The sequence below is a fragment of the Poecile atricapillus genome, chromosome 2, assembly GCF_030490865.1.
Source record: "Poecile atricapillus isolate bPoeAtr1 chromosome 2, bPoeAtr1.hap1, whole genome shotgun sequence".
Taxonomy (NCBI): Eukaryota; Metazoa; Chordata; class Aves; order Passeriformes; family Paridae; genus Poecile; species Poecile atricapillus.
Window position 1 is genome coordinate 2,266,297 of NC_081250.1, and position 121,896 is coordinate 2,388,192.

The 121,896-nt window shown below is 47.9% G+C and overlaps 1 protein-coding gene across 1 annotated transcript; it reads left to right on the forward strand.

The window, feature by feature from the left end:
* Positions 1–22,520: 22,520 nt before the first annotated feature.
* WNT3A (Wnt family member 3A) lies at positions 22,521–107,912 on the forward strand. The gene is made up of 4 exons (XM_058833078.1): positions 22,521–22,709; positions 71,778–72,019; positions 103,921–104,186; positions 106,924–107,912. Exons 1-4 carry the CDS (start codon positions 22,639–22,641, stop codon positions 107,401–107,403), a joined length of 1,059 nt encoding a protein of 352 aa, XP_058689061.1. The 5' UTR covers positions 22,521–22,638; the 3' UTR covers positions 107,404–107,912.
* The last annotated feature ends 13,984 nt before the right edge of the window (positions 107,913–121,896 follow it).

The following is a 121,896-nucleotide window of genomic DNA, read 5'->3' on the forward strand; positions in this document are numbered from 1 at the left end:
CGGGGGCTGGAGCGCAGGGTGTAGCTGCAGTTTGCGAGGGCGTTTTGGCCCCTGGGAGTGTGTGTGGGCATGCACAGCTCTCCTGGCCTGTAAATCATTGTCAGCTTTCACACACAGCGGGCCACAGGTCAGGGGCTGAGCACTGAAGCATCCCCTGCCACCATCCCCTGATTTACGGGCGGTCACAGCCCTCCTGAGAGGGTTCCTCACCCAGGTTCAGTGGGGTCCCAAGCTCTGGGGAGTGCAGGACATTTCCAGGGGGTTCTGTGGGTGCAGGAGGTGCAGCTTGGTCACACAGAGATGCCTGAGGCATGGGAAGTGCTGGGTTCAGCAGGAAAGCAGTGATGGGAAGGACACAAATCGCCTGCAGAGAGGCCCCTTGGCCACCCAGCTGCTGCCTGGCCACCTCTCCATCCTGTGACTGGTGTGGGTGAGCCACGGGTGAGGCACAGGACACCCAGAGCACGTGCTGGGGTCTCCTTTGGGTGATCTGCTGAGGGATTTGTCCTTCTTCAGCACAGTGGTGGTTGTTGGTGTGAGCCAGAGCCAGGCAAACAGCAGTGAGGGTGGAAAGCGCAAAAAATCATCACAATCACCTTGCACAGCCCCTCTTAATCCCCTCCTTAACCTTCTTATCAGCCCAGGTCTTCTCTTTCCTCCATTCCCACAGTTTTTCTGCGTCCCCACCTCCAGGCCAAACGAGTGTCTCACATTCACCTCCCCACAACCAGACACCTCCTGAGATCCCGAATCGTTCAGCTGCAGCTTCCTGCTGAGGGCAAGGGGAGGAGAAGGAACGGATCTCCTCTCTCTGTGACTGTGAAAGGACTCAGGGAATGGCTGGAGCTGTGTCAGGGGAGGTTGGGGTTGGGAATCAGGGAAATTTTCTTCCCCCAGAGGGTGCAGGGAATGGGCACTCCCTGAGGCTGCCAGAGCTCCGGAGCATTTGGACAGGGATGCCCAGGGTGGGGTTGTTGGGGGGTCTGTGCAGGGTCAGGAGCTGCATCAATGATCCCTGTGGATCTCTTCCCACTCAGGATATTCCATGAATCCCTCTTTCTGTGATTAACACCGATTGCAGTCCCAGTTAGGCCGGGGCTAAGCAGGGTCTCCAAGCACCACGGAGGTGGCAGGAGGGGCTGCCATGGGTGTCCCCAGCCCTGGGTGTCCCCGGGTGTCCCCAGCCATGGGTGTCCCCAGCCCTGGGTGTACCCAAGTGTCCCCAGCTGTGGGTGTCCCCAGCTGTGGGTGTCCCTGGGTGTCCCCAGCTGTGGGTGTCCCCAGCCCTGGGTGTCCCCAGGTGTCCCCAGCCATGGGTATCTCCAGCCCCAGGTGTCCCCAGCCATGGGTATCTCCAGCCCCAGGTGTCCCCAGCCATGGGTATCTCCAGCCATGGGTGTCCCCAGCCCTGGGTGTCCCCAGGTGTCCCCAGCTGTGGGTGTCCCCAACCCTGGGTGTCCTTGGGTGTCCCCAGCCGTTGGTGTCCCCAGCCCTGGGTGTCCCCAGGTGTCCCCAGCCCTGGGTGTCCCCAGGTGTCCCCAGCCCTGGGTGTCCCCATCCCTGGGTGTCCCCAACCCTGGGTGTCCCCAGCCCTGGGTGTCCCCATCCCTGGGTGTCCCCAACCCTGGGTGTCCCCAGCCCTGGGTGTCCCCAGCCCCGGGTGTCCCCAGCTCTGGGTGTCCCCAGCCCTGGGTGTCCCCAGCCCCGGGTGTCCCCAGCCCTGGGTGTCCCCAGCCCTGGGTGTCCCCAGCCCTGGGTGTCCCCAGCTCTGTGTGGTCCCACACGGAGGAAAGGCTGCAGCGCTCGTGTTTCCTGCAGGGAGGATCCCGTGTGCCCTGGGTTCCTCCACGTTCAAAAGCCAGAAAAGCGTGTGCAGCTTCCAAGAGCGTGTTCCTGCTGGCCTGGGCTGCTGGGCAGATAAAAGCAATTCCCATCTAGTTTAACCACTCACTTCAAATCCTCCAAAGTATGTGTGAGGCTCCTTGGCACTTTCAGCACAGGCTGGACCTCGTCCATCCTTCCTTCAGGTCCTGTCTTGAAACAAAGCCACGCTGAAAGTTTAAGGGCTCCTGCAAGTTGCAGCAAAGCCCGGGACTGGCAGGCCAAGCTGGAAAACGCCGGGAGAAGTCTCCAGGAGCAGCTTTTGTGGTGAGTGAAGATTTGGGTGCTGAAGGTGGCCTTGCTGCTGAAAGTCAGTGCTTGTAGTCTTGGCCTGAAGCAATAGGAGGAGCCCAAAATTTGGGAAGAGAGTTTTGGGCGAGCCACCTGGCCTTGGGAGAAGGTGAAGGACATGGGGACTGCTGGGAGAGAGGAGCTGGGGTAGCACAGCCTTCCCTCTGGTGAAAAGTTGGGGCATTTTCTGCCTGGTGGTCCCTTATTGAACCAGAGTGTGATTTTTGGGGTTGTCCTGTGCAGGACCAGGATTTGGAGCTGATGATCCTCGTGGATCCCTCCCCGCTCAGGATATTCCGTGATTCCAAGTGTGACTGGCAGTAGCCTGTGACACTCCAGGACCAGAATTTACCTGTGCTGCTGGGTTATGGCACAGGACTCAGCTTTGTCCTGGCCTAAAACCGTGCCTTGCTGGGCTTGCCTCTGATGTCTGGGGTTCTGCACCAAGTTTTGGGGGCTTGCTTTCCTTCCCACAGGTCATGAGAAAGAACTCAGGGGTGCAGGCAATTAAATCCACACACAGGATGGGACCTGACCAAAGCAAGTCCCAGCACTGCTCTCTTCCACTTGGCAATTTAATAATATTTAAGGATTATTAATGAGCAGGAAAACTCCTGCTATAAAAAGTTGAATGCCTTTATTTTGCTTTTTACAAGTTGAGGTCTTAAAGCGCAAGGGATTAAAAGTGATGAAAGTGGAATAAAAGAGGGGCTCATATTTGCCTCTGCAAGAAGTGTTTCGCCATTTCCTCTGATTTTCCAGATGTGGAGGGGGAAAAATGTGGGGTTTTGTGCCTTTCTGATGGATTCTTTGCTGGTCCCTGATGGCCAGTCTGGGAATCCTGTGATTCCCTGGTGCACATCTGACCTCCTCAAAGAGCCATGGCTCACTAAATTATTAATAACTGGATTTTCCCAAGGTGGAGGGAAATCCTGCATCCCTGCAAGTGGAAAGGATGGTCCTGGTGGGTGTGGAAAAGGCTGGGAAAATCTGTGCTGTTCTCCCGCTGTTCCTCTGAGGAACCAAACCTTCCCTGGGGGAGTTTTCCAGATTTTATTGGCAGAACTGGCAGCTTTTATCACGGGAAAGAAGTGGAGGAGCAGGATTTGTTGGAGACTTGCTCCTGCCTGCTGGTCTTTTCCAAGACCTTTTCCACTGACCTTCCTCCCAGCAGCTTTTCCTCGGCACATCCCATGGAAACTTCATCCCGGAGCCACCTTGCTGTGGGCACTGGGAGAAGCTGCTCTGAGCGATCTCCAGCTGGAGGGTTTGGGAATGGCCCCATCTGTTGGCCACAAACCCGACCCGGGGCACGGCGAGCTCCGAATCTCCTCAAAAATCACAATTGTTTCATCTGTTGCAGAATAAAAACCCTCCGTTTCCCACTTCTCCCGTGATTTCCGTGGACTTCTGGAAGGTGGGATGGGCAGATGAATACCTACAGTGTAGAGATAAACAGCAATTAAATAAAAAAATAAAATAATAATGTCCTTGCCAAGCTGAATGCATTTATTTCAGGTGTTTTTTCTCCTCAGGAAGCAAGGCTTTGAGTCCAGGGAATGAAAAAAAAAGGAAGGAAGGGGGGGAAAAGTGGTTTTTTCTGTATATTCGGAAGTGAGGAATCCACCCTACCCGTTCTGCACTGGTTGTGTAGGAAGAGCTGTGAATTCCAGGAGATTCCGGGTGCGGATAAAGCTGCCCTGGTGCTCCTGCTGAACCCAAAATCTGCGGGATCCCTGGGAAGGAGCGAGTCGGGAAGGGTTTTAAGGCCAGCTGAGGAGCAGAAGCAGCTGGGATGGGTTGGGATGCACCTGCTCCACAGGCGGCTCCGTGGAGATCCAGTGCCATCTCCTGGCAAGCCAGACCTTTCCCAGCTCAGCTCCAGCCCCAAAACCGCCCGTTTTCGGGTCTTTTTTGGGCAGGGAGCTCTCCTGAGGATGCACCGACATTGTGTCACCTCACACTCAGCCCTGTTGAGTTTTTCTAGACGGTGTGAGGGTGTAGGATGAAATATTGGAGCTGGAAATCCGCCTCTTTTCCAGCTCCACGCAGGATTAGGTGCCTGCACAGCGTTCTGCCTCCTCAGTTTGGGCTTCTCAGAGGGCAATGGAGCCCGGTGACATCGGCTCCCTCCAACCCCACCATGAATTCCCCTCCAGGACTAACTAATTCTAATTCCAGCCCCATTTTCCCAACCCACTGAGACTGTGGCTAAAATATGGGATCTGAGACGTGGCTTGGGGCCATCCTGAAGGAACTCAGCTCTCGGGAAGATGAGGATGAACAGCTGGGATGCAGAGCTCTAAAATTAACCCTCATTTGAGCAGTGGGTTCCTCCCAGATGGCAATCTTGAATTGAATCAATTTAATTAATTTATTAATGCTCTGGTAACTGAAGCTGTTGCAGTTGTGTGGTTCAGCTCCAGCTTGAGCCACGGGGAGGACCAGAGCAGCTGAAACAGAGAGGGATGGGTTACTCCCATCCTCCTGATCACTCTCTCCACACACAGGACAGCTTTTCCTGGGAATATGGGCAGGCAGCCGGAGTGACCAGACTCAGGAGATATTCAGGTTTTATTTTACCCTGTACTCAGCCCTGGTGTGGCCACACCACAAGTCCTGGGGTCAGTTTTGGGCCTGTCATGACCAGAAGGACCCTGAGGGGCTGGAGGGTGTCCAGAGAAGGGAATGGGGCTGGGAAGGGGCTGGAGAATTCCTGAGGGAGCTGGGAAAGGGCTGGAGAATTCCTGAGGGAGATGGGAAAGGGCTGGAGAATTCCTGAGGGAGCTGGGAAGGGGCTGGAGAATTCCTGAGGGAGATGGGAAGGGGCTGGAGAATTCCTGAGGGAGATGGGAAGGGGCTGGAGAATTCCTGAGAGAGATGGGAAGGGGCTGGAGAATTCCTGAGGGAGATGGGAAAGGGGCTGGAGAATTCCTGAGGGAGCTGGGAAGGGGCTGGAGAATTCCTGAGAGAGATGGGAAGGGGCTGGAGAATTCCTGAGGGAGATGGAAAGGGGCTGGAGAATTCCTGAGGGAGCTGGGAAAGGGCTGGAGAATTCCTGAGGGAGCTGGAAAGGGGCTGGAGAATTCCTGAGGGAGCTGGGAAGGGGCTCAGCCTGGAGCAAAGGAGGCTCAGGGGGAATTTCTGGCTCTGCACAACTCCCTGACAGAAGGGGACAGCCAGGGTGTCGGGCTCTGCTCCCAGGGAACAGGGACAGGAGGAGAGGGAACGGCCTCAGGCTCAGCCAGGGGAGGTTTAGATTTTATATCAGGGAAAATTCTTCACAGAAAGGCTGGGCAGGCATCGGAAGGGGCTGCCCAGGGCAGGTGGAGTCCCCACCCCTGGAAGTGTTCAGAAGCCACGTGGGGACATGGGTTAGTGGTAACCACAGTGGTGCTGCGTTACTGCTTGGGGTTTATGATCTTAGAAGGCTCCTCCAACCCTAAAAATTCTAAGGTGAACTTCATATTCCCTTCCCACCTGCCCAAGAAATGTCAAACCAGTGGCCAGTGAAATGACTCCACATAATCTGGAGTTCTTCACCTGAGGCCAGGTGCTCATCTCCCTTCTCACGACCCTCGGGAATTCCCCTGAAGAAGCCAGAGAAGGAATTTTCGGGAGCTGGGAGCTGCTCCGTGGTCACTAGATGGCAGTGGCTGTTTGCATTTGGCAGCTCCTGACAGGTGAGGAGGACAAGTTTGTGGTTGGAAGTTTGGGAACCAGTGAGGAAAAGGTTTCGGTGCTGTTCCCATGTGAGATGTTCCTACACTTTGTGTTGTTCATCAGTGGAGCTCAAGCAAGCAAGAGGGGGAAAAAACAGCCAATCATTTATCTCAATAAATAAATTGATTTACACGTATTGACAATAAATAAATGGATTATTTCTCCTCTGTGCAAAAGCACAGGAGATACAATGCAGCGATGGGACAAAGGGGACTGGCTTTGAGCTGAAAGGAGATTTAGATGGGATATTGGAATTCTTCCCTGTGAGGGTGGTGATGATGGATTTCCCAGAGCAGCTGTGGCTGCCCCTGGATCCCTGGAAGTGCCCAAGGCCAGGTTGGACAGGGTTTGGAGCAGCCTGGGATAGTGGAAGGTGTCCCTGCCATGGCAGGGGGTGGCACTGGATGAGCTTTAAGCTCCAACCCAAACCGTTCTGGGATTCTGTGATAACATCAAAATTAAAAATTAACATTGTGGCAAGGTGAGAAAAATCCTTATTCCAGGACAGAAAGGGACCCGTTGCTGCTGTGTGTGCGTGGCCTCCCATGAGATCATTCCCAGGGAGAAACCTTAACCGGGCTTAATTTAAACCTTAACCTCCCTTAATTTAAGCAATTAAGGGAGGTAATCAACTCCTCTTTTTGGGTACCATAATTGGGTCAGTCGTGGGTGACCCAATGTTTGCACTCTCACCACGTGTCTTTATCTCCTGAGGGAGGAAATCCCTGGGTGCTGTAGGGAATCTGGGAGATGGAGGAACCTGTCCTTCCCTGGATATCCACACTTGGACATCTTTGGAGCTGGCCTGAGGTGCTGAAGGTGTTGCACTCCTTGTTGCTGTGGGATTCTGGTTTCTTGGGGGCCGTGTTCTCTCTGGGATGCTCTCTCAAAGGGGAGTTTCCTTTATCTCAGTTCTGTTTCAGGAAAGATTTTCCAAAGGCTCATTTCCTTCTTGTTTCTCATGTTTATTAATATTTATATATATATCAAAAGATTTGGCAATCCTCCCCAGACTTTTCACTCAAGTTTAACTCACCATAGCTTGGCTCAAGTTGGCTTTAACAGTACAAAATGGCTTCAAAATACGCAGCTCTTTTATCTTTATTCTTACTCAAATAACTATAGACATGTAAATTATTTTTCTTAGTGACCCAATGACCCAACACTTGTATTCTCTATCCAGTCACCTATTGCTACTCAAAAACCTCTAGAAGAAGAGAAAGAGAAAGAGAAAATAATAAAGAGACAAAGCCCTAAACCCTCTATCTTGTCTTCTGTTTTCTAAACTAGCTTATACTCCAAACTTTAACTTTTTCACCCAGTGACTTGAGAAAACTTTTTAATTCACACACCCCACCTTTCAGCTTTTCTATTTAACTTTAACAGTTGTTTTCATGGCGTTATATGGAATTCAATGTTTTCTTGGATGTCAGAGCCAGCTATCAGAGACAAGGGCTCTGTGCCTCTGACTCCAGCAGAAGGCACAGGGACACAGAAGATCCATGGAGCCCAGCCAGGTCCTCTCCTGGATTCATCCTCGGTGTCTGGCACTGCTTTTCCCAGCTCTACAAGTGGGATTTCTCTGGGATCTCCAGTGGGAATCCCTGGGAAGCAGAGAGGATGCTGTCCTGTGCTGGCTGAAGCATCCTGAGGGATGGAGAGGAGGAGGGGGAAGGAAGGGATCCGCTCCCCATCTCCTCTGCAAGCCCACGGTGGTGGCTGCTGCCCTGCAGACAGCCCTGGAAAAGGAAAAAACATCTTTAAAACAGCCTTTTTCCACAGTTATGGAACATTCCTCCCATTCTCCATTTTTTTTCCTTGAAAAACCTGAGATAAAGTTTTAAAAATTCATCAGACTCCAAAGAGTAGCTGGAAAAAAAATCCTCCAACAGAGCGAGGCTGTCAGGGTGGTTGGGACTGCAAGGGCCTACTCCAATAACAATGAGTAAATGAATGTTTTTTCCAAAATTTGTATGGCTAATATATTATTATATTCACGTGATTTTCAATTGTTGCATTTTCCTGCCCAAATCTCACCCAGAAGAAAAATTCTTCAAAAAAAGAATATAAAGGAATATAAATATTCTTTAGAAATTAATATAAAGGAATATAAATATTCATTCGAAATTAATATAAAGGAATATAAATATTCTTTTTAAAAAATATAAAGGAATATAAATATTCTTTAGAAATTAATATAAAGGAATATAAATATTTTTAAAAATATAAAGGAATATAAATATTCTTTAAAAAAGAATATAAAGGAATATAAATATTCTTTAAAAATTAATATAAAGGAATATAAATATTCTTTTTAAAAATAATATAAAGGAATATAAATATTATTTTAAATTATAATTTAATATGGAATTAAAGAATATAAAGGCTGTTCTGGTTTTGTTGATTTTTCTAACTGTTGATTTTTGCCATGGCTGGAGGAATTTTATTGCACTTTTTTGGGGATGGTCTGATCCACAAGTTTTTAACAGAATTTGAGACTGGACCTGTCTGGGGGGTGCTCATCTGGGAGGTGAAATTTTAATTTCGACTATCCTATAATAGTCCATATTACCCCAGGTGTTCAATGAATGTTTGTGTGTTGAGTGTGGGGGGAAGAAACACATCTTTATTTGCAAGCTGACATTTATTTAATCTGCGATTCTGGCACTTGTGATGGATGCCATCGCTTTGGGCTCACAGAGCAGCCTCAGCTGGCAGAGACCTGAGCCTGGACATCCTCAAGGACAAAAAGCCCAACCCAGAGGCTCCAAACCATGCTGGAGGTGTCCCTAAACTTTTCCAAAACATGAAATTATTTGCTTTACCAAGGCCTAAAACTGCTTTTCCCCTGTTTCTGGGATTTGTTCTTTTATTATTAGAACCCTGTGCTGTCTTGTGGCAGTGAGTTGCTGGGTTTAATCATCAGCCATCTGTAGAGAAGTGGCTGCTTTGACCGGTTTTAATTTCGTTGCTTTCAATTCCATTGGGCTGGATCATGAGTCAGAATAAATTACAGCTTCTTGACTGATTTCTCTGCTGATCATTTTGTCTGCAGTTCTTACTCACCACCTCTCAGCAACGAACCCCTGATATTTTTAACCTGCTCCTCTTTTCTGTCTCTCTTTTCCTTTTCTGTTTTGACAGAGGGTGAGCGGAGCTGAACAGTTTCACATTTAGCCAGTCTCACGAGGTACCCCCAGCACTATTCCCTTTCTCTTCCTAGATAAATTCTGACTCCATTTCTCTATTTTTGGGGGATCATCCCTGCACAGGGAGCTGTCCATCAAGGACACAGCTTTTTTTGGAGCAGAAGCCCTGGCGTGGTGCCCTCCAGTCTGAGTTCTTCAAAGGCAGCATCACCTGCTACCTGTGCTTGGTGACATCAGCCACTCTCATTTGCACGGTGATAATTAAACCCCAATTAGCCTAAACCATCACTGGGTTTTTTACCACTTTGATCCCACGTCCAACACCTATTTTTTAACCAAATTTAACTTTAACAAATTCCTTCTTCCTCCACTTTAACAGAAACTGGTGTTTTCCCTCTTGTCCACCTTTGCTTTTTCCTGCTCTTCCCATCACCACTTCATCTTTCCATTTCTCTCAGCAGAATTTGGGGGTTTCTTGCTGGTTTTGCTGTTTTATTTTTATTCTGGAGAGCTGCTGGTTTCTCCATGAGCCACGACCACCCTGAATCCTGGGAAAGCCATCCCATATTCGTGGGCCATGGTAACACTTCAGTCTGAAGGAGGTGAGAAGCCACTTGTGTATCCAGGCTGACACAGAAACCTTGGAAATGCCTGAAAAGGGGTTTTTTGCACTTTGTTGGATGTTTCCATGCCCCCAGGGAGACGTGGTTTGTATCTTTTTAGGGGTGTTAAGGCTGAGAAAATTGGGATTGCTCAGCCTGGAGAAGAAAAGCTTTGGGGTGACCTAACTGTGGCCTTCCAGGACCTAAAGGGAGGTGACAGGAAAGATGGAAAAGGAATATTTCCAAAGGTCTGGAGTGACAGGACAAGGGGAATGGCTTCAGAATGGAAGGGGGTAGATTTAGATGGGATACTGGGGAGAAATTCTGCACTCTGAGGGTGGGCAGGCCCTGGCACAGGGTGCCCAGAGCAGCTTTGGCTGTCCCTGGATCCCTGGAAGTGCCCAAGTCCAGGCTGGACGGGGCTTGGAGCAGCCTGGGATGGTGGAAGGTGTCCCATGATGGACAAAAGCCCTGAGGAGGGTTGTCAGGCAAACCCCAAAAACCTGAGGTCAAGGCCAGCCCTAAATTTGTGCTGTGGTGGTTGAGGGTGCAAAGCTCCCGAGAGTTCATTGCCTCCACTCATCCTAAAAATTCTCCATCCCTGGGAATTCCAGGGTTTTCCACATCCAAAACTTCAGGAAGTGGCACTGGGGGTTTGTGGTGAACACGGCAGCGCTGGGTTAAGGTTTGGACTTGGTGATCTCAGAGGTTTTCCCCAATTCCCGTGGTTCTGGGACGTGCCAGGCAACCCCTGGGTGGGGACATGTGACAAAAACGTGGACGAGGTGGCTTCTTGTCCTCTCCCAGCAGCAGCAGCTCCCCCAGACCTTCCCTTAACTGGTCACACTGGACTTGTCCCAGTGGCCTCATTCTCCAGCTCTTTGGAAGAGCTCCAAGGAGTCTTTAAAATTGCTAATTTCTTCCAAAAATAAAAATATTTCAGAAAATTTGCGTTGTTTATCGCCAAGCTTGCCAACCCCACCTGAAATCACCTGTCAGTCTCTCCATTTTTATGCACTGCTTCCTCAGATATCTCCCAGTTAAGTTACCAAATACCTCAATATTTGATGTTATTTTGGGGCTTATTCACAGCACAACAGCTTCTGGAGTTTTGTACAAATGTTCATCAAGCTCCACGGTGGGCAGAACATTTCAGAAACCACCTGTTTTTAAAAGTTTAGAAACTGGAAAGTAGCTCGTGACTCCAGGTGTGTTTGATTCCTTCAAACCTCACGAGTTCTGGGAGAAGGAGGCAGAGGCAGAATGAGCTGATTCCTGATGTCTGGGGTGCAAATTCCTTGATGTCTTCCAAATTTTCAGGGCCTGGCTTGTGCAGCTCCAGCACTGAGAAGGAAAGGTGAGGACAGGATGAGGAGAGGATGGGGAAACATCTCAGGGAGATGAGCTCCATCCATGAACCACCTGCAGGCCTTTCCCTCCAGCTGAAGCTCCAATTCCAGTTCAGGAAATGTCACCACCAAACTCAGGGATGGGAGCACGGAAATCCCTTTTTCTGGGAAAAGCAGGATTGGGAAAAGATGGGCCAAATCCTCCCAGGAGAGCCAGGACTTTTGAACTCACCCAATGTCCCCAACACTGTGCAGTCCCTTCCTGCCACAGGGCCGTGGTCACAAAGTTCCTTTCTCCTCCTGATTCCTGGGAAGTTCTGCAGGATCTTGACCAGTGCCTAGAAGGAGAAATAACCTTTTTAGTGGGTCCCACTGCAGCTCCAGGATTTATCACTTGCTTTGGTAAATAAAGGCATTTTCCAGACTCTGGACCAGCTCATCCCTGATGTGACAACTTCACATGGGGGACCCAGTGCCCTGTGAAGACCCAAGAACTTTTTCTTCTTGCAGAGAAAGAGTATAATCTTAAAAAAAAAAAAAAAAATTAAAAATAATTCACAGCTGCCAATGGGGCCAAGCCCTGCAGATTTTACTCCCTCCTTACTCCACGGAGCCAACAGGATTCCTGGGCAGGATCAAAGCCAAGTAGGGCTGTTCAGAGGCAAAGTTCATCAAGCCCTGTGATTTCCTTGCCATTCCCATGAAAAAAACCAACTCCAGCAGAGCCCAGCTCTGCTCCTTTGCAGGCTGCAGCCAAATCCAACCCACATTAAGGGAGTTGCTCCACATTCATATTGAAAAGCGGGCGCTTGCCAACCTCGACGTGCCTTAAACTCCTTGTTTTAAACTCCCGAGCGCTGGCCTGGGGAAAGGATTGTGTGCAGGAATATGTTCGTGCAGTGCCTGGCACTGGGGGTTCTGGCTCATGACTGGGATTTGGAAACAGCTCCTGCAAGACTTGTGAAGCATTTGAAGTCTGGTTTCCTTGGGAAACTTGGTTTAGCTGATTATGTTGAGCGTCTCCATCCGCTCGTTTCCTCCCCTCCGAGTTCTGAACCCCTTGGCCCATCCCAGCCCACGCTGGCAGGAAGATAAAAGTTTCGGGGAGATTAAGTTGCATGAAAATAAGGGCACAGGTAGGGGAGAGGAAAAAAAAAAAAAAAAACCCAACCAAAAAAAACCACCAACCTTATTACTGCATTTTCCTCCTTTCCCCCGGGAGAAAAGGGAGCTCAGCCCTTATCAGAGAGCCCACAGAGGAAGGGGGAAGCTGCACAGAGCAGCATTAGCACCATTTCTCACTGAATTTCTTGCTGCTAAAGCCACGTTGCTTCATGCCCAGGGCTTGGAAACAACTTCTTAAAACAGTGGGAAGAATGGGAGGATGTGGGCTTGATTTTGGTCCTGTAAAAACGGGGTTGAGAGCAAACCAGAGAGATGCAGCCCCAGCTTTTGCTTCCAAATGCTCCAGATTACATGGCAAAATTCCCTCATTGGAATCAGAGGATCATAGGATGGTTTGGGTGGGAAAAGACCTTAAAGATGATTTGGTTTCAACCCCCTGCCATGGTCAGGGACACCTCCCACCATCCCAGGCTGCTCCAAGCCCCGTCCAGCCCGGCCTTGGACACTTCCAGGGATCCAGGGGCACCCTGTGCCAGGGCCTCCCCACCCTCCCAGCCAAAAAATCCTCCCTAATATCGGATCTAAACCTTCTTTCAGCTTAATTTCATCCCCCCGTAGGAACCAACAGCATCAAATCCATCCATATCCCCACCTGGGAGCTCCGGCCTTTCCCAGATCATCCCATGGACATGGCAGATCCCAGCACTGACCTCCTACACTCCCTACAGCGGAGCAAAGAACCCGATTCGTGGCATTCTGTCCCGTTTTAATCCATGGGTTTGGATGCTGGACCAGAAACCATCTGCAGGTGTCACTCCTGCACACAAAGTCAAGGCTCCAGAAGGGAGCTGGGGACAGGTGGCCACCCGGCAACTGCATTAAGACATCATAACTTTGACTAATTTGTAAACAGGCTGAAAGAACATCCACCCTCCCTGGAAGGGGGAGAAGTGGCTCTTTAAACCCTGGGGATATGACCTCTTGTCCTCTCTGTTTATAAGAGGGAGGGGAAGGAGGGGGGGAAAGGGGAAAAAAAAAAAAAAAAGAAAAAAAAAGAAAAAAAGGAGGGAGAAAGGGAGAGAAAGTCAGACTTGTTGCCGTGTTAAAACCTGCCCCCCACCATCAGCTTTTGTGATGAAAATGGTGAGGGACACTCTGCAGCTCCTGGTTCTCGCTCTTTGTCATTCAGGCTTTGCAAGGGAGAGCTCCTTTCTGTTTATTTATCAACTGGGATCCCTTGTCAACACCTCACTTGACTGAGGTTTTAGCACCTTGGTGGGGTTTTGTGGGTTTTTTTAACTGCCTCAGCCAAATCATTCTGGTCTTTCCCTCCCCTGGGTGCAGGCAGATCTCTGCTTCCACTAACTTTGCAAGAACTCTTTTTCTCCTGGCATGGAATTCTCCTTCAGCAAAGCACCGGGCAATCCTCAGCCAGCCCTTGAATTTTGGGGATATACTCCACTATTCATTATTTATTTCATTATTCAGTATTTCTTATCTCACCATTTATTTCACTATTCACTATTTGTTATCTCACCATTTCCCTCCTCGTGGCAGAGCTCTGGCCCCCTCCAATCTCCCTTTTCCCACCCTGTGGCTGCACCACACCTCCAGGACTTTGCCATTGTGGTATTTCCCATTAAACTGTTTGAAAACAAAACTAATGAAAAAAAAAATAATAATAATAAGGATGTGATTCCATTTTAAAGCACATTTGAAAGGTTTGGAGTACTTGACCAAGGCACTACTGCAATATCAGGCAGTAACTGTAGATTCTCCTGCGCTCTCAAATTGTACCCTACATTCTTATTATATTAATAGTGATTTTAATGTGTCTTAATTAACTTGCTCTGTGGCTGAAGAGAAGGCACTCCAGTCTGGGCAGTTTTTTCAGTCCAGTGCTTGTCAGCAGCCCAGAGTAATCCCTGTTTAAAATGCATATTGATTTGCAAACACGAGGCTGAATCCCAACATTCATCTCGAGCGATGCTATCACTTGAGTTTCAAAGAGGGGGGTTAGGAGCGAGTTCACAAAGGGATCAAATTCTGGTTTAAATTTTAAATTTGTTTTTTCCTTTGTTTGCACCTGCAGCAGGAGTGTGGCCAGCCCTTTGAAAAGGAGTGATTTGAATTGGGTGTTAGAAAGGGATTAGAAAATTTCAACATCAGTGCATCCATGATTTAATAAATAACTGTTCATCTTATTGTTCTTTCTGTCTCACAAACACTTGGCTTTCCTCTCTTTTTTCTTCCCTTAATCCAACAGATATCTCCACCCTCAAAATAAATAAAGAGAAATCAGATGGAGCAGAGTAAAGAAACTGCAATTTTAAAGCCAGTCCTTTCTCTAAGTGTGAATTTGGAGGAAATCTTCATAAAATCATGGAATATTTTTGGTTGGAAGCGACATTAAAAGTCATCTAATTCCAATTAATGCTGGACTTCAGCTTTCTTCATTTTAGGCGCTTAGGTGAAGGCAATTAATGAAGTAGTTAATGAAAGAGGGGCAGAAAACAAGGACCCCCAAAGGATGTTTTATTCCACTCACCAAAGTCGCTTCATTTCCAAGGAACTGAAGCCCTTTGGAGGTGCAACTTTAACAAGCTGCCATGCCTTTAGGGGCTGAAGTGGGCAATAGGGATGTGTCCAGAAAGGGGTGCAGGATTTGCCCTCAGGAGCCAAAATACCTGACCCTGAAATACTTCTCTCAAAGCAAGCAGGCGATGAATTATTATTATTATTATTATTATTATTATTATTATTATTATTATTATTATTATTATTATTATTATTGTTGTTGTTGTTGTTGTTGTTGTTGTTGTTGTTGTTTTGTTGTTGTTGTGTTGTTTGGTTATTGTTATTATTAGTAGTATTATTAATATTTTTATATTATTTATATTATTTATATTATTATTAATATTGTTTATATTATTAATAATATTATTTATATTATTTATATTATTATTGATGTTATCATTAATATTATAATATTATTAAAATTATTATTAATAATATTGTTGTTTTATTGTTATTGTTGTTATTATTGCTATCATTATTGTTGTCATTATCATCATTATTATCATTATTATTGCTATTATTATCATTATTATCATTATCATCATACTTGGCACCCAGCCTCCTCTGAATGGTTATTTCTACACTTCACAGCAGGTTTGGGGCTCTAATCAGCTTCCATTGTTAATTAATGGGTTTTTAATCTGAATTCTGGGGAAGTTCCACACGAGCAGCCCCACATGCACACGCGGGGCTCAGCTCATGCCAACATTTATTTGGATTTCCTTAGGGGCAAACTGCCACTGATCAGGGTCCTCAGTTCATATTTTGGGTTATTTTCTCCGTGATTCTGGTGTTCTCATGTGCCAGACAAGCAGGACTGCTCCTTGTGGACCCAGATTTGCCTTCAAAATGAATCGGTTTTCCCCAAACCTCATCCCCTAAGGAAGATCCCAAATTATCCTCCAGAGCCCTCATTTTCCAGAGGATGATCTCCACAAAGCGACTCTGCTGGAGAAGTCTCCCTCACCATCAGCCAAGCTCTGAGTCCACTTGCCACGACCCCAAGAGGTTGTGGAAAGTTCTGGAGAAGATCACAGAGCCACAGAATCACAGAAGGAATAGAAGGAACCTTAAAAACCACCTTGTCCCACCCCCTGCCGTGGGCAGAGACATCTCCCACCGGACCAGGTTGCTCCAAGCCCTGTCCAGCCTGGCCTTGGACACTGGTGGTGGGTGAGGGACCAGCTCAGCGGGTTTGGGAGGTGGGGACAAGGACAGGGAGTGTTTATCTGGACAAAGATGTGGCACCGACGTCTCGGCCTCTTCAGCTCTCCTGCGGTCTGACAGAACTGGACACCCACGTCAGATTCCCTTCTGCTGTCCCTTGTCAGGGGACACTTGGGTGAAGGCCCTGCTGTCTCCAGTGGGCAGCAGAAGAGGGCAGAGGGTCAGGGCAAGGTGATGCTGTCCCCTCTGCTGGTGGGCAGGGGACAGGAGAGAGCTGCCTGGTGACACCAGCCCAGAGCACTGGCTGTGCACAGAGGAGGCTGGAGAAGAGACAGCTCCCACCATCCATCCTCTCCCCTTCCAGGGTGATCCTTCTGCCCCTGAGAACCCTGTGTCCCCACCAGGGACATGGACACATCCCCTGCTTTGGTCCCTGGCGGCTCCTCTGGTGTGGGGAAAGGAAAGCAGGGCCGTGGTGCCGCCGATCCCTGTGCTCTGGGCGCCTTTCTCATCCACATTTTTCCTTCTCCAAGTTCATTCTCCTTTCCCATCCACCCTTTTCCCTCTCCAGGTTTTGTTCTCCTTTCCCATCCACTCTTTTCTCTCTCCAGGTTTTGTTCTCCTTTCCCATCCACCCTTTTCCCTCTCCAGGTTTTGTTCTCCTTTCCCACCCGCCCTTTTCCCTCTCCCGGTTCATTCTCCTTTCCCATCCACCCTTTTCCCTCTCCAGGTTTGTTCTCCTTTCCCACCCGCCCTTTTCCCTCTCCAGGTTCATTTTCCTTTCCCACCTGCCCTTTTCCCTCTCCAGGTTTGCTCTCCTTTCCCACCCGCCTTTTTCCCTCTCCAGGTTTTGTTGTCCTTTCCCACCTGCCCTTTTACCTCTCCAGGTTCATTTTCCTTTCCCATCCACCCTTTTCCCTCTCCAGGTTCATTCTCCTTTCTCATCCACCCTTTTCCCTCTCCAGGTTTTGTTCTCCTGCTGTACCGCTAGGTGGGCCAGAGCTACACCGCTGAGAGCCCCACCTCTCCCGCAGGAGACGGGCAGGGCAGGTGGCTCTGCCTCATCCCGGTGTCCAGGGGACAGGAGATGGAAGGAAGGACAGGAGGAGGTGGCAGAGAGCCCCAGGTTCCTGCTGGAGTCTCGCTGTCAGTGAAACCCTGTCAGGAAAGGTGTCCTGTCCCGAAGTGACCATCCCAGGGGGAGGAATCCAGCTGGGACAAAGCCACATCCCAGAGCGGTGGCAAAGGCAGGAGCAGAGCCACCACCACCCATTCAAATCCTGTCCTTGTCACCTAAACCTGCCCTCCTAAAGCACCTCCTTAGTGTCCAGTACCTTTGTCAGAGCCTGGAAATGCAAGGAAGAGCCTGTGGGAAAACTGGGGGAGCACAAAACATGAGAGGGAACCCTCCTGGAAATAACATTTTTGTCACCCGAGGCTGGGTAGCAGAAATATTAAAGTCTGTATCTCAAATTCCAAAGGAAAGGCTCCCCACACATGGCAGATCTGCTCTGCTCTGCCAAAGGTCTGGGGCATCCCAGTGCAGCTCCTTGGGTGCTCTGCCTGCATCCTGCTGATGGATCCAATCCCTCCTGCCTTCCTGGGGTAAAATCACTGCATTATACACTTTCAGCCACCCTCCATTTCCCTTAGGAGCCCTGAGACCAGAAGATAATACAATTACACAGAAATTTTTAAAATGAGAATCCGGGAGCAGCCAAAATTCCAATTACACATGGAACAACCCGGGCACAGCACAGCCGGGGCCAGGGGTGTTTCGGGCAATGTCAAATGTTTGCAGTTCCCTTTCATGTCTGCTGTCCCCTCCCAGCTGAGGACATCTCTTTGAAGCCTGAAGAGCTGAGAAACGCGCCCAAATTTACCCCTGATTTGCTCAGTGCTATCAATGCCTCTTCAGGGCCCAGGACAGGGGCGATGGCCTGTGGGCATCTCAGCCAGTGGAGATGAGGCCAGAGCAGATCCCAAGCAGCTCCAGGAGGAGCTCACCCCACCTCCAGAGCCTGGGATGAGTCCTTCAGGTCTGCCCTGACCCCAGGGGCAGCCGAGGAGGGCTGGACAGGGAGAGGGGGAAAGGTGGAATCATTTTTGTGAAAAACTCCTCTCTGGCGTGGCATCAGCTTCAGGGCAGCAGCTACAGCCAGACCAGCTGGGCCTGTCTCCATGAGGGGACGTGAATTTGGCAGCACAATCCACCTTGTCACCACTTCTGCCACTGGGTCACATCACGAGCCATGTGTCACCCTTCTCCCTCCTCGTTCCCCACAGCCACGAGCTGGGCTTTGACCAAATTGCCACTCCTGGGTGTGGGGACAACACAGCTGAGGTGGGTCTTGGTCTTGAGGGGCATTAAAAGTGAAAGATTAAAAATGGCAACAGGCCCGTGGCAAACTCTGCCCTCCTCCCCTCCAGCAGCCAGGAACCCAGAGTCCCAGAATTTGGATAGTTCCATGTAAATAAGATAGAAGAAGTTTGGTTATTTTTTGACATCTGAGTTTGGTTATTTTTTGATATCTGGGTCTCCCACATGCTCTGGGGGTTCCACGGCTGGGCTGGCTTTAGGGAGGGTTGCAGAGCTGCCTGCTGGGGATTTACTGGTGCTCCCAGTGCTCCTGACGAGCCACTCTGGGCTTTGGGCACAGCAGGAAAACCAGGCTGTGGCGTTCTGCCACTGCCAGGGTGGCCACAGCATCCCTGGAGAGCAGAGGGTGATGAGTGGGGCAGGGAGTGAGTAAATTGTGAGTGGGGAGGAGTAACCACAGCCCAGCCAGAGCCAATTCCAGCTGAAATTTGCAGAAGCAGAAAAATTGTCAGAGTTTGCATTCTGTGGGAATTCAGATAGGAAGGAGGGAAGGGGTGAATCACACTGGTGTCCTCCACTAAAATGAAACAAAACCTTCTTCCCCACAAGGAGCCCTCCCTGGCTCTCCATGAGGGTGATCTTCCCATCCTGCAGCCATCACCGACCTCTCCCATGGAAGGCACAGGGGGGAAGGAGAGCAGGGGAAGTGGCTCACGGGGTATTTGAGATCTGTGGCCAGTCTGGATCCCTCCAAAGCTCCCTCATCTCTTTCCACAGGCTTCTCTGGGATGGGAGCATCCTGGATGTGCCTTTCTGAGGGCAGCTGCTCCCCGTGCTGGCTGCCTGCTCTGGGAATCGCTCATGATCCTAAATCCAGCTCTCTTGACACACCCAAGTGGCTCCCGAAGATGCCAGCGGGGCCAGCAGGGTGAGTGAGCGGGACAGACCCGGCAATGCCCTCACAGGACATTCCAGCCCCTCGTGACAATGAGTCCGTGTCCTGCCATCCCCTTTTCCCTGTGCTGAGCTTGTCCAGCTCCTGCTCTCCTTGCAGCATGGTTATTGTTGAGTTACAGAATCCTGGAATTGTTCAGGTTGGAAGGGACCTTCGAGACAATCCCATTCCACTCTCCCAGGTTGCTCCAAGCCCCGTCCAACCTGGCCTTGGAGGGTTCCTGGGGCAATCACAGCTTCTCTGGGCAGCTTCTCCCCTATAAAATTCCCTCAAAACTCCCCGGATATTGACGAGAAAATCCAGGAGAGGAGAAGCCAAAGCTGCGCTGCTGTCACTGCACTGAGGGCCACGTCCTGCCCATCACAACAACACACAAATATCTGGGAAAAAATGGATCAGCCTGGCCCTGAATCCATCCTCGGGAGAAAACCCTGCAGATTTGGGCAGCCAAGCGCCAGCAGTGCCACCTCCCTGGGGCTGTCCTGCATCCCTACGGCCCCTGGCAGCGTTTTTACCCATTTTAATGGCCGGCAAAACCTGGCCCTCGGAGCTCCAGGGGTACCGCTGCTAACAGATAACCCATGGCCAGGAGCATTCCTGGGGCCGGGAATAACCATTACAACACCCCAGAACCTTTTGATGGGCGTCATTAAAAGCTGCTGGCGTCAGAGCAGCCACCCCATCCCGGGGGGGGTGTGTGTGTGTGTCTGTGTGCCCCTGACAAAGTGGATTATCTCCATCCTCCCCGAGCGGCAGCTGCAGAGCAAAGAGGGGAAAAGGGAGAGTGGCTGAATTTGTACCTCCAGGTAAAGTTGCCTGCTGCTTCCTGGAGGGAGGGGCAGAGGCTCTGGGAGATGTTTAAAGCTCTCCCCAGGAACAAAAGGAGGTGGGGGGGGGGGGGATTAGCTCGACCCCTGGAAGGGATGCGTGTCCTGCCCCATCCACGCTGGCCTTTGCCGGGACCCCCACGCCCAGGCTGTGTGTGCGTGTGGTGTGTGTGTTCCAGTCTGCAGCGTGAGCAATTCCACTTGAAAAGACAGAGAAATCCCCTCCTTTGAAAGTCGCAGCGTTTGGTTCTTCCCCGTAATGCTATAATTGGATGGGATTTTCTCTTAATACACAGGGAAAGTCCTTAAGATGATTTTTCACACACCACCACCCCTCCTCCTTTTCCCTCATCCCACCTTATGCAATAAAACTCCCTCCTCCAGCCCCTTCGGCTGCTCCGGGGGGGCGGCGGGGGGGTCGGATTTAATACCCTCGCTATAATTGCAGCATCAACACCGCGGGGATTTGCTGGGAGAGCCGAGCCGAGCATCCGTTCCCCCTCTGGAAGCCGCTGGGATCAGCCCGAGCTCGGCTCCGCTCAGCGATTACATCTCGGAGCACTTGCCAGAGCTCACATTTGCAATCGCTTGTCATCCAACCCGAAAGAAAATAATCAGGGCCCGACCCCTGCCAAATTCCCAGTGATTTAAATATCCCCGAATGAACTGCATTTCTAGTATAATTTCACTAGAATGAATATATCTCTCCATCTAGCTCCACACAAACATATCTTTATATATATGCATGTAAAGCCCTGTGTGTGTAAATAGAAATATTCCCTACTAAGGGAAAATATAAATGCGGCTCTTAATGAGGATGAAAGCGCATTTTGATTTGAGCTAATGCGGGGTTGCAAGGCTTCCCCCAACAAAGTCATTAAAAATTGTACCTCTCTTTGTTCCCTGCGAGCCACAGAATTTTCCTGATTCACAGATAAAATAAAAGCGAGCCAAAGAAATAAATAAAATCTCCTCCAGCTCGCTGAATCCTTAAAAAAAAAAAATAAATAAAAAGAGTGACAAAACTCGGGAAAAAAAAAAATAAAACGGGCAGCAAGCAGCTACAACTACCAAAAAAAAAAAAAAATAAAACCGTGGAGAAGAGGATCGTTGTTGTTATTCCAGGGAGAAAATATCTCCTCGCTCATGCAGTGCCTCCATCCCCTCTTTTCGCCTCTCCAGCCCCCTTTCAAATGAGCCAGGGGAAGGGGGACGCCTGTCAGCTCTGGGTGACACTTGCTCCCAGCCCCAGCCAGCTTGAACCAATATGTTCCAGAGGAGCAGCAAATCCGGCCACGGACCACGAATCGAGGAGCTACATCTTTATAATAATATTAATAATGTTTTTCCCCCCTCCACTGCCGCCCCTCCTTTTTTTTTTTTTTTTTTTTTTTTTTTTTCCCTCCTTTCTACCCCACTGGGGGAAAAAAAAAAAAAAAAAATCGGAATTTTTGGGACCGCAGAAATCGCCCCCCACCACCGGCACTGAAAAGGGAGAAATTGGGACAATATGTAGAGGGAGAAATTAAAAAAGAGCTCAATTACTGGTGCCCTGTGGGGTGGATCTGGTGGATGAAGTCGTTCGCAGCAGCTCCTTCCCAATGTCCGGGGCTGGGATTCCTGGAAATTGGGATGATCTGAAGGAGCCCTTTGGAGATTTGCATGGAAGAAGTCGATTTTTTAGCAGATGTCTTCAGTGGAGCTCTTGGATCCTCGGCTGCCTGGACTGGTGGGGAAGGGGGGTGCGTGCCTGGGGGGTGCCTGCGTGCCTGGGTGGAAATCCTCTTTTTTTTTTTTTTTTTTTTTCTCCATGAAAAAAGGAGGAAAAAAAGCCCCCAAAAAGAGACCAACAGAAAGTTTCTAGAAAGTTGGTTCAAATGCAACCCAACCGTGAGGAAATGGGGCTTTGAGAAGAAGACAGAATGGCAAGAAGGAGAAATTTGAGAAAATAGTAATTTTTAAAAGAAGAAGAAGAAGAAGAAGAAAAAAAAACTTCACACTTTTTTTTTTTTTTACTTTTTTTTTTTTTACCTTTTTTTTTTTTTTTTTTTTTTTTTTGCATTTTAGTAGCTTCGACCCAGGGAGTGAAATCCGGGCAGGTTGTTATAGCTACCCAAATCCACAGGGGTCCCCCCTGTCTATTTAAACCCCCTAAATCTTCCTTCCCCTTTTTAAAACTACATTTTATCCCTTGGCTTGTGGGCCAACGTGCCCCCTAATGAGTATTAAAACACTATCTCCTTGCAATTAGCTCATTCCTGACTTCACGCTCCTGATTGACAGAACAAGCCAAAGCATCAGAATTCTCCCTTTGGCAATAAGTGCTGATTGGGTCCTTTTTAAGAGAGCTACTTCAAACTTTTTTTTTTTTTTTTCCTTCTTTTTTTTTTTTTTTTTTTTTTTTTTAATATTTGCCTTCAGTGTCTTGGCTGAGAGAAGAGTTTTTTACCTCTCTGAGATTTTTTTTTTCCTTGAGAGTAGTAGAGGAAGCAAGAGAGGATTTACCTGGTCGGGTTGAGTTCACTTCATTTGACTTTTTTTTTTTTTTTTTTTTTAAATTATTGTTATTATTATTATTATTATTAAAATAATCATCCTGCCTCAGAAGAAAGGAAGGTTTTTGGCAACTCTGGTTAAAAAAAAAAAAAAAAAAGAAAGACAACTTTTCATCAATGGCCTCTTTTGGATATTTCCTGTTTCTTTGTGGGTTGAGTCAGGCTCTGTCAAGTTACCCAATCTGGTGGTAAGTTTTATTCTTCTTCTTTTTTTTTTTTTTTTTTTTTCGCTCATTTTCATTTATTTTTCCCCTCCTCTGTTTTCTCTGCAACCCCTGCGCTTAAGATGACTTGAAATTCTCCTTTCGTTGCCACTCAGCTAAAGAGGTGGGATTGTTCCAGCGCCAGCAAGTTCTTAGAACCTGCATTTCACCTCTTTTATTTATGCATTCACTTTGTTTATTTTGACTGGGTTATACCTGATCTCTCCTTCTCCTACTGTAAAAGAGAGAGAGAGCGAGAGGGAGCGATCGGAAAGTTTTGTTGTTTTTTTTTTTCTTCCTGAGTGCTTTGATCCTCTCCTGTGAAGAACAAAAGGCGCTGCCTGAATTAAAGAGATAATGATACAAGTTGACATGAGCATTTCAAGGTGATTTCGAGCTAGTCAGGTGGAAGGAAGGGGGGGAAAAAGGAGGAAAACTTTTGGGTGGTTATTTTTTGGCTTTCCCCCCTTTCGCTTTAAGGAATACTGAGGAGTAAATTTTAAAAATAATAATAATAATAATAAATAGGAGGGGGGAAATGTGAAGAAAGAGAGAGGAGGTGAAGGCTCCACAACCTGGGCTGTGGGAAGGCAGAGCAGGGAGCAGGCACGGGGCTGGGGGAGATATTCCCGGCGCAAAATCCGCGGTTCCTGCGCTCCCCTTGCCCGGGGATGCGGCGCTTTGATTTTATTTTATTATATTTTATTTTATTTTGGGACCGGAGGACGGGGAGCGGGGCTGGGGGTCGCCTCTCCCGGTTTTTCTCCTTCTCCTGGCTTTGCACCCTACGCCTTTAAGAGCTTTTTTCTCCCCCACAAAAAGCAAATGGTGCTGGGCAAGGCATGTAACTGCACGATCTGCGCTAATTACCCCGCGGAGGTAATTGGGCTCGGGGAAGCCCTAGCGCGGGGAGGCTCCGCGGGCTGAGCCGGGGGGCTCCGAGCTGCCGACAGCTCCGAAACGCCCCCAACACCCCCCTCAAAAAAAGAAAATAACCCAAACAACCATCCCCGTCCTCATAATTAATTTTTAAAGTGCGTTGAATCCCCCACCCCGGATCGGCGGTCCCCCCCTGTCCGGCGGTGCAGAGGTGAGGGTGTTGAAGGCAGCAGCCTCTCCAACTATTTCAGGTATGTCTGAAAGCAGGGAATTCGTTGGGATGGGAGAAAAAAAAAAGAAAAGAAAAGCCAAAAAAAAAAAAAAAGCAATAAAATGCAAATGTGTTCTTGGGAAGACAGGCAGCGAGAGCACCTGGACGGGAGTCATTAAAAAGCAATCTTTTATTCCCAGCCACCATCTAACTTATAATTAGAAACTCTGCTCGCATTCCTGATTGGAGAAGGAAACGCATTCTTTTAATACCGACATAAATATTCGCTTGTCACCCGGCGAGGGGAGCGCGGTCCCGGTCCCCCTGTCCCCTCCATCCCCTCCATCCCCTCGGTCCCCAGAGCTGCGGGAAAAGGGGGAAAAAACTGGGAGAAAGGAGCTGGGAAGAGGGGCAGGAGGTTTCTTTCCAAGCCGGGGCATCAGGTGTGTGCCGGGGGGGGGGGTGGCAGCGGCGACACTTGGGGGTTTGGGGTGGTTTTGTTCCAAGCAGCGGTTTCAGACGTTTCTTTCGCAAGGAGAAACCCCCCTTAGGCCATGGAAATGCAAAGGAGGCTTGGATTGGGGTGGGGGAGTCGCGGGAGAAGCCGGGAGCTGTTGCATTGGCTGCCTAAATTCCCCCTCGCCCTCCCACCCCTTTCCCTCTTTATTTATCCTCAACCTTTCCCTCTTTATTTATCCCCAAGCAAGATATAAACCCACCGCGGCTGGAGATGGGGAGCAGCCCTGGAAATGTGGGAATTGGGGCCTGGAAAGGGTCCCCCGGGATGGGGATGTTGATGGGATCCATGGGGACGTTGTTGTGTCCCCATCCCAACAACGCGAGGGGAAGTTCCCTTTTCTCCTAGGCCAGCTCAGCTGTTCCCAAATTTAGCAAATCGACCGTGCTGCTTTATTTGATTTTAATTTAATTTTGCTCTGCTCTTTTGTGTTGCTGTTCTTTTTCTGGGGTTTTTTTTTTTTTTTTTGGAAGAGAGAAGCAGGAATTTTTTAGTCTGGGCATGCAAGCAGCAAACATCCCATCCCAACCATCTCTGCCTAAAGCCTCCCCTCCATCAGCTCGCGGTGATTTGGGTGTTTAGAGCAGAAAATCTGTCATTTACCACCCCCAAGCCGTGCCCCCTCCCCACTAATCGTTTCTAATTAAAGCATCAACTCATCCTAAAGCACACGGGGCTGTGGATATTTACACTTGGGGAAAATCGGTGCAAAAATCTGACTGAGAAGTTCTGTTTTCCTGTGGGTTTTGCTTAATTGTTGTCCCAAAATTAGGGGGAAATGTAAATTTGGCAGGGGGATCAAGTGCTGCTGTGAGTTCTGTCTTCCTCTCACAGCTTCTTTTTCGGCTGAGCTGTTAAAATTGCTGCTCCCACCATAGCACAGGGCACCTGTTTAAATCAGAACGAGCAGATTCCCACATTCCCGGGAGCTTTGGGAAAAGTTCAGTGCAGGGAAAGGGAAAGGATCCCTTGGAGCGGCGATGCTCCCACGCTCCATCCGTGATGATGCTGGGGAGGCTCTGTGACTTCCTTAAAAACCAGCAAAAAAAAAATGAATTTACAGGCTGGGATAAAAGAGGCTTTGAAAAGAATGGTTTGAAAATAATCAAAGAAGAGGGGCTGGCTGGTGTGGGGAGTGATGAGCCAAGTTTTAGGGGTGTGCTGGTGGGGTTCATTGTGCCACAGGAGCCCCACGGGACCTCCTCCAGTGCTGAGCTCTTCAACATAAAGCAGCTCCTGGGAGCAGCAACAGGCTCTTCCACACCCAGGGGGCCAGATTAACAGCAAAAATCAGATAGTTTTTGGGTTTTGCTCCTTTTTTTTTTTTTTTTTTTTTTAATGTTAGTGCTGTTCATTTTTTGGTTTGTTTAAAAAAAAAATAGATAAAAGAGATTGGAAGGAGCGAAGGAAGGCTGAGGGAATTCTCGAGCAAAGTTCATGGGTAAGGGAGGATTAAATGGAACCTGTTCCCTGTCCTGGGGGAGTCTGGGGTCTGTGGGGAGCAGCATGAACAGAATTTAAACTTTTTCCACTGACTTGACCGACTCCACATGGAATGGGGGAAAAAAAAAAGCCTTTCATTTTATTTATTGTAATTTTTTAATCCGTGCTAAGTGGCCTGGCTTGGTCTAAACGCAGCCAGTGGGCAGAAATGATTCAGAAGGGAGAAGGGTTGGATTCAGGAGGGCGAAAAAAAAGTCAAGAAAAATTGACACAGAGCTTCCATGATGGGAATCTTAATCTCCTGCAGCCCAGGATGCTGCTCCTGGGGGAGATGGTCCCAGGAGAGGCTCCCTGGGCTGAACTGGAAGTACAGGGAGACCCCTTTGCTGTAGGGAAAATTAACTGGCATCATTTTTCCTGGGCATGAGGCAGTTTTGGGATGTGTGTGGTTAAATTCTGTGCCTGGAGAGGGATGGGAAGAGGAGTTCTGATAGAACAACAGGCACTGGCTGGGGTTTGATGTGGTGGCATCGCTGTGGGTGCGGTGTCTGTCCCTCCCTCTGTCCTGCTGGGCGTGGTGGGGCTCCCGTCCCCTCTGCTGCTCTCACAGCTCCTGTCACACCCAGAGTGGGGTGGGATGGGGTCAGCCCCATGAGAAGCTGGGAAATATCAGTGAGCAGTGTTCCTGGAGGTGCCAGGTCTTTGGAGGAGGATGTGAAGGGTGTGGGGATGTGCGTGGAGGCATTTCCCTGCCTGTGGCCTGGCTTTGCTCTCACTGCCAGCGCTGGCCACAGCAGCTCCATCGTTTCCTCACCCGTGCAGGATGAAGCTGTGATGTCCTGCAGGATCCCAGAGATCCTGGGAGAGCTGGGAGAGGGATCTAACAGCTCTCTCTGTCTGAACTTTTTGCAGTTCAGGGAATGTTAAGCTGGAGCAGCGGTGAGGCCACTCCAGCAGTGCTCAGGTGCAGCACCTGAGCCCGTCCCTGTTGTGTGGCATCATCACCACAGCAGGAGCAGTGCAGGGATGAGCTCCTGGTGTGTGCTCTCTGCTCTTTTCTGGCATCTGCTCCCCTCAAGGTGGGTGGAACAACCCCCATTTTAAAGTGAGTGCAGTCCAGGCCAGGTCCTGGCTCCCAGGAGAAACCCAACCCTTGTCTGCTGCAAGCCCTGCAGAACCGGGGAGCTCACCTGAGGGACAGCCTGAGCTGGGGGCTGTCACCAGGGCTCCTAAAGCAATCTCTAGAGTTCAGAGTATGAATTGCATCTCCCCACTTCTCTGCTCCGTTGGTCAGGCTGAGGAGCTGGAATTCATCCTCACCTCCTCCCCTCCTGCGGCAGGTTGTGGTGAGATGTTAAAATCCATCAGTGTGGCGGTGCACTGGCTCCACATCCATCCCTCTCCCACCCATCCCAGCCCTCAGAATTGCCTTTTGGTACCTGTCCCTTTTATTCCAGCTGCATCTGACCCAGCCCTGTTTTTCCAGGCCGAGGTTAATCACAGAATGATGGTTTAGGCCCCTCTCAGAGTGGTTTAGGACACTCTCCCCAATCTGGGTTTGGGATGGGTGGTGTGCACCCAAGCAGCAGTGCAGCCGAGGGAAAAGGGTCAAGGTGATATTTGTGTGTAGATCTGAGTGGTAAAAACCAGCTCTTGCCCATCCTGTGTGCAAGGGGGAAGGGAAATCTCTTTTTGGTGGGACTGCAGAAACAAACTCTGATGGTGTTTGTGTTGTTCCTGGCAGAGTCCAGTTGGGGTGAGATTCAATGACTGGACCAAGGTCACACCAGGAGGTTTTTTCTCAGCAGAAACTGAAAATTTTGCAAGGTCTTAGCAAGAAGTCCCCGTTTGAAACACGGGGAGGGCTGGGACTTTCCTAAAGAAAATCCCAAATCCTCCATCTACTCAGCTTTCAGACTAATTTTATCAAATTGTGTTGTTCTGCTACATATTAATTGATTTCTTTCTATTTTGAGAGGAATTTATTAGATAAATTAACCTGAAAAACAGCAACTTGATATTCAAAGCATTGTCTGAAGGAATTGCATCCAATAAAAACCTTTCCTAACTAAGATAAAGAAAAGTGAATCTTTTTGCTCCCCAGCTGATTCCAGGTAACCCTGGAGGTAAAACCTGTCCTTTGCAGACATTTCAACACCTCTGATTATTTTCACTGGAAAAGTTTGGAGCACTTGGAATAGTTGGGGTTGGAAGGAACCTTTTAAAGCTCATCTGGTGCTGCAGTGAGCAGGGACATCTTCAGCCGGGGTAGCTGGAATTGAGGGATGGGAATTCCATCGCTTTCTGTTAGCCAAAAAAAAATAGTTTTTGACCATTCCTTCTAAAAGGTTCAGGCTGGAGGAGCCTTGATTTTTTTACTGATTTTTCTTAGAAAGGAAAGCCAAGGATTGCTGATTGCAGCGGGGGAAATCGGGCTGACTCACTGGTGCCTCCATCCCAGACCTGCGGGATCCCGTTCCCGCTCGCATCCCGCTCCCTTCCCACCCGGCTCCAGCCGTGCAGCAACGCTGCTGCTTCTGCAGTCCCTGCACCAATTCCTGCATCACTGGCGCTCAGCGTGGGCACAAAAGCAGCAGCAGCAGGAGGAGGAGATCACTCCCTGTTAGACCTCATGGGGAGAAAATTATTTTCCTTTGAGTGCGCGGGAGTGCAGGGAGATCCCAGCGGGACAGGGAAATCCCAGCGGGACAGGGAGATCCCACTGGGACCAGGGCAGGGAAATCCCACCGGGACAGGGAGATCCCACTGGGACCAGGGCAGGGAAATCCCACTGGGATAAGGGCAGGGAAATCCCACCGGGACAGGGAGATCCCACTGGGACCAGGGCAGGGAAATCCCACTGGGACAGGGAAATCCCATCGGGACAGGGAAATCCCATCGGGACAGGGAAATCCCATCGGGACAAGCTCAGGGAAATCCCACCGGGACAAGGGCAGGGAAATCCCACCGGGACGAGCTCAGGGAAATCCCACCAGGACAAGGGCAGGGAGATCCCACCGGGACAGGGAAATCCCACCGGGACAAGCTCGGGGAGATCCCACCGGGACAGGGAAATCCCACCGGGACAGGGAAATCCCACCGGGACAAGCGGGGGTTGGCCCTGGGCTTTGCCCTTGCCCAGCGCTCCCCGAGTTCGTGTTTCAAAGCTCCCTTGGGGCTTTCCAAAGGGCTTTGCCGGGCACAGTGACAGCGTTTAGTGTTGCACAAGGCGTGCGGGGGGAATCCTGCGGGCACCGAGTCAGGATGCTCCCTTGGGACAGGAGCCGAGCACTCCAGGGACAGCGCTCCTGGGTGTGACAGCCTGGTCCTGCCAGCGGGGACCCAGCGGTGCCACCCACATCCCCCTGAAATTCCCCGCCCAGAGCAGGACTGCGCTCATGCTGGCTTCCCAAAAAAACCCCATAGGGATGGAGAGTGTGGCTGGAAAGAGGGGAGGAGGATGAGGGAGGTCTGGAGGTGGTGGCTGGGATGGAGGAGGTTCCAAACAGGCACCCCCTGACTTCTGATGATGTGGATGGAGCTGGGGGATTTCTGCCCAGGCTGGTCCTGGGGTTAAACCCTGGAACACGGGGAAAGGAGGGGATTTGGCAGGGGAGAAGCAGTGGCTGGAGCACAGAGGTCTTGTCCACATGTTCAGCCAAGGCTGGACAGGGCCCAGCCCCAAGGCTGCAGCGGGAGTGCCCCCAGCCCAAAAGGTCTCTCTAAACCCATCTCTGCTCTGCTGCCACCCCCCAGAGACAAAGCCCAGAGCCAGGACAGTTCAGTGGGGCTTAATACTGCAACTGGAGGAGCACTTGGGCAGGAGCCTTCCCGTGGGACATCCATCAGGGTTTTGCTGGATCAGGTCTAGGGTTGGTCTTGCAGAAAAGCCACTCATGAAACTGTCCATGCCAACTGTTTCCAGCTATCCTGTGCCATTCGTGGTGCTCTTTTTCCCTTTTGTCACTTAGAAGTACCAGGATTTGTTTTAATGTCACATTTAATTTGTTTCTGTTGTCAGCACCACCCGTAAAAATCCATCAGTTCACTCTGAGTTCACTCCGAATTCTACCGGAACTCACAAAAAACAAGGGGAGGGAAGGAGAGCTGATACATTAACTCCCTTGTTCTGAACTCCTAACATAGGGCATGGCTTTTAAAAGCAGCCTGGGAGCCAGGGGAGAGCGTTCTGCATCACAAAGGTGTTGTTTGTCCCTCTTCCTGGTTTGTCACCTGCATATTCACAGTCCCCTTCCCATCTGGGTGCTGCTGCTACCCAGAGAGAGCTTTGCATTTGTAGAGACTGGGCCATCAAAGGAGTTCAAGGTGCCTTTGGTCTCCTCCTCACTCCAGTTTCTGTCCTGGTGTTAAACCAGTCACTCATTCTTCTATGGATACAGTGATAATTATTAGCAGGGATGCTGCTGCTCTTTCCCAAGGTGGATGTTCCTTCATGCTCTTGGTGTGAAATTCTTTTCTCTCTGCTTCACTAGCAAAGTCACATCAGAGCACGAGAGCTGGTTCCCTGCTCACCTCACCAGCCTTGCCAGGGATTCCGGGGGTCTGGGATGGTCGTTCCTCCTCTCCCATGGGGTTCTTTAGGCTCAAAGGGTGCTGGAGAAGGCTCAGAGAGTGCCTCGAGCTCAGAGCATGGCAGACCATCACATTTCCAGCCTGGCCTGGGGTTCATCACAGGTTTGGGAGCTTTCCTGGTTGCCAGGCACCATTCCCAGTGTTCCCAGTTTAAAGATGCCTCCCTGGAATGGCATCCAGCCCACAAATGGAGATGCCCATGCACAGGTTCCGCTGCCAGGTCCAGGTGCTTGGTGACATCCTGGCCATCCTCAGAGGCCTGGCAGGGATTGTGACAATCCTCCTGCCCCTTTCTTGGCAGCAGCTGCAGGGAGACCCGTTAGGAAAATCCCAGAGCATCTCAGCATCACTCCGTGTCCACCTGCAGCCTTGGGGTGGAATTCACCTCATCCATCACATGTCTGCAATTCCCATCTCTCCATCCAAGCCAGGGGCTCTTGGCCCCTTCCCTTGAGGAGAGCTGGGCACTTTGTTCTGCTCTAATTCACATCTCAGGTGTCTGATGGAGTGTGACTGGTGAAATCCTCTGTGCCGGTGGAGGGGTTGAGGAGACCAGCTCAGAGGTTTCACCAGGAGTGCCATCCAGGTTTATTCAGAACACACCCAAAACAGAAGTCTTTGCGCCCTTGCCTATTTCCTCTCATGGGTAAAATCAAGTCATGGACTTTTTATCCATCATTTCCCTGTATTTTATAGTCTCTTTAGTGCTCATTGGTGTATTGGAATGGCTGCAGGAGCATTCATGACTTCCAGGCTGGTACTAAAAACCTCTAGACCACCCCTCTCCTCAGGAAATTCGTGTTTTGTCCTGTCTCAGCCCAGCTGCTGGAAACCTCAGCAGTTTGAGGGTTTTGCAGCTTCCTCTGTAACATATTTAATTCTGCCTTTAATCCAGGAGACTCCAGGGAACAAAAGCATCTTTCTCGTGCTCTTGGACACATCCAGAGCCTCCCACCATCCCCAGTCATGCCCAAAAGTCATGACCTCATTACCTCAAAATTGTGACAGAACTTTATCCCAAGACCTCTTAAAGAGGGATTGGAAGTGTTTTCCCTGTGGCCCTGTCCTGACAGTTATCTTGGCAGAGGGACACAGCCACAGACGTTTCTGCATTTCAAGAATTCATCTGACTTTTCTTTCAGTTCTCTGAAATCAAACCCTTCCCCCATTTTCCCAGGCTGTGCCTCTTCATTTCACTTTCCAGGACTGTATTTCCTCGGCATTTCTGCTGGAAGATGCAGTTTTATGGCAAAAATCACGCTCTCCCATCTTTCCAGGGAAGTCAGCGCTGTCCAACAGAATTCTCACCGTGGGATGGAGCAGGGAGGAAAGGCAGAGCCCATCTCTGCTGCAGCTGAGCCTGTGAGACGAATCCAAACTGCTCTGGGCAGAGCAGGAGCTCCTTGTGCTTCCAGAGGGGAGCACCTTGTCTAATAGAGATATTTCCCGAGGGGTGGGAAGGCAGGAATGAAACTCCTTGAACAGCTGCCAAGCTTTCCATTCAGCCTGTCCCTCTGCCCCCACCAGAACAACAATGGAGCCTGTTGCTAGACAGGGATGTGTGGCATGACAGAAAACAGCTCTAAATCCTCGGCAGGCCAAGGCACACGAGGGAGAATTCCCATTTTTTCCTGAGCCTGTTGTAGCTGGGAAGAAATGGGACAGTCTGGATGGGTAGGAGTCCATCCAAAACCCAGTGAATGTCAGGGAAATACCACTGGGCATTGGATGAGATTTGAAGAATTTACTGGGAGGCCCACAGCTCCTTCAGAGGCACAAAAATCTGGTTAATGCTGTTTTTTGGGAGATCTGTGGTTGGTTTCTATCCTTCCTGGAGGGAGAATCTTCCTGAGTATTTTACAGTGAGGTTTCCTTTAGAGTTAGTGGTGAGAGATGAGCTACAGCTCATCTGACATCTCTCAGATGTTTACTCTGGGATGAGATAAATCCCATCCCAGCCATGCCATCCTGGAAGAGGATCCTGGATGACTGGGACAAAGATATCTCCCTTTATTCAGGTCAGGTTTGGCTTTGAAATACCCCTGAAAGTCAGGAGCATCTGGGCATTTTATGATCTACATAGATATGTGGAGTGCTGAAAGAGGAAGTTTCTATTGGAGCACCCTTCAATGTGAATCTTTAGTGACCAAATTACCCTTAAAAAAATCTTCACTTGAAGTCCTGGTGTTGCTTTCCACAGGTGTAGAAGAATTGAGCAAAAATCCCCAGTCTCAGAGAGGCATTTGAAGGGAATTCTTGTGAGGTTTCAATTTCTTGCACATTCTGGGAGCTGCCATCGAGATGAATTTGATGTGGAACAAGTTACATTAGTGATCCAGAGCAGGAGAGCTGGGAACCACTTTGATCCCGTGGATTTGGGATGGTGAAGAGCCATCCTGAAGGCTCTGAGGACAGGGTCCTTCTGTGGATCAGAGAATTCCAGAACGGTTTGGGTTGGAAGGGACTTCAGAGCCCATCCAGTCCCACCCCATGCCATGGGCAGGGACACCTCCCACTATCCCAGGTGGTTCAGAGCCCCATCCACACTTCTGATATATTCTAGTATTTTCCTACAGTGCAGGACTCAGAGACTGAGAAGCTCAGCCCAGCCTATCCCCTTTCCCAGCTGGCTGGAACAACGTGTGCTGATTTTTGGAACCTGTAGAATTAACACAGATTTTTTTTAAATCTATAGAATCTATTATTTGAAATAGCTATCTTTGAAATCGAGCTACTCTGCTGCAGCACTAGCAGGGCTGTGGTTGGGTCATTCCCCTGGAAAGATTTGCTGCTAGAAGTGCTCAGACAGAACAAGAGGATGGGTGGGAAGGACAGGAGGGAAGTGTGGGGCTACTTTGGCACATGATTTATGCTTTATGCCTCAGATTTATCGATGGCATTGCTGCAGCGTGATCAATTAGCTGATTTTATTGAGCTGCCCCTTGTCAGTGACTGGTCCATGAATATCCTCAGCTCATTCTGAGTGTGAGGAAAAGTGGATTAGCTCTGTTGCTTTTTTTTGAAGTGCTTATTTCCTCTCACATGCTGCAGAGAGAAGAGACTTTAAGCAGCACAGATTTAGCTGTCTAACTCTCAAACACCTCGGGTTAGCTGAGCTCCATCCCACTGTGGGTTTGCAAAAATAGGCGTGACCGCTTCTCCCACCATTAAATCCAGAAATCACCTCATCCATCCTCACGTGCTCCAGGCTGGATTAAATCTGCCTAAATCAGAATTGTGAAGAAGTCATGGATATAAGCACTCGGTTAACACTGAGTCATTGCTAACAGGAATGTCATCTGGAGAAGGAAGGAGCTTACTGGATCGCTGCTTTTTCCTAGCAGGATGGGTCATGGATATTAGTGGATTGATTGCAAAACCTCCAAGTCACTTGCAACAGAGGACTGAGGGCACAGTGGGAACTGGGTTTTGCCTGGGAGAGTACATGGCCCAGACAGATGGGGCAAACAACCGAGTTGAAAGAGAATAGATAAGACACATTAGCAGAAGATTGGGGATCAGACAGGGAAATGCTAATTCAGTGGCCACCGAAACCCTCGGTGTAAGTTGCCCACAGGCATGTGGGAAGTCTGTGATCCGAGGAGCACCGAGTCCGTTTGTCCTGCTGACTCAATCTGTAGTCTCGGGCTCCTGGTGAATGAAAGGGTCAAGCTCAGCCTAACCCCAGGCAGGCTCTTCCCAGCACAGCTTCCTAACAGAGCCACTAAAACTGCAGTTGTCCTGCTGGCCAGAAGAGTCTCCGAGCTCTAACAGAGAAAATAATTCAGGATTTGTATAGACTGGCTTAAATTTACAGCCACGGATACCTTGGTGGTGCCTGCCGGCAGCTGTGAGAGTGGCGGTGGCAGCTCCTGCTGCCCCCGACACTGGGACTCAGAATAAATTGAGGAATTCTGTCCTTCAGACAGGCCCCAGAAATCGGGGAAACCAGGCTCTTGCTGATTCTTGCACGCAAGGGTCTATTTTGGCAAGCTCTGGTACCAGAAGTGCAGGGCAACATGCATAACTTTGATTATCTAATGGGCTGCAGACTCTGTGATTAACAGGGGATGAGGTAATTCAGGAGCTAAAACACATCCTTGGCACATGGGACCCCTGGCCATGTTTCTTCTCTGCCCTTCACATGCCTAAACAAAAAGCTGGGTGTGCTGGGGCAGAGGAGAATCAGAAAGGTGGAAAAATGAGAGTTTCCTACAGGCTCTGGCAGGGGCAGCTGCCCACATCCCATTCCAAGGGACAGCGTGGGGTCACTGAGCAGAGCCAGGATGAGAAGCTGGGCCACAGTTACCTTTGACTCACTGTTTTTTAAAAAAAAAAACATCAAATTTTGGGTGAGGATAAGAGCCAGGGCAGCTGGACATGTGTGAGTCAGCGTGGCAGAGACCACGAGTGAGGAGTTTGGGGCTGTTGTGTCTGTTGTGGAGCTGTGCACGCACGGCGCTGACGCACGGCAGCCCTGCTGAGCTGGGTTCATCACCCTCCACCTCAGAGTGCACATCCCATCTGAGGGAGTCATCCAAGCTCCCTTTGCAGGCCACGAGTGAGGGCTGGCACTTCCTGGCTGTGAATCATCAGTGTCAATCTCGGGAGGAAAGGATCTCTCTCTGCTGGGCATCAGCAGAACCGAGATGACCAGTTGGGAGCCTGACTCCTGCATGAGCAAAGTTAGGTCAGATGATTTAATTTCATTGATGAATCCTTAGGCTCATCCTGCCCTTGGCTCCCATGGACGGGGAATTTGTATTTCTGCAAAAGTCTCTCCTTTTTGGGTTCTGTGGTGTTTCAGTGCAGAGGCTGACTCAGGACAAGTGCTCTTGCTAAAGCATCCTTTGTCAAAGATTTAGTCACTTGGACTGAGTTTTTGTAACCAGTAGTGAGCTGCCAAGTGGGGACACCTTGGCAGAGACCACCCTGAAAACCAACCCTGATTCTGATCCTGAAATCCCTGCAGCAGGACTCCCCAGTTCCTGTTGTCTTCTGAGCTTCACATTTTCATGGTTCTGCTGACCTTGCTGATAAGATCTGTACAAAAGGATTAATATGCTTGTGCTGTCTGGTCCTCAAATTCCCAGACTGTTTCTGGTACTGTGAATGAGGAAGAGTTGGGTTTGTCTTAAATTTCCTTGATCTTAGAGATGTCAGGAAAGGTGCCTGGGATTTTCTTTGATGCCAGAAGAACACAGAGACATCAATATAATGGAAGAGTGAGGGACGTGATGTGAACTCTAAACTGACTAAACTTTAGGTCTCTGCACAGGTTTTGCTATTAAATATGTCTGGGTGCTAAGTTAGGCATGAACTTAGCCTTGGGCATTACTGTGTTAAGTTAGACTTTATTATTAATCTTAGGAAAGAATAGAGGGAGGCATCTCAGGTGTAATTTGTGTAATTTTCAGCCACATTGACCCTTTTTCTGTGAAATTCAGGCTTTTCCAAAGTGTTTTTATGCAGTAAAACTGTAATTGTTTGTGTAAAGGGACTGATGCCCTTCAGGCCCCGGAGGGGGACCCAGGCTGGGGGCAAGGAGGGGCTCCTGGAAGGGCTCTCAGATCCACTGCTGCTCTAATTCATCTCTCATAACTAGTTTCTACATGACCCAAGGCTTAAGCAATCCTGTTACCTGTTTGTCCCCATAATGACATTTAAACCTCTTGGCCCCATGAGCTTCATTTGGCAGAAGTTCTGAAAAACGCTAGCTATCCACAAATCTCACAAAAATGGGCAGCTAAATGGGGTGGAAATGTGAGCAGTCTCCTCCCAGGGGCTGAAGGGTGTGGGCGTGTGTGTGTGTGTGTGTGTGTGTGTGCATCCACGTTTCCTGGAGATCCTAAATCCAGGCAGAAGAGTCGGTGCTCACCAGTTTCAGTGCCCACAGAATAACTCCTTGTTCTGCTTTCTGTGTTCTTCAACTCACCTTCTGTTTCACAGAATTGTAGGGCACAGAATGGTTCAGGTGGGAAGGGACCTTTGAGGTCATCCAGTTCCAACCCCCTGTGATGGGCAGGGATGTCACTCACTGCTTCAGGAATCTCAGGGCCTCATCCAACCTTGACACTTCCAGGGACTGGGCATCCACAAAGCTGATCTGGTGCTTCACCACCCTCTGAGTAAAGAGCTTCCTCCTAACATCTCATTTAAATCTCTTCTCATTTAGTTAAAACTGTTTCCCTTGTCTAATCCCTATCTGCCCATGCAAAAAAATCCCTCTCCCTCTTTTTTATAAGCCCCCTTTAATTACTGTAAGGCCACAACAAGGTCTTCCCAGTTCCCCAGGCTGAACAATCCCAGCTCTCTCAGTCTGTTCTGTAGGATGGTTGCTCCAGCCCTCTGATCATCAGAGGGTTTCTTCCCCCTTCCAGTTTCCCTCTCAATCTGAGATGTGATTGATGAGCTGAGTGGGCCATGCCAGGAATCTCCTCATTGATTTTTGTGGCTGAGGAAGGGATGAAGAGGGGGAACCTTTTCGTTAGGTTTGAGGAGAATAAAGGACCCCAGTGCTTTGGAGGTCTGTGGTTCCCAGTCACACCCGCCTGTCACTCACTTCCCTGGTGGATTGGTGCTGGCAGCTCCCAGTGACAGGTCCTAGAAAAGTCCAGTGAACCTTTTCTGTGAGGGTTCTTTGGGGAGAAGAAGTATTTATTATGAAGGAAGGTGGTTAAATACATATATGATACATATGCCTATATGTGTATGCATAGATGGTAGATCACACATCCCTCTCCTTAGCTTTTGCTCCTAGGACAGTTGGAAGTCACAGAAAATCTTCCTTTGACTGTAACAAACTTTGGGACAACCTATTTGTCTTGTGTCCTGGACTCTGAGATCCTTCAGGAACCTACAAGTTGCTTCATACCTTGGTTCTGGGCCAGGAAAGTGCTGCTTTGGAGCAGTTCCTTTGTCTCATGTCTTAAGACTCTGAGCTCCTTTAGGTCTTGATCCTTCCAGTTGCTTCACCCTTTGGTTCAGGGCCAGGAAAATGCTGTGTTTGCTTGGTGTTTATCCTTAAATACCGGGGCAGTTCTGTTCATTTTCTGTGCTTGGGCACCGGGCTGGGTTGCACGGGTTGAGATGAAGCCTGGGAGCAGGGAGAGTTTTCCTGTGCTGGGCTGATCCACAGCACGTTATTATCCACGCTATCAGGGACATACATTAATAATGTATGGAAATTAGAGGCATATCTCAGTCCCATCTCCCCTATCCCGGTGCAAGGGAAAGAAGGAGCCCGGTTAAGGCTTGTACATATCTGACAACGTGCAGCAAAACTTGGCTTGGAGCTGGATGGGGTTTTGGGGCATGCAAAGGCAGAATTGCAGAACTTTGGTGTGTATCCTTCAGAACTCACAAAATCCATCCATGTGCTGCATATCCTGACCTGCACCCAGCTCTCGTGATGGGTGCCGAGAGCTCTGAGCTCCACAGGCTCCTGGCTGAATCCCCAGCCTTGGCCAAGCCTCAGTCAATGCCAATAATTGATTTGGTAGTTCTGGGAAACCGGCATAATCCGCTGGCGAGGGCGTGCTGCTGAGATTTGGGAAACTTGGGTTAAAAAGCCTGCTCCGGATCGAGCAGAGGAAACTTGTGAAGCTCATTTTCCCATCCCGTGGGTAGGTGCCATAACCACCGAGCTGCTGACTCCGAGTATAAAGGGGACATTGCGTCCTCCAACTCCACTTTGGGAATGGCACCTTAGGGGCTGGGCACCTGAACAAATTACCACGAGGTAAGTTAGGGTGTGAACTCCTCAGATGCCAGTTTTTCTGTGGTAGCTGCCCGTGTGAATGCTCTTTCCCTGCAATAAACACGAGATGGTTCATATTTACCAGGGGGTAAGAACGTTCACATGGGTGTTCACATGGCTCACACCCTGGTTTGACTCCCAGTAACTTGGGCCTGTGCCTCTAACCTCAGTACCCTTGAAAAGCCATCCCAAAAAAATAAAAATCAAACTCCTCTGCTTTACATAAACCACAATTTTGCCATTTCTTCATTTCAAATTGCAATTATTGCAGTTCATCTTTGGTTTGCCAGGAAGGATTTGCTGAGATTGACTCCACTGCTCTGTTTTGGCAGGGAACTTGAGGTCCTTGAGGTGCTGGTGGCCAGGATCAGCCAACAAGGGCAGATAATCTACAGACACCACACCAGCTTTTCTTGCCTCATAGTCAGAGACCTTCTGGGCACTGACAGAATATTAATGTTCCTGTTTCTCACAGCCAGCTCCCGAGCCCTGAAGAGATTTAAACGTGTGGAGATATGAAGTCAGGCACATAAAACGCTCTTTAGCCAGTGGTGTGGTTGTGGGATGAGCAATGTTCCCAGGTTGCCTTGAGGTCACCAGGAGCTTTTCCAAGAGCTTTCCATAGACCTGGGAAATGGTCATGAAGTGTTCTGAAGGAAAGATCTTGATTTTTCTGAAGGAAGGACCTCGGAACAGTGGTCTGTGAGTCTTCTGCATAGGTAGAAACCTTGCCTAGGAGCAGGCACAGCGTAACTGTGCGTGAGCCTGAGGACAGAGCAAAAGAAAATGTCTTTAAAGTATTCCAAGAACTGGACTGAATGTTCCAGTCAAATAAAAATACCCACAGAACTAACAACCCACTTGCTTATGGGCTGGGACTTTGTCTCATGATGATCCCAAAGGGCTGACTCAAGTTATCTGAGGCATCTCCTTTCAGGTGAGATGGGGAAGATTCAATTCATCCTCCAGGAAGCCTTCCACCAACTGGGGACAACTCTGCTTTGAAAGCAGGAGTTTCTCGGAATGTCCGAGCACACCTTCAGTCTCTGAGCACTCCAGGAGGGATATCTGTGCTCTGTTGGGTGACAAAACCTTCCCTAAGAGACCTCTGGACCAAATTCACTCACTTAATTTTAGCCAAGTAATGCTCAACTATCTGAGCCAACCATCTTAGAAAGTTGGGCACCTTCTGAGGGCGATTCATCCTTCCTGAGATTGGGATCTCTCTGGTGGATGTGATGAATCACTGTCTGGAGTTGCCTATCTCCATCCACTCCAGAAAAGCCCAAACACCTCCCTTTTAGACAGGTAAAGTTGGGAGGGATGACTGGGTGCCTGAACACCCCACAAGTATCATTGATGTGATGCCAGTTGGTGTCTGGGAGGTTTTTATCCCTATTTTAAGAGAGGCTGATGAGAAACCTGAAGTGTTTGTCAGGTCCTTGACCTTCTTTGTTGATTTTGCCTGGAGAAAAGAGGTAAAAGACCCAAATCTTCAAATTCTTCCAATGTAAACACAGTATTTTTCAATAATGTTTGAAATAAATTTTTCAGGCAATATTTGCAGAGTTATTACAAAAATTCTGGACTGTAGTAGTTAATAACAAAGAGTATTTGGGGATTTTTATTTCTGGGTTTAAAGTCACATCAGGCTAATGAAGATGAGAATAAGATTTTTGCAAGGAAATGATGTCCTGTGAAAATCCTGTGCAGGGCACTCACATTTTTTTTTGGAGCAGCTGGTTCTGACCACTCTAGGAAAGAGTTGCTGACCTCAGGTCTGCAAATTCACATCTTTCTTTAGGACTGGAGCATTGTTACCAGTCTGGTATAACCATTTATGGCTGTGATGGGGACAGACAAGACCTTGTAGAGAAAACAGAAGCAATTTTTCATCACTGCACCCTTCAGAGGGCAGCTCACGGTTTGTGGCTGGACAATGGCTTGGTAGAATTTTGAAGGTGCTTTGGAGAAATATTGAAGTGCTGGCAGTGTTTGGTAACTACAGAATCACAGAAATAATAGAAACATAGAAAGGATTTAGTTGGAAGTGACCTCGAAAATCATCTCATTCCAACCGCCTGCCATGGGCAGAGACACCTTCCACCATCCCAGCTTGCTCCAAGCCCCATCCAGCCTGGCCTTGGACACTTCCAGGGATCCAGGGGCAGCCACAGCTTCTCTGGGAACCTGTGCCAGGGCCTCTCCACCCTCACAGCCAAGAATTTCTTCCCAATATCCCATCTAAATCTATTTTAGTTTAAAACCAAGCTGAGAGTTGATTTAAAAACCTCTTCCCCTGAACTCTCTGTTGGATATTTTTTGTGTCTATAGCTCAGGAGGATGTTATTCATTGTGACAAGCTTTTGTCACCCAAAATGAAAGATCTGGTCTATAATTTCCATGTAGAACCCTTTTTTAGGGACTAACTCCCCCAGAGGGCAATTCAACCCTACCTATTCTAGCCATCTATCTTAGGACAGAACAAGTTGCTCTTCTGTGGCCCTGATGGTTCTATTATGAGGTCAGAGAGGTTTTGGGTGATATCATTAACTGAATTCCTAACTTTAAGGTGTTCCAGAGAGATTAGATGAACTCCATTGAACATTGGTTTCTGCCATGATTATGTGACAAATTCCAATCCTGCTGAATCCAGAGGGGGTTTTTTTTGTGTTCATATCTATTGAAGTCCTGCAGCCTTGAGTGTTAAAAGCTGGAATGGTGTGAACTGGCCCAGCTCCATAGCCTGGAGGATGGGGACAGCAGGTGACAAATGTCACACTAAGAATATTGCAGTGCAGAGATGAACCCTCAGATGAGGCTGAGGAAGCTGCAGGAGCTGCTGCTTGCACAGAGCCACGGCTTGAGAAGTTTGCTAGTACCTACACGTCCTCCCAAAAATCTAATTGTGCTAATCCTCCAGCAACCCTGACTCCAGGGAACTTTCTAACCATGCTCTGGAAGCTTCCTTCTTGCTCTGCTGCAAACCTCTCCAGTGGGAAAGTCTCTGTCTCCAGACTGATTTCATAAGAGCAAGCCTGGGTGTTTCCTGAGGCTTTTGGGGATGTGAGCTCAGAGGAGGCAGCCTGGAAACGGGGAGGTTTCCCCAGAACATCCTGAGCAATTGAGGGATGTCATCACAACTCTTGTGGCTTTGCAGAGTGTGGGTCTGGTCTGCAGTGACCTCCAGAATTCCATGGCCACTTGGTTTTTATGATGATTTTCCCTTTCTTACCTTTATGGCAAAGGAGATTACAACTGAGTTTCTAAATTAATACAAAATTTCAGCTCTGAGAAATTTAAACAAAACTGACCTCATTTTTCTCCAGTTGAAACATCCACCTACTTTCCTGTAGCTCCACAATGTCTGAGCACCTTTCCCTTTGCTTTCCTGTTCTTTGCATCACGTTTCCCCTAGGATTTAAGAAACTCTTTCATTTGTTGGTGCAGTGCAATCCATGCCTTATTTAGGAAGTCAGAGGGAATGGTGGGAGCAGCAAGCTCAGCTCTTTAGCATAAAACAGGTCCATATTTCCAGGGCTTTCTTATAAATACTGAGAGCTTGGTCCCAGGGGTGGCTGGGGTCCCCTGCAGTCCTGGATGGGTAAGGTTTAATTGGCAAATATTCTGTGTACAGTGGATTTAGTGAAGGCAGAATTAGATCTGCCAGACTTTTTTGTATCCACACATCCTTGTGTTTGTCTCAGCCTGTGAATTGAGTCCCATCCCAGGAAATTCCAGCATTAGTCCAACCCATTTGTAAGTGGATGTGAGATGTAAAGGTCTGTGGGCTCATTTTTTAGGATTGCAATGAGGATTCCACCACATTTTCCCCTATTCACCCAAACAAGTTGGGCTGAAATGCATTTTTTGGGAAGGGCTTCGAGCTGAGGTCTTGAAGATGTCAGCAGGTTGGAGGAATCCATCCTTTCTCTCAAGGGGTTTGGCCAGTTGGGGATTCATCGACTTCACCACACCTCAGGTCTACTTCTGAGCTGAGTCTGGCTGCTTTCAGTGAAAAATCACAGGTTCCCATTTCACTCCCAAATTGGAAAAAAATGCTTCATCTAATCCAAGTATCTGTTTGGGAGTTTGTCATGCCAAGAGTACTTGGAGTAGATAATTTCAGGAGTCTCCTATGGAGACTCTGGATCACTGGAGGTTCCTGTGTTCCATCCCAGGCCGGTGGGGTGAGCAGGACTCTGCTCATGGCCATAACACTGCTGATCACGTCAGTCTTGGGAGCAGAGGGCAGAGGTGGGGTGGGAGAGTAAAATTCTCTGTGTCTGACATGAAAGTTGTCTCTTCTAACCATAAAGAGATTGAGTTTGTGACTTAGACCTGACTTAGACCTGACTGGACTATCACGGTACCCATGACTAAGGGCCTTTGCTGACATTCATTTGCTCTTTACTGCCTCAGAAGCAAAAGTCCTATTAACTTACCTAAAAACTGATTTATTTGTGAGAAATAAATACCTTTTATTGTTTTCTACTCAGCACGGCTCTGTTACAAGGGATGCTGGCTGCCTCTGGTGAAACAGATTTGCTGCTCTTTGATACAAGCAGCTCTTAATGCTTTAAGCTATAAAACTATTTATAAATTCAAGGGTTTTTTTTATTGTTACCAGTATTAGATTTGTACAAAATGGAGGGGTTTGCAGCAATACTGAACTCTACCACGTCACAGCACCTCCCAGCACGGAGGGGCATCGCTGTGACCTCTCCCTCTCCTTAATACAACTTTTAGTCAGTTTTGTACTGCCCGAGGCTTTGGGAGAAATTAGAATCCAGGTCTAAGGGTTTGCCTGCATGTGGAAGTTCTAGCAAATTAAACTCCTGATCGAGTTTTCTGCGGTGCAACAAGTTACCACACATCAGCTGACCCTTGGTACCTGTCTGTGCGCTCACGGCTCGCCTGCAGCAAGTGAGGTAATTAGACTTTGCTTACCCACAATAAAAAAGGGTTAATTTAAATCACATTCACCAGCATTTGCTGTAGGCTAGGGATTCACATTTGTAGGATTGCTGTGGGTCAACTAGCACTAGGGAGTAATTTGAGCTCCGCTTGCTTGACCATGAGGTTGAGCCCTAAGTGGAGACTGGGATTTGTTGTGAGGTGGTGTCTGAGCAGTGATTCCTTCGGGATGTGCTCCAGGACATCCACACTCAGACATCTGCAGCACAGACATCTTTTCCTGTCTCCTCTGTGGTCAATAAGGAGGAGAAATGGGCGATCGTAGTGGGACGTGATTCTCACCCTAAAGATGTTCCAAAAAATGGAGGGAAAGCACCTTGAACTGTGCCCTCAAATGGTGTTTCTTAATTCTCTTCATTGCTGAGAGGGAAAGCTGGAGGCTCAGATGGAGACCACTCCATGCCTACTGGACAAATGGGCCTCACCTCCCATTTCAAATTTATCAATCAATTTTGTCACAGATGATGAGGATCTTGTGGCATCCAAGGAGCCTCCACCTGCCTCTCAAAAGGCCTCAAAAGGACTCCTAGAGATCCCAGCCAGACCTGCTGATATCTCAGAAACTACAGCCTAAATATGGAGCACCTTCCAAGGAAGAACGAGTTGCTTTGAGGCATTCTGTTGCAGATTATTCAATTGCCGCTGTCCGTGTGTATTTTGGGGGTTGTGAGGAGTAGGTAGGAATGTACTTCTGGCTGCTCTGCCATGGTGTCCCGTGTAGGTAAATCATTAGTGATTTCTATACTTTTTATAGGTGTTCACAATGACTCAGAGAACTGGAAATTCTCTGCAGGGTGCAATTCCTGCCTTCCTGTGAGCCAAAATCATAGAACTGGTCAAGTTCCAAGGTACTGAGTGCACAGGAGATGAATGAAGAGGCTTTAAGCTTAGAAATAATGACCCGAGCACTTATTTGCTCTTTCAAATCAGGATTTTTTCAATAGCCTGTACAATGCTGCAAGTTTCCTTTCCCTAACACAGATAACCTTTTCCAAGTTTCCTTCCCTAACACAGATAGCCCTTTCCATAATCTCAGTTTTGGGATTCCTAATTTCTTGTACAATCCTAAACAGGGAAAAGCACTTAAAGACTTTAGTCCTGTGGAAATAGTGAATTTCCAAGCAGAGCAGTGATAACCCTCCCTGGGAGTTTGATACATTTGGCGAAATGTAGGTGATTAAATCCATCTGAGATTTCCCTGGAGTCCATGTGCAGCTTTCCCACATGATCTGGCCTTGTGTAAGCACCTCACAGAGGGTTTTACACGTGGAAATATTTAGGAAATATTTAGCTAATTGAATTGATTCCTGAGCTTCAGATCCAGCTATTTTTATTTGGTTTTCTACACTACCAGTGCCTAGCGAGTGATCCAAGTTGAGGGGAGATTTAAGGTTCCCTGTAGCTGTGTCTGCAGGAGGGTGCAGTGTCATCCAAAGGGATGTTTTGTGTCACCCCAGGTTTCCACATGATTTAGGGAGGCTGGCTGGAGCCAGGTGGATGCTGGAAAGCACCTCCAATGGTACTCAACACACCTGTGCTCAAGCAGCTGAATTCCAACCTGAGAATTCAACATGTGATAAACTATGGGGGGGAAAAAAAAAATATTCAGAGAATTTCAAGCAGGCAGGTACAATTTCTCCCAAAAGGCAGCTGTTGGGAGGTTCACTTTGGAATGTCTGCTCCTGACTAAAAGTGGTGTTATGTAAAGTAAGGTCAGCTAACTAATGTGCAGCAATGAAGATTTATCCTGGGAATAATGGGAATGATGGCTGAGAGCTCTGCCAGCCTGGCTGTGGAGTCCTTGAGCATCGCAGGGAGTTGTTGATCATGGAGGCAGGGGGATGAAGTACAGAATTAGGGAGTTCTGGAATGCCAAGGGGTTGGAAAGGATCTGAAGGATTATCCTCCAGTCCCAATTCCCCCCCCCATGGGCAGGGACATCTCCCACCAGATCAGGTTGCTCAGGGCCTTTCCAACCCAGCCTTGAGAACTTCCAGGGCTGGGGCACCAACAGCTTCCCGGGGAAACCTGCAAATAAGAAAGAAAAGAATGAGCAACCTCCTGTGTTTTGGTTCAGCTAATTTGGATCGGGTTGAGCCAATGTTCAGGGAAGTGGAAGTTCACTTTGATGTGTGGAGATGAGGGAAGCCCACAGTTTCCAGGCACTGGTAGCCTACTACCTGCCACCCATCCTAAATTGACTTTAAGTAGTTCTCACTTTCAAGAGTAATCGAGCAGTAACGATTTAGATCTGGGTCTGATTATTGTTGGAGAAGAAAATTAAGGTGTTTGTCTTACCTAGAAGGATAAGTCGTGGCGTTGCACAGGATAATCTTCACTTTACTACCAGAAGCAGCTGCACTAAAGACAAGCAGGTTATCAAAGCATTGAACTTCCTTTGTGATAAAAAAATGCATCATCCTCAGATGACTGATTGCAGTAGAGCTGCTGTGGCTTGACACGTTCGCAGCCCTCAGCAGCACCACAACACCTGTGCATGACCTCAACTTAATCCAAAGTCAAGGGCAAAGGAAGAGATTTAAGCCTCGCTGTCTTGGTGGAGGCTCGGAGCACACGCATGGACAGTTGCAGCAGCTCTGCTGGCAGGCAGCAACTTGTGAATTACTTGATCTCATTCATTGTGTGCCAATACCTTGCTTCTCGTCACCTTGGTGAGTAAACAGAGGGAGGCAGAGCCCCGGCCTCCACGTTTATGAAAAGCGTTGCCATGCCGACGCGCACAACTCCACACGGATCCACGGCAGGGGATGGGCTCTGCACAGGCACGCACCCCTCAGCCTGGGTGTGAAATGAGAGGTGACAGCAGAGCAGAGCCCACAGGAGCCGGTGCTCCCAGCCCGGGGATGGAGCTGATGGGGTGGGACGGCTCCGGAGCGAGCCCACCTGGACTGCCGGGTTCCATCCCCTGCTCGTGCCAGGAAGGCATTGACAAACTGGAGGGTAGTCAAAGAGCCAGAGGGCTGGAAGGACTGATGCTGATGAGCAAAGATTAGCTCTAAGCAGTAATCTGGGCCAGAGGATGAGAGGATAATAGCTCTCAAACATTTGTCAGGTGTATGTAGTAGAGGAAAGCAAGGAGGGATGGTTCCACACGGTACCAGGAGCGTACCTTGGAGAAGGAAAGAAAGGAGGATAAATGCCAGAGAAAACAACTTGCCTGGATGCTCTGGAATGACAGTGTAGAGGAGTGGTGTTAGAATGGATGGAAGTATCATCATTTGATTTGTTCAACATGATCCCAGGCAAGACCAAGGAATGTGTGATGGAGGTTCCTATTTCATGGCTGGGTGGTACCAAATGAGTGATATTTCACTGAAATTCATAGAGGGTTTATCTTCAGCTGGTGAGGATCTCCAGAGGTGCCCTGACTTCAGGGAAGCTGTTGCAGAATTCAAAGAAATGGGAGAGGCGATGGAAGGGTGGGAATTCAGGATATGACTGGATGGACTCTCTAGGTATTTATCTGTGCCTCAGCCTCAGGACTTGGACATTCACTTGTTTAGATACAAAACGGTGAAATTGCCAATTTGTGACTTTGTGCACCAGGGATAACAAACTGTACAATTAAAACTTCCCACAGACTGCAATAATTTGCTGTGACCAGGTCAGAGTGCCTCCAGATTAACCATGGAACTTATCTTCCAGCCCAATCAGCCACTGTGTTCAGTGCCCACAACATCCTTCCCTCTAAAGTGGAGAGGCATGGATTTGATGGGTGGACTGCTCAGGGCAAGGAATTGTTTGGATGGTCACATCCAGAGCGTGGTGGTCAGTGGCTCAGTGTCCACACGGGGATCGGTGACCCCTGGGGTCCCTTGAGGTCTGTGCTGTGTCCAGTGCTGTTTAATTCCTCGATCAGTGGCACGATGGAGGGAAAGGATGACATCCACAGGGACCTGGACAAGCTCCAGAGGTTCAACAAGGCCAGGGCAACTTCCCAGACCCTGACAAACCTCGGGATCGATCCTGGCTGGGATGAAGGGATTGAGAGCAGCCCTGGGGAGTTGAATTTGAGGGTGTACATTCCCTGGACATTCCCTGACCATGTGCACTTGCAGCCCAGAAATCCAGGGCTGCATCCCCACAGGTGAGGAAGGTGATGCTTCCTCTCTACTCTGCCCCCAGGAACTCCCACCTGGAATGCTGCATCCAGCTCTGGAATCCTCAGCACAGGAGCAGGGCCAGAGGAGGCCACAGAAATGCTAAGAGGGTGGGGATTGCTCAGCCTGGAGAAGAGAGGGTCTAAGAAGACCTTAAAGTCCCTTCCTGTGCCTGCAGGGGTTTGCAGGAGAGATGGGGACAAACATTTTAGCAGGACCAGAAGGTTCAATGTTTTTAAACTAAGAACAAGGTTCAATGTTTTTAAACTAAGAAAGGATTGATTCAGATTAGATATGAGGAATATGTTTTTTGCCACGAAAGTGGTGAGGCACTGGCCCAGGCTGCCCAGAGATGTGGATAACACATCCCTGGGAACATTCAAGGCCAGCCTGGCCTGGGCTCTGAACAGCCCCATGTGCTTGAAGATGTCCCTGGTCATGGGACATCATTAAAGGGCTCTTCCAACCCAAAATATTCTGTGATTCCACAAATGGGAATTACAAAATTCTCTCACTTAGGTTGTCATAACTGAGTTATGATTGAGTTGCTGCCTGGAAGAACCTTTCCTTTCATCAGATCTAGTAGGACTTGGGTGAATAGTCGGACTACATTTAGGTAACTACATTTTTAGGTGGTTTATGTTAAGTGAGATGGGTCCTACCTGAGCTGCAAATACCTTTTGAGAAGCTCCTGAGTGCATGAGAACAGATAATTCTTTGTCAGAGGCCCTAAGATCAGGTCAATTTCCTGAAATCTAAGTTTCCTTTAGATTTTTCCAGGTGGGGATGAAGTGAAGAATTGATCTGGTGCCACTCAGAGGAGTAGGACACAGATATTCCCCTCCTTTGGACACACCCTCAGCGTGTGAGGTGGTCATTTCTCAACTCCCCATTATTAAAGGGTGTGAAAGGGCTGTACCTACAACAGAAGTAAAAAGACCTTCAGGATCAACATTGTTTAAGGACTGTGCTACTTCTCTCTTTAGCACCCTGCTGATAAGCAACCAGCAAGTTCCTTAATCAAAGATTTGGTGTTTAAGAAGAGACTCCTCACAGAAAATGGCCAAAAATGCACATAAATGTAGCAAACAGTCAGGGTTTATTGACTGACCTGACAAGACACTGATAGGAGAAGGGCATATGGATCTTCAAAATTAATTTTTGGGGTCTCCATGAGTGTGACAGAATCCCAGTGTGCTCTTGGCTGTGGAGTTTTACAGATCCCTGTGTAAATGCAGCTGGGAGGAAGGAGGAAGGGTTTTGTCATTGCAGCCAAGGTGGGGTTGGTGTCTCTAGGGACACAAGGGGTTGCTAAATGCTGTTAAGGACCTGAGTCTTGGCTTTCTGAAAGTCCAGGAGTGCTGTTTGACCCCACCTGAGGAGGTCAAACATCCCAGGGACGATAGATGTCATACCAGGGAGCTGATAGAGATCCCTGGATTCCAGCAGCCTTGTCATGGCACCTTCTGTGCTGCTCCAAAATGCCCTGGGATTAGATTTGTACAGAAAGGACAGAGCTGGGGTGAGTTATGTCTATGGTGAGTTCCTCCCAGATGAGACAAGCTCGGGAGCAGGATCTCACACTTCCCATCCAGCTGGCAGCCAAATCCACCCAGAGATCCTCTCCACTCCTTCTCCCAGGCCTGGCTGGACGTCGTGGCTCGCTGCACAGAGAGCCTCGTGGTCCTTCGGCAGTGGCTCCTTTAGGTGAGTCAAAAAATGGAGCCTCCACCCCACTGGCTAAGCTGTGCCCAGCTTGTCTCAGCTGGAAGCCACTGTTTGCATGTTTTCCCATGGCTTCTGGAATCTGTTTGATTCCAGGCTGAGGTGTGACATGCAGCTCCCCAGCTCCTAGATGGGAGTTCGCCTGGTGGACTTGGATTGTCTCCCAGGTGCTGAATTATCCAAGGGAGACGCACATTTTTCCCTCTGCCTTCGTGGTGTGGTATCCCAGGATTGGGGGTGCATGAGGAGTTAAGATCTCAGGCACGCAACATTTGGGGCTGAAATAATCCTTTTGCTCAGTATTGACCCAATACCTCCTTTCACAGCCTGAGGTAGGAATTGTGTCAGGCACATGGCAGGAGCTCTGCCATGCAGCAGCATTCCCCAGATTCCTGGGTCATTAAACAGCTCTGAGAAGCTCCAAGGTTATTATCAATTATGCTGGTATCTAGATTAGTCCCTGCTCTGCCACCTTATCAGTAACAGGGCCATAAAGTTGGCCTTTGGGATTCTTATCTCCACACCTGGATCAAATCCCAAATCTTGCTTGCGCACTAAGTTGATTTCATCTGCACCGGGTATCCAAAAGCTGCCAGCAGCTCTGCACAGGGCTCAGGGTGTGAAAACATGACCAGAATCCTGATTTACTTTATCCAAAGCCCTCTGAAGCCAGCTCTTTCCAGGAAATGCTGATTTCACTCAGAGCACATTGAAGTGATGCACTTACAATGAAGGGAACAGGCAAAATGCCTTTTGATTTCCAATCTCCAGGAGCTGGGCTCCAGGTGGGGACAGCCTGTTCTCCCAAGGAGCAGCCTGACCATAATTCCTTGTCTGTCTCTGTGAAAAAGAGGACAAATAGCAGAAAAAAACAACCTGAAGAATGATATTCTCAAAAATTAGAGGTTTGACTTGGCTGCCCCAGTGTTTTTTTCCCCACCTATCCTAAAAAAAACCCCACAGGAACAGAAGCTCCCAAGTGGTTTTAAAGAGGATCTGATAAAAGTAGACACTAACAATGCACAAAACACACACAACAGTGGATTAATTCGAAAGTTTCAAGTGGTTATGAGGCTCAGGGATCTAATCTGGGCCATGTTTGTATGATTTTCTTGAAGGCAAATCTGCTCAAGACTTTTGTGAGCACTGAATCTCAGACAATTGTTGTCCGAGTCTTCCCTGGGTTCATCTGAGCTTCCTACCTGTGCGTTCTCCTGGATTTTTCCTGTTGGCTATCATTTAAGAAGATGCTGAAATAGAAAGAAATAGGTGAAAATATGTTAAATGTGCACATTGTGCAAAGGCACAACTGTGTCACCTCCCTGCTCTCGTTTCCTATCTCAGCATTTTGTTTTGTCCTCCTGCTTGGGCTCCCCTTCATCCCCTCATCCAGCTGGAGAGGCAGAGGCTTCCTGGAGCCCTTTTTATTGGAAATCTCTTACTCTGGAATAGATTTTGGATCAGGCTATGGATCAAGCCTTCCTTCTGCATGCCAAATTTTGTCTATGACTGATACAGCATGCCTATAAATCTTTGTCAATTTAGCAACCGATATGAATAAATAATACCCTCAGTAAACAAGTTTTGAATTAAATCCCTCAGTGGATAATTACGGTTGCTAAAGTAGAGCTGAACACGGATTTACTGGCGGTTTTACCTGAGAGGGCTTTTTTTGGGCTTGGCTCTGGTTTACTTATTTATTTGTTAAATTTCTTGGAGATTTTTATGGTTTTAAATTATGGGAGTCTTCAAACACTTGGAACAAGCATTTCCTCAGAGTAGGGTCCAATGTGACAGCGTCTAACACAGGGAAACCTGGGTCGTGCGTGGGATTACTCATTTTCCTTGCATTAAATCTAATCCCTATGAAAACTTTGCTTGAGCCAAACACTTAAACCACATGTTTAAGCACGTGGGACATCCTGTCCTTACATTCTTGCTTGTGTCTCATTGATCCATCCCTCAGCTGGGGCACCGGGTAAATCGGGAACAAATGGAATTGACCCAGGAGGGAGAAAAGGAAATTTCCAGCTTCTCACCACCTGTAGAGTTTAGTAGAGTTTAGTAGAGTGAGTTGAAAGTTTGAAAACCTAAAAGAACCTCAGTGATCAGACAAGATTGAGTGGAAATGCAGAGAACAACAGCGTTTGGTGTTATTCCAAAGATTAAAAGGAGAAAATTTATCAATGAAGTGGGGAGATTCCCAAACAGAAGTGAGGCCTCCCAAAATTGTGTTTAGAAGTGCCACAGTGGCTTGGAAATGAGGTTTTCACAACCACTGACAAATATCTGGTTGTAGGCAGAGACAGGATGTGCACCTCTGCAGCTCTCCTGAAGAACATACACCCAGTGATCCATCAGCAGCTCACCACTGAAATACAGCTCATTCATTAATAATCCATCATCTACGTGTCAACAGCTTTGTCCTCAATTCCCTAATGGAATGGCTGTTTCCATGGATGTGTGTGGTGATATTATTCACACTTCACAGGTAGGAAATTGAGGCAAACCAAAATGCCCCCAGTCCACAGTCCCATGCTCACACCTTAATAACTACATCACCTTCTCTCCTAATTAAAGTAATTTACTGATAGAATTGATCCGTGTGCACACTGGGATGATTATTATCTCAAATCTAGCGTTGGGACAGTTTCACAACCCACCCAGCCTGTCAATGCTGAAGGTTCTCCATCTCCAGCAGGAGGGCTGAGAATTTTTGTTACTCAGTGCTCATGAGGTTCCTATGTGTGCTTAATCCAGGGCTGTGAGCCTGAAATTGAAATTATCACTCTTAGGGTAAAACACACACATATACACACTTACACACACACACAAAAAAAAAAATTCTGGGGAAAATCTGCTGCAGTTCTGATTGGCAGTGTTTGATGATTAAAAACATGATTCATCCAAAAACAACCCACGCCTTTCAGTCTGTTCCCAGAGCTCTGGCGCCAACCAAATTCTGGGTACCCAAGAGACATTTCTGTCCTGTCACAGCAAGCAGCATCGGAATTGCAGCAAGGCAATTCCTTCCCCTGCCCTGGCACAGGGTGTCTTTCACAAGAGTGACCCAAAGCCAGTCCAGTCTCACTTACAGGAAAGCCCTGGGTGCAAAAGCCTTTGCTGGGCTTGGTGCTGCTGGACAATGAATGAAAGGGCCACAGCTGAGATAGTCCCAAACGCGTTTTTAGCTGAAGACCCTTGCTGATAAGTGATTAGATGCTCTCGACAAAAAAGGTGGTGCTGAAAGGATCAAGGAGGAAAGTCGGTGCTGAGTGGGAGCAATCTGCTGGTGAGAATCAACATCCTTATTCCCGTAAGGCTGGAGAAGCCTGGTAATTCCAAGGCATAAATCCCTTTGAGGTTTGCCACATCCCAGTTTCAGCCAAGACTGGGATGGGTTAAAAGCAGGAGGGGCAGCATTGTAAAGCCATGATCTTATCCAAGTCTCATGCAACTGGCTATTTATATGGTTGTAGATATATTACATCCCATTGTCTAAGGCAGAACGTGGTACTCAGCCCTTTGAGGGCTTGTGGGGAAAGCTCCTCTGATCAGGGAATTTTACAGCCCTCGGTGATAGGGGATTTTGTGGCCTGGAGCCGTGGATCATCTCACTCCTGATCGTGTCAGATTCCTTCCCCAAAACAATGAGGAGCTTGAGTCACTACTTGGGTGGGAAATCTTGGGATGACTCTGTATCTTCAGGACAATTAGGACCATGAGGGTTACACCTGGTGGCTCCTTTGTCAGATCTAACAACCTCTGTTTGAGTTAGAGCATTCAAAAAGCTGCCCCAGGTGGCATTTCCTAAAATTCCTGTGGCTCACATTCAGGCCTCTGTTCTTAAACCTCAAAGGAATTTACTGGAACCTACTGTAATGTTAAAGATCAAGAAAGGAATGAATGATTTGGGTTAAAATTATCAAGAAAGGAATGAATGATTTGGGTTAAAATGATCAAGAAAGGAATGAATAATTTGGGTTAAAAACCCTGGTTCTGAACACCAAAAAGATGCTTGGTGATATTCAAAATATCTCTGTATGTGAATTGCTTCAGTCCCATGTCCAATATCCTCATCTGTGAAGGGAAGGATGATGTAGCAGATGGTATCAATCAGTCATTCCTCTCAGATTTGGATTTTGTCCTTCTGCTTTTCCAGGCCTTCTCCAGCTTTTCAGCTGCATCTGGATGTGGCATTTTGGGTCCTGTCCTGCCCAGTTCTGGGTGCTGGGTTATTCCCTCCTCCTTTGGGCTCACTCTGCAGCCCTGCTGTGCTCACATTCACATCCTGGGGCTCGGTCCCCAAATCCCCACGTGCTCCTGGAGCCTTGACGTGGCTCCTGTCACTCCCACAAGCCTGGCTTGGCACCTGGGGCATGGAGGTGGCGTTGGGTGGTGACATCCTGACCCCTCTCTTTGTGCTGCTGCCCTGTCTGTGTCCCTCACTCCTACCCCTCCAGTGCTCCCATATCCTTCAGGCTTTTTCAGTAAGGGTCTGGGGGAGTTTTTTGGGCTGTTGGTAAGAAAGTTAAATAGCACTGAGATGGTCTCAGGCAGTTCCAGGTAAGAACAGCCTGGTTTGATGGCAGTTGCTCAGCAGAGTGACACTGGAGAGTTGTCAACTCCCCGTGTATTTCTTTTGTACTGTGCTGATCCTAAACATGACCACACTGAACTCTTTATTCACCCCCTTTCTTTATATTCTGACTAAAAATGCTGTATCCACATCACTTTTATCACCTCTGTCTAACAATCTCATTTAAAAATTACACGAAATTAGTTTTCCATAGAAATGTGGTTACTAATTATATTACAACTTTTCCATCCTCTGTGTGTTCAGTCTTGTATCATCCATTTCCCTTTTGGGCCAGATAACAGATTTACAGTTATCCATTTGCTCTTTAACAACACAGTGGATTCCTAACCTATTTGGCATTCTCTTGTTTTCCATCATCACTTGGAGATTTATTACAAATGTTAACAGTAGTTATCCAGAAATATCCGAGATTCCCTTCCTTCTTTATCTCCTTGTTCATCTACAGGAGGTTAATATATTATTAGGGACTACAAATGTGCGTGAATATCTCTGTGTGTTCTCTGAAAATACATTAAACAATTATTTATTGGTCATCCTCATGTTCTTAGCACCACTAACCATGGATTATGCACTACAGGCTTTCCTTATCACTTATCTGCCTTATTGTGTCCTAATTTGTATTCACAACTTCCCACTCTTTTCCTGCTCTTTGAGTGCACACAGGAATGGGGTGAGTGAGGTTCATGAGCAGCGCTGCGAGCTGATGGATGACTTTTAAACCACCCCATGGGATTTCACCTACATTTATTTTTGGTTTCTTTTCTAAGAGAGAAGGTGAATTAGGGAACTGCATTCACTTTTCTTAAACTTCTCGTGCCCTGCCTGGTCAGACTTTTCTTTTATCCTCCCTCTGTATTTCAGTGCTCCTGTATCACAGTCCCAGCAGAATCATTGATTTCTTAGAACCAGGAAATACGTCCTTTTTTTTAATCATTCACCAAACCAAAAAAAAAACCCAAAAAAAACTTTCAAAACTCTTCCAGAACCCTCCCAGCCCCCCTCAGTCAGCCTGTTGTCATTTTGCACCTCTCCTTTCAAGATCTTCCCTATTATTTATTATTACACCTTAGCAGTTGCCAGTTCCAAGGAAGTGGAAAGGTTCCTTGTCCTGAGCACCGTGTGTGCACATAGCAGGAGACAGTCCCTGCCCCGCAGCACTTCAAATCTAATCTAAAGAGACAGAAAAAAAGGTGGGTGAAATGAAGAATTATTAGTATGGCACGATGTTAGCAACTCCTTACCCCGGATCCCTGGCAGCTTTCCAGCCCCCAAAAGGACAGGAGTGCAGGGATTTTGTTTCAAGCTAAGAGCAGCACAGGGGGTTTTGTGGTGGAAAGTTCTCCACCCTGATTTTGCCTCAGAGGAAGGGGTTTGTCATCTGGGTGTTTGGCACGTTTGAAACAGGGGTCTACCAGAGAAGAGGCAATAGCTGTGAGCAGCTGCTGAAGGCTCTCCTTCAGCTGCTGTGTCAGAAGAAAAAAAAATAAAAAAAATAAAATCTACATTTCTGCAGCTGGGAAACTCAAGGGAGCATTCCCCTTCTCCCTGTCGAGATTTGACATGTGTGGACACAGACAAGGAGCGGGGTTTGCTTAGGCAAAGCACCAGTGCTGACTCCTGCTATTCTGCTAACTGCTCTTCATTTTCTACTTACTGCTGCCTCCCATCCTACCTCATTCCTGGCCCCTTCTCTCTTTCTTTCACCCCTTCATGTCCTGCCTGAATGCAGAAAATGAGCTTTTTACAGCAGGAATCACCTCCCTGACACTTCTCCACCGAGCTCTTAACACAATGGGAGCCCTAATCTCCGACTCAGGTTCAAGGCATAATAGTAATAATTATTGTTGTTATCGTTGTAATAACAATGATGGAAAGATTTAGAGAAAGCAGGGGGAAAAAAAAATGTTGCTAACAGCAAGGGAAGATTACCCTGATCCTGGAAAGAGGTGTGTATCAGCAACTTTTAATCACCAGATAGGCTTCCTCTTCCAGGGTGGGGTGATGCAGGAGTCTGGGAGCTCTGGTTGTGTTCCCTGATGGAGAATGTGCTGGCAGCTGTGTGAGCGGGTCAGTGAGGGTGCAAAAAGGGGTTTTGCTAAATTCAGGTGCTCAGAAAGATGAGGAATGGACTACAAGGCATCTGTCCAGGTCCGTCAGCAGACAGTGGCCCAGACCTCACGGCCAGAGAGGTCAATGTTTGGCCACTGATGGGGTTTGGAGCTTGGGGTTAACAGCCAAAGTAGGCATGTGGGGCTTTCTCCCTCTCTCCTTTCTTTGGAGCACAGCAGATAAATAGCTCCAGGTGAAGGCCTGCACATTCTTTATGAAGCAAAACGTGCTGTCGGTGTAAGGAGGCGAATGTGTGGCCCGGGGCACCATGTGCAATGTAATGTGTCTCGAGTCCCTTGCACGGGCTTGTTTGAAATATGTGTCAATAACACGAGCAGCAGTTTGCTGCTCAGAAAGGAAAAGGAGGTGAGCGTGGTGGAAGGAGAGGGGAGAGCAGCGTGGGGTAGAGGGAAGCTTGGTCCCCATCCTCCCCCACCGCCCTCCTTAAAAACCCCAAACCTTCCCCTGCTCCCCACCAGCCATTCCCTGTTCCTTGGTGAGATCACCCTCATTGCAGTCAACACCCAGCACAAACACTTCCAGGAGAGAGCCAATGTATTTACACACAAACTCATTTTTACAGCAGAAGCAATAAATGATCTCTTGCAGGGAGAGGGTGAAGCCTCTAATTATTATTTTTAAGGGCGTAAACCAAACCCAGGTTAAAAATTATGGGGGCCTGACTCTCTTCCTCTTCTTGCTTCCTGTTCTAGACAGGATTCAGGTCTCAGTGATTTCAGCAGAGTCAAAATTAGCACCTGCAAGTCCCATGTGAGGAAAGCCACAGTCCTTTGTACAAACCAGTGGTGGCAAAGAGGTTTGGCTCCGGCAGCACCAGCAGCTCTCACAGGGAAGATGGGTCAGCACATCCCTGGGGGAACTGGTAGATTCCCCATCTCTGGATATCTCTGGATCAAGACTGGGAACCTTTCTGGAGGAGGTGATCCAGCCACAGCCAGTGGTGTAGAGGAGATGAGCTAATGGGTGGTCTAACTTGGTAATTACATACATTGATGAATCCATAAGATTACAGTGCTGTTGGAAGGGAGCTGGGCAGAATTCCTAAGCTTTTGTGACTGCCTCTCACCAGTTCCCCTGCCCCAGCTGAGGAAAACCGTCTCACAAGGAGGCAAGTGAGTGGAAGGGTGCTGAATCTTCAGTCCAGAATTTTGTGTCCCAGTAAGAATGTCCCTGGCTTGGTCTACAGTGGGAATTGCTGGGTTTGAGTCTTTGCTCCTGTATTTCATTCCCACAGAGGGGGTTTCTGCCCCACTGCAGCCCTCCTTCTCCTCTCAGAAAGTCTTCTGGAGCTCAGAACCAGACTTTTGGCCAAAGGTTTTGGTACAGGTGAAAACAAACCCCTTGTTCATCACCTGACTAAACAATCCTGAGGTCAGGGTAGGATTCATTCACCTGCACTGCCAGTAACTCCCACCTGAGGTATCACAGAGTGGTCTGGATTGGGAGGGACCTTAAAGATCATCCCATTCCACCCCCTGCCATGGGCAGGGACACCTTCCACTGTCCCAGGTTGCTCCAAGCCCCATCCAGCCTGGATTTGGACACTTCCAGGGATAAACAGGGAGCATTACACTTTCATGGCCTGTAGAGCCCAGCACTAGGCTGGACTTAACTCCATGACTTAACTTCTAATTGAAATTTGCATCCTGACTAGGCCAAATTCCTTGTCTCCTAATTGTGTTCAGTTCTTCCCACTGGCCACATGGGACATGTGGGACGGCTGGCTCAGGTCGGTGTCGTCGCCTTCCACAGCAGCTGAATCCCACAGGGCTCATCAAGGCTCCTCATCCTGGTGTAGATTCCCAGTGAGACACCCAAGCAGGGCTGGAAAACACTGCACAGGCCCTGCAGAAAACCTGTGGTGCTCGGGAGCCAGGTTTGATCCCCAAGTGCAGCTGGAAGGGTGTGAGATGTCCCTGTGCACTCCACCAAACTGACCCTCCCACGTTCTGGGATATCTCACCAGCTTTTGGAGACCTGACCCACCTTGTTCTGAGTTTCTAATTTCCAAATGTTATTATAGCAGGAAAAGGAGGTGTAAGAAAGAGTTCCTTGAGGGCATCCTCGATGTTTCTGGTGGATGCTCGTGTGCAGCAGAGCGGAGAAATGTTCAATCAAGCCTCCAAACCCAGGGATGTGTCAATAGGTGTGTCCGTGCGTGGGTACATGCGGGAAGGGACGGGAACAGGAGGCAGAGAACATCTGATGGTGGCATCGGGGGTAAACATGTTCTCGTGTTCGCGGCTTTGCTTCCACTGACACTTTCAGCCTCGCAGTTGAGCAATTCCTTCCAAAGAAAGCGTCCTCCCTGCCCTCCTGGCTGGTGATAAATGGGGTGAGGTCCTGTAGGCGAAGAGCTTAGAGACCTTTATACCCCTGGCGTCTCTGTGCTGTCAAATCTCCAGGTGTTCCTGCTTTGTGTAAAATAACTGAGCCCTTCTTATTCCTGCTAAGTCCCCTTCTATTCCTCTGAACCTCGGTGATAATTTGTGAAGCTGAGTTCCATTAATTAATTAGTTCAGCATTGTAATAAACCCCAGAGTTGTGCTCTAAGACACTAGTAATAGAGCCTCTATACCCTTTAGTATGTTATCCATGTAAAATTCTTTTAAAACTGAAATTTCTCTTTTCCAGGCAGCATGGGCAGTTGAAAATTCCTCTATTGCTTAATCAAAAAAAACCCCAAAAAATTGCTAAAATCTTGACTGATTTGTTCAGTTAAATATTTCTGACCAGTCAAAATATCTCCTTTATATTCTTATTTTTCCACATTCTGGTGCATTTTCGCCGGCACAGGTTGCCTGGAGAGGTGGTGGGTCCCATCCCTGGAAACATCCATGGTCAAGTTGGATGGGGCTCTGAGCAGCCTGATCTGGCTGAGGACATTCCTGATTATGACAAGGGGGCTGGAGTAGATGACTTTTGAGGTTCCCAGACAACCCATTCTTGTACAAGCCATTCTGTGATTCTCTGAGTTCAGAATCCAGGAGCATGGAAAAGGTGAAAACCAGGGAGTGAGCAGCCTCTTTGATTGCTCCTGCAGTTCTTTGGTGAGACAGAGCTGCTTCAGCAGAGGCTGCATGGTCCCTGTGGCCACTCGGGCTGCTCAGACCCCACGTGAGATCCATGGATGGATTTGCTTGTCTCCAGTGGAGCTCCCTTCCCACAGTGTGGTTTTGTCACCCTTCAGATCTCCTGTGAAACCCAGTTATGGACATTGCATAATCCCCCAGATCCATCAGTGCTCCAGTTCTGCAGGGAACACAGAGGAATCCAAGCTGGAAGGAATCCATCTGCTAAGCTGAGTGACCCCACAGCTGCATCATCATCATTATTATTATTATTATTATTATTATTATTATTATTATTATTACGAAGAGGAGGGCTCATCTCTGGTTTCTAAAGTAAACACAGGAGGTATCTTGGCAGAGGAACACGCAGCAGAAGGCTGGGATTGCTTTCCCAAGTTCTTGGCCACTTCCCTCGCTGCATGTCAAAGCTGGTATCTTTGCCTGCTGGTGATCACCCCTCCACGAGCTGATCACTATCTGGCAGCCTGTCTGCAGCTCCCCAGCCGCTCTCGGAGGGAAATCATTAAGGCTGGGATGCTGCTCAGGGACCTGTGCAGGTGCTGCTCCTGCTGCCTGGAGAGATTCCCGAGTCCTTACACAGGGGCTCCGTGCCCCCAGCACTGAGGGGTTGTTTGCTCTCCACCCACAATCTTATTCCATCTCCCAAGCCAGAGATTTGGGGTAGTTTATGCTGCTCCAAGGACAACTTCCTACCCACTTTCTTTCCTCAAAATCTTTCCCCTCCTACCTGCAATGAGGATTGGATCCACCTGGACAAGAGAAGGGCTCAGGGCAACCTAATTGTGGCCAGGAGCTGAAGGAAGCTGCAGGAAAGATGGAGGTAAACTATTTACAAGGGCCTGGAGTGACAGGACAAGGGGGAATGGCTCCAAAATGAAAGAGAGCAGGTCTGGATTAGGCATTAGGAAGGAATTCTTCCCTCTGAGGATGGGGAGACCCTGGCACAGGGTTCCCAGAGAAGCTGTGACTGGCCCTGGATCCTTGGAAGTGTCCAAGGTCAGGCTGGATGGGGCTTGGAGCAGCCTGGGATGGTGGAAGCTGTCCCTGCCCATGGCAGGGGGCTGGAATTAGATGTTCTTTAAGGTCCCTTCCAACCCAGGCCATTCTGGGTTTCTGAGATTCCATGATTCTTCCTCTTTCCCCAGTTTCTCTGCCATTCATCAGCCTGACCCCTTCCAGATGTTTTCCATCCAGGCGCTGCCTCACCAGTCAAGAAGTTTCCACCCTGGAGAACAGTTCTGTTCCTCTGAGGAACATCAAGGCACCACATCTGCCAAACCACTTGGAGAAGAAACTCTCTGAGCCACAGCTCCTGGTGTGAGAACACCAGACCCCAGCAGGTTTAGGGAGAGGAGCCTGGAGAGGAAAGCTTGGTCCTTCTCTGTGCTGTCTGGCACTGTGCACGTGGTGCCATGATGCTCTGGCTGTGGTTTTGACCAGATCCGAAAGAAGCTTTCATATAATTCATATAAATCACCTCTTTTTCACCCAAGAGATTTGGGAGTGGGTGACCTCTTACTTGAGAGTCATGAAATCATGGAATGGTTTGGGTTGGGAGGGACCATCCCATTCCACCCCCTGCCATGGCAGGGACACTTCCCACTATCCCAGGCTGCTCCAAGCCCTGTCCAACCTGGCCTTGGACACTTCCAGGGATCCAGGAGCAGCCACAGCTCCTCTGGGAATTCCATCCCAGAGCCTCCCCACCCTCACAGGGAAGAATTCCTTTGTAATACCTAGTCTAAATGTATATAAACATATATATGTGGCTTCCTTTCTCCAAAACAGATTATAAAACCTTGACTTAAGGTCTTTGATACTGTTGAGGGGTTGCCAAATGGAGGGATTTTACTTAGCAACCCAAGAAAATTAAGCTGCCTTATGGCTGAAACCTCCCTGCCTCTTCCCTTCACAGCAGAACAAATTTTGGGCTGAATGAGGGATGCAGCACATCCATTTCAGTAAACAGGAGGTATCTGCAGACAGTGGTAAAAGCCAGAGCTGTAAAGCAAATGAAACCTTTCCCTTCTTTCCCTACACCAGGTTTTATTGCGGTTGTTATTCTTTCTGTTGTGAGAGATGATCTCTGAGAGAGAATTTTTCTCTCTCTCAAGGTGTATACAAATGCCAGGACATCCACTGGCATTTTTCCTGTACCTCTGAGCGACTCATCAGTCTGTAACTCTTTAATTTTACTGAGATCTAGCTGAAACATGTCAAGGAGCCATGAGGATTTTTTCCCATGCAAAGCAGTTTCTTTGCAAAAAAAAAAAAAAAAAAAAAAAATCCTGTTGCTCTGTTGCAGCAGAAATTGCACTTTCATTTGAGGAAAAATCATTTTATAAGCAGTAAAAAAAAAGTTTGAGCTTTGGTCTCATGGCAGTCTTGCTGCTGTTTTAGTGCTAAAAAAGAGTTGTTTCCTCTTTGGGCTCTGGTGTTGTTCAAGTCCTTCTTTCATGTGGATTTTTTATTTTCTAATACCGGGTCATCTTTTGCTGCAGCTCTTCCCAAAGAGAGGGAAGGAGAGGATAAGGAGCTCTCTGCCTTCTTCTGCTTTCCACATTTCTCTAAAAGCTGGAATACAGACCTGAAATATATTTCTGGAGGGAATTTTGTCTTTCCTGACCCGCTTTCCCATACAGCAGGATCAGGACCCAGACAAATATTCCCCTTAGTCCACTCTGTGAGAGAAATGGTCCCCAAAGAAGGTGTAAGATGTGTTGATGTCTATTTATGACTCTGGAACAGCTGATTCCCTACTGATCAATCCTTGAGTCCTTCTGAGGCATTGAATGAGAGGAGAATTGTGACATTTCAGACCAAAGGAGGAGCAGATTCCGTGATGAATGAATGATATGAAAGGAAGCACAACCATAATTTATTGCAAAGTCCTTAGAAGGTATTTTGATGGATAGTGCAAGCAGATGAAAAGCCCTTTTGGGTTTGGGGTTTTTTTTCAGTTCATTAGTTCAAAGTGAAGCAACCTTTTCATGGCAGCAAAATCAGGCTTGTGATCAGAAATCCTTTTTTCCAAAAAATCAAAACATTTCGCTTAACTTTTGAGGTTCTGAGTATTTTAAGATAAACATAAAAGATTTTTACTCAAAACAAAATCGTTTCTAAATCCACCCTCCATAAAACTGTTGTTTTTTTGAAACAGGTCAGAAAAATTAAGCTTATTGTGAGTGCTTGGCAAATGTGCCAAACTCAAAAGATTTCAGGGTGTTTTTTTTTTTTTTAATAATGTAAAAAACTTGTGCCCAGTCTTAGCTGGCAGTCTCAGTAGAGCTGATAAAGTAATGTAGGAGTTTGCCCTTCCTCAGATGTTTAAGATTTGGATACAGTGGCAACAAGAAATGGCAAAATTCCCAATGCAACTGGAGCTGTGCTGTGGGTCTGCAAAGGAAACAATCCCTCAGGTGGCCCAATCCAAGCTTCTAATTTGGCATCAATAATTAAATTTTTAAAAAAGAGCACATACAAGTGTGACAACAAGTTCCTTATTGACTGTCTGGGTGCAATAAAAGCCCTTAAACACATGCTCAGTTTTAAATATGTGCTCAAGCCCCATTGATTCCAGTGTTAACGTGAGGCACTGGCTGAAGTGCTTCTCTAAATCAAGGCTTCCTGCATTTTCCTTGGGAGTATTTTATGACCAGAACAAAAAGTAGTTGTAGGTTTCATTAGAGGGAAAAGAAAAAAGAAAAAAAAAAAAAAAAAAGAAAGAAAGAGAGAGAGTGCAAAAGGAAGGAAAAACAAAGAGGAGGAAACTTTATGGCTCCGTAAACAGCTGTAAGCAATGTCTCTGGTCGGGTCAGACCGGTCTGAGTTGACAAGGCAGTGTCTCCAATTATATAGCATGCTGTAGCCTGTAAAAATGAAATCAATTTGTTATTTTTCTGGGAGAACATTATAGCGTGAGTTCACACATTTGGTGAGCCTGATGACTCAGTGAAAGCCAGAGCAGGAACTCGCAGACCTGTGTGTGTGTGTGTGTGTGTGTGTGCACAGCTGAGGGTCTGTGTGAGCTCAGCACAACCCAATGCATATTCACAGCATCTTCTTGAAGGAAAGGGTGAGAAATGTGAGAAATTTGCTTTCTTAGAGCAGTGGGCAGTGAAAATCCTGCTGTTCTTACCTAAACCTCGAAGAGACGGCGCTTTCCATCCGTGGCTCTCGTTTCAAAATTGGCTTCATCACGGAGGAGTTTCAGGATAAAATTCCCCCAAGCACTTAAGCACTTAAGCAATTTAGAAGTCCAAATCCAATCTTTGCAGGGATCTGAGGTCTTTGAGCCCAGTCCTCCAAGGTATTTAGCACTGACATAGCCCAGACCAGAGCTCGGCGCAGGGGGATGAGCCTTAATGAGAGGTTTGAAACCACAATATGTACTTTATATTGCTGATCATTTAAAAAAGGTTCAAGTTGGGATGCTTTAGGGATGGGGGGGTGGGGGGGGGCTGGAAACAGGGAGCATTAGGACTAGCCACAGTCCTAATTATTATTGAAATTCAGAGTAGGAGTCTAAATATCTTTACATGGTGTAGGCATTTTTCATTGCCTAATAAGTTGCTCTATCCCTTCCCTCCATTCCCCTCATTTAGCACACCTGACCCAGAAAATTAGAGCTATTTTCACCTAAAACTTCATTCCAGTGCCCAAGTTATATAAGCATTGTTCTGGGGAGAAGGAGGCAGGTTCTTTTCCAGGCCAGCCAGTCGTTGCCTCCCAAACACACATTCTTTCCATTTGTCATGAAACCCTGAGAGGGGTTAGGCTGGGAGAAGTCAGAAGTAAGGCAGCAAAGGTGTTTACATGAAACTTTAAATTACTCCCCTTTCATTTGCAAGTAACTGTTGTTCCTCGTCCCAGGTAAATTTATCCATCAGCAATATCATTAGATGAGTTCATTATAACCACGAGATTTACAGCACTCATAAACTGCAGTGTAGGTGGCAGATTAAAATGTTAAGGCTTATACATCTCTAAAACCCTGCACTGCCATCCTGGCACATTTTATGAGATAAGTGGGGCTGGATGGAGGCAGATCTCAAACGGGGAGACCTCCAGGGAGAAGCCCCAGATGTGGGATGTGGTATGGAAGCAACACCAGGGTCACCAGGACCTGGATCCAGGCTTGAAAACGTGGTTTGAGGGGCCATTATTCTGCTGCCTGGGTTGTTTTTCAGATGACATGTGTAGCAAAGGAGTTAATTGCCTTGGGTAATTAAAGAGTTCCAAAGACTTTTTCCAAGGAACTGGGTTGTTAATACTTGTATTCTCTCCTCCTCTGTTCTGTAGATCCTAAGGGAAGACAAAGTCAAAGCAACATCTCTTGCACTTAGAGTGGAAGGTGCTGAGTGTTGTGGTGTGCCTTAGTTCCTGTGGGAATTCGTTGTCCCGGCCAAACCTCAGCTCAGGGAATTTTTCTTTCTTAGCACCCACTTGAAGCTGCCATTGAGCTTCTTATTTTTCAAATCCAGCCTCAAACTACTCTAGATGAGCTGTCGTGGTCCACATTAGAGATAGCAAAGACTTTCCTTGGCCTCCTCCTCCAGCTCCCCAAGGATTTTTGAGATTCTGCAAAAAAAAACAAAAAGGGTGAAATTCCTGGTGCCTGCTTCTAGCTTGGAATAAAAGGTGTCCAGTTTATGCTCCTCATTTTTCCACAGCCAGTGCTGCCTCCTGGGCATCTCCAGTGATTCAGCCCCCCTATCTGAGACATCTCTCTCAGGATGGGCTGAGTTGCCCTCTGGAGATGCTGATCTTGCTCATGGACTCTGGTAGACAGCGAGCTTGGCCGAGATTCCAAATTTTTAAATGGTCAAAGTCGGGTGAGGTGAGTCCCACGCTCGGAGATCCTCTGATGAAAGGTGCTGGAGAAACACAATGCTGCTGCATCATCACCATCACCATCGTTGTTATTAATACAGGGCAAGGGTGAGGGAATTATTATGGGAGAAAAGTCACCTCTGTGCCGGTGTGTTTGCAGGATTGGACTCGGCCACAAAATTATGTGCATTCTTTTGGGGTTCAAGGAGAAAAAATGATTTAAATATAACCCTTGTGCTGTACTTGAGGTGAATGATGAGGTATCCAGCTACAACCAGTTAACCCAGTGGGTTGCAGCCTTTTCCTTTTCCAGGCTGGAAGAAGAAAAACCTGGAAGGACAGACACCTGAACAGTGAATGTGAGCTGTCTAACAGGCCTAGATTTCTTTTTCTGAACCTCTTTAAGTGTCTTAGTCTTGATAGTGAGATGCCCAGAGCCAAATATGTAAGACCCCACTGCAATCAGTTTTGCAGAGACTCATAATTTCTGAATTAAAGTATGACACTTTTGTAATTAGACTGCTTAGGCTTGAGCTGGATTGTTACTGGTCCATGCAAAACTAAAAACAACCCCCCAAACGGAAAAAATATCTTTCATCAGAATCAGTTACTTGATTCATGTCTTTTAGAGGCCAACCTATAATTTTGCTGATCTGTGATAAGGTGTTTTCCAAGCTTTCAACTAAAACACCAATTAAAATTTTTGCTATTGTCCACATTTTGTTGGGTTTGGGATAGTTTTAACATCATAGAAGAAAACCACTGTGATGCAGGAGGGATATTAGTGAGCAGAACAATTTCCTTCTCAATTTAAAATAATGGGGTGTGACATGTTCCTCTCCCTTTCTTTTCATTCTAAAATTCCTCTAGGTTTTGTTTTCATAGTAAAACAGATTAAAAAAAAAAATCACGGCATATGCCAGAATGTTGGTATTTTCTGTGAAAAACAAGACCATTCAGTGGATGTAGAATTAGAACTTTTTCTGCCTGTCCATCCTCCTGGCCTCTGGGCTGGTGGCTCAACCTTAGAACCATAAAACCATAGGCTGGCCTGAGCTGGAGGGACCTTAACGATCATCCAGTTCCACCCCCTGCCATGGGCAGGGACACCTTCCACCATCCCAGGCTGCTCCAAACCCCTTCCAGCCTGGCCTTGGACACTTCCAGGGATCCAGGGGCAGCCACAGCTTCTCTGGGCACCCTGTGCCAGGGCCTCCCCACCCTCATAGGGAACAATTCCTTCCCAAAATCCTGTCTATCCCTGCCCTCTGGCAGTCTGAAGCCATTCCTCCTTGTCCTGTCCCTCCAGGCTCTCATGAATTGTCTCTCTCCATCCTTCTTGTGGGTCCCTTCAGGTCCAAGAAGGCCACAGTGAAGACATCCTGAAAGTCTTCTCTTTTCCGAGCTGAACAAATACAATTCTCTCAGCTTTTCCTTATAGGAACGATGCTCCATCCCTCGAGTCACCTTCTTGGCTGTTCTTTGGGCTCGCTCCAGCAGGTCCCTGTCCTTCCCATGTGTCTACACAAGTGCCTCGAGGACATTTGTGTGTCCAGAGTGGAAAAGACACAGTAGGTCCAACTCCATCTCCTGTTCCTGCTCTCTACCTCTGGGATATCCTTCCCAGCTTCCAGTTGTCTGTGTTAGATGGACACCACCCTTCATCTGTCTTGTGTGGTGAGGGTTTATGGGAATTGATCACGGCTGGCTCACAGATCCTGCCCCAGGAACCTCTTGGCATTCGGTGCCACCAGACATTCACGGCAGCCTTCATTTTTGGAACTTGCACAGAATTCCAGCTGCTCGTTTCTCAAAAAAAAAGAGTGGTTTTAGGCAGCCTCAGATTCATGGATTTCATGCTTGTCAGCTTGAAGGATTATGGTGAGAGATGAGAGAGGGTCTATTTGGGATGTTGTAGGATGGAGTAGGGGGCTGCCAACTCATCACCTGCTTCCCTGTGAGCCCCTCTGGTGCCAGGAGATGTGAGACAGCCCTTGAGGGTTTTCCTTAAAGCTTTTCACCACCTAGGGACACTTCTCCAGGAATCTTCTCAATTTCAATATTTTAGGATCACAATACCGCAGATGTATTGTGGAAATACACTTTTTCAGACAAACCACTTTACTCAATTTGTCCCTTCTTTCATCACGTGGCTGAGATTCTTCTAAGGGATGTGGCACCACAGAGAGGCAGCCAAAATGAGTTGGAAAGGAACAGGGGCTGAGCTGAACCTCTGGAAAGCTGGATGGATTATCAGAAAGGATTTGGAGGAAGTTTGGCATCTTGCTGTGGAGGGGTTCCCTGCAAAGGGAGAAGCACTTGAGGCACCTACAAGAGAATATAAATCCCCTCTATTATGAGCAGACATCCTTTGATTTAACTTCTTCACCAGGACTAGCTGGACAAAAGGAGCAAAGTCACTCCTGGTGCTCAGTTCTCAATATTTGGTGGGATTTAAGTGCACTCAGGGTCTTATCCTGGGTCATTTGTCAAGTTGCGCCCTCCCTGCTCAGCATTAACAAATGAAGTTATTTTCCCTGTGTTGGGGACCCTGGAAGGATGTCCCTGGAGGAAGCTCTCAAAAGGCCTCCCCAACATTAATAGCAAAACAAAGCTCCTACAGAGCTCAGGAATGACAGAATCCAGGGAGAAGCAAGCAGGTGTAGGAGTCCCCACACGCTGCTCCTGATGTGTCAAGGACTTTTGACACATTGAGAAGGTGGTGACCTTGAAAAGTCAGTCGTGGTGCTGTGCAGTAGGGTCATGCAGAGCTGAAGCCTTCTCTTTTTCTGAAAAAAGCTCTGAGCAGGCATTTCCTGTATATTTCCCCCTCCTAACTGGCTGGGGTGTCCATTCCAAGAGGGAGGGTAGATGTAATTTATTGAGACGGTGGCCAGGCACTTATTTACAACGGCTCTGCTGAAGGAGCAGATAGATTGAGATAAGGGAAATGAAGAGCTCTCTAAGTGTGTTGGCAAAGAAAAATGCTCACTGGAGGTTGAATTAAACACTCCAGGGCATGCAAGGCTTAAAGATAAACTAAGAACTTTGGCTGTGGACACATAGAGCAGTGTTTTCATGGCTCCTCCTGTGCTAATGGGAAGAAAAACCTGACTGGTTTGAAAGGAACAACTCTTTCACCCTTTCCCTTGGTTCAGACTTGAGCAGCGCCTGTTCTGGCTGTGTGTTTGTAAAATTGAGAGCTTCAGGAATTCTCCAGTGGAAAAAGAGAGGCTGGGGTCAATGCATCCGGGAAGTGTTGGTGCCTAGGGAATTTGAAGGTGATGCCTGGTTAGACCACAGCAGATGACAGCTGGCCCATTTCTCGACACCGCATTTTCAAAATTACCCAGACGAAGGAGATTGTTTAGGAGCAGAACTCAGGAGAATGGAAAAATGCAAATGCCAGGTTTGATCATTGGGAACAGTGAGAAAAAATGAATGATGGGAGCTACGAGAGAGTTGAGCAACACTGAAATGAGATTCTGATCTTTATAGACTTTCCCAATCTTTTCTAAAGGTTTGGTTGTTGGGTTGTTTTTGGGTTTTTCTGGGTGGAGGAGAAGGCTGGAAGGTTCATAAGGTTCCCACCTCATGATCAATAATAATGACAGGGAGCTGAAAGAACTGGGTTCTCCTAAAGATAAATTGACTTTAGAGAGGGAGAAAGTGTTTACACCTGGAAGCAAAGTAGAAACCAAAAGAGGGTGCTTGGGGAGATGTTATCACACTCCAGAGGCTGTGAGTGAGCCAGGAATAGGAGGAGGAGGAGGAGGAGGGTGCCCAGCTCTGCTTAACAGCAGAACCACTGCTCATGGAGAGATGTTTTGAGATTCCACCCTGCACCTTCTGCTGGAAGTCAAGTGACTCCACACTGCCCCATGAAATGCCAAATTTGCACTGCAGTGCCTCTGGGCCTGATGACACCTTGGGAACAAAGCTCTTTCTGGAGATTGTCTTCTGCAGGTTAAACCTTCCAGACTGTAACACAGATCGAAGAGAGGTGTGACTGTTTCCCTGCTGTACTGAGCAGGGAGCAATGTGAAAAAGCATTTAAAGGTATTTCTATGCTTTTTTATTATTTTTTTGTTATCATAGATGATCTTCCCAGCAATGGAAACAAATTGTTGAGGCTACTAACCTATAAACTCCTCTTCCTATGACTGGTACTTTCATTCTAACACTGTAGTAACCACCAAAACAAAACCCCAGAGATAAGCTTTACTTTGGCTGTTCATATGATTAAAGTTTATGAGGTTGGAATCCTAAACTTCATCAGGGTCCTACTGAAATATTCAAAATATTCAAAATGAATATTTTGAAATACTCAGAAAAGTCCTTCTGGCTTCACAACATGGTGGATGGAGCCTGCAACAGGTTGATGGTAAATCAGTGGAGGCTTTATCTTTGCTGGGAGCTGCGTAAGAGACTTTGGAAAGCTTTGGGGAGGATGTTGGTGACTGCAGTTGACGTGGAAACAAACTCTACAGATGTTCCCACCAAAGATAACTTCAGACACTGGAAAACATCCACATTTTGGACTCTCTGTAGTCAATGGCTGGAGGATGAGTAGGAACAACTGAACTAATGTTTCTTCCTGGAGATGTCAATGGAGGCATCTCTTCAGATGGTTTACAGGGATAGGGCCACCTACCTCCTAATGCTGAAGCTGTGAATACCTCCTAAATCCCAGGCTTGGGGGGGTTAAATATATTAAAATTTGGGTGTGTGGCACCCTCAAACTCCATTCCCAACAAGGTGACAGAGGCAACACACTCAACAAGTCCTCTGAAGCCTGAAAGAGTGTTTGAGAAGGTGTCTTTAGCCCAGAAATTGTGGGCCAGTGTTTTGTATAATATTTAACAGTGAAACAAAAATGAGCACTTGGCATGGGCTCCATTTCATAGATGGATTTCTGCCAGTTGTATACCCTGAATTAATTTAAAGCTCAAAAAACCCCATATCTGAGATAAGGAAAATGATTTTAATGGGTCCTTTCCTCAGTTTTCTCCTGTGGGTTCCTGCAGGCATCTGCAGGAACTTGTCTCCTTCCTCCAGCTGAGCTCTCTGCGTGGCCTTCAACACGGGGCTGAACTTCCCTGGGTGGGACTGTTTCAAGGAACTTATCCATCCTCACTGTCAGGGATCACGGCATGATTCACCTGGAGACTTCCACGGTGCAGACATGCCCCACTCCACCAGTCACCCAGGGGTTTGAGAGTCTCGCCAGCGCAGCCCGTGGGGGCAAGGCCGTGATTCACCCCAGCCCAAAGCAAACACCTCCGCTGGGCAGGGGAATCGTGGCATGGAAATGTCTGCTTCTCTCCACTGGCTGATTGCAAAAGCAGCCTGGGGTGAGCAGATCAGCTGGAGACACCCCTGACACAAGCATTGCAATCTGAGTGGCAGGGACACAATTTCGGGTCAGGGTGAGCTGCCTTCCTCCCTTTTAATGGAATGGAAAAAGAGGGGCACCTCTGCAGGGCAGTTCATGCCAGCTGTCTCAGCTTCCCTCCCTGGGGTAGGATGAATTGTCCTCTAATGTTGAGATTAATCATCTCCCAGAAGTTCAGCAGAGTTTGAAAGAGGCATCTAAGTCTGGGAAATCAGCTGGAAGTCCTTTGCTTTTCCACACATCTTCCACCTTGTCCATCTAAAGTTCATTTACTGGAGGGCACGTTCTTGGCTGAATTGATTATCCTGGCTCAAAACTCCTGCCTGGAGCCATTTGGGATCCAGAAATGAATGGTCTTATGTCCCACGTGCCTGGAAAGGGTGGATTTGTAAAGCCTAGTCTGCAGTTAGCAGAGCCCTTGAGATGTGGCTCCTGACCATGTGAACCTCCACCTCCTCTTCACTTCTGTCCCTCTTGACCAGGTCCCCTCCAGGAGAGGAGTTACTTGGCTGCAAGGACCTTTCTCTTTAAAACAAAGACAGTCACCTTAAAATAATTTTTATCCCAGCCTAAAGAACTGTTAAAATCAAGCCAATTTTCATTTGGACTTGAGCAACGATAGAATTATTGTGTTATTTTTTAAGTCAGAGCAAAAGAGAATGAAGGCTTTATTTTATGACAGCCCTGTTGATAATTCAAACACACCAGGCTGTTCCCAAATGAAAACCACACAGCAAAAAATGAACGTAAACAGAAATACACACTGCCCAGGCAGGTTCCTCTTTGTCATTAATTCAGGGCAGAAAAGACAATCAAGAGATTTAATTAGAAGAAAAGGAAATTATACTCTAAAAATCCCTTCAGTTTTAGTAATCAAGGTTATTATTAGAAGCACCAGTAAAAAACACTTTAAAAATCTATCTAATTAGCTGCATATCTGCTGATCTCCCTGCAGAGCTGACTTGTTTGTCTCCAAGCCTTCACCAGCATAAAGGTTCACGGACACTCCTTTCAAGACTTCCACTGGGCTGAGTGCAGAGCTTGCACTCAGGATTAATTGGGATTGGTTTTTGGTTGTTGGTTTGGTTTGGCTTTAATTTCACTCCCCTCACTTTAACCAAAGCCCCACAGAATGATGCTGCTCCCCTTCCCAAATTCTTGGTGTTGCCTTTCCAAAGACTCAGAGCTTGGTGGCCTCTGCTGCTGAAGCAATTCCTTTGGGTGGCTCTGAAAGTGCTTCTGACTGCGCTTCCCCAGCTGCTAAAATTTCCTATAAAACATCCTCTGGAGGTGGGAAAGGAAAGGAAAGGAAAGGAAAGGAAAGGAAAGGAAAGGAAAGGAAAGGAAAGGAAAGGAAAGGAAAGGAAAGGAAAGGAAAGGAAAGGAAAGGAAAGGAAAGGAAAGGAAAGGAAAGGAAAGGAAAGGAAAGGAAAGGAAAGGAAAGGAAAGGAAAGGAAAGGAAAGGAAAGGAAAGGAAAGGAAAGGAAAGGAAAGGAAAGGAAAGGAAAGGAAAGGAAGAAGGGAAGGAAGGGAAGGAAGGAAGGAAAGATAAAGAAAAGGGAAGGAAGATATTAAAAGCAGAGCTTTTTGCCTTGCTGGGCCTGTAAGGAACTTCAGAAGATCTTGTTTTGGGGAAGGATGACAATGAAAATTGTATTTTCTGGTGAGGGGGAATGCAGAGGAGCTGAAGACGGTGATTTTCTGTCCCCATTCTTCCAAACCAAGTACAAAGGTGAAATCCAGCCTGACAGTATCTCTTTTTCCTTTTCTTTTGCACAGGTCCTTGGCAATTGGTCACCAGTATTCCTCCCTGGGGACTCAGCCCATCCTCTGCGGGAGCATCCCGGGCCTGGTGCCCAAGCAGCTGCGCTTCTGTCGGAACTACTTGGAGATCATGCCCAGCGTGGCAGAAGGTGTAAAGATTGGGATCCAGGAATGCCAACACCAGTTTCGAGGGAGGAGGTGGAACTGCACGACTGTCAATGACAGCTTAGCCATCTTTGGGCCCGTGCTGGATAAAGGTGAGTGAGGAGCTCTGGGTTTGGGAAGATGAATGTCCGTGTTGGAGTGGCAGCAGAGATCTTGAGAAACCTCCTGTCAACTTCTGAACAAAGGTCCTGTAAATTGTCCTGCAAGAGACAGGACCTGAGCTGGATGAAGGGGTGGGGTTATCTCAGTTCCAGCTGGGAGCAGGAGGTTGGACTAGAGACCTCCCCAAATCCCTTTCAGCATGAATTATCCTGTGATCCTACACCACTGGGAAGGAACACAGAGGATTATTTTGTTTGCAGTGGTCAAGCTGGACCCGGCTCCTTTTCTGACCCCAGCTGTAATTTTAGATCTCTAGATGATGACAGAGGGGAAATGATGGACAGTTGGAGAGTGTTCCTAGGGACTGGACGTATCAGGGAACATCAGGTTTTTTACTATTATAAAATACAATGACAATCAAAGGCCTGGGGAAATCACCATCAATTAATGCTTCTGCTTTCCTTGGTTGTGAACATAGCAAATTAGGAGAGTTCAAATTCAAGCAACTATTTCTGCACCCCTTGACAAAAGTGGGAAACTCTTAGAAATGTTTTGCCCTAGGCTGTCAAATCTTTGATTTGAATCAAATCTGAGATTTAAGCCCTAAGCTAAGCCTGAGGATCTGGTCTTTTCTTTTCTGACTAGGTAGGAGCCTGTGAGAACTCCTTTATCCTTCTCTGCCCTTGTATGTGTGTCTTTTAAAATCCAGCCTGGTCCTGTTGGTCTCACTAAGTCTGGGATGAGTTTTTCCTATCCTTCCTTCCTTCCTTCCTTCCTTCCTTCCTTCCTTCCTTCCTTCCTTCCTTCCTTCCTTCCTTCCTTCCTTCCTTCCTTCCTTCCTTCCTTCCTTCCTTCCTTCCTTCCTTCCTTCCTTCCTTCCTTCCTTCCTTCCTTCCTTCCTTCCTTCCTTCCTTCCTTCCTTCCTTCCTTCCTTCCTTCCTTCCTTCCTTCCTTCCTTCCTTCCTGCCTGCCTGCCTGCCTGCCTGCCTGCCTGCCTGCCTGCCTGCCTGCCTGCCTTCTTTCTTTTCAGGGAATCTGGTGTACATAATTCATCTACACTCACCTTGGGATGTGCTCTGCAGTGCTTCCAATCTCGGTTTTTTTTAGTTTTCCCTCTGCTGCATTACTCAGAACAGATTTGGGCATTTTCTTCCACTACACCAGGTTGCTCCAAGCCCCGTCCAGCCTGGCCTTGAGGACTTCCAGGGATGGGGAGCCCATGGCAACGTGTTCCCAGACAGTCTGGGGTTAGACACCCCACATCTCCTGCAGCAATTATCCTTGTGGATAAACTGCCCCTCACCTCCCTGCTGACTGCAGGAACCCCGATCCCGCAAAATCCTCTTATCTCTGGCACAAAGGGTCTGTCCCTGCTCCAGACTGGAGGCTTTCGGTAGCCGGGCTGAGGGAGGGAGAGGAGACTGGGACGATTTCATAACTGAAGAATGTTGTTCCTTGAGGGAGAATCAAACCACCCTTCAGTTTTGCTTCACCTACAGCAGGAGGGGGGGAGAAAAAAAAAACAGCTCAGTCGCATTCTTGTGCGGCAGATCCCCCAGGGTAGGAACATACTTGAGCTCCTACCCAGAAAGAGAGAAGGGGAAAAGGAGAGAGAGAAAGCAAGGAAGCAAAAATCTGTTTTGCAGCTTGGATTTTAAGTCACCCGAGATCTGAGTGCAGCTCTCGTGTGAGTCAGTGGGGACCCCATGCACAAACCAGAGCAGCTCCTAAAGCATCTCCCCTTGGCCTCACAGACTATCTGCACTCCTTGCATTGAAAAGGATTTTAATGCCTTCAGGAAATCCTTTCCAGGCCCAAATCTCGCTGAGGCCGCCCCGTTCTCTGGGCTGCCCTTGCTGCTGTGGTACCTCATTGCTCATTCAGGGCTAGGCTTGAGCTGTGATTCAGCAGTGCCAAACTGTCACCAGACTCTGCTCCTGTTAAGAGCCATGTTCTGATATCTCATCTAAAACCAGACTCTTTTTCCCCATCAGCCTTTTTATGGAAAAAAGATCCCACGTGTTTTAGCTAAGACTGAATTTATGTATCATTTTTCTTTTAGCTGGGCCTAATCTTCAGCGGCCCCTTGCAACCCTAACAATTCTGAGATTTTGTAATGAATCACACACTAAACAGGAATGGCATGATGAGCTCGGCTGCCAGGCACTGGTGATGTCCAGGGAATCCTGACCTGCTGCTATTGAAGGCAACACTTGACAGGCTTGACCCTAAATCCTTCTTGCTCTTTGTGTGTCACCCAGGGCAGAGGAGGAGCAGAAATCCCCCATCCCACCCTATTAGACTACTCTGGTTTGCACGTCCTGGGCTGTGAATAAACCTTCCCTGTCCAACTATCCAGAGAGGTGTGGACTTTCTATCCCTGGGAGTGTCCAAGGCCAGGTTGGATGGGCTTGGAGCAACCTGGGAAAGTGGAAGGTGTCCCTGACTGTGGAATGTGTCCCTGCCCACTGCAGGGGTGTAGTGAGATGAGCTTTAGGGTCAGGGCTGTGGAACAGGGATTTTCTCCTCGCTGTGGTCTTGGGAATGTGTGGGCAGGTGTGTGCAGCTTCATGGAGAAACATTCAGGAGGGTGCCACTTCTGTGTCTTCCTTGGAAATCCCCAGGAAATGGGAGTTTTGGTCAGTTTGGACTACTTGGAATGCAAAAAACAGGATTCCTGTATGGGGAAAGAATTGAGTCTGATCTCTTTCTCTCCACCTAAATTTAATCTGTTTATCATTTCTAATATAAAGACACTGTAACTCACCTCTAGTCTCCCAGAAGCTCAAATCTCAACTGCTGGACAGTAGAAAGAACCTCTCACTTTAATTTTTCCAACAGTAATATCTAAAGGAAAAATACTGTTATTTGTTTCTCCACCTGTATTTTATGAAGTGGAGAAAAACATGGCAATGGCCACATGACCTGAAATGACCACCTGAGCCACAGCTCATGCTCAGCCACTTGTCTGAGAGGCCTGGCAGTTTTAAATGCAATTTATTTTAATGCAATTGTTGCATCTTTCAGTTTTCAGTTCAGAAGGGAAGATTTTTGCGTTGCCTCTAAAAATATGCAGGGTAAAACTTTGGAGGCTGTAGGAGAGGGACACCCCATCACTGACAGCAGAAAGTGAACAGTGCAACCTGACAGGCATTTTCCATCTCCAACTGGAGTGCCATGCATTGTGAATTGTGCCCTTTGCCTTTATTTTAGCTTTTGTGGACTGAAGAGGCTGTTCATGCTTAAGTTGTGAGTTTAGAGTCTCCCGATGCCGCGTGAGCTCTCTGAAACTCCTCTGGGCAGAAATATGAACCAATCTCAGAGAAGGAATACAATAAAAGCTTATCATGGCCCTGTCTCTTTAAAGGACACAAAAAAGCACATAATTAAGTCAAAATAAAAGTTTCCTCTCTCTCCTCCCCCCCATTCAATAAAAGTAAATTACCTTCAACTATTTAAGCCCGCTGTTCGTTTAAATTTAAAAAGGGAGCCCTTGTCTATCTATTTCTTTCACTCACTCCCACCTCCTTCTGCTAAAGACTGGCCGGGGCTTTAAACCTGCCAGCTGGGCTGAGAAATGGTTAATAGTTATTGTGGAGGAGCAGCTTTTAATGAACTATTGAAGAATGATACATTGATGGAGTAATGGGAGTTTAAGTCTCTCTGTAATGAAACAGGTTCTCAGCGCCGACCCATTGTGGTGTAAATACAGCACGTCTCTCCCACTGTTTGGTCAGGACTAAATAGCAGAGGCCAGAGGGGGGTCTGCTTATGGGGTCTCCGCTTTAGTTAATCAATCTGATTGGATTAGGGTCACTGCGATCCCTAATAATGTCAAAGGTTACGCCAAACTGGATTAAATGCTTTGTTGGAGAGGGCTCGGATTCTTTCAGCTTCGGCCGGCAGGGCTTGTTTATTAGACTTTAACACTCGTGTGCAGCCTTGGGAAGCCGCTCCGGCCCTTTTTTTGTACCTTGGGCGTGCGAGGGGGTGGGAAGGAGCCGGGGCAGGGGCGTCCCGTGGCTCTGCACCCATCGGATGTGCCCTGCCAGGACATACATCAAATTCCCCAGCGGACAAATGAGAGCCTCATGGGTGAGCGAGGCCTGGGAGGCAGGAATTCATTCCGGAAATAACGGCTGGCCGCCGACCCCGCTGCAAGGCAAATGTCGAGAGTCACAACAGAGGTGGAGTGACCCACTGCTCGTGTCCCTCGGGGTTAATCCTGTCTGTGTCCAGCTAAGCCATGTCCTTCTGGTGCAGCTCCCGTTTGGGCAGCCACCAGGCTGAGCATGGGATGAAATATGGAGCATTTAAGACCACTGGATTGTTTTGTAATTAAGCTGGGGAGGTGTTTTGCCTTCCAGCACTTGCATCTCAAATCAAGGTGGGATGGGATGGGATGGGATGGGATGGGATGGGATGGGATGGGATGGGATGGGATGGGATGGGATGGGATGGGATGGGATGGGGTGGGGTGGGGTGGGATGGGATGGGATGGGATGGGATGGGATGGGATGGGATGGGATGGGATGGGATGGGATGGGATGGGATGGGATGGGATGGGATGGGATGGGATGGGATGGGATGGGATGGGATGGGATGGGATGGGATGGGATGGGATGGGATGGGATGGGATGGGATGGGATCTCCCTGTCATCTTACCCAGACTGACAACAAAGCCTAAAAATTTCCCATTGTCTTCCCTCACCACGTTCCTGCAGATGACACTGTCCTACAGACATGGCAGAGTGTCCTGCAGGAAGTGACACCAAATTATCCCTTCAAAGGTCCCTTGGCAGTGGAAAGGGCAGCACTAACAGTGTGTTACCACAGAGATCTGAACTCCTGGGATCTCCAGTGCCTCACTCCTTCCCATAGCATAGCACACAATGCATGTTCACGGCCTGACGTGACTGTCATTATCCAAGCAGGCTTCTTGCATGATCCAGACTGGAGAATTTCCCCTCAAGACTTCTGGAATGAAACCAAAATCTGAATTTGACTGCAATGTCTCTTCCCAAAGGACATTTTTGCCTTGACATATCACCAAGGGATAGACAGCCTCCTCTTCACAAATCTTTACAAATCTCCTCCTCTGCTCTGCTCTGGTGTTGACAGCTGGCCCCTCTATTTTCTCTTCTAGCACTGACCATTTTCTTTGCTGCTTAGACTTCCTAAAAAGTTAAAACTGGGGCCTGCAGAAGAGCAGTGGGTCAGCAAAACTTTGGGTCCTTTATGCCAGACAGCGAGACAGGTCGAGGTAGTTCCAGTTGTTGCTGGGGTCCTCCAGGGCATGATTCATCTGATGTATTCCAGACAGTTCAGATTAAATTATTCACACCCTGACGTTCCTGCATCTCTCCATCAATCACTGAGGGAATCCAGGGAGACCGGCTCTGGATGAGAAGATTCTTGCTCCCAGGGACTACATGAAGGGCAGAGCAGGCATCTGTCTAGCTCCCGAGAGATGTGGGATTCAAATCAGCTCCAGCTTCCTGGGGAATGCTGGGCACTGCCACCTTTGCAGCCAGGCTGATTTTAGGCTCAGCTTATTTGTGAATAGTTTGGTTTATTTTGGACTCTAGACATTTTGGGGATAAGCCCCATGCATTCTTTCTCTCAAGAAAGCCCAAACAAAGCTGTGCTCAAGGGTTGACTCTTTACCGTTGTGGATGAGAAATCTCATCTCGTGTCTGGTGAAATCCAGGTGAGTTTTTCCCCAGATTAGGCAAGAATGGAACCAGACTTTTAAATTCAGTTATAATCCCTCGGAGACACGAGTCTCCTCTGTATTTTTTTTCTTGCTGTGTCATAACAGCATCCCTGATAGGCCTGATCTCATCTCCCAAAGTTAGATGTCAAAGTCTGAGCGAGTCACCCCAGGCTCCCTTTGTAGTCAGTGGAGAGCAATCGGCATCTCCAGGGAGCAATTCATCTGACCTATCTCAGACACCTATCTCAGGATAACATGAATCATAGCAAGAGGTTTATTTCTCTCCATTGACTATAGAGGGAGCCTAGGGCTACAGCCTCAGACTTCCATGGGTGCTTCTTAGAGGCCCATTTTGGGGGCAAATAGTTCCCACCCCTCACATTTCTGCTGTTAGAAAGCAATGCTGACATCCATTCCCAGTTGGAGAGGCCATTTTAATGATGGAACCACATGGGACATGGAAAGGATCTCCTGGACCACTGAATGCAGGCAGTCCCTTGCTATTCAAGGCATAATAACATCTCATAATGATTTAAAATGAATACATTTAGCAGACCTCATCACATTTTCCTGATGGCACTCTGGCATCTCGGTTGCCTCTGAGCCAAATGTTTTCCCCCCCTTTTCCCTGCTCTGGATCAGCCTTCTGCAATAAAGTCAGGCATGAGCAGAAAGCCACAAGATACCGATCCATCCAGGAGGTTTGTTACATGTAGGAGGTACTCTCTGCTCTCTCATGAAACTCTTCCCAAGAGGATCTGATTTCCAACCACACCCCGTCTACCTCTCCGCTAATGGCAATTTGGGCAGCTGCCCTGGTATCAACAACGGAGATCTACAAACTCTACCCTGTAACTATGGGGAAGGAAACTGGAAGGATCAGGATTGAAAATGTGACTGTGCAGGCTCCTCTCAGCCGTCAGGATGCACAAATCCTGCGGGCCAGAGGTTTGCCAGAGCTGCTGGGGAAAAGGCTGGCACATCCTGGCTCGAGACAGGAGCACCAGCTGGGTTTAGTGTCCATGTAAAGCGTGGGGTGGGGATTGCTGCACGGGGTGAGGGGATGCTGCACTGCTGAGTCCATTCCAGCCTGCAGGACAGCCAAAATTCCTGGCTGCAGCATTCCTGACCTGGGTTTTGAGTAGCTAGCTCAGTACAGGCAGCCTGTTGAAGCTGCAGCACGTGAGACAAGCGGTTTGGGGAGTTCTGGGTGAGCTGTATCCACATCTCTGGTTTGTAGCCCACAGATCCTGGGGGATTTGCAGCTTCCCCTGAGCCTCAGCAAGAGCTGCAGCAAACAGAGATGCTGAGGAAAGGTGCCAGGGTTATCCCTCGGCTTTTGGGAGCAGGAGTCCAGTGAGGTGGTGAGGAGCTCCTCTTGCTGCTGGGGACAGGTAGAACCATCAAGGGAGTCACTTCATCCTCTTGTGACTTCAGAGGTGTCCAAGGACAAGCCCTGGGCAGGGATGGCAAGCAGGAGAGTGGTTATCATCACACCTGACTGCTTCTGCTTCTCCATCCCCAGTGCCCTCGGGTCCGCGGGCTCAAGCGTTTTTGGGGTTTCTTAGAGGTTCTGACCCCATCCTGCACAGTGATCCCGGGATAAAGATCTGGCTGCCGTGCATCTGGAGAGGGGACAGCCCGTGTGAACACCCAGGCACAGGCTGCAAACCCCGACAGGAGCGACGGGGAAAAGGAAATGGCAGCAATTCCCGGAGCCGATTCCGTTTGCTTTCTGCGCTCCCTCCACCTCCCACTCATCTGTCAGCCCTGACATGCGGGGGGGTTGTTGGGGTTTTTATTTATTTATTTTGTTTTTTTTATTTTCCTGGCGACTTAAACATTAGACAGGGGATGAGGGAGGGGAGAAGGAACAAGACAGCCCGTGGCTACAAAACCGGTGGCGTCTCTCCCGGCGGCGGGAGGCACTGGAAACTTCTGCCTCGGGCTGCGCTCACAATGAGCCGGGCTGGCAGGGAGCGGGCTGCGCGGAATTATGGATTTATTTCCTTCCCCCCTCTCCCCTCCTTCCCCTTTCCCTGCTGGCCACATCGCATTCCCCGAGCTGGGCTCAGGTTGGTCGCAACAAGGAGCTCCCTCTGCCGCATCCCGAGAGTGCCAAGTCCAAGCGTGGGAGCTAGCCCTAGACAAAAGGGAACAGTAGAGGGAGCTGAATTAGCATCCCTTTGTCCCGGGAGAATCCCGGCCCCAAACGGGCCCTTGGCGCGCCACGGGAGGCACAAACACACACAAACACACACACAAACACACACACACAAGCATGGAAGGGAGCCAAGCAGGGAAGCTGCGACAGCCGGGGCTCGCTCGCCTTCATCCGGATGCTGGGGGGGAAGGGGGACGCGCTGGGGGCTGCTTTGGGATGGCTCCGGAATCGGGGAGAGCCGTGCCCTGGGTGGGTTTTGCCGGCTGAGGAGATAAAAGTGTCTTCTATGTCCCAAAGAGCCAAAAGGAGCGAAGTTTCCTGACAAAGAGGGATGCAAGCCCGTGAATGTGGCTTTTCTTCCCCGGGAGATGCGTTAGGAGCTGGCAGTGCTGAATAGAGGCGGGGATTTTAAGGCCAGGAGGGGCTGTGGGATCATCTGGTTGGATTCCTGTATAACCAGCAGAGATTTTCCTCCTCTCCGTCCTCGGGCAGATAAGACAGGGCAGCCAAAGGAAAACTGGGTGTATAAAGATGCCCTGTGTGTGTTTTTTTCCTGCATGGCAGGGGAATGGGAGTGTTTCCTGCAGAGCATCACTGCATTTTCCAGCAGGATATTGCTTAGCACATTCCCTGCTAAGCTCTGGTGCAGGAGGAATCCTGTGCCTGAACAGTTCAGCCTGTCTAATTCCATGTTTCCTCAGCCTGATCTTCCTGGGAGCTCAAAGTGAAGACTTGTCCATCCAGGAAGATCCACAGGGTTAAGAGACGGGTGGGGATCAGTCACCAGGAGAGGGAATGGCTCAAAGGGATTGGTGTGGCTCTGGATTTCTGTTGTGCCTGTGAATGATGTGCTCCTAGGAATGATGAGGGCACAGCTGACTCCAGGCTGAGCAGTGAGGACAAGCAGGAGTAGGAGGAAAGCAGGTTTTGGGGGGCTCCAAAATTTGGGGGGGGTGCAAAGGGGTGAGAAAGCTCCACCTGATGTAGGTGGGAAGTTTCCTCATGCCAGGACAGGCAAAGGAGGAGGTGCACAGAGTGGAATTTTTTGGAAAATGCATGAGATGGGTGAAGCTGAGGCAGCTGAGGGCTGGGTGAAGTTGATCCCAAGACATGAAGCACTGAAGTGTGTGTTGCTCTGTCTCCTGCCCATCTTCACCGTGCCCCCAGGGGTCACAGGGACTCTTCTGGAGACCCTTGCCCACCACAGACCACAGCCAGGTGGGCCCACAGAAGAGGGATGTGGATATGTCACAGTCTGGGTGTGCTCCAGGGAAGGGCTTGAAGGAAAACTGTTGTGGGTTGGTTTTGGTCAGGGCAGGCTTTTTAAGGAAGGTGGTGTGGTGAAGGTCAGGGAAGCTCTGGAGCTTTGGCTGGAGGTGACCCTAAAATCTGACGACAAAGCCATCTATGGAATATGAATTCTACAGATGTCAGCAAGTTCTTTACTCAGAGGGTGGGCAGGCTCTGGCACAGATTTTCAGTGGAAGCTGTGGCTGCTCCTGGATCCCTGGAACTGCTCAAGGCCAGGCTGGAAGGGGCTTGGAGCAGCCTGGGACGGTGGAAGGTGTCCCTGGCAATGGCAGGGGGTGGCACTGGATGATCTTTGAGGCCCCTTCCAACCCAAATATTTGTATTCTTCTGTGAAAACTCAAAGAGAAATGCAGAAAGCCACAGGATCCTGGGAAATGCAGAGCTGTCCTCAAGCTGTCCTCAAGCTGTCCTCAAGGATCAGGTCCTGGCTGGAGAAACAGAAAGTGTCTTTCACTTCTTATTTAATTTTGAGTCACCTCACCCTTCCCAGAGAACAAAAGCAGTTTACAAATCACTCATGACCCAAACAGGGCCAAGTGATGGGGAGCAAGGCAGGAAAGAAAGATTCTGGTTCTGGTTCTGGATAGAGCAGGGCAGATCCTCCTTCCTCTGCCTCTCCATTCCAACTGGAGCCACCACAGAACCGCCTGGATATGTCAAAGTAGGTCACACTTTGCAGGGCCCTGCAGGTCTTGCAGCACAATTTAGGAACTTTTTCTTGGCCTTCTCTCCACGATGGATGGACGGGGCAGCAACGCTCCTGGCGAGGCTGCACTTTGCTGACTCAGCACCTGGCACAATTTCCTCCCCATTATTTCCAGGTGCTAAATCACATTCAATGATAGCTAATAATTATGGTTTATCCTCTCCTAATCACGCTGCTTTCCCAGGGAAGCTGTTGCCACAGGGGTGTTGTGGGAGTGTGAATGGGTGGGGAGGACACCAGGAGATGTTTCTGTTCACCCGGAGCCATGGAAAAGTTGGAGACCCCTTAGGCTAAGCACACAAGAGTCAGCCTAGAAGATATTATATCTTGTCCAAAATGTGTTTATTTATACTTCTGAGCCAGTTTTTCATCAGAAAAAGAAGCTGCACCAAATGGGAGATGTTTTGCAGGTTCCACTTAATTTCCAGGAAAAAGAAAAAAAAAAAAATCACAACTTTTTCTTTTTTTTTTTTTTTTTCTGACAGGTTTTATTTTTGTTTTGCCTCGTTTTGATTTTTGCTTTTTGCACATTTCAGATATTTTCATTTGAATTATTGAAAATTAGTCATTTTATTTCTTTTTAATTTAAATGTGATCTTATGCTAAAATAGAAAATAATTAAACCATCATAGAATCACACCTTTAGTATTCTATAGAATATAGAAGTATTTTTTATATTATTGAGGCAGAATGATTTTCTCTTCTCAAACAAAAAAAAATCTGACATTATCAAGATAAAACAATCATCCCAAAAATTCAGACTCTTACATGGTCCATCAGATTTTCAACTCTTAAAGATGAAGGATAGCAAAACAGAATTTCCTAGAACGTGTTACTTTTTTTTTGGAGTCTTGTTACTAACCTTAGCCATGGTATGAACTCCAAACTCCTTCCTTCTGCCTAAACCCAGAATTAAAATTGAGCAGTGGTCACCTAAACACCCCTTTAAATTCATAAAGCAGCCTCACAGCTCTATAAAGTGATAACTGTTTGAGATAAGACCCAAATCTGTGGTTTATTCTCAAGTTACAGCTGCTGAGTCCTGACATGAAGATGCTCCCCTAGGAAATTGCACAGATTTTTCTTAGAGAAAAATAAAAGCTGAAAATTTATTTCAGTGAAGTTGGGCTTGATGGAGAAATTTCTTTCTGTTCATACAACATTTCCAGTCTGCTTTTCTGCATGGATTCCAGATACAAATTCCTTGAGAGATGAATTTGAAGATGTAAATGAATCTTGAGAGGGGTAGATGGGGGCTCTGTGAAGCCCAGTTTTTACAGGAAATGTTCTGTGGTGCTCTGGTGAGGTTTATATTTGAGTTATAATCCTTGCCCAGTGCCTAAAATTAGGAATATTCTCTGCATTTTGCTCCACTGAGCAAGGAGCCTTCTCCTTCAAGATCCATCTGAACACTTCAGACGTGATTTAGTGACTCTGAAGGCAGATATAAGTCCTGTAAAATTCTATTTATGGCTTTATTAATTATAACCCTGGCCCAAACACACCCGGATATCATTGATATCCGTGGATCAGGAGAGATTGAAGAGGATAATGAAGAGGAAAAGTTTCATCATCAAATTCTCCATCTCATTGCTTTTCCTTTGGGAAAGACGATGGATTTTGTCTGCTGGTGCTGGTTCTCAAGAGGACAGAACTTCTGAACTTCCCAACCAGCAGAAAATCAGCACCTCCATTCTCAGTTCTGTGTTTCCAGCCTTTTCCCAAGGGTTCAGTAACTAAATCAAATAATCCATAACAAATATGTGAGAAGAATCAAGTCATGGAACCATAGAATGGTTTGGGTTGGAAGGGGCCTTAAAGATCATCTATTTCCAACTCCAATACAAATTTAAAGTTAAAAACTCTCCCTGAAATCTCCTCACTTCAAGCAGTGCCAACCACTGACCTTCAGAACGTTCCTACCCCATCAGTCATTAACCCTTTTATTCATTTATAGGATGGTTTGGGTTGGAAGGGACCTCTAAAGGTCACCTAGTCCAAGCCCTGCCATGAGCAGGGACATCCTGAACTGAGTCAGATTGCTCAGATACCCAGCCAACCTCACCTTGGATGTTTCCAGCACATGCTAAAGCTGCTGTGACATCCCTGAAATCCTCACATCCATCTGACAGAAAGCCAATGATTTTTTTTTTTTAAAGGAACGGTGAAGTGCAAAAGGTGTTTGGTTTGTGGGTTGATTTTTATGTTTTTAAGTATTCCAATCATATTTCCATATTTTACCTGATTTTTCACATATATACACTTTAGAAGCAGATTATACTTTGCTCTAACAGCCACCAGCACAGCACAAGCCTCTTACACTGGCGCTGGCTACAAAATATTAGTTACTGCAAGGCTGGAGAGTGGGCTAGATGCCATTTAAAATCATATGGATCAGCATTCCAGCTGGAAAAGAGCCTGCAGTCACTGGTGTTGCAACTCAGTGAGGTCACTGCGTCAAGCACCCCAGACAATCCACTACATGTATTTACCCATTTTATGGGGTTGACCACTAATGTGGTTGGCTAAAAGCTGGAAGTGTGTTGGGCTTTCCTTGGTTGGGATGGGTCTTGGGATGTTTTAGAGGCTTGGAGCTCACTGCTGGTTTGTAAATGCAGGGCTGCGCCTTCTTTTGTGAGGTTTGTGACTCGTGGTGCTTTAGGCTTTTGTTTGGTTCCATCAAGGCTGCCAGAATAAGGAGGGTGCTCTGGGCTCGGAGTGGGCAAGTGGGGAAGTTAGCCTGGCTTAAAATGACAGAGGAGCTAATCTCGGTTCTGATTGGGATCAGAGAGCTCGGGATGAACCTCAGTGTGGGATGGTGGATCCTCTTCCCGCTCTCACCACAGGTGATGCACATCAGCAAGTCCAGGGTGGTGGTGTACCAGGGCTCCCTCAGAGGGTGGTGGTGGCTCCTCTGGAGCTGATCTGAGCAGGAAAACCACATCCCAGAGTGACACAACCTGATGGTTCTGGGCTTCAACACCCGCTGGGCACAGCCCTGCTGCTCATGGGCACAGCCGGGCCAGAAACCATAAACAAAATATTGGAGAGCCACAAGTGGTCCAGGAGCTGCTGGGGAGTCATTCCAGCCCTCACAGCCTGAACTTCAGCTCCTCACCCAAGATAATGCCCAAACCTGCCTTGAACTTCACCCGAGCAAAGGCACAAACTGCCCTGCCATAAAAACAGATTTAACCCAGGTGAGCTTAACCAGCTCAGGTGAAAGATTCATCTTCCTTGTGTAAAACTCACCGTCTGGGAGCTCTTCATCTCAGTGCTTGACCTCTAAGCAGCTCTGTGAGTCTGGGGGGATCTGTAGATAGTGGGGATTTTATTTCTTGGGTTAAAAAATGCATTTACTCTAAGCTTCACAAGCTGTGTGTTGCACTCAGCCTTAAAATAAGGGCAAACACAGGCCCTGAAATTCAAAGAATCCCTGCAGTTCCTCACCAAAATCTCTTCCTGCTTTGCTCAGCTGAGCTCTCAGTTCCTGAACTCTCTGTAGGCTTCCACCAATCCCCAAAATTAGCACCAAGGTTGGTGGTGATGCCCAAAGCACCGGTGCTTATCCACGGCAGAACAAACATGGAGACTGGAAGGGAAACATCCCAAAATTCCCACTGTAGCCAAGAAACAGCACCAAAAATGGTGCATCTTCGGGAAAGACAAGAGGATGGTGGGACCCAGGAGTGATTTATGGGCGGGATATAACATTTCTTATCAGCACTGGCATTGTTCTACTGCAGGGCAGGATTGGGCAGTGTGTGGGTGACCCATCTTCTGCCTCCTCCACACCAGGAGGCCCAGCAGAGCCATGGCTGCACTTCTGAGGAGGAATTCTCCACTCCAGAGCAGCAGTGTGGCCTCCAGGAATAAACCAGGAGCTAACCCTGATTCCCTACACCCACTGACAGCTTTCCACCCTCCCCAGCTCAGATCCATTGTCAGCACAGGCAAAGGCCCCACATCCCACTGCCAGTTCCTTAATCCATTCCTTCCCGCCCCACTGCCAATACAATAATACCCCACTGAGGGGATCCACCTCCCAGGAAATCCTCCTTTAACACCCTCCAAAGGAGCAGCCAGATTTATCTCTGCTGCTGTTCTGGAAAGTTAAATGTGGACTCATCTGTTCTAATCCCCTCTTAAGATTTCCAGTTGAGGCCTGTGCTCCCATATTAGCATTTCTGACAGCTCCTACGTGTGTCCTGCAAGGCTCCACGGAGGGAAACCACGTAGCAGCAGCTGCTCCAGGTATCCCACCATCTCTCTCTGAAGGCACAAAAGGAGGAGCCTTTGCAATGACCCCATAAAAATTCCTGAAATTAAGGCTTGGGTTAATTGGGCCTGGAGATCTTCTTCAGAATGACTCTCATGACTCACGCTTTTCTGGAGAGCTTGGGGACTGCTCCTTCCACGTGACACATGGCATTTTCATTGGCCTCGTTTTTGGGACAGCAGATTTTGAGATTTCCCAGAATCACAATCCTGGAATGGTTTGGATTGGAAGGGACCTTAAAGATCATCCAATTCCAACTCCCTGCCATGGACAGGAACAATTTCCACTATCCCAGGTTCCTCCAAGTCCTGTCCAACCTGGCCTTGGGCCCTTCCAGGGATAGGGCCTCCCCAAATTCTACCTGGGCAACTTGTGCCAGGGCCTTACCACCCTCTGAGTAAAGTTCTTCCTGGCATCAGTAGAATTCATATTCTGTAGGTGGCTTTGCCATCTGGTTCTAGGGTCATCTACAGGGGATGGGACATTCACAAGTTAAATGAAAATGGCTTTAAGCTGAAGGGGAAGAGGGTTAAGTGGGATATTGGGGACAAATTCTTCCCTGTGAGAATGGTGAGGTCCTGGCAAAGGTGCCCAGAGAAGGTGTGGCTGCTCTTGGGTCCCTGGAAGGGTCCAAGGCCAGGTTGGACAGGGTTTGGGTCACCCTAGGATAATGGGAAGGTGTCCCTGCCCATGTCAGGGGGTTGGAAGTGAATGATCTTCCAGTTCCTCTCCAGCCCAAACCACTCCATCCTTCTGGGATTCCACAAAATACCAATATATCTGCTGAGCTCCTGGATGATACTGTCCACTAATGAGACTGTTTGGAACATGTGATAAACAAGCTCCAGAACTTTCATTCCTCCCAGCTGACCTGGGAGAAGCATCTGTTTGCCGGGATGCATTTTCCAGCCTGGAACCATCATCAGCTTTGTTGTGCCAGGGCAAATCTCAAATTCAGTCCTGCAAGGCTTTTGCTGGCAAGTCTGGAGCTGCACAGAGGATGTGAGCCATTTGTATGATTAAAGGTTGCTGGACCAAACTGATTAGAAAGATTCAGCAGGTTCTCCAATCCCAACATGAGCACAGATCCACTTGGGAAGGAGCTCTGGGCACGGAACTGGCTTCTCCTGAGCGTAAATTCCGCTGGTTTCCAGCGTGAGATGGAAGTGCTCAGCTTCTCTCAGGATTGATCTCTGCACCTGCAGAGCGGATTCCTCTAAATATTGTTGTGGTTTTAGTGGCTTTTCCTTTATAATATCAAAACCTGATGCTTTGATTAGAGATGGGGAAGTGGCAGGTGGAGCGGGGGGTGAATCTGACAGTGTTTTCTGGCATTTAGTCCCTAATTGAAATATTACCTTGAGGTATTTATAAAAAAAATATTAAATTGGCCCAGATATTTTTTTATGAATAAGGCTTTAATTAACTTTTTACATATTAAATGTACATCAGTGGAAATAGTTAGACAAATAGCAGGGGCGTTAGTCATGCAGAAGCGAAGGGATGATTCAGTCAGGGACTGCGTGTGTTACAGCAGCCTCTCCCTCCGAGGGCACATGTGGGAGATGCTGAGAGGGAAGGGAAATTAGCATGAGAGATGGAAGCCAGCGTGGAGAGGGAACATATTAAAAAGGGCCAGGAGAAAGGCGAGGTTCCCAGCGGAATTAGAAATTAAGGGCTCCCTTGCTTACGCAGGAATAACTCAGGGAGTCCAGGGACCTGAGCCGTGTTCCCAGCTCTGCCTAGGATCGCTTACGCAACTCCACAGCTCCGAAATCCCCTTCCCTGCACTCCCACCCCTGCCTTGGCTCGCCCAGGTTAATTTGACAAGTTCTCCTCCACGTCCACTCTGATCACAGCCGCGGGACAGGGGCAGAGTTCGGGAGGAGCAGAGTAACGGTGAGGGTAGCAAAGTGTGAGCAGAGATCGCCCCGGGATGGGGTGGGAGCTCCGACCTGGGAGGTTTTGGAGAACAGGTTAGACAAACATCTGTCAGGGATAGTTCAGGCAGAGTGGATCCTGCCTTTGGGCAGGAGGCTGCGAGGTCCAAGTCTGGTATCTGTGATTTTAAGTGCTTCTGGAACTCGGGCTGAGCCTGCAAGTCCGTCCAGATATTACTGCAAAATCAAAAGTGTATCAGGAACAAAGTGAGTTTTTGGCAGGGAAAAAAGAGTATTTCAATACCAAGGTGCACCCCAGATTACACTGGCTTAACGTTTCTGCCACTTCCACTGAGTTAGATGTAAGTAATTCTGATTTACACCAGGCCAAGAGGAGAATCAGGCCACGTGTTTTTCTGCTGATGGCCAAAATATATATTTTCACTTGACTCGATTTATTCAGCGACTGATTTGCATAGACATTTCCGAAGGCTGCTGGGTTGTTCCTTTTTTTTTTTTTTTTTTTTTCAGTTTTTTGCACTTCACATGTCATCTATCCCCCGCTCATTACACAGGGCAGCAGCAGTGTTGCCACCAAGGGAGCTCACATTTAACAGCAGGAGAGGAATCTTCAGCAATTCCCATCCCAAAGGACCGCGGGATGCGGAGCTTTGATTTTTGTTGCTCTAAGATAGGCAGGGATGAAAGCGATGTGCACTGGCAGTAAATCCTGAAGGTGCTGGGCTCCTCCAGCAGCTTGGCAAGTGCCTTTGCCTCCCACAAAAGTCACCAAAATCAGTGTAGGCAGAACAGGTCATCACCTCTCCTCCCCTCCGAGTTCATATTCTGGATTAGGAGCCGGGAGTGGTTCCCAGCAGCTCCGGGAGCACAGACCCAGAGCTGGGGGGTGTGATGCTCTTCAAGAACCTGTAACAGAACATCAGATGTCAAATCAGGAATAAAATCGTGTCCAGCCCTCAAATATGAAGGCAGGGTTGGTATAAGAGCAAGCAGGCATTTGGTGAATTGACAGCAGCAAGAATGAGGAGTCAAAGCTGGAATTGTGGGTTTTCTTGCAATCGGGTTGGCAAAGCTCTGAAAAACCCTCACAGTGTGAAGGAAAAGAAGAAAATCTACTGTAATGACACATAGCCTGGACAAGAGAAGGGTTCACCAAAGGATCTGTTATCATTTGGCTTAAAATCAGGGAACCCAGAGACAGAGATCAAAGCTGAATCAAAACCCAGAGCAGCTCCCTGCTTTTCCTGATCTCTCACAGCCCTGGTCCCTTCAGAGAGTCTTCAATCCAACACAGAGGTTATTCCATTTCTGAATCCCCTTTGCTTTCCTTTCCTGGAAGTGCAAAATCCAAAATCCATGTGCAGTTCAGGCTGAAGAGATCATCTCCAGAGGAGAGAGGGTTTCTGGACATGAGGGCTGACCAGTGTGTGTCTCTCTAATTAGAGGTGGTCATTATTTGAGCATAGGAAACCTGGGCAAAACAAGGGAAGCATCAGATGAATTAAATTGGTTTGTCTCAAATGATGACTGGTAAGAAAATTGTCTGGAGGTGTTTGGTATCCTCTGCTTCTACAGCAGGTTGTTTGATTTTGGGGGTTTTTTTGAGGTCAAGTGGTCCACTCATGTTGGTGAGGGCAAAGTGAGAGCTTCACTGCTGTAAATCACAAGCAGATACAAGTTCTGGCTATTTTAATGCTGTTATTATTATTATTTAACCTCTGTCTATGATTTGACAGTGAAGCCAATGGAGAACTTCCACAAATCACATTTCTGTGGTCTCATACACACCAAGAACACAAGGACCTTATCTTATTCCAGGTGTGACAGGCTCCCAGGAGGTCCCCTAGCCATGTATTCACCTTCTGTGTTTTGCCCAGCTTCCCAAACCCAATCCATGACATTTTCAGCCCAACATGATGGCAGCCTGACTCCTCATGGCGGCTGAAATTAAACCTTACTAGGATATGATGCAGTAGGGGATGTGGTCTGCTTTGAAAACAGGGTCAGGATAATTTCCTTCAGTTTTTAAGCACTAGGACTTACTTCTCCATCTCTGGGACCAGCACCAGGCTGATCAGCAGCTTGTAGACTTTCCTCAGCCATGCTGGCAGCACACAACAATGTAAGGAGGAAATTTACTTTTTTTCCCACTTTTTCTGTTCTGATTGTTTAGATTGTGTCTTCTTCGGATTGAAAGATTTGAGGGAATGTCTCAGAACGTGGCTGTTGGTCAAGGTGAAAGAGCAAGTTGTGATAGGACAAGGGGGATAGTTTTAAGGTGAAGAGGGAAGGGTTAGATGGGATTTTGGGAAGGAATTCCTGGCTGTGAGGGTGGGGAGGCCCTGGCACAGGGTGCCCAGAGAAGCTGTGGCTGCCCCTGGATCCCTGGAAGTGTCCAAGGCCAGGCTGGACAGGGCTTGGAGCAACCTGGGATAGGGAAAGGTGTCCCTGCCCATGGCAGAGGGGTTGAAACCAGGTCTTTGAGCTCCCTTCCAACCCCAACCACTCTGTGATTCCATGGTTCTATGATAAATCTTCCTGCCAAAGGCCACAAAAATCTATGCATGACAAAGTTCTGAGTCTTTATCCACCTGGCCAGCAAATGTGTTCATGGGAGGTGGAGCTATTTCCTTCTGGAATGGGAGCTGAGGCTCAGCTTTTCAGGCTCCTATTTTGGTTGGGTGAGGCAGAGGATTTGTTGGTTTCCCCATCTTTAGGAGCTGAGCTCCTTCAGCAGTGTCCTCACGTGCACTCCCCAGTGATGGACACGTTCACAACTGGAGAAATTCCAGACGAGTGTTCAATATATTTATCTCCCTTTTCTGCTGGAAATTTATACGAGAGCTCCAACTACAATCAGAACATCTGCCATCCATGGCTTATCTGCTGACTTAAAATTGCTTGTAAATCATCCAGCCTGTGTCTGGGGCTTTGCAATTTCCTTATTCCTCGGTGTCTAAATAGATCTGAAATTCCCTAGTGTTGTCCTCAAGTGTTTGGGATTAGAAAGTGGGAAGATGGTGATGGCTCTCCATCTCACAGGTGGGCAGCTGGGGCAGAGGGGCTGTTTGAATGTCATGTTTTGTAGGACTGAGCCCCTTCTCCTTGAGGAACCACTGATCCAGCCTCCAAACTGTGCTTCCTCTCACCAGCTATTTATAAAAGGTGGCTTTTATGCTGTGGGAGCTGTGTCAAATTTTTCTGCTTCCCCAGCTGGGTGAAACTGAAACCTGTAGGAAAAAACCTAAAAACCAACAGATTTCCCAAGCCTGCTGCAGGGAGGTGAGCAGTTGGGGCATCCAGACCCCCTCCCTTCTCCAAATGGAGCCTGGAAAGCAAAAACTTCTGCAAGCTGAAAAATTGCTTAATTGCCTCAAATTGATTCCATGGTTTTATTAAGATATTTTCCCAGCTCTATTATGGTTAATTATTTGTATTACAGTAGACTCTGAGGCCCCAAGCAGAGATCAGGGCCCCATTGTGCTAAATAGTGTACAAGCACTTAATAACAGAATCATTCCTTGCCCCAGATAGCTTGCAATTATGTGGGGAGCTGCAGTGGAAACACACCACAGCTCATGTGAGCACCTTTTAGGACAGGTTAAAGCGGATTTTGGAAGCCAAGAGGGTCCCTCACAAGAGCCTCTGCAGCCCCCCTCTTCCTGCTGAGCTCCAGTGGCAAAACCTCGAGGGAGAATCTTGGTGTTCAACCAGGAGATGGACACCCCACCTGGATTAAGGCTTCGTTAGGGGAATAAAGAGGAAGGAAAAGTGGGGAAAACTGAACAGGTTCCCGTGCTGCTTTTCCCTTCACCTTTGGTTTGTGACCAAAGGTGGTTTGGTTTTGGAGACCGGGCTGTGGGAAGTTCATGAGGGTGCTTGTTGTCCTGGGGATTTCCAGCCTCGCCTTGCAGAGGCAAAGCTTTCCTCGCCTTAGGTAAATGCTAAGAGAGCACCAGCCTTGCAGGGACCCTGCTTCCCCCCAGCCCAAGTGAGGAAGTGGAGCAAAAACGCAGAGGGGAAACCCTGTGCGTCTCCTTCTCCCTCCTCCCACCCCACTCCACTGCCAGATCTCTGTGGCTGCACCTCACCCGTGTGTGGGAGAGCTCATCTATCGAGGGGTCAGCACTGGGGGAGCTTTTCCACACCTTTGAGGGTGTGGGGAGAGTTTTGAGACCTCGAAGCCTTGCTGGAGGTGGTGGTTGGGGCTGGGAGCGCGACAGGTTTGGGGTGAGCTGGTGATTCAAGCAAGGGTGTTGCTTGTACCCCAAGTGCTGCTGAGCGCCCGGTGACCCTCAGGAGCTGCACATCTCTGCATTGCCCACCTCTCCCCAGGGCTGAGAGGATGTGAAAAGCAGCAAACTGTAGCCCCAAACCAGGGAAAAATCCAATTGTTACCAAGCACTAAGCTGAGGACTCAAGCGGAGCAGGAACCTCTGGAGATAACGCCGTGTCTGTGTGTGCCTGTGTGTCTGTGTGTAAAACGGCCTCGCCGAATCCCCCAGCTTTAGCAGGGCTTTGAAAAAGATCTGGGTGGTGATTCAAAATCCAGGTTATGACCTGTGACCTTTGGATGAGAAATTGTTGCCATTTAGGATGTGTTAGGAGGTCCATCCTTTTCATCAAATGCGTGTTTCTTCTTGCTGCGGGAGGCAATCACACCGGTATATCATTAACTCGCAGAAAAGGAGGCTGTAAAAGAAGTTGATGGGGGACCTTAGCCCACACCCTGCTGGGGTCTGCTCGGAGCACAATATCCCAGCGACCATGAGATTAAGCTAAAGAGAAAAGTGAAAATGCTTTTCACGATTCACACGCCCTTTAGATTGTTTTATTAAACCATTTGAATAGGGATTTCCCTTTCGGCCGACAACGGGGCCCGGCCAATGCATAGTTCTAGGTTGCTATGACTTAGTTGGTGCTGGCTAATCACAAGTGAGGGCAAATTTCATATAAAATATCTCGGGCCATTGTCAACCTAATGCGGCGTGACAGTGCCAGCACAAAGGGGGATTCATTCACCCCAGCAGGTAATAAGGACGATTTGCCATACCAACCAGGCAGTCTCGAGGGGGGCTGTCAAATACGATCAGAGCAGCGAAATGGAGCCTCACATTCCATTCTCAGGTGGGCGAAGGCGATCCTTTTGTTCAACCGTGTTGCTTCTGATAACAGAATACAATTATATTCCTTTTTTTTTTCTTTTTTTTTTCCTTTTTTTTTAAATTTTTTTTTGCTTCCCTGTATCTTACTGACTGTCGGAGTTGTTTTGCACAGGAGTCTTTGGGGCTTGCCTTCTTTTTCTTGCCTTTTTTTTTTTTTTTAATTTTTTTTTTTGGAGGCCGGGAGGGACCCCAACGATCCTTAAACCTGCAAGGCGCCCCGGAGAATTTCACCCCAGTCCTTCCCCGCTCTTTTTCCTCCTTCCCCTTTCATTAAGGGCTCTGTCCTGCCACAATGAGCGCCCTGTATCTCCGCTAATCACCCCCGACTGGCACACAGCTCCCTTTTGTCCGGAGCCTCCCAGGGATGTTGGGGAGACGAGGGCTCGGGGTAATTTCGGGGCGGATCGAGAGGACCATGGAATATTCAGGATAAGGCACTGATGGGATGGCGGGAGGAGGGGATCAGACGCCGCCCGAGTGTTTCACACATGACCAAGCCGACAGAAAGGCAGATGAGACACGAAGCAGGGTAGGTGGGGAGACACACACGGTGATGATTAGATCAGCAGAGAGATAGGGCGATACACAGAGAGATAAGGGCTGTTTGCTTTGCAGCTATCAGACTCGGGTTACCGATACCAGACCGTCCTGCTGATTTGCCTATCTTGGGGGTCTGGTTACCTGCGAGATCACCTGGGGTTGTTTTGACAGTCGCTAATTAAGGAGAGCATTCCAGCCCTCAGCCCAGCCTCGGCTCAGGCTCCCACGGGGGGCTCGGAGGGCAGCAGGGAGCACCAGCCCCGCTCCCAGGGCACAGGGCTCGTGGGCTGCCCTGGCAATCTGGCTCTACCTGTTTCAGGTACAGCCTGAAAGGTTTGGAAGTGCCAGAAAGGTTTGGAAGTTTGAGCACCGCGCCGGAGGTCGCAGCTCCGTTGTGCTCCGGTGCAACGATAACCATGAGCTGCCAATAAAGTGAAAAGAAAAAGATCCCATAATTCAGATGTTTTGGGGAAACTTGGCCTTCAGGATTTTACAAGCTGTGCTAATCCAGCCTCCTTCAATCCAACATTCCCTCTTATCTGTATCACCTTCATGTTCCCTGGCAGGAATTGCCCATTTAATAATTTCCCTCCAATGAGCTGAATCACAGCTAATCTGATCAAATGTCTTTTTAGGGCCTTTCATCTTCCCAGGGATGTGTTGACACTAGCACAGCTGGTTCAGAGGAAACAAGAACTCAATCAGAACTCCGTTCAAAACACAGATGGAACCCAAACCTAACCTTTCCTTTCAGATATGCAAAAGTGTGGTTAACTTCTTGTTATTATGCATTTGCATAAGTCTTTGCATTTAGGGGCCTGATTTTTAAGTGGTTAAAAAAGCCAAGCAAACCCTGGAGCGGGATTTTGATGAGAAACTGTGCAGAATCAGCTGGGCCCGGAGCTGCCAGAGCTCTCTGTGAAGAAGGGGACAGGCTGTGGTGTCACCAGAGCCATGGGGCAGCTCCTGGTTGGCATCACCTGCTGTGCTGTGGCTGCTGCATTCCTCCCAGAGCTCTTGGAGCCACCCTCATCCCATTCCAGGGAAAGCCTCGGCTGCCTGCAGCCTCCAAGGATGGCTGTTCTGGCAGAGTGGGCTTCCCTAGGTTTGGAGAGAATCCCCCGAGGGAATGCTGCTGAGGAGGAGGAGGAGGGGATGTGACACAAGCCTAAACACCAGGCAATGGCAGCAGGAGCTGGGGTTTCACTGGTGAGTGACTCCAGACCATCCTGGCCAGTCTGTAGAGCTGTGTGGAGACTGGAGCTGCGGACTCCCCATCCCTGGAAATGCTCAAGGCTGGGCTGGATGGGGCTCTGAGTAACCTGGGATAGTGGAGGGTGTCCCTGCCTCTGGCAGGGGATGGAATGAGATGATCTTAAGGTCCCTTGCCATCCAAACCATTCTGTGACTCTATAGATCTCTGATTGCAGTCTTCCAAAGAGCTCTTTGAGGAATGCAGTCAGTGATCCCTCTGCATCCAAGGGATCCCAGACAGCCATTTAGGCTCTGCTCCCGTTCAAAGCTTCCCAAGTAATCAAGGTCTTCAGGATAAGATTGATGGGTGTTTATATAACTCTGGACACTTCAAGAGCTGCTCTGGATCATCCTGGAGACCTGTAACCAGATGAGGCGCTGCTCAGAAAGTCTCCATGTCAGAATAATGGGATAGTTTGTGTTGGAAGGGACGTTTAAAGGTCCTCTAGTCCCACTCCTTTGCAATGAGGTGCCCACAACTCAGCCCAGAGGCAGCTCGAGGTGCTGAGGTTCTCCTGGAAGGCCCCATGGATAAACAGAGATCCCAGCATCAGCACCACTCATGGGGCAATAAAGCATCGTGCAGCAGGGGCTGAGGAGAAAACTCCTGTCTTGTGCCCCTCCCCTGTGGAATGCTGCAGGCTGGAATGGTGCCCAAAGCTCAGGTTGGAGAGTGTAAGACGAGCTCTCTGCCCATTGCTTGCAAATGGAGAAACTGAGGCAGAGCTTTGGAGTCCCCTGTGCCCAGAGAGGCCCTTTGTGCAGCATGTGAATCCCACTGGGTGAGGCAGTCACCAGGCTCTGATCTTCCCAAAACCTCTGGAGTCTCCTCAGAGTAACCACAAGGGCTCCCTGGCCGATGCTGCTGCGGTCGAGCAGAAAATTGGGGTCAGGGCACTCGGTGGTTCAGGCTTGGCAGTGGCACCAAGGAAAGAAACAACTTTAAAGATCTCAGAATCTCGGGATCTCTTCCTTAAGCTTTCACTTAGGAAAGTATTTTCCAGCACAACCTGGATGAACACTGCTCAGGCTGTAGAATTTGGGAGTGTGCTGTGTGGAATGAGTCTCCCTCCCAGCAGGAAGCCTGACTTGTCCCCTCCTGTTATAGCCCTCGTGCTGGGCACATCCGAGGCCACAACTTCCATCCTGATGGGTGGAAAGCAAACAGCGAGGGTGGGACAAGGACCCACACTTAAGGAGTAAAGGGGTGATTGAGGAGGTGCCAGGTCTGAGGTGCTGCAGGAGATCAACACGCTGAGGATGGGTCAAGGGAAATGGGAACACTGGAAACAGGGACCTGTCCAGAGGGAGGCTGAGGGAAGCTGGAGGCTGAGCCAGACTCATGGTTCTTTATCTGAGATGGGATCCTCTCTTGCTACGATCCAGAGGAATGTGAGCAAACTGAAGCTCACCTGCCTCTGAGGCTGCCAGAGACAATGTTTGGTTTCCAACGTTCCCAGTATTTTCCCCTCGAGCACTGTCAGGGTCCCAGCAGCTGTGACACCCCTGTGATCCTCCTCCTCCTCCTCCTCCTCCTCCTCTTCCCCTCCTCCCCTGTGATGGGAACAGCTCTTGTTCCCCTCCAGCGCTTGGGCACTGTCTGTGGATGGATCTGTCAGCCAGCGTGTGCCAAGGAGTTCCCTGGTGCTGGGCCAATATTTAATAGTTCTGATTGGCAAATGATTTCCTGCTTGGTGATCACTCAAAAAAAAAAAAAAAAAAAAATAAAAGGCTTTTAACATTTTTTTTTTTTTCCTTTTCCCCACCTTCACTCCTTTCCCTGGGGAGAAATATGTCCTGTGAAAATGTGAACCTTTGTTTCTTGGAATGGTTTAGGTTGGAAGAGACCTTTAAAGTTCATCTAGTCCATCTCCCCTGCAGCGAGCAGGGATCCCTTTCAAATGGATGAGGTTGCTCAAAGCCCCACCTAATTTCACCTTGGCTGCTTCCAGGGATGGGGCATCCACCTCCTCTATGGACAACCAGTGCTTCACCACCCTCATCATAAAAAATTGCTTTCTGATGTCTGGATCCACACCTTCTTAGTTTAAAATCATTATCCCTATTTTAGTTCAACAGCCCCCACTGAGAAGTCTCTCCCCAACTTTCTTCTAAGCCCCCAAAGAGCATCGTAAGGTGGGGGACATCATCCCCATGCCCTGAACTCTCAGTTTTTGGCTCTCAGGGATCTGCTGGCCAGCAGGTTTAGCAGAGCCCAGCCTCACTGAAGGACTGGAGTATCCTCTGCTGGAATCTGGGACAGCTGGGCTGCCCTGCTCCTCCTGCACGTGGATTTCAGAGCCAGCAGGAAATGCTGTCTGTGTTGGTGTGAGCCAGCAGTGATGCTTCCATGTGCTTTTGGAAATCCTGGGAGCTCTGACTCACCAGTCCCGTTGGATTTCACTCCTGCTGTTCAGAAAGGAGCTGTGCCTGCAAGGCTGTCAGAGCCTAAAGAAATTCCTTCTCCCAGGGGCCACCAGCTACTCAACAACCGAGCAGGCTCATTCGGTATTAATCTTTTCTGGGATTCTTCTTTTTCATCCAAAGCCATGCAGTGTGAGCTTTCACTCAAACTCTTCTGGTTTATCTTCATGGAAGTATTTCTGGTGACCCTTCCCTCAGGGAATGGCGCAGCTCTGCTCCCAGGGAAGCAGGGAAGGTGTCTCCCTTGATGGATTCAAGGAGGAGAGCACAGTGTGCTGAGAGCTGCTGGGTGGTGATCTTCGTACTGCAGTCAAAACCCAAATTCACCTCACCTCAGCCAAAGGCTGAGCTTCCAAAGCTCTTCACAAATTCCTCACCACCTTTTTCCACAGGACAACACCTTCTGATGCCCGTGATGCCAAAGGTGCAGGGAGGACCACAGGAACCAGCGAAAACTGAGCTAGGATGGGCCCCCGTGTAAAAGGCTGCTCCAAATACCAGGAACACCAGGTTGTTCCCAGCTTTATTTCCAGTTTCTTAGTTCTTAGCATTTATTTAGTTTATTTGGTTGTGTGTTTTTCCCTTTTAATCCAGATTCAGTGTAGTGTCAACTGTTGTGCAAATCCTAACTGACAGCTGTGGGTTTATATCCCCTCAAGCCAAGGAGGGAATTGAAGCCCTTTCTCACACTCCCTCATGTTCTTAGGGAGTCTGTCCTACCAGAAAAATGTTGGAAAGCCTTTGCACCTTCCAGCCCTCCAAGGTGGGTGTCTCAAGTAGCTGGAGCTAGAGGTACCTTTCTGTAGACTTTTAGCTTTGAAAAACAAAGCTCAGAGAAGCCAGCACGACTCCTCCCCACAGTCCTGCTAAACAGATAAACCATTTCCTCTATTTCACTCCATTTTTAGCAAAATGCTTCTCCCAAGGGTACTCCAGAAGTCTGTGGTGCCAGGAATTCAGGGCTCACAAAAGTTGAAAAGTTGAAAAGCCACACCTTTCCAAATGTGGAACAGGGAGCAGGATCCTCTCCTCAAGAGCAGACATGGCTGGGAATTCTTTCCTTCATTGTCTGGGACAATTCTGTTCTTTTCTATGTTGTTTATACATTATCCAGCCCCAAAAGGCACTAAGTCAGTGCCTCACTCCAAGGACTCTGTTTCAAAAAGGAAAGATTTAGGGTGTCAGGAATGGGGACAGCAGGGCTCAATGTTACAGCATAGAGGTGGTAAAAAGGGATTTTCAGAGCAAAATAAACCATTACATACTCATCCTCCTGCATCACCATATTCCATCTTGCCACATGTCTGGGATGCCTACCTGACCTGGGGTTAATAATTTTGTCATTCAGGGAAAATAAGTCACTGTCTGGGCAGAAGAACACACGAGAGCAGTTTTCACATACTGGGCAGCTGAGATATTTATGCAGTTATTCATTTGCCTTCCTCATCCCATAATCTGAGAACTCTCTGCTCGGCTCCAATTCCGTCTGCCTACAATTCTGAAGCCATCACTGAATTTAGCATTGCAGACTCCTGGGGAGATAAGCAGGATTGTCCTGGGCTGTACAGATAAGGAAGCAGAAGCACAGAGTGACCAAAGGATTTGCCCAAAGTCACACAAAAAGAGCCCTGTCACAGCAGGAAAACAAATCTTAGGTCACATCATCCTCAGGCCTCTGGATTATCAAAATTAAACTGCTCAGCCAAGTGTTTTTGCATCTCAAGATGGGTTTGGTGCTGGGACAAGTGGTCAGAGAGGTTCTGCACAGGATATTCAGGGGACATTCAGTCTCTCAGATTTCAGCCTGGGCTTCTTAGGGAAATCCTTTACAGAAGGGACCAATGACTTGGAGACCTCTGCTTTAGGGGACACCCCTCAAGGCCCTCTGTATGTCTCAGCACCTTTTCACAGATACTCAATCCTTCCAGAATGGAGAGGGAACTGTGGAATAGCACCAGACATCCAAGTCTCTGGGCCCTGCAGGGAAATCCAGGAGCAGGCAGGAATTAAACGAATTAAAGGAATTAAAAGCCAGAGCTTTGGTGACCAAAAGAAAGCAGTTAAAATGCTCTGAAGTCAACATCCCCGTGAGATATTGCTCCTCCTGCCAGGTGACTTCCCAGCAGCTCTCCCCAAGCCCTAAGGAGCTGCTGTCTCCTCGCTACCAGAACCACCCAGAGAGGAATGAGGCGACCTGACAAATACACGGCACTTTCCTGCTATCTTCGCTAAATCTCTTGCATTTTTATATGGCACCTTAATAACCCCTCATTTCCATTACAAGTGCATGCTTTCCTCCTGCTTATCTCCATCTCCATCCACTCCTTCTCCATTCCTGCAGCCCCGCCGCCGGCGGCTGCAGCCCGGGCAGGGTCAGGGATGCCGGGTAGGGGCAGGACAGTGCCGTGGCTCTGGAGGTGGCAGGACGTGATTCACACCGTGGCAAAGCTCCATCTGCGTCAATATTGAACCCGGTGCCTTAAGTTAGGGCTAGGAGATGTTAAACCCGGTGCCCTAATTTCGTGGAGTCATTAAGAGATCGGCTGCGACTTTCTCAAGAGGCAAACTCCTCACCTCAGTGCCCCGGGGCCAGATCTCAGCTCCTTTTCCCTGCCTGCCTGCATTCCCTAGGTAGTTACGATCAGATACAACGCGATTTGCTTCCTGTTGTGTGCTCTTAAGTGGTGGCTGCATTTCAAAAGCAGGGGAGTGATTATGTCCTATCCAGGCTGTAAAAGGCGCTGAGCGCTTTCTGGGAAGAGAAGAGCTCTCTGTAATTGCTGCTTCTCAAGGAAAATCCCATCAATACCCTCCTGGCTTTCAACAAGGGCTAAAAACTGTGGAGAGTTTAGGTGATGGATCTGAGATTTAGGGTTTGGTCTCTACAGCCAAAGCTGTCTGCCTGGAACTGCTTGTTCCCAGTCCTGGCAAACACAGGAATTCTCCAGGCTGTGCAGCCTGAAGCTCCCTGGGGTTTGGTGAGCTCTGCACCTGGACAGAATCATTGGATCGAAGGATCCTTAAGGTTGGAAAAGACCAACAAGGTGACTGAGCCCAAACATGACCCCAGCACTGCCAGATCCACTGGTGTCCCATGTTCCTAAGTGCCATATCCTTTTAAATCCCTCCAGGTGGTTCCAACACTGCCCTGGGCAGTGCCTGTGCCTGACAACCCCTTCAGTGAAGAAAATTTCCCTAATATCCACCCTAAGTATCCAAATTTCCCTAATATCCAATCCTTGACAGAACCTGAGGCCGTTCCCTCTCCTCCTGTCCCTGTTCCCTGGGAGCAGAGCCCGACCCTCCTGGCTGTCCCCTCCTGGCAGGGAGTTGTGCAGAGCCAGAAATTCCCCCTGAGCCTCCTTTTCTCCAGGCTGAGCCCCTTTCCCAGCTCCCTCAGGAATTCTCCAGCCCCTTCCCAGCTCCCTCAGCCTCTCCTGGTGCTCCAGATCCTTCCCCAGCTCCGTTCCCTTCCCTGGACACGCTCCAGCCCCTCAGTGTCTTCCTTGTGGTGAGGGGAATGCACAGGGGAGCACCTTTGTGCTGAGCCCATGGCTCCTGCTGAATCCAAGCTGGGATCCACAAACCGTGGTGTCCCAAGCCACGGCCCCCTCTCACACCCACACAGGAGAAGTTTTCCTGCACAAACACCATGGCTGTGGACATTTCCTTTTCGGTCCAAGCTTGGCAAGACACAGGGGGTCTCCACGGGGGTTTGCAAACATCAGTTCAGCACCTACAGCACCTTCCCAATAAGCCAAAGGCCAGGATCAGATCTCTCCTGAGCAGAGGAAAAGGTGATTCCCAAGAGATGAGAGCTGACCTAACCAAGGAATGTCCTTTAGTCATAGTCAGAGGAAAGCACATTATCCTTGTCTCTGAATTGGAGATCCCTGGATTTGATGGATGGACCACCTGCTGGGTCAGGAATTACCTGTATGGTGGCACTCCAGGAGATGCAGTGCTGTTCCTTGGCGGTGGTGCTGGGACTGGCACTGCTTGCTGGGGACGTGGACAGCGGGATCCAGGGATCCAGTGGGATCCAGTGCTGATGACACCAGGCTGAGTGGTGCAGTCACACACTGGAGGGAAGGGATGCACCCAGAGGGAGCTGGGCAGGCTGGAGATGAGGGTCTGTGCAAACCTCATGAAGCTCAACAAAGCCAAGTACAAGGTCCTGCACAAGGGTCAGGCCAATCCCAATCCCAGACACAGGCTGGGTGGAGATTGGGGTGAAAGCAAAACTGGGAATGTTGGAACCACCTGATCTTTAAGTTTCAATCCAACCATTCTATGATTTTATGGAAAGGTTTCAAGATTAGCTGGGCCACGCTGGGAGGATGTGGAAGGTGTGTCACCCTTTCTCTGTCCAGACACTGCACCTTCCACCTCCCTAACATATTTTAATGGCATTCACCCCACCACCTTATCTCACTGGCATTTGTGAGAAGCCTTTTATTTTTCAGAGACTCCAGGGCTGGTCAAAAATGTCCTTGGAGACCTCATATGAAGCTGTCTACCCCCAAAATTTGGTTTCTGTATCCCACCTGGACTTAGGCCAGATGCAAAGTCCCCAGTCCTGTTTGAACAGGACTTTCCTGTTCATGCTCAAAGCTGAGCTTTCACAGTCAAGAACTGCATGCTAATCATTTGCAGGATGCTGGGATCCTCCAGGCTGGACAGATGCTGAACAAGGGTTTTTCAAAATCACACTGGGGACCTGAGGGTTCCTGTGTTTTCCTTTTTCTGTTGTTTTTTTTTTTTTTGGTTGTAGCCCTCGGTGACTTAATAACCTCCCCATGTGCCCTGACAAACATGTTCCAGGACATTGCTCATCCCTTCAGCTTGTAAGTTCATGCACATTATGGGATTTGCATACTGTTGTATTTGGTAGCCTTCCCAAAGCAAAGCTTGAGTTCTTGCTTAAGCCTTCAATCCAGCCAGGACTGCTCCACAGTTGTGAGTGTTCCCCAAAAACACACTGACTTTTTGGCTTGCTGCATTAAACTCTCTCCACATTAGTAAAGCCTGGAAGCATCTGGAAGGCAAAGATTAAGCCAAAATGCCCAGGGAAAGCTCAGATCAGCAAAATATGGTGCAGGGAAGGTTTGAGTGGTTTTTGAGTAGTCAGCTGATACAAAGCTCAGTAGAAGCTTTGGTGAAGTTGCATCAACTGAAAATGTGACCTTGTGCCTTTATGGATTCATTAATATTTACATATCCCAGTGGAATCATCTGAAAAGTGTCAGAAGCAACACAGTTTCTAGTATAACTGGTCTATAAGCATGAGGTGAGTGAGGAATAATACAGGAGGTTAAGTGGGGCCAGTTATCAGAATTATTAAAATTGCCTCAAGGGTTTGAGAACAGTCCCGTTCATGGTAAAAATCCCATTTTACTGCAGCCAAAAAGCAGTGGTGTTTTCTGAGGTGTGGTGTTGAACTGCACTGTCATTTCTCATGAGTGAAGAAACCAAAACTGCAAGGAGGAAGGGAAATAAAAACCTGATATCTTGGTGTATTCCCCACTTGCAAAGCAGTTTGGAAAGTTTGGTTTATGTTTTGGCACAGTGTGGAAAAAGCGGTGGCATCCAGGAAAGCCTCCCCTGCTCCCCTTCCCTGCCCAGCTCTCCCTGTGATGGAAGTTCTCCACAAAAACTCCTCAGTCCTTAACCATGACATCTCCTGGCTGCTCCCACCCACCAGCCTGAGGCAATGGGCACAGAAGGAAAGTTCATTTCCAGTCCCCTTGGCAGGGACCTTAATTAGGGAAGTGAGGAAAACCTGGGGCAGGTTCAAGGTACACCTTGAGCACTGTCACCGTGTGAGAGGCACAGCCTCGGGGAAAAGAGGATGGAGGCTGGGGACAATGTTTGGTTTACATCCTGAGGATTGAGGACATGACCATCCTGGCATTCTCCTGCCTTACAGCCAGCAACACCTCTCCCTGTCAAGGAAGAGCAGCTTTACCTGGTGCTGGTCCCACCACTGAGACAGTCGTTAAGTGTAAACCTGCGTTTTCCATTTTTTGGGAACACACCCAAATTCTGTGTGTCTGAAGCGAAGCCCACGGCTCAGGGCCTGGCTGTGGGGTGCATTGACTGCACAGTACCAGACAGAATATTCCAGGTGCCCCCTGAAACTCAGGTTTGCACAGCTTTCTGTGGTGCCATGGCCCTATCCAAAGACCTGAGGATGACCCCAGTCAGACCTTTTTTGGCTGACCTCAGTGGCCTTGAATTCAAGCCTGGTCCTGTCTGCACAGGAGCTCATTTCCTAGCAAAAGAAAACATCTTTGGAGTAAGTCCAAGCCAGACCACAGGGAAGAGGAGGATTTCCTGGCCTTCTGCCATGCCCTCCAGAGAAGACGTTCACAGGACAGATCAAATCCATCCCTCACTGGCCCTTACTCACCGACTTCTCTCTTTCACAGCCACCAGGGAGTCAGCCTTTGTCCACGCCATCGCCTCTGCCGGGGTGGCTTTCGCCGTGACCCGATCCTGCGCCGAGGGCTCGGTCAACAAGTGCGGGTGTGACACGCGCCACAAGGGCTCTCCTGGGGAGGGCTGGAAGTGGGGGGGCTGCAGCGAGGACGTGGAGTTCGGGACCACGGTGTCCCGGGAGTTCGCGGATGCCCGGGAGAACAGGCCCGACGCTCGCTCGGCCATGAACAGGCACAACAACGAAGCTGGAAGGACCGTAAGGACATTTAAGTTTCACCTTTCCCGCTGTTCTTTTCTTACCTGACATAATGGATGGTGGGAGGGAATTAAGTGGACTCAAAAGACCTAAATCTGGGCAAATTTACGTCACAAAATGCTAATACCCATCCTGTATAGTTCTATATAGACGTACCTGATCTGTGAAAGCACCACATAAATTCACCCACACAGATCCAAAAGCCTGCCTTGGAGTCAGCTGTCCAGATCTCTTTTATAGAGGATGGATCAAGGCAGGTTTAAGATGGGATTTCATCCCATCTTATGAGGATATCTAACCCCAGAAGCTGGGGATGCCCCATTCCTGGAAGCATCCAAGGCCAGGCTGGACATGGCTTGGAGCAACCTGGTCTAGTGGAAGGTGTCCCTGCCCATTCCAGGGTGGTTGGAACGGAACAATTTTTAAGGTTCCTTCCAACCCAAATCATTCTGCGATTCCATAATTATAGTTATTAACTCAGTTAATAATGTGCTAATTGTGTCTGTTCCCTTCCACTGACTGTGGAGCACCTGAAGTTTGAATGCCATTGTCCATTCCCCTCCTCTGCAGCCTTGAGGGAGGAGAAGAGCAGGAGAGCTTTTCCCACAGCCCATCTTCTCAACCCTGTTCTGTTTCCCAGGAAATATTTGAACAAAATTAGAGGCAGTATGACTCTGGTACCTCCTGATTAAACTTGGATCATGCCCTGAAGCTGTTTTTACTTCAAACAATCCTGGAACAAAATGTGTTGGGGAAAACAAAGCACAAAATTGCCTTGTACACAATGAATCTTTTCCCTAGATGGAATAATCCCAAAAGGGGGGATATTGCTTTTTTACATATATATATATATATATATATATCAAGAATAGCCCATAAATGCCAGAAGAATGAAATTTGTGGGAAACAATTTGTAGAACTGAACCACAAAGCCCTTTTTAACAGAGATTATGCCACAGCTTCTCTGAGATAACAGAGAACAAGTTAATGTGGTCTTGTCCCCTCAGCAGAAGGTCTTGCACATATCCAGGAGAACATTTTTGCAGTGAGCTGTAGCAAACACCACAGTTACTGCTGGAACACCTGTCCTCAGGCAGGCTGGGCTTTCTTGAGAGCTCCTGAAGTGGATACTGGGAATTCCCAGTGGTGTTATCCCACCTCACACCACAGCAGAGCTGTTGGAATATAACTTTCGAAAGGGAAATACCACCAGAAACCAAAATTGTCTGCAAGGGAGACGACCACAAGCAATAATGTGGTTTCCTGCAGCTCTGGCCTAAATTATCCCAGGTAACCCCAGGGATGGGGCAGTGCTGGTGGCAGTTACTGGGATATGTGGTAGGGAAAAGAGGGCTGGGGAGAAGCTGTGTGGAGGGGAAAGGAGGGATTTCCTTTAAAGTGAGAATCCTTGGAAAAAAACGAGCAAACATCCCTGTGATCCCTGCAGAGGTCTTTCTACTCTAAGTCTTGTTCCTCGGCAATGAGTTCTTCTAGGACATTTTACAGCTGTCAGAGATTAGAGAGCAGATGTCACACCATGACCTGAAATCCCACTGCTTTAGAAAGAACTGGTGTTTTCCATTCTCACCATGCCAGCACCCATGGGACAGCTCTTCCAGGCCTCCACACTCGAGTGTTTCCAGCCAAACCTGAGCCATGGGTGATGTTTCATATTAGTTCCCATAGGAACTCCAAGCCTACCGCTCTGCCAGGAGTTTTGATTAAGTTCAGCGTGATTATTCGAACCAAACCTTCTGTGGTTCTCTCTCATGGCTAATTACAACCTGCTCTGCGGTGGGTGATACTCCGTAAATAACACAGGGAAGCACCTGGTGAACACCAAGGTGCTGATTCATGGCAAATCTCTTGGACTCAGGCTGGCACTCGCCTGTTCACGTACCCAGAAATCTGCTGATCACTCTGAAAATGCAGATTATCAAGCTGTTGCATAAGGTTGTCTCCCACCTCAGAGTACTGGAGGGCAACACCTCTATTTATTTAAACTCATTTTATAAGAGGTAAAAACAAGTAGCAAACTTCTGGGATCAAAAATCACCCTCCCATTTATCCCAGGAAAGTGTTTTGTGTTGAAGCCTGAGCCATTCAAATCAAAAGTTGGGCTTTTATTTTTTTTTTCTTTGAAATTATTTTAGAAAAGCCATAACCATGGTTTTAAAATAAAAATAAATTCCTTTTCAGTTTCTGAAAGCAGCCATACCAAGGCTTGAACCTTGTTCACTTAAGTAAACACAAAACATATGTAAAGGGTGGAGTTCTGTTCTAGATAGCTTGGACATTTCATATTCCTTTTATTTCCAACACAAAAGCTTCATTTTTCATTTTTGAAGCATCGCTTGTGTAGCTTTCTCTGTTCTTTGCTTCTCTGCACTGATGTGTTTGAATTCTTTTCCTGGGTGACCACACTGCAGTATTCCCACATGAACATTGATAAGACAGTAGTTAATAAGCTCAGAAATCTCCTTGGTGAAAGTTTTTGGTAAATCCTTAAATTTGAGTTGGGAATCAGAACCGGTCACTTCACAAAGTACAGAACTTTTATGGCTTAGACCCAGCTGTGAGCGGGGGGTTAAGGGGATTTTTGTTAACAAGAGTATAAATATATCTATTAAAACATCCATAATTCCTTGTAAAATGATGGCTAAGTAGCAGAATGTCACAAGAGGTTTAAATACAAGTTAACGTGTTCCTTCTCCCTTGCCTTCCCTCTCTTTTGCAGTCTATCATTGAGCTCATGCACCTCAAGTGCAAGTGCCACGGGCTCTCGGGCAGCTGCGAAGTGAAGACCTGCTGGTGGTCCCAGCCAGACTTCAGGGTCATCGGCGACTACCTCAAGGACAAGTACGACAGCGCCTCAGAAATGGTGGTGGAGAAACACCGGGAATCCCGCGGCTGGGTCGAGACCCTCCGGCCCAAATACAAATTCTTCAAGGCCCCAACAGAGAAGGACCTGGTTTACTACGAGAACTCACCGAACTTTTGTGAGCCCAACCCTGAGACAGGCTCCTTTGGGACCCGCGACAGGATCTGCAACGTCACCTCCCACGGGATTGACGGTTGCGACCTTTTGTGCTGCGGCCGCGGGCACAACACGAGGACTGAGAAACGGAAAGAGAAATGTCACTGTATCTTCCACTGGTGCTGCTACGTCCGCTGCCAGGAGTGCACACGAGTCTACGACGTCCACACGTGCAAATAAAGCAGGCAAAACCCTTCGCCGGGCTCCGAGTGGAGAAATGGATTTTGAGCCTACTTCCTCTGAGGCTGCAGACGTGAGAGAAGTCTACTTTTTTGATATTAAAAGAATAAAAACTGGACAAAAAAAAATAATTGAAATTTAAAAGGCTAAAACTGGTTGGATAGAATAGGTCTAATGACTGCTGGGCTATCCCGAAGTACATCTGGCAGTCACACAAGTTCTGCCCCAACGCCGATGCCTCCGGCAGGAGAACAGCTTTTTCCACCAGCCCTCAACACCGAGCTGGAAAAAAGAGCATTAGCAAAAGCATGGATTTGCTTTGCTCTCACCCACCTGAAGTGACTCGTGTGATTAAGTGTCCTTTGAAAGACTTGCATCTTCCTAAGCATCTCCTTTTCCCTCAGCCAGGCAGAGGCTGTGTTGAAGAGCAGCACTGAGCTTTCAGAGATCTCTCTGCAAACCCAAATGGCCAGACTGTGTAATATGAGCAACAGCAGCAAGAGAAATAAAAGCAGATAAATTAAGGATTTTTTAAACAAAGAACATGACTACTTCTTTTGCCTTGGAACCAGGGAAGTCTACAAATATCTTAGAGAGCTGGAGAGTGGGCAAGCTCTTGATGTGAACTTTTTAGCATAGTAGCTTCTGCCAGATTTGACATAGGATTCTGTGACATCTGTAGAAAGAGAAGGAGGGAGAAGAGGAGGGAGAGAAAGAGAAAAAACTGCTGATGACTTCCTGTAAATGCCCTGTTGGCACATAGGTGATGTGCACAGTACGGAAAAGTTCAGTGTCTTGTGTGTGAAGTGAAGAGGGCTCAGTGTGTGCTTTGAGAAGGACACTGTCCCACAGCTGGGAATGCTGCTCCAGCTCTCCAGCCTGGGACGTGGCTCAGCCAATGAGTTTTCCTTGGAAATACACGGTGCAGTGAGTCCCCTGGGGCTGGACACTCACTCCTGAGCTCAGGACATCCATCTCCTCAGCACCCCAGGGAAAGGATGGAAAGGGAAAGCGTTCACCCTTCCCATCTCGTTGGGGAGTTTCGTTGCCAGCAGTGGAAAGTGCACTTAGTTCATCCACTCTCTGCACCTGATGCAGGCTTCATGGGCACTTGGCAACATCCCGAGCCCACAGGTCTGGTGGGAACATGGATCTGAAGGACTCATTGTCACCCATTAATTTACATGAGGGTGAACCAACCCACCGTCACCACCACACCCCGCAAGCTGGAGCAGCCTCAGACTCAAGCCAAACCTCGTTCCACACCCAATTCCTACAGCCATTCCCACCTATAAAAGTGGCACAGATTAAAATGGACAAACCCCAGATGCTGAACCAGCCCAGAGTTTGGATAAGTTTGGACACAGAGCCAAATCCCAGCTTTGCAGTGCTGGCCCATCTCTGCTGCTCACACCTGACTCCCCATCTTTGCATGTTGCTCTGCTTCCAGTTCCAGATCAGGATCGCAGTTTACAGAAACAGGTCTCACCTCCTCCATGGTCATCAGGGCTTCCTTCAGGGTATCAGGCATGAGCTCAGCCCATCACCTTGGCATTTACAGCACTGTAACCCTGCTTGGCTTGTTCCTGGTCGATATTGGGATAAACGAGGGGTGACCCAAGCATGGAGTCACAGCCTGTTTTAGCCCCAGATGCACTTGCCCTGTGTCCTCTTTGCCTTTCTCCTGCTTTTGGGCTCCTAGCCTGGAAAAAGGACAATGGATCAGTGTTTATTCTGTCTCTTCAGTGCAGGAAGGGAAACAGGGCATGAGTTAATTCCTTTTTCATGGCAATGCAATCATGGCTGTTGGCTGGTTCACTCCTGGAAATCTTTGTAGAGAAACCAGAGTGCTCCTCTCTGCGTGTCAGCCTTTTCCCAGGAACCAAAGGAGGGAGGAAGAAGGGAACAAGCAGAGCTTAATCCCATCAGAGAGAAAACAGGAGGAAATGATGCCTCCGAGGACTGACTCTGAGTCACGGTGTCTCCTGGGACTATTCCTAGGCTGGTGCAGTTTATGCATCACCCATTTGTCTCAGGGCTGTGCCCAAGGGCACAAGCAAGATTTGCTTATTGATGGAGGCACTTCTATCCGTGCTTTGCAAAAAAAAAAAAAAAAATTAAAAAAAAATAAATGCAGTGAAATGAAAACAGAAGAGAGAGAAGGAGAAAGAAGATCAAGAGAAGCAAAGAAAAATGTGGGGAGAAAATCCCCATACCTGTGATATCTGTCCATACGCTGCACCCCACTGATGGCCACACACCAAGTGGAGAAGGCAATAGATCACTGGTAACTTTAATAAAGGTCAATTAATGGATGCATGACTGATTTTCATAGTGCAGTCCTGGAGAAAAGGAAAACTTAATCATGGGAAGTAGAGAAGGAAGCCACTGCAGTGGGAGGTTGCACCTGTAACCAACATCAAGAAAGCAAATGCTCCAGAAAGCCAGGTGTGGGGTGGAAGACATTGATGAATTGGAGAGGATGGGATAAGGGAAGAAACATCTGATTTATTTAATATGAGGCAGTGCAAGCAGCCACAGTGAGAGATGTCAGACACGTCCTACCAGGAACTTCTGTCTATAAATGGTGACCCAACAGTGAAAATTCAAATAATTGCAGGCCATGATCCCTTCAATCCATTGACTTCAGCGGGGACACATCCACAACTGGTTTTACCCTAAGATTTTTAGGCCAAGTGCTTTCAAACTCCTTCTTTAGTACCACACCAGTGAAGAAATGGGTTAAAGGATTTGGCTTCCATGCATGGGAGCTGGAATCTGACCCCAGCCCATCCACAGCATGTTCACATCCACCATTTCTGCTTTTGCACCAGAACAAGCCCAGCATCACCACCAGGTGAAGCTTTTTGGGAAGCAGGGGGAAAAAATATTGAAACTGGGAATTTGCTGAGTAATTGCTTCTAGAGGTGAACAAATTTTGACTGCAACAGTGGGATTTATTTCATCTGGCCTAATCTGTTCATCTAATTTTCTGCTGGGATCGATGGCAAGAAACAAATCCATGGAGGTGATTCATTGTACTTAGGATGGTACCTAAGTTATGTTTGGTTAAATTCCCTCTGGGTGTGTCTCTGACTTCAGCTGCTGAGCTCAGAGTAGATGATGAGCTCTTCCATGGGTCCAGACTGATGATGTGAAGTCCACCATGAGTCAAGGAGGTGAAGCTACAAGCTGATCATCACCTGAGATGGGCTGGAAGTCGTGCTCCTTCCCTCCAAGCTGGGGTCAGGCTTGAACCAGCACAGTGGTTGGGACTCCCCCCTCCCCACATTCAGGGGGTTTTTAATGAAGCCTATGGGTACTTGTTTGCATTTGTCATGTAATTAATCATCTCTGTGATGATACCATGTAAGGGGCTGAGCAGCTGCTACTAAAGTCACTGAAAAACGCCTGCGTGAATTCTGTTCCTCACCCCAAGCACCCCCAGGGGTTCCAGTCCTGGGTCTGACTCTGCCCATCCCTGAGGGGGGAAAAGAGCCTGTGAGGGGTCTGGGAGCTGGGCCTGTGTCTGACCCCATGGTTTTGGAGAGGGGACTTGGGCCATTGCTCACTGCTACACGTGAATTCGGGAGGTGTCTTTGGAAAACTGAGATCCCTCTCCACTGCCTACACTGGGTGTCTCAAATTGGGGTTTCCACTGCACTGGTGAGAAAAATTTAGTCAGTGATGAGTGAGGTGCCATCCTGCCCTAGAGGAGATGGTCTAAATACCACCCAGAGCTGCCTTCTGCTTCAGGTTCTCCTGTGAAAACTGTGGGACCTGACTTATGGAAGGGTCTTGGCATTTCCCTCAATAATAGAAACATCTGGTGACATATTACAGGTGCCCTACAATGTTCTGTTGGGGTCCAGATGTTGTCTCAATGGCTCAAGACCCACAGAAATCCTAAACCTGGGCAGTCAGAGACTGCAGGGTGTCCAAAATGACCCAAGATGTCTTTGTGTAGGCAGCTGAATCGGGCACTTCTCTGGAAACAGTTCTGTCAAACCTTCTCCCCCATCTTGGTGTAATGCTCCAGTTTATAATCAAAATGAAAATATCATTGATTTCCCACAAATGGGAGCTGGCCATCTTCACCCCTGTGCTCCCTGGTGTCCTTCCCTTCAGTGTGCCCCGGTGAGGACTGTCCTCAGCAGATGGTTTGTACCAGGGGTGTGTCTGGCAGGACCGGGGAAAAGGGACAAGATGTCACCCAACAAAGTAACAGATGTAAAAAATAAAAGTGAAAAAGGACCATAATTCCATCCTCTCACATGCTGCTATCCAACCTCTCCTTTAACTGAACAAATGGGCCAGATGGGCCCCATCAGTTCCACATCCAACTTATTAAAGATAGTGGAGTGACCTGCGAGGGGTGAATTTGGCCTCATCTCTTTTCTTTCTATGAAAGAAATGGAAAGTTTAGGAGTTTTGGTTGATTTTGTTTTGGTTTTTTTTCTTGGTTTGGTTTAGTTTTAGAATTTGGGAGCTTCTCTTTCTCAGAGAAAATGAAAATATGGGGAGGGAAGTGCATGATATTTTTGTTGCTTGACCCTGGTGTATGTCTCTCAGCTTGAGTATCATGCTCAGCACTGACAGTCTTCTCCAAAGCATTTTGAAGTCTCCAGAATTGCTTCCACTCCTTATGGGAAGCTTCACGTGCAGAACTAAAGCAGTCAGGATTTAATTTTTGGAGGGGATTGCAGAGACAGCCACACCACAAAATCCTACATGGCACAGAAATCCCTGAGTCAGCACCGAGCACGTCAGCCCTGCAGTGCTGTCGTCTAAGCTGAGCATTGCAGGTCTTCTGTATGAACAAACCTCAGAAAACAATTTATTCTGCCTCTCAATCTCAAATATTTTTGGTGTTCTCATTGCATTCAGATATATTGCCACAGAAATGATCATGGATTATGTGACATTTGTCACTTGTGTTCATATTCTTATCATGCCCCCATCCTTAAATTCATATGCAGGAGAAACACTCTGAGCTTTGGGTCACTTTTTTTTTCAGCTTCAAAGATTGGTTTCAGTGCTGAACATCTGATGTTTGATGTTGTTGGGGATATTCAGGATTGCAGCACGAGCACTCTGCAGGAGCTGGGAGTTGTGAATCCAGTCCTGGGATCTATGGAAATGACTCCAGACTTCCCTTGATGCTTTAACAAAATCCATTTGGGAAGATGAAAGCAGGGCAATGAAAGGCACCAAATCCAACTGCCCTGCAGATATCAACCACTGCGCCTGCTTCCATGGGCTGCCCACAGGGAAACAACTCCTGGCTCTTCCAGAGTCCTGCTCCAGGGCTGAGGCTGCAGGGAAGGGATCACCCTGCTGGCAGTGGCACGGTGAGGGGGATGTTTGCTCAGATCTGTCATTCCTCAGCTCAAGCAGCTGTTGGGATGAGAAGATGTAAGAGAGTGTTGGATGGTGGGAGAGAAGGTGGGCAGGAGGAGATCTCATCTCTTCTTTATACCTATAGTTTCCTATTTTCTGCCTCCCTCCAAGCTAAATCTTGGCTGTTTTAGCAGTGGCTTCTCACTACGCGAGTATCTCATTTTTTTAGATTTCCCCTCTCTCACTGGAAGCAGCAGTGGCATCTGGCTGAATTGTTTTATTCATGGCTTAGCCCTTCCATCCTCCTGTTTCCTGCCCTCCCTTGTGTTCTCCAGTGAAGTTCCTGATCTGCAGCTCCTCACCCCCTGGCTCAGGTCCCCGTTAACAGCTGTGGGGTGCAGATTCCTCAGTTTGATGGGAAATGGAGGCTCCTCTGGCCTCCATTCCAAAGAAGGGGTGTTTAGTCCTCACTCCTGCCCTTCCCAGTGTCTTCATGGGCTTGGGCAATGCCCCCACTTTGCTGCATTTTCCAGAGTGTCTTTGGTGCATCTCCACCTTGGAGGAGGAGATTTTTTCCTTTCTCAAGCACAAACAAGAGGCCAGGAGTCGATTCCCAGGCAGTGGTACCTACAGTGGGATTTGGAATACAAAGTGAGATGCTTAAAGGCAGGTATCTACATGTGTGCTAGGTGCTTAAAGCCCCATACAAGCCAAATTATGGGCTCCATTTGCCTAAACTTAGCGTTTAGGGCTGAACTAAATTATTGAAATAGGTGTCTAGAGCCATCTGGGATGCTCCAGGGTACCCCACTGGCTCCTAAAAGCCACTCTGGAAGAATGTGGGCTTCCCTTAAATCTCAGGGCATATCTGACGAATCCATGCAGCTGTTTTTCCATCAGAGATGGGTGTTTAGATGTCTGACTCCCATGCAGACACAGGCTTGTGGACATCCACAAGTGTGTGTGTGCATCCATGAGCAGGATCCCACTCCAGATTCCAAACTCTCTTCAGATTCTCTAAGGTGGGAAACTGTTCATGGTCTCAAATCTCTCCTCACTTAAGCCAACAAAAATCAGGTACAAGTGTCTCAAGGGGAGCAGAAGGCGGACCTATGATGTAAAAATAATGATTTGAATTCACTTTGCTGCCTGGTTTGTCATGGCTTTGACCCCAAGGGAGCGTCTCTGCTCTTTCTGTTGAGGATCACATAATGGAAATGGATAAGTCCCACCAAGTCATCCTTGGGCAGAATCCTGCTCTTAGGTGAACACCACCCAAACAAAGTTCCTGAAGCCACAAGGGTCTTTTCCACATGATCTCCTCTGTCTCTGTAGACCTTTTCTTACACATATTCTGCACGCCAAGGGAGGTCTTGGACAGCCCTGCATGGAAGTGGGGAAAGTGTGAGGAGAAGTTTTCCCCGTTTCCCTTTCTTTTCCAAGTTTCTTCTTATTATTTATTAGTATTTATTTATTTCTCTCCATTCATTCCACTCCACCAAAAATCCTGAAGGCAGGTCTGCTGCAGACTGAGTGTCACCCAGGGTTTTGAGGGATGGCACCATGGTGTCAGAGCTCCTTCCCAACACTTGCCACCTGCTGCTACACCTTGGAAAGCACAAGAGGTCTGAGTCTTTTCAAGTCAGCCTCCCAAAAACTCCAAAAGACTTCTGTACAGATAAAATTCTCTGGTGTAGTCCTGGTTGTCCCACTGCTCCTGTCCCCAGCTGATGGCAGCCCAGCCTTCACCTCCTCATCCCAGTGGGACCCACTCAATCAACCCCTTGTGGCGTCACTTTCTGTCCCTCCCAGGACCAAGCCTGCCTGAACAAGACCTGTCATAGCTTTGGACTCTCTGACAAGCCCACCAGCAGTGTGGAAGACATAAAACACAAACCTGTAGCACCCCAGGGGATTCCCCCACGGTACAAAACATGCTTGTCCAGCAGTCAGGGACAAGTATCTTCTTGTGAGTGGGATTTTTTGCCGTTGCTTTCCCTTCCCACAGACTGTCTGCCTGATTACATCTCCTTCTTCAAAGCTCCATCACTGTCTGTAACCCCTGCCCTCACCCCTGTGTACAGATTGCATGTATGATACAACCTGAAATTCCAAAGCTATTGTACAAAGTAGAATTGTCACCTTTTTTTTTTTTTTTCTCTCAGTATTTTGTTAAGTCTGATGATTTTTTTATGATTATTTATTTTATGAATAAATGTATATATTAGTAAGAGTATATATTTGCGGAAATAACTCATCGGGACAGTGTTGTTGCTCTGCTGTTGTGCTTGTGACCTCATTGGCTTTTACCCTATTTTCTACTGACAGCACATTAGCAATGTCTTGTAACTGTTTTTTGTTACCAGTTAAGTTTGATAGATGTGTTAACTTTATAATGAAAATTAAAAAAAAAAAAAAAAAAAAAAAAGCATTAATTTTAACTTGTGTTTGGGTGCTTTTTCCCACTGTTCTGTAGTTTTGACTGGATGGTATTTCACATCACAGGCTGAAATTCAGCTGGGGAGAAATAAGAAATAAATATGCCTTCCTCTTGTAGGACAGGAGTTGTGTGCTTTGGAAGAAGAGATGTCACCTGTGTTGTCACCATTTAACCCAGGCACAGTTTCTGTGGGAGGTGACAACCCAAATATGAATAAAACAGATCCACTCAGACTGCCACGAGTCCATTTCTCAGCTGAGCATCACCAGGACAGGGACCCAGTTTCTTCCTCCAGAGCAATAAAAACCCAACGTGGCAAAGGGATGAATTTTCATGACGTCTCTGGAAGGCCCTTAAATATTTTGTATTGGTTTTGCCAATTCAAATCATTCCTTCCTTCCTCTGTTATTACTTTAGGTTGGGAGCCTCTTGGACAGTCCTGCAACTTCCAAGGCTGCAGTTATGCTGGAAAAAGGAATAGATTGCAGGGATTTAATTTGGGGGAGACGCTGTTAACAGGTAAAATAAGGAATACCATGTTCCTTTCAGTGGAAGACCATGGCTGCCCTTCCATTGAACCTCCCATGTGCTGTGTGTGGATAAATCTGCTCCCAAAAGGAGCCCTGGAACAGCCTTCCCCATTTTCCTGTCCTCAGTGAGGAAAGGCACCCTCGTGCAGTGGGTTCATTGAGCCAGAATGCAGCACAGCTTCTCTTTGGATTTTTCAGTTTGACTGGATGGGGGGAAGAAGGGATGGGTTGGCTGCAGTGGGGACAGGGCAGCATTTCCAGGGGCTCTGTGCCTGTTCATCCCACTCAGAAATGGATCAGATCCCACAGGAATTCCTGTGGCTTTCACTTCAGGGGAGTTTCAAGCCACCCAGCTTTATCCCTCACAGACCAAGAACCTCCTCTAAAACCAATCTTGATGACTTCTTTATAACTGATGAAGGGATTTAAGCACATCCAGAGATTTATCCCAGTTATTTAAACCACAGACCTGAGCTGGCATAAATCACCTTCTGGAGAAATCTGCTTTCTTACAGAGACCTTAAATGAACACATCTATAAATGAAAAACAGCTTTTTCCTGGGAAGGGAAGTGGGCAGCACACTGGGACACCCCAGGCAAAATTTTCCCCTCCCAAAAACACCCCCCATGCCTGGCTTTGAACAGCGCAGGTTAAACACCACGGAAAGCTTTCAGCATTCCGGGCTCAGCATATTTTCCAGAAATAAATGATAAACATTCTTATTAAAGAGCACTTGAGATAAGCCTATTTGTTAAGCTGTGTTGCCTGCTTCGCCAGGTTTGAGCAAGAATCTTTTTTTTTTTTTTTTTTTAACCTAAATAGGGAAAACTAAGAAATAAGTGGACATCTCAGTTACTCTCAGCTCACACATGCTATTAACCCCTCCAGATCCTTTTAGGAATGAAAGAAAACAAGGTCTTGATAACTTACTGCTGCCTCATGACCTGAACTTTTTGTTATTAGGGAAACTCCTGAAGTTTTCTTTCATTTTTGTAAAAGAGTTATTTCCCCATGGGAAGGGAGCACAAGCTACGGCCACATTTAGCCGTGGCAATGGCCTTTGCTCAAGACAAGCCAGGTCACAGAAGTCACCTAAAACTGTTCCACATCCAAGTAGGAGACATTTCACACGAGAGCCAAGAGTCAAACCTCATCCCCAGGCACAATTTAAGGGCTGATGTGCTGCAGAGGGGCACCAGGTACCTGACAGTCAGAAGAGCTGAGAGCTCCATGTTCCTTTGAGAAACAGTGCACTGAACTTGGTGAGGCTTGGTCACCAGCAAAAACAATCGCAGAATTAGAATAAGAATGGTTTGGGTTGGAAGGAACCGTGAAGTTCATCTCATTCCATCCCCTGCCATGGCAGGGACACCTTCCACTATCCCAGGCTGCTCCAAGCCCCATCCAGCCTGGCCTTGGACACTTCCAGGCAGCCAGGGGCAGCCACAGATCCTCTGGAAAACCTTTGCCAGGGCTTCACCACCTTCACAGGAGAGAGTTTCTGCTGTATTTAACTTAAATTCCCCCTCCTTGAGCATGAAGACGTTTCCCATTCTCCTATCACTACAGTTCCTGATGAGGAGCCCTTCTCCAGCTTTCATGCAGCTGCTCCAGATCCTGGAAGGTGCTGTGAGGTCTCCACAGAACCTTCTCCTCTTTGGGCTGAACAGCCCCAGATTTCTCAGCCTTTCACCTCAGCACTGACTGAGCTACTCCTAAGCAAACCATGGCCAGGTTCACACTTCTGCTAGCACTTCAGCCCCTCTCCTGACTGCTTTCCTTGTGCAGGCTTCCCAGCCCTGCACAAACAGCACCTCAAACCAGCCTGGGATGTGCCAGATCCATAGGAACAGTGCAAATCCTTCTGTACCCGAGTCCTTTTGCCCCAGTCTGGTGGAAACCAACCACCCCCAATGTGAGCAAGGCACTGAAAGCCTCCATGAAGTCACATCCTTGCCACACAGGCTTCATGGATTGCAAGGAGCGGGGCTCAGCTCGTGGATCCACTCACAGCACTGAAGGTGCCCACAGAACCACAAGCAGGCACCGGGATAACCTCCGGGCATTTCCAGCTCAGGTGCTCTGCCTGGCCTCTGGGTGCTGCTCCAGGAGAGCCACAGGTCTCCTGCAGGTCTGTGTCATGTCTGGGAGATGTCTCAGATCCCCCAGGATATGCCACCAGGCATTAGAGACTTCAGCCAAGTGACTGAGCCCAGTTTGCCTGAACTTGAGGTCTGACTTTCAAGTTCCTGTTATTGTTCACACTAACGTGGGGGATTAATTTCATCATAAGGGCTGAGCGCTGCCTGGATCCCTTTGGAAATCTGAATGTCATATGGATTTGGCACATACAGACCCTCTGGGATTTCCATGTCCTGCTGGATTGGCAGGGGGATGCCCAGAGGAATTACACTGAGATACCGCAGATGGTCCTGGCCACCTGTGCTCAGCCAAGCACATGGAAAATCCGAGCTCCACTGGCTGTAACAGGAGCTTTGAGCCTTTGAGCACATGCAGGCAGCACTTTGCATGCTGCCACCCAAATTATGATGTCTTCATCTGCAAGTTGAATCCCGCTTGAGCAATCAATCCAATCCAACATCCTTTGAAGCTGTGAAATCCAGCTGAAAGCAACTCCTGACCAGCAGCTCACCAGGCCATAAAGAAACACACTGTGACCCAATAAAATCTGAAAGCTTTGCCATCTCATTGCTACCCAGCCTGGCTTTGGAATTTGCTTACTGATGTCTTTTATTTGCAGGTGTGGAAGGGTTTTTTTCCCCCATCATGCAGTCATTTGGAGGCACATAGCCAGATTTGCATTCCACAGGGCTACAATCCGGTCTGGGATGTGCCAGCGAGTGTCAACAGGTGAAGTGTTAACTACTGAACCTGGTGGTGGTGTTAACGTGAGGTCAGCTCAGTTCCTCTTCAGGTTGGTTTCGTGCAAGGAAAGCAAGGTTAAATCCCTTTAACAGTGATTTTAAACAGATCTGTGGTCTGGATCTGACCCTTTGGATCCTTGTGCCATTCTTCCTGGTTCAGGAACATCCCAACACCCTAAATTTCATCTACTCTTTTGTCAAGGAGGAGGCACAGCAAGGCTGTGTCGACTACATCGTACCAAGCCCTTGAACTCTCAGAAATACATTTGCTCTCTAATTTTTTTTTCCTGGAATATGTGAGAGAATTCTCAATTCTCTGTGTGGGAAAGAGTGCTGGTAGTGATGAAGTGCCAGCTTTACCAGAGTGAGAATTTTCCTCATGCAGGAATCCGGGGAGAGCCTTGAACCTGTTTGTTCTGTCCTAATCAATGCAGCTGGTTTGTGCAGGAAGTGTCTTTCATCCTGGGAATGTCAAGGTCTTTATGGCAGCATATGGAAATCCAGGTACAAGCCTCCACTCCCTATCAGACAGAGACTTGAAGCCAATGCCCTGACTGAGTCACCAGCCATCTCCCAGGGACTGATAACTCCAGCCTGGTCTTGAGCAACCCCGCTGGAATTCCGGTTTCAACAAACTGCTGCTCTCACAGGACAAATGCTTCCCCTGGAATTTCTGTTCCTCAAGCTGCTCCTTCACAAGCAACACACCCAAATTCCAGGGGCTATCAAAAATAAAGAAGCAACTTGGGTCCTACTTACTTTTTAGACTCAAGTTGACAGAAGGGACGACATGGGGCACTTTGATTAATCAGGATGAAGATGGGGGAGTTTTTTGACAAAGAATTGTCACTGTGATCGCAGAATGTAATGAGACACAGCCCCTTCAAACACCTGCAGATGGTTTTATCTTCCACATTGCTGTGCCAGGACTTTGCAGGGGATTTCTCTCTGTTGTGCTCTCCTCAGTGTCTGCTGGGACAGCGCGGTGTCTCGATGAAGTGGAGAGGGCAGGACAAGTAAATAGTCATGAAGTGGGTAAGGGAAGGGCTTTGGCTGACATGAGCAGCTAAATCAATAAGGAAACTTGCTCCTGGTTCAGCCATGGAGTGGGAACACCACCCTCCAGGCACCACAGTCACACAGGAGGAGTTTGGCTCATGGATGGCTGGAAAGGAGCTAACCTTTAGGCTTGTTAATGAATGATAATTGAGTGGTCCTCAAGAGCTCTGAGTAAGTTCCCCAGCTCCCAGCTGGTGTTTCAGGCTGGCAGGGGCTGCTGGACACACCTTGCCTTAGCAGTAGATGTTCCTGCTGGGGGAAGAGAAAGGTTACCCATTAAAAGGCAGCAGACACTCCAAACATGGAATAAAATGTGACCAGAAGACTGTGCAACATGGATGGATTAGTCTTCCTCCCCTTTAATTAGGATGTTTTGATAGCTGGGGAACACAAGGAGACCCAGGTGTCATTGTTGTTATCACAGCCTGGATCACAATGATAATCCTTGTCTTGTGCTGCTGCCTCTGGGCTCGTCACTCCTGAGGATCATCCCTCGTGCTGGGTGATGCCCAAACACAGCACAGGGTGGTGGACCCTGTCCTGAGCAACTTCCAGGCCCAGTGATCTGTTTACATCCATAGTGACGCTGATAAATAAGGCCATAAATAAAGAAACAAACAAATAAATAAATAAATAAATAAATAACGAAAAATAATTATAAATAAATGATAATAATAAATAAATGTGCCTTGGCTGCCTGAGACAGTTTGTCTGTAAAAACAGCTCTACCCAAGGAGGTCACACAGCTCTAGGTGTCAAGCAGATGTCTTGCAAATCACCTAAATGAAGAAAAACGTCAGATTATTAACAGCACCATGACTGGTTAACTAGAGAAAAGTCAGGTCCACCTTTCAGCATCATTTATCAAACCTGTAATGTCAAGGAAATTACTTTTTTTCACTTGTGGCTTGCAATTAGTACAAGCCAATAAAAAACTTAACAGAGTTCTGCTAGCTCATCAAGCAGGTGGTTAGAGCTTGCTGGCATGAAGAAGGTGGGAACTGCTCTGTAAGCACAGGTTATGAGGTGCAAGCCTGCTTAATCCACCCAAGAAATCCTCGGGGCAGCCAGGCTTTGGGACACAAGAGTGCTGAGAGGTGAATATGGATCAAACACCCATCGTTTCTCATAATATTACACCCAGGAGACATCCACTGTAATTAGGCTGAGAACAACAGAAAAGAGGTTTTCTGCTCATGGGGTTTGATGGTAGAAATCTCTGCCACAGGGAGCTGTAGGTATTTAAATTAATCTGAATTTGAGAAGCAACTGGACAGTATTCACCAAAGAAAGACAGGTGAGGAGTTTTTATGCTGAAGGAATCAAGTCTTCCATCAGAAATCCTGGCTGGGGGTTGCTGGGAGTTGAGTGGAAGCACCACCCTGGGTTTGTCCTGTTCTCCTGCTCTCCCCCAGCCACACTTGGCCTTGTGTCAGAGACAGGAGATGGGGCCAACACAGCCTGATCCAGCCCAGCTGATCATAAATCCATCGGACATAAATGCCCACAAAACAGATCCGCAATTGAATTTGAATTGAATTGAAGCTGTTCCTTCAGCACTTCAGGGTGGAATGACTTCCAGAAAAAAGTGATTTACTCTTGGATTTTAGTCCAACTGAAAAAATGAAGACAGTGGTCATTTCACCTGACTTTAAAAAGATTAAAAGCCTGACAAATCTTTACAGCCAAGGAGAGAGTGGGACATGTCCAGCAAGTGATTTGCATGACCAGCCTTGGGTGTCTGTTTTAAGAGATGAATCTCCCCCTCGGGGTGACTCTCCTCTCCTTTGACCACAAAACAAGCCTGGGCTGACTAACTTGGACCTGGGCATCTCACTTTCAGAGGTATAAATTAGGGCTGATGAAACTTTCCCAAAATTGCATGCCTCACCTCAGATTTGCAGGATCCTCGATTGTGAGGTGGAACTTAGAAAAGGTATCCAAGAAAAAGATATAAAACACCAAAGAAAATGTACATATGTTTTAAAAATGAAATAAATAAAGATGAAATAAATTTTGGTACCAAAATTTCCTTTGAACATGTCGGCTCCTGGCCCAAAAATAGTTCTCCCTGAGAAGTCAACAATTCCTTCCACAAGAAGGAAAACCTCTTGATAATCACAGGAGCTGAAGAGTAAAGGCCACTTCTAACTAGGGAGAGACTTGCAGCTGAAGACACCAAAACAAATTCAATTTTTGACCAAAAAATGGCATCAGTGTCTGCCCAGACCATGAAAT

Bases quoted from the DNA above. Each gene is read 5' to 3' on its own strand.
- WNT3A (XM_058833078.1), top strand. From the start codon at position 22,639: ATGGCCTCTTTTGGATATTTCCTGTTTCTTTGTGGGTTGAGTCAGGCT. The intron at 72,020-103,920 runs GTGAGTGAGGAG...TCTCTTTCACAG, and splicing joins TGGGCCCGTGCTGGATAAAG to CCACCAGGGAGTCAGCCTTT. The intron at 104,187-106,923 runs GTAAGGACATTT...TCTCTTTTGCAG, and splicing joins ACAACGAAGCTGGAAGGACC to TCTATCATTGAGCTCATGCA.